This window comes from Pteropus medius, unplaced genomic scaffold (genome assembly GCF_902729225.1).
Source record: "Pteropus medius unplaced genomic scaffold, Ma_sr-lr_union100, whole genome shotgun sequence".
Classification (NCBI taxonomy): domain Eukaryota; kingdom Metazoa; phylum Chordata; class Mammalia; order Chiroptera; family Pteropodidae; genus Pteropus; species Pteropus medius.
Genome location: NW_024349800.1, coordinates 61,723,359 through 61,867,537, shown reverse-complemented (window position 1 = coordinate 61,867,537; position 144,179 = coordinate 61,723,359). Strand labels below are relative to the sequence as shown.

At 43.0% G+C, this 144,179-nt stretch overlaps 3 protein-coding genes and 2 pseudogenes across 8 annotated transcripts in view; 1 reads left to right on the top strand and 4 right to left on the bottom strand.

Annotated features, from left to right (window-relative positions):
* Window positions 1-365, top strand: part of ID2 (inhibitor of DNA binding 2) — a 2,392-nt gene extending 2,027 nt beyond the window's left edge. Inside the window, exon 3 of the mRNA XM_039888105.1 lies at window positions 1-365. This exon is cut by the window's left edge and continues 389 nt beyond it. The gene's annotated coding sequence lies outside the window, so the exon portion shown is untranslated.
* A 6,282-nt stretch (window positions 366-6,647) lies between these two features.
* Window positions 6,648-6,766, bottom strand: LOC120622378 (uncharacterized; annotated as a pseudogene).
* Window positions 6,767-23,196: 16,430 nt separating this feature from the next.
* Window positions 23,197-109,508, bottom strand: KIDINS220 (kinase D interacting substrate 220). 6 transcript variants are annotated; one of them, XM_039888073.1, is made up of 29 exons: window positions 109,364-109,508; window positions 97,516-97,657; window positions 96,241-96,339; window positions 95,117-95,215; window positions 91,252-91,350; window positions 90,302-90,403; window positions 87,994-88,092; window positions 86,277-86,474; window positions 83,973-84,071; window positions 81,932-82,030; window positions 80,566-80,664; window positions 79,571-79,748; window positions 76,915-77,079; window positions 75,746-75,925; window positions 74,809-74,974; window positions 73,339-73,490; window positions 72,888-73,177; window positions 72,033-72,173; window positions 71,102-71,345; window positions 70,872-70,960; window positions 69,276-69,420; window positions 67,675-67,837; window positions 48,663-48,841; window positions 47,424-47,650; window positions 45,220-45,333; window positions 31,638-31,766; window positions 29,757-29,855; window positions 28,489-28,725; window positions 23,197-26,209 (listed from the first exon to the last, which is right to left on the bottom strand). In XM_039888073.1, the coding sequence occupies exons 2-29, from the start codon at window positions 97,621-97,623 to the stop codon at window positions 24,950-24,952; spliced, it is 5,259 nt and encodes a 1,752-aa protein (XP_039744007.1). In that variant the 5' UTR covers window positions 97,624-97,657; window positions 109,364-109,508; the 3' UTR covers window positions 23,197-24,949. The 6 variants fall into 6 exon arrangements, with proteins under 6 accessions (XP_039744007.1, XP_039744009.1, XP_039744008.1 ...); XM_039888075.1 differs by having other exon boundaries at window positions 90,302-90,400; XM_039888074.1 differs by having other exon boundaries at window positions 109,348-109,502.
* Window positions 109,509-121,159: 11,651 nt separating this feature from the next.
* MBOAT2 (membrane bound glycerophospholipid O-acyltransferase 2) overlaps window positions 121,160-144,179 on the bottom strand; it is an 84,636-nt gene continuing 61,616 nt past the window's right edge. Inside the window, exons 5-13 of the mRNA XM_039888097.1 lie at window positions 143,099-143,154; window positions 141,767-141,821; window positions 136,767-136,950; window positions 135,384-135,576; window positions 134,924-135,027; window positions 132,295-132,359; window positions 130,792-130,924; window positions 128,365-128,516; window positions 121,160-127,100 (exon numbers count right to left, since the gene is read on the bottom strand). Of these exons, the coding sequence (XP_039744031.1) occupies window positions 126,875-127,100; window positions 128,365-128,516; window positions 130,792-130,924; window positions 132,295-132,359; window positions 134,924-135,027; window positions 135,384-135,576; window positions 136,767-136,950; window positions 141,767-141,821; window positions 143,099-143,154 (1,168 nt within the window). The 3' untranslated portion in view covers window positions 121,160-126,874. The remainder of the gene's footprint in view (window positions 127,101-128,364; window positions 128,517-130,791; window positions 130,925-132,294; window positions 132,360-134,923; window positions 135,028-135,383; window positions 135,577-136,766; window positions 136,951-141,766; window positions 141,822-143,098; window positions 143,155-144,179) is intronic.
* On the bottom strand, window positions 129,227-129,344 carry LOC120622507 (uncharacterized; annotated as a pseudogene).

Genomic DNA, 144,179 nt, shown 5'->3' with positions numbered 1-144,179 from the left:
ACGCAAGCCTACTGAATGCTGTGTATATATTTATATATAAATATATATATATATATATATTGAGTGAAACCTTGTGAACTCTTTAATTAGAGTTTTCTTGTATAGTGGCAGAGATGTATATTTCTGCATACAAAGTGTAATGATGTACTTATTCATGCTAAACTTTTTATAAAAGTTTAGTTGTAAACTTAACCCTTTTATACAAAATAAATCAAGTGTGTTTATTGAATGGTGATTGCCTGCTTTATTTCAGAGGACCAGTGCTTTGATTTTTATTAATGCTATGTTATAACTGAACCCAAGTCAATACAAGTTCAAATTTATGTAGACTGTATAAGATTATAATAAAACATGTCTGAAGTCAACACCTGAATTCTGAATGATTTTTCAGATCGCTCTCTCCCTCACTTGTCTCTCTCCATTTCTTTTAACCCTGTCTTGGTCCCTCTAAGCCTTGGAGGTTGTGTGCAGACAGTCTTATCAGACGTGTGGGCAGGGCCGGGAAGATTATAAACAGAAGTTTCCCTGAGTCCATCAGGGACAATTAGGTCTGTGCCTTGCCGCTCAGTTTTAAATCAAGAAGGAGCAGCCGTGGCCTTGACTCCTAGGAGTTAGCTCATTCAAAACGTGGAGTCTAGGAAGCACTACCTGCATGAGCAGGTGCTTAAAACACTTCTGGAGTAAATGAAACTTAATCGGAAGAGAAACGGGCTCCATAGAATTCACATAAGATTTAGGGGAAGGGCAAAGAGACCCTTCTCCGTGTCACACTGTGCTTCTAGTGACTGCCCATGGGACTTAAGCTGTGCTAGGGCCCTGAGCGCTCAGCCTGGCAGCCTCCCCTGCATCTCCTCCACCTGTAGGTCCGCCGGCCTCAGGGAGACAGGGCTTGGGCCCGGCCCACTTTCCAGCACAGGTGGCTATTAAAGCACCCTTCACCCTTGACTGCGCCCTTGCCCTGCCCAAGGAAGGACAACAGGGAGGGAGAGGAGAAAGGCCTTTCAAGTTACAGGAAAATAGCAACGGCACCGCAGCAATATTTAGGTCCTGCTTTAAAATGCATAGCTAACACGTAAGTCTTGAAAATTCACATGCATACGTATATTCTCATGTTGGAAAGATGGCTTCTCTAGGTGTGGGAGGTTCTGGAAGGCCGGTCAGCGTGTGTGGGTCCTGGACAAGGAAGCAGGGAGGGCAGGCGGGCGGGATAGGTGTCTCACCTGGGGCCGCCCGCCCAGCAGGTGTTTGGGAGGCGCCACCGCGTCTGCCCTGGCGGCGGCGGGGCTTCCGGCCGTGACGCGGGATCCATCATGAGAGCGCGGGGCGGGGGTGGTCGGCGGCCGAGGCTCTCCGCGGACCTCGCCGGCGCCCGCGCGCCCTGCGGTCGCGGCCGAGACCCTCTTTCCTCGGGGCAGCCGGCCGGGCCACCCCCGGACCCCAGGTTCGCCCAGCACAACATGCTCGCCCGGAAGCCGTCCGCGCCCGCGGGTGACCACATGCTTTGAACCGGCCGTCGCTGTCGTTAATAATCATAACCCCCGGGAAGCGGGCTCTGGCTGCCACACCTGGGTCGCGAGCGTCATTCCCGATGCAGGCCGCCCTTCAGATCTGTCACCTGGCACCCAGCCGCCTGTCGTCAGCCCACCCAGCGCCCTGCACCGGGCTGGGCCCCAGTGGGGACGGCGGGCGGGAAAACGCGAGGACCTGTCGCTGCCCCCATCCCCGCCGGTCCTTTCGTCCGAGGACGACGGGCGGGGCCACAGACACCGGCGCCCGATCGCCCCCAGCCTCAGTGACCCGCGCATGGTCGGCTCGGAGGGGCGAGGGACCTGAGCCGGACGGAGGGCCCCTTGGCTTTTCCCGGGAAGCCGTGCGCGCGGGGCCGGGCCCTCTCGAGCACCTGCACGGTCGCTGGGAACCGGACCGCTTGCAGCATTTCGACGAGGGCCCAGAGTAGCAACAGCGTCGAGGAAAAGCGGCACCTTTCGGAGGGGACTTTTCACAGCGGAGCGGGACGGCCTTCGGGGGTGGCCGGTGGAGGCCGGGCGCCACCTGCTGTCTGGAGCGAGGAAGGCGGCTCGCGAGCAGGGGTCCTCCAGGGCCCGGGGCTTGGAGGCTTGGGACCTGGGGAGCAACCAGCCGGAGCATCAGGGGAGAAGACGCTTGGGACATACAGCCTTCTGGAAATGAATGATGCCATTATGAGCGATTACCCCTCGAGCATGTGTACAGTTGTTTCTACATGTGAATCTTATCTCATCTTTACTACTTTATAACTTAGATAGGGTCCCCTTTGGCAAACTAGTATCCACCACCAAGTCTAGGCTGGGTACCGTCCTGGATTTCATAAGTGCATCAGATATGACCTCCAGCCTCAAACAGATTATTATTAGATTATGGGGGAAAAAAATGACTTGTGAACGCAAATAAAAGCCAGAACATTTTCCCTTCTCTTTAAGGTTTTGTTTAATTACAAATTTTTTGAGGACGTGGTTCCATAGTGTAGCGGTTAGCGCGTCTGCTTTACACACAGAAGGTCCTGGGTTCATGTCCCAGTGGAGCCATGGTCCAGGGTCTATGGCCATGCCACCCTGCACAAGGCCAATGTCTGACCTCAGAAGCTAAGCAGGTTCAGGCCTGGTTAGTACTTGGATGGGAGACCACCTAGGAAGACCAGGCCCTCTAGGCATAAATAATAAGAAGAAAATGTTTTTGAGCTGCTTAATAGTATTAACCAACATCATGTTCAAGGATCAGAGATGAGGGTGGGCATCCTTGTATTATTCCAGGTCCTAATGAGGACAGGTCAAACTCTCCATTATGCATGACCTAGCTCTAGGAATTTGTTGGAATATATAGTCTTTCAATTTTGGGAAGAATCTTTCGATCGTTAGGGAGATTTTTGGCCCACTAACCTCAAACGATAAATGTGCAGGTTAGTTTACATTTCATTTTAGCTCTCAGCGACATGGATCGATCCTCGGAGGGAGACAGACACGCAGTCTCTCCATTCTAAGAAACTGGGCCCAGAGATGTGAAGCGAGTGACCGAGGGCATGCAGCAGTCAGTGGACAGACAAGCTAGGTCCAGAGAGACAGAACTTCTGATTAGAGCACAAGGATACAGAGCTCGCGAGGGGCGACGACCACCAGCCCGAGACTGCAAAGATGTCGGGGAACTCTGCCAGGAGCCTGGAGCGAGGACTGAAGAGCAGAGTGACGAGCGTGTGCATTCTGTGACCGTCCTGGGTGAGGCTGCCACTCTCGGCGAGTTAGGGGCAGGCACCCAATAAGACCTGGAGCGGGACGTTGGAACCGAGACCGCCATGCGGAACGCTCGAAGGCCCACCATCTCAGTGAAAGCACAGACTGGAAAAAAATCACTCACTCGCCCAGGAAGGCCATAGGAAGCCTGTCTGTTGGCCTGAGCTCAGGATGAGAGAGAAATGTCTTCCTTGCAAATGCATAGCTGTGGATCTGTCCTCAGAGCAAATGGAGGTGCAAATATCGCTACCCAGTTGGTGTGAGAAATTCTAAAGCTGGTAAATGAACATACGAATGGTTCCTGATGGGCGATATCCCCAGAGCATTTGACAGTAACAAATGCAAAACCTCTCTGGAGAGAGAAGCCCTCAATACAGACCACACAAATTTCACATATTTAACAGCTTCCTTAAAGAAAGTTTAAAACTTAAAAAGTTTTTTAAACTACTGAAAATCAATTTGCCCTCAGAGAAGGTATCAGTAGAGACATGAAAAGATTAGAAACCAAAGAACTATAAAGGCTATCGAGTAAGGCTGACCAAAATGACTGAAAGAAATCCAAGAGCTAATTGAAAACATAAATTCACGAGATGTAGTTATTGAAATTGGAAACTCAAAGAAAAGGTTAAAACCCAGACTGGAAACTAATGGAGCATTTTTACACACTGACAACAAACAACCTGAAAAGGAAATTAAGAAGACAATTCCAGTAACAATAGCGTCAAAAACAATACTTGGGAATTACCTTAACCAAAGGAGGTGAAAGGCTTGCACAACGAAAACTACAAAACACTGCTGAAATAAATTTAAAAAGACATAAACAAGCAGAAAGACATTCCGTGCTCATGAATTGCAGAACTTAATATTGTTAAAATATCAGTACCACCGAAAGCGACCTACAGAGCCAATGCAATGCCTGTCAAATCCCAATTTTTTTTTTTTTTTTGCAGAAATATAAAAATCTATCCTAAAATTTATATAGAATCTTAAGGGACCCCAAATAGTTAAAACATTCTCGAAAAAGAAAGTTTGAGAACAAACACTTCCTGATTTCAAAAGTTACTAGAGACCTACATTAATCGAAGAAGCATGATCCTAGCATGGAGTCAGATATATTAACCAGTGGAATAGACTACAGAGCCCAGAGATAAACCCTCACGTATGTGGTTAGTGATTTTCAACAAGGATGCCAAGACCATTCAGTAGAGAAAGGACAGTCTTTTCAACAAAAGGTGCTGAGAAACCAGATATTCACATGCAAACAAATGAAGTTGAACACTTACCGAATACCGTTCATGACACTTAACTCAAAATGCATCAAAGACCCCAAGAGAAGAGCTAAAACTATAAAACTCTTAGAAGAAAACACATGGCATAAGGTTCACGACATGGGATTTGGAAATGATTTCTTGGATATGACACCAAAGACACAGGCAACAAAAATAAAAAGAGACAGATTGGACTTCATGACAATTTAAAACTGTGCATCGATGGACACTATTGACAGAGTGAAAAGGCAGTCTATGGAATGAGAGGAAGTATTTGCAAACCATATGCCTGATGAGGGATTAATATTCAGAGTATATAGAAGACTCCTAAAACTCAACAAAACAAATAACCCGATTTAAAAATAGGCAAAGTACCTGACTATGTATTTTTCCAAAAAAAAGATAATTGAGTGGCCAATAAAACACGAAAAGATGATCACCATCACTAATCATTAGAAAAATGTGAATCAAAACCACAATAAGATATCACTTTCCAGCCATCAGGATGGTTATTATAAAAATGAAAGAAAGGAGGAGAAATTGGAATTCTTGTACACCTTAAGTGAAAATGTAAAATGATACAGCCACTGTGGAAAACAGGATAGCTGCTCCACAAAAAATTTAAAAATAGAATTAGCATATGTCCCAGCAATTCCACTGTGGGTACATACCCAAGAGAATTGAAGCAGGGTCTCAAAGAGACATCCGTGCACCCGCGTTCACAGCAGCATTATGCATAATAGCCGTGGACGCGACCCCGGTGTCCACCAACAGGAACGAATAAGCAAAACATGGTCTATACACACCATGGAATATCATTTATCCTTAAGAAGGAAGTTCTGACACATGCTCTAACACGGGTGAACACTGAGGACATTATGCTAAGTGAAACAAGCCAGTTACAGAAACACGAATGTGGAGGATTCCGCTTACATGCAGTAAGTACCTCGAGTAGTCAGAATCATTGTGACCAAAAGCGGAAGGGGGGGTGTCAAGAGCCGGGGAGGGGACAACGGGAGGTAGCGCTGAGCAGGTGTGAAGTTTCAGTTCTGCAAGGAGACAGAGATCTGGAGATGGACGGTGGGGTGGCTGCACCACAGTGCGATGTACTTCGTACCACCGAACTGTGCACTTAAAAATAGTGACGAGGATAAATTTTCTGTTATGTGTATTTTACAACATCAACAAAAAAGTGTTTCAGCTACTAGAGAGGGAATTAATGAACTGGCTGATGGATCTGAAGAAATAACTCAGAATACAGCACAGAGAGCTAAAGATACCACAGACGTGAAGCCAAGGTGAAGATACAGGATGGAAGGAGACTGTCCGACGCCCAAGGCGGACTTTCCTGGCGGCCATGGGAACGGGGGGAAGAAGGGCGGGAGCGGATCGCAGTAAGCGAGCAACTTAACCTTGAACATCAGACAAGCCTTTAGTCACGTTAACGTGCCGCACCTATACAAGTCCTAATAATTGAGAAGAAAAAGTCTAATAACACAAGGCAAAGAATTCACAGATAAAGTAATACAATGGCCTTTAAACATACAAAAATAGGATCAATTTCATTCATAAACTTTTAGTGACCAACCAGACAACTGGTCGTTAGATGCCTCCCGGTGTGTTACAGGCAGAAGTACACGGCCTCACTTGTGATGCGTTATTAGGGAAAAAAATGTTTTTTAAATAACTCAATTTGAAGTAACATGACACTTTTCCATCTGACTTCTTGTCCGCGGGAAACAGGAGAAAGCAAGCGAAATGACGGCCCGCGGCAGGCGGCAGACAAGTCCCGAGTGGGGACGTCCTGGGGGACAGCGGGCCCGGCTTCGTCCGCGCGTCAGCGGCATTGAAGGAGGGCAGGGCGGAGAGGGCGAGGGAAGAGCCGCCCTTGATCGAGACCACTTGAAGAGACATAAGAAGCAGAACCGCCCAGTATAATGAGTGCGCCTCGTCTGGACTCCTAAACTCTAAAAGGGCGATGGTTTTAAACAGTCGGAGAAATCTGAATGAGGACTGGGCATTAGACGATGTTAAAGAATCCGTTTTGTTAGATGTGAAATGGGTATTAACATTACGTGAGAAAAAGACCTTGCTTTTTTTTTATTATTATTTTTTACGTCTGCACCATCTGGTCTTCCTACGTGGTCTCCCATCCAAGTACTGACCAGGCCCGATCCTGCTTAGCTTCCGAGATCAGACGGGATCGGGTGTGCTCAGGGTGGCGTGGCCGAAGACAACCCTGCTTTTCCAAGACGCATACTGAAATATTTACAGGTGAAGCGATGTGATGCCTGGTATTTGCCTTAAAATATTCCAGGAAAAGGGGGTAAGGACAGATGATACAGGCACAGCCGAGCGATGGCACACGGCCGTGCTCTGCGCTTGGAAACGTTCGGGGTAAGGAAGTCGGAAAGAAACAGTGCTGTGTTTGCTGGGGTGCACGGCCTGGCACCCCGCGAGATTCACCTTGACCCGTAGAGCAACTGAACTCCCCTACCTGGCTCAGTGGCCTGTGTGCCCGCGGCGAAGGCGTGCCGCTCCGTGTGCGCGCGGACGCCGATGGAGGGCTTCACCATCTGCCAGCGAAGAGAACCTTCTCGAGGCCTGGACATGTCCTGTCCCTCCCTCCGCCTCTCCTACCGTCCTGAGCAGAGGAGAACAGTCTGCGTTTTCGCATGTAAGCCTACGCCACCCTTTACAACACGGTCTGACTTTTAAACAATTTTCTACCTGGAGACAGTGCTGTAAATTTTATTTTACAAATAAAGTCTGCTAAATAAGTTGCATCGGTTCTGGAAGAAAGTTCTTAAAAACTCACACATTCCTTCAAAGTTCTCATATCTCAAAAAATAAAATTCTACAGAAACACTGCAAGCTAAGAAACGAGAAAGGCCATTCGTAACGTTCTAATTTTACCAGATTTCGCCAAAGCCTACCAGGGAAAAAATACGCATAAAAAATGTCAACTGAAACTTTAATCCCCTAAAGTAAAATATTTAAAGGAGCGAGAAATCTCAAATTTAAATTTAATCCAAACTGGTTGAGTCAATTCGATTTAAAAATGTCTCGACTAGGAAAGAGTTTTCTGGCCAAGTTTGTCGAGCCTCGGTTTTGCACCTGACAAGTGACATCTGAGAATCATCCTAAAACAAGGACTTTTTCAGCTACCTAGTTGATACTTTATACCTACTTAACAACTTTATTCTCCCTACTAAAATGCCTGACTGGCCCCTAAAATGCCTGCTACTACAGTGGACTCCTTGATGCCCTCCCCTCTCCTCTTGACATGAAACCCCAAAAGCTCACCGAGTCTTGGATTTAAAATAGAATTTGGGATATGTATTAGTTCCATGTTGCTGCATCACTAAGAACCCCAAAACTAAATAGATTAAGACAACAAATATTTAGTACCTTGCACAGTTTCTGAGGGTCAGGAACCAGGAGTGGCTTGGCTGGATAGTTCAGGAGTCTCTTGTCTCCAGGCCTGTCCCCACTGAAGAACCTGCTTCCAAACCCCTTCACATGGTTGCCACAGGCCTCTGTCCCTGCCCAGCTGTTGCCCAAAGGTCTTAAATCCTTTGACATACGAGCTTCTCCATAGGGCTGTTCATAACATGGCAGCTGGCTCCCCCAGAGTGAGGCAGAGACAGAATGATTAAGACAAAAGCTGTAGTCCTTTACCGCCAAATCTCAGAAGTGGCACACCGCCACTACAGGTCACAAAGACCAACCCTGGACGGTGGGCGGGGACCACAGGGTGTGGGGTGTGAACACCAGGAGGCGGGGGTCGCTAGGGCCATCTTGGATGGTGGCTACGCAAGGTCCTCTTATTAAGAACTTCGGGGTGTGGGGCGGGCTGGGAGCAGGGCCTGCCCCAGGTCCCGATTCCTTCGCTGCTGGCACAAAGCAGAAGAGACCCCATGCTCCGAGCAGGAGCTCTAACCCAGGTCCTGCCAGCAGGAAGTAGCTAACGTCCCACCGCAGGCACCATTTTAGAAGCTCTTCAGAAACAGGCGGTGGAAATGGCGGGGAGATCTGGGCTGTGTAAGTCCTCCAGGCCTATCTTGCTTTGCCACTAAAACTCTCAATCTAGGAATTAAGCTGCCATTTCCCCAGCTGCTGAGATGTCTAGATGTCAACGGTTTCTATGTGTCTTTCTAAGTTACAGCCAATGTATTTCAAACTTATTAGCTAGACTACACTTCAGTTGTGTGGTGTTTTATTTTAACCCAAGAAAAAATAGCATATTAAGTAAGCACACGTCACAGGACATCATAACTTGTTAGATCATTTTACTTTCCCCAACTGTGACTCTCAGCCGATTATGTGCCTGGCTATAAGCAGAACCTTAAAGTGAGGTAAATAATATTCCCACTTCTACAATGTCAGGGATAATTTTGGCATATCTTAAAGACCAGATAGATTAGATAGATAATAGATAGATAGATACATAGATAGATACATAGATAGATATATAGATACATACATAGATACATAGATACATAGATGATACATAGATGATAGATAGATACATAGATAGATAGATACATAGATAGATACATAGATACATAGATGATAGATGGATGATAGATAGATAGATAGATAGATAGATAGATAGATAGATAGATAGATTAAACCATACAGTAAATGCTTTTGGACTTAAAATGACTATTCTAATGATAAATGGAATGGCGAGGTATAACAGCCAAGGATGAAGTTCAGGGCTTCTTCCTCCCCTCCACCAACCAGCCACCCTCCCACCCCCGCCCCTCCCAGCTATAATATACATGCAGCTCCTCTAGGGAGAAATATCTTAATTATCGGAAACTCATTATACACAACTGATAGTGTTCTTCAATCCCACGATTGAAAGTGACGCCCTTCAAGTCCGAGTGACTGGTCGAAGTAGACGAAAGGACCAAATTCTGAACATGCCGGAAGTGGCCCTTGGGCCATTTCCACACATTTCTGCATAGGACGGTGGTAGCTTTTGTGTAATCCCTAGACAGATAAAGACGAGGGACTTGAATCCCAAACCTTATGTTGATATGCAATCTGAAAATAGTACATATTGAAGATTTTTATACACTTCAACATTTTCTGTGTCACAGGCAACAGCCCAAGTTTTGTGAGATTCCATCGCCAAATCATCAGTGAAATAAAATTAAAAAAAAAAAATCATACAGGAGGCCATATGCAAGAGAGATGGTGACATGTCTGAAAAGAAAGTCATTTCTATTTTTTACATCTTTTTCACTATAGTCAGGGTGTAAATTTTAAATGACATTTTCCAACTAAGGGAAAATCATGCTGGGGGGAAAGAAATGGAGGCAATTGCAGACCAGAAATATTCTGAAGGCTTCAGTGTTGAGGGAAAATATCTACTTGATTTCAGATATTTTCAGCCAAGATGGTTTCCTGCCCCTCACTAACCTCGGGGGAGCTGCGTGGAACGCAGAGCCTAGGCGAAGCCTGGGGAAGAGGATGCGGGCTGCCAGGTGCTGCCAGGTGCTGCCAGATGCTGCCACGGCCCCGGGCGTGGGCCGGCCTTGCACCAGCCCGCTCCCCGTCTCCCCGTCTCCCCGTCTCCCCGTGTCCCCGGCAGCAAAGCGAGGGGTCCCCTTCTCCTGCCCGGGAAGGGAAGCAGTTCTCTAAACTCAGGCGGGGCGCGTCCGGCAGGTGGCAGAGCTGCTTCCCCTCTGCTCTGCTTCCACGGAGACCCCCCGGGGAAGTGTCTGGTGTCTTCCTCATCCCCGCGGTGGTCTGCGGCAGATCGTGCTTTTCAAAAACAGCTGAAAAAATATTTCTGGTCCCACACGCTCTTCCGGAACCTTGCGGGGAGGGCTGCAGTCCGTCTCCCGCCCGTGGACCTGGGCATGCGACGGAGGAGGCGCTCCGTGAATTCCACGGCGGCGCTGCTTCTGCTGGTTCTCTCTCTGACTCAGGACGGTCGCCCTCGGTATGGAGCTGCCATCTTGTGAGGAAGCCCAAGCTGCAGAGAGAGACCATGTGTAGAGGCTGCCACCAACAGGTGCACTCCCAGGTGACGCATCACCCACCCGACCTGTGAGTGAGGAAGGCTTTCACGCAGGGTCCGGCATCCACCATGATCTGCCCACATCTGCACACGAGACTCTGAGCAAGAGCAAGAATGCCTGGCAGAGCCCAGCCAGGACCATAAACAAAAGATTTATACACACACATACTGCTAAATATATATACATACTACAATAATACATATCGTTGTCATTTTATGCCATTCGGTTTGGAGTGATTCTTACACAGTAGTTGATAACCTGAACATAGTCTGACAAGGCATCTCATAGTTAAGAATTATAACCTTCAAACATTTCTGTTTGTCTTCTCTCTTTAAAGGATTTTTATAAACCATGGATTCGCTCGCCCCTTTTTAAGTTGCCATCTAAATTTTTGTTATAAGTTTAACTGGCTGCAAAATAAATTTTCATGCAAAATTGTCACACTATTCTCTTCGGTGCATCCACTGGAATATCGGCATGGTTCGATAGCCATAATCACTCGTACTGAAAATACAAGCACCATCTATTCTCCACGAGAGAAAAGTTTGCATCATTTTTTTTTTCTCCTCAAACCAGTATTTCTATTCCATTCCTCCAAAATGATTTCATTCTAATAAATGTTTGAAAATCATTTATCACTCTATTATACATATATGTATACATATTGAATTTATAAATGTTTTTCCAGTTATCACAAATCATTCAATACTTAAACATTTTTGTAAACATTAAGATAATATTTTATAGAAATAAGTCCCTAATGAGATGGGTAAGACTGTTTTTCAATTATTTTAAGTATCCATGGATCAATAACTTTTGTATAAATGAGACAGAATTCAACATGAATTTCAATCCCCATGTTTTTATTTGTACAAATTTAAGTGCCAAGAAACCTCGTTTATATAAAGAAGTAGTACCGGAAGCAGCTTTGGTAGAGCAATGTCGTTGATTTTTTTCTTCCAAGGGATATGCTAGAGTTACACAGTGATTCATTATCATACTTTTTATTTTTAGTATTTTATCCCAAGACATCTCGATTACATCTAGCTCTTTTTTATTTTATTAGTTGAAAAGAATTGGAAATCACGTGGTTTGAACAGTTCCCCAGTCCTTTGAGTCATTCTGGAAATTGTACTAAAAAGTCTTTACAAAAATTTATCAAATTATTATTACTTTTACCTTTCATTCTTTCACTCAGAGGTATCTTGTTTAACTGATGAGACTCAGAAAGTATTCATTAAGCCTTTGCCAGTATAGTATTTTTGATAGAATGCTTTTCTCTTACGTGCTTTAAAAATACTTTAATACTTTCAAGCCATAGAAATGGCGTGTATCATTTATGCAAACTGTCCCCATGAAAACTACTTGGTAAAACATTTTCATTGTCAAACAAGTCAGCCAAATTAGACTTATTTTTTTTAACTGTTTTTTTTTTTTTTAACAGATTTTTTATGAGCAGTTTTAGGTTCACAGCAAATTGAACTGAAGATGTTTTTCCTGTGTCCTCTGCCTTCACACAGGCACGGCCTCTCCATCATCATCACCCCCCACCAGAGTGTCCATCGTCACAGTCAATGAACCTACAGTGACACATCACAATCGCCTAAAGTCCTTAGCTGACATCGGGGGGCTCACTCTTGGGGGTGTACATTCCACACGTTTTGACAAATCTAGAATGACATGGACCTACCATTCCAGCCTCATATGGAATAGCTTCACTGTGTTCAGAGTCCCCGGTGCTCTGTCTGCTCACCCTTCCCCCCGTCTAACCCCTGGCGCCCTCTGACACTTTTACTGTCTTCATAGCTTTGCCTTTTCCAGAAGCTCATAGAGTTGCAATCACACACCATGTGCTACAGACTGGCTTCTTTCGCTTACTCATACCACGTTTCCTCCATGTCTTTCTGTGGCTAGAGCTCACTCCTTCCTGGTGCTGAACAGCACTCATTGGATGTCAGAACGTTTTGATTGATTGTATAACTTAAAAAAATTTGTCTCCCTCCTATATTTTTTGTGTGTGATTTTATTCCACATTCTGGGAGAGTTTCTGAACTTTATGCTTTATTTTATCTATCGAATTTTTAATTTCATCCATCATTCTTTTGATTTCCAAAAATTCTTTTTTGTCCTGATTGTTCTTTTAGAGATAGTAATTTTGAATGCGGTATCTTCTCTTCGCTCTCTGAAAATATTAATTGGAGATTTTTTTCAAAATCTTCTCTGAAACTTCTAATTGTTCCTGCATTGTGTTTCCTTCCTTTTTTTCTTTCCTATCTGCTTTTTGTTCGTTTGTTTCGGTCATTCTCTTTTACATCGAAAGTTTCCTCGAAGGTCTGGGGCCCGTGGACGTTTGCCTGATCTAAGCATGTAGCAAAAAAAAATAGCTGCTTTGAAGCTCTGTGTGCACGAGGTGGCGCCTGTCGGCTGGTCGGCTCAAGAAGGCCCGGATCAGGTCTCATTTCTGGCACTATTCCATTTTTCCAGAATAGAACCTTCCAGTCTTCCTCGCGAGGGATCTTAACCTAACCGTGGCTTCCTGCGTGCAGGGAGAGGGTGAGGCTCCCCCTGGCTCCATCTTGCAGAATTTCACTCAATCCCCTTGTTTTAGAATCTCACCTTCCAGCCCGCACCACCAAGTTGGCAGCTCCTCCCGACCAAGTTCTCCAAGGAATCCATGTCCTCTTTTCCCCTCGGTGGGGGCAGGAAGAGACTGGAGGGACAAAAGGAGGGGCTGTCACCGGCCTGACGGGAAGGATGATGGGGCGTTGGGATGGGCACATGAAGACTTTTAGCCAACCTTCCCTTTCCATCCCCACTTTCTCCTCCACCTCCAGGGGGTGCCCCTCATCCAGCGCCTTTGAGGGGTGCACATGAACGCTCTGCTCTGTCTCCATCCCCTTGGCAAGCGTACGAGACACGGCTTGTTCTGCTAAGTCGCCTCCCACACTTCCCTGTGGCCTCTAGACTACACTGTTTGCTGAGCCCGCACCGCTGTCATCGCCGTCCCTGTGCCCTCTGCACGGCAGGCTGGCATGTCACGGTGGGGAGGAAAGAGGTGCGATCGCCTCCCTTCCCTACCTGGGAGCGGAGTAACCTGCTGACAGGAAGAGCAAGAGCTTGGACTTGTCCCCGTGAGTGTCTGACACTCTTCAGAGGAGCCCTGGTGGCTCTCCTCCGGGAAATCATTGAAGCGGTATCGTCGCCATTTTGTAAATATGCTCAGTGGTGCATTTGCTTTATCGAAGTTTCCAAAAGTCGTTAGGAGGAATGGCCTTAATTAAGCGAGGCGTGCCGTGGACTGCCGCCCTGCACGCTGCGCCGCGGGAGAAGCTTCAGGGTGGGAAAACGCACATGTGAGAGTTCTAATAAATCATGTGACAAAGAAAGCTGTTCGACCGGACCGTCTACACTCACGGAAGCCCCAGATCCAGCGTTTTGTGTAACATCTGCTAACATCCTCACGCAAGCGTCCTTCCACAGGACGCCCCAAGGGAAGGGCTCAACTAAGTGATACATCTGGTACCAGATTTGAGCCAGAAACTGTTTCTTGGGAAGTCCCCTTCATCTGGGTCCTGGGCGTGGAGGGGACAGCGGCTTCGGACCCCGCTCGGCTCTCCCCTTGGTGAGGTGTCCTCTGCACCTTCGGCACGTGTTCACGACGAGCACCACCCCGCAGATGGCAGAGGAGCGAAGCGACCTGCTCTTTATCTGTGATTTTGTGATTTTGACGTGCGCTTTGGGGTATCTTGGGAATGTTGTCATTTTCCAGGGCAAACTTTGACACTTTGTTTCTGGGTCACAGAGAAAACACCACCTTTCAGCACCAATTACTGTTTTTCTCAAATTCATGCTATTTTGGTTCGGTTTTCTTTGAAAGACCAGAACAAATGCTAAGCCTCTGATTTCTCCATTCGTCACTCAAATTCGTGGTGCAGATTTTTAAAGGCTTACCTCGTGTTCGAGTCGTCCTTCAGAATATGAGGTTGGCTCAAAAGTTAACTCTTCTCCCAATACTCGTCACTCTGCTACGTCGTAGCTCTCGGCTTTGTCACAGTCACGAAAGCAGCCGACGGTTTGCTGGGCTACACGTCGACATCTTCTCTGCCCTGTGTCATTTTCAAGGCCACACTCTTACTTTCGCTGTCATTTCATTTCAATCTCTTCTCTTTTTATGTATTTACATTTTACAGGAAAATCTGGCTCCACATAATCTTGGATGTTAATTCTTTGCTCCAAATAATGTTTAATTCCGCTTAAGCCAATGCATAATAACACATTCTTCCATTTATTTTAAGGCTGCTGGAACGAGATTTAGATAATGTTGAGATTAATGCTGCTGCAAGTCAGAACGAGTTGCGACATGCTGGCAAACGCTCTGAGTCTGATTTTCTAATTTGCGGATTAAGGTGTTAGACTTGAACCTTTCGAGATCTCTTTGGAGACCTTTAGCGTTCTGCACTAAGCTAAGCTCAGGACGGCTCTGTTTCCGTAAGTTATACGATAACATGCTTGATCACTTATCGCCCATGAAATCTATCTAAAATTTTTGAGTGAATTATTTTTCAACTTGTTGCAGCTCAGCTCTTTTACTAATAAATTCTGTTAACATGCTACGCACCAAGTTCAAGTTTCGCCCTTGGCCCTGTGCCTGGTATATGGCTGTGGCTGCAGGCATGACGGCACAAATGAACACTTCCTTGGACTGTGATACGTTTATAAGCTTATAAACCGCATTTCGATAGAAGGTGCTGTGCCAAGACACAGCAGCATTTCAGCATGCGAGGAAGAGGACAAACTCACAAAAATAAGGACCAGCTGGGAGTTTAGTTTCCTAAAGACCTTTGTAATATTTGGGGGAAACTAGGTAAGTAGACAACTTTAGCTTAGAGATCGGTTTGCACAGGGGTGGACTGGGGCCATACTTTGAAGGGCCTTGCATGTCCATCATGGGTCGCTAGAGTTGTATACTTTGAGTGATGGGAGAGTTGTCTCCACTGGTAAGTAGGAAATGATGAGGTCTGGTTTTGGAGGCTCCGTGGGCATTCACTGAGATTAATGAAGGGGAGAAGCAGGGGGCAGGCGATGGTGGTGGTAGATTCAAGGTAGAGGGACCCCGAAAGGGTGGTCTGGAGGGACACTACAGAGCTCGGTGACTGATGGGATGAGGGAACGGAAGAGGAAGGAGCAAAGATAACTCAGTTTCTGGGCCTGAGTAATGGAGATAATTAAGGCACCGGTGACGGGGAGGAGCACACAGCGGGCAGAGCTGGCTGGGGGGACAGCTTTGAGTCCTGTTTTAGACTTGCTGCATGTGATCTTGGACTTCCAGCCTCCAGAACTGTGTGACGTGACTTTCTGTTGTTTATAAGCCGCCCAGTCTGTGGTGCTTTGTTGTAGCAGCCTGAGCTAAGACAAAGACAAAATGAAGCTTGACGTGTGGGTGAAAGCAAACTGTTCCTTTGCCATAATGCAACTGCTTTATAAATTACTCCTCTGTAGACGTGGGGGGCTACACTGAGTCACTCCTCAGTGACTGTCCATCGGTGCCACCCACCTGTGAAGTTCACATTCATCGTTGGGGAGGCAGAAAGCCTAACTGGGTTACGTTCATGGGCATCAGACCTGAGTTCAGCGGGGCAGAGTTCAGTTCTGGGGCGCCCGTCAGCGAGGACGGCGCAGCCACACAGAAGATGCATCCTGAGGTGCACAGGATTTAAAGGTCCGGGTGGCCTGTCGATCTGGACCCGTTTACTGCCTAGCACTGAGGCGGCTGTGGTTCAGGCGAACAGGACAGAGGAAGATAATGGCGTCCGTGGGGAGCCCGGGGCTCATTCTGCGGAGCGTCAAGACTCAGATGCGTGGAACGCGCTCCACCAACACGAGCACATGGAAAAAACAGAGGCGGCACGGCCCCACGCAGGACAGCGGCAGGTGCGGGGGAGGGAAGTGGGCAGTGTGGTGCAGGCTGAAGACGACCATCAGATTTGGAGTCAGGAACCCACGGCTGGGGTTCCTGTTCTGTTTACTAGCTGGGTGACCTTGGAGTCGAGGGTGGGGATGCATCCCAAACTCCTAAACCTTCAGTTTTCTCAAAAATAAAGATAATAATAATAATGCCAATGTTTTAGCTGTAAATTCAGGATAATAACGCTACTTACTTTATACAGGCTCATCCGGATTTAATGGGTTATTCCATGTGAAGTGCTCACATCGGTGTCTGGCTCGAGTAAGCACTCAAATCATCAGGCACATAACTGTAGAAAACTAAACTGTCACCCGACCACCATCTCAATCCACCGTCACTCCACTGATTGACGTGTCCATTGATTTTTTGACTTTAGTGATCAGTTATCACTGTGAAAGACAGAGTCCTATTCTGCCTATTTTTTTTTTTTCCTTCTCTCCTTAGGAGACAGTGACCAGAATCATTTGGGGGAAAAAACCTCTCTACTGCAGTAATAAATTTTAAATAGACGCATATCACTTACCTCTAGCATTATTAAGCATCAACACTACTCAATGTAGAATATAAAGAACACATACAGCAGTATTTAGGATTTTAATCTAACAGAATTTGGTAATACTGACATAGAGAAGGCAAGTATATGAAAGCCATATAACAATAGGACTGCAAATAAAATGAATACATTCGACAGTATGTATTCATTTTTTACTTTAATGTAGAAGTTAATCCATGAATAATAACGGGACAAAGGATGTTAAAGAAAGTCAATAGGTTTTTAACCAAAAATCGAACATTTTTCCAAAATAATTAGTAGAAACGAAGATGTTCGATGTTTAAAAAAAGGCTTTTTTCTCTAGAGCTATAATTCACGTGACTGTAAGTTTTTAAAAGACTTTTTTACTTTTCTTAAATGGATAGATAGCACTTTCAGAGACCCCGACCGTATCTTAAAATGAGTAGACGATGATAATACAGCAAACAAAACTGAAATTAAAACGTATCATAGGAAAATGCAAGAACTGATTCATCTATAACTAACTAAAGAACAGTAAAGACAAATATGAAGAGTGGGCATTCTGGAGCCACACAGCCTGCACTTGAATCCTGGCTCTGCCACTCAGTAGCTGTGTGACCTTGGGAAATGACTTAACCTCTCTGTCTCTGTTTCTCATTTGTAAATTGAAGATGAGCGGAATTACTTCATGAAGTTGTTAAGACTGAATTAGTTAATACATGTAGAGGTCTTAGCACACTGTCAGGCACAAAATATGTCACATCAATGTAAGCTGTCTTTTATTATAATAAATGTATAACCATACTTTAAATATCCAAAATGAATACAGGATGAGTAATAACTGATAAAACAAATGTTCGACATAAAATATTGAATTCGAGGGGTCAGTGGAATATAAATCATCTCCAGCCCATTACTGTTGTTAAAGACACAATTCAGCATGGCCACGCCAGGTATTAAAATATGTCTCATCAATCCGAGCGAGACTCTGCCGACTGTGGGATATGCCGTCACTTTAGGCAACATCGAGGGGAAAAAAGGTGCCACTGATGCCATCGACCGCATTTCAAACAAGTCAAAATGTAAAAACTGTGCATCTTAGAACTGATGAAATAACGGCTAGGAAGAAAACTGGAAAGTGGTCAGCTGAGTTAGGGCGCGGAAGACTAAAAACAAAACGGAAGCGTGATCCAGTTTTCCCACTGACTCCTCAGGGCGGGAGCTGTTCTTCCTGCACAGGCGCGGTCACTCATGGAGGTTTGGCTTCTCCTTAACCACCGATCCCCTCGCTGAGGGCAGGAGTCCCCCAGGACCACGTCCTGCCACATCCGCCAGGTACGAGGAGAAGCAACCAAGAGTCACTGTTGTCACTGTTGTCACTGTCCCAGGAGGAAGAAAGTTTAAAGACTCGATAGCAGAGATTAGAAATTTCATCTTAGAATCGGGCGGGTCCCGGATGGTCTGAGGGTCTGTGCGTGAAAGGGATTCCGGGGCTGTCCAGCGTTCTCCTCTGACCCGTTCTTAACCTTGCTCATTTTCCCGTAGCCTGCTCCACACTGGATGGAGCTCTGTGCAGCTTCTCGCGTGTATGAGAAGAACAGGTGAACTGAAAACTAGCCTCGCCTAGAACCCTTCCTCAGGGTTATGGCGTTCGACTTTAACAGACTTCCTTGCCAGAATGAAAACCGCGCACAAAGTACAATTTAAAAGAGATGTCGACAGGAAGAACTGCCATTAGAGGCAAACCCAGGATGAGTCACAGCGCTTACACCCCGTGGATAACCCGCGCCCAGTATTGACTCGGAACGGGCTGCTACGTACTCACCGAGACGCCTGCGCTTCCTCCAGGGCACACAGTTCACCTAATTCCCCAGCCTCCCTTGCAGCTCAGCGTGACCACGTGACTTGGGAAGGCTGAAGGAAGTGGGGATATCACCTCTTGCAGGCCTGGACAACACAAACTTCCCATGTATGGTCCTTTACCTCACTCCTCCCCTGTGTATCAACAGGATACAGAAGGTGGGGCACAGACTCTGAATCCTTGGAGCCCGGTGAGGCCGCAGGTGAAGCAGCTGGGTCCCTGCGTCCTTCTGCTGACTTAGGTAACACCGAACTGTTACAGGAACAAGAAATAAACTTCACATGTATTAAGTCAACGAGATTTGGGGGTGTTGTTACACGGGTTCATCTACGTTAATAAAAAAAATTTTTCAAACAACACAACTGGCCCACTTATATGTAAGACATCCGAGTATAACACGCTTATCCTGGGTCGCATTTATCAGAGTGGTCAACCTAAGACAGGGAATGACAGAGCAATGAGGCTGGTCAATGAAAACACTAATCCTACTACAAGAAAGACTGGAAAACTGAACTATCGCTAGGGTCAACCCACATGTCAGATTTTCTGGGATGTTCCTGGTCTTAAATATCCTCAGTATAACGATGCACCTCGATTTGGGCTCAATGAAAACATGCTCACCATAGCTAAGTTATACCTACAACTATTTTCAAGACCCTAAAGTAAAACGCAGAGTTGAACCATTTAAATCTGATTCTCCAATTCTACAAATAGAAGATGGGCACCTCGCCAAAGACTAAACAAAAGACTTAAAGCACACAGGAGGATTCTAAAATACGCCCGTGCAGAACACGTAGCCCAGCACTTTAAAATCATGGTGCTTATCAAGATGGGCTCTGGGTATCGTTCCCTGGGAGTTTTTAACAAAGCCTGATATTATGTCTTAAAATCTCCCAGGGTCATAAACAGAAACGCTGACAGGGGCGGGACAGGCAACGAGCTGGGTCTAGAGCCACGGGCAAGGGTGGGGCCTGGAAGGAAGCACAGCACACGCTGAGCTGGGGCATCCAAACCCGCTTCTTTTAAGTCTCAGGGTAGGATTTGTGGGCAGACGCTTCAAGTGTGGGCACACTGTGTGCACTTGCTCAGGGACTGCTGACGACTGGTCCCCGGCCACCGGAAACCCAGGGGCTCGTCTAAAAGCTGTCCTGGCGTTCTTTCCCTTTCTGCTCCTCTAAGGAGTGCTTCATGGGAGAAAGAGGACGAATGCGTGGCAACGTGAAAAAATCTTAAGATGAAAAAAGTGAAAAGAATCCAGGTAAAAGAGAAAGCAAAACAAGAATTCAAAAAGAAAATAATTTCTTTATAAACAAGAAGTTTTACTGCGTATCACGTATAACAATATGCAGTCTGTAAATTCTCAGAAACGCATCTTAAAAAGTGGGAGTGTCAGGAACTATGATAATTTTGAAATTAACAATCTAACTTTTTATTTAACATTTGACCAAGAAGATGCTATTAAATATGAAATGTCAGTTAGTTTATATGTGAGTTTATGTATATGCTTTTTGCTCTACATTTGGGCTTTTACCTAAAATTTCATAAAAGGAACACTTAGTTAAAACAAATTCAAACTTACCAGCCACTAAGAACAAAGAGAACTGGCCGGCGCGTGGCAGGGTCACTGCATGGCCACAGCATCCCCCACCGCACCCCCAGCCCGATGTTTGGTGAGGAAGCCTACTGAGGCGGGTGAACAAGGGACAGTCTACGGGCGGGCGCTAAGGCCTACAGCCCTTGCCACCTCGAAGAAAACAGGGTCGATGAGCATAAAACACATGCTAAAGTTAGAAAATGATAGTGAGTGATCGAGAGGATCTTATTTCAAACAGCTTCTTAATTTGAATAATGTGGAACGTGTAGCTCCATATTCTTTTCAAAAGTAAAATTTCATTTACTCGAGTTCTAATAAATCAGTTGATGTATTATTTCACGTTGTGTTCAATCCTGGAGAAACTAGGGGGCTCCTGATATACAGTATGGATGTAAATACCACCGAAAGCACACTTAAACTCAGACCATTAAAGACTTCCGCCTGTCGTTTATCAACAAATAACCGCTGATTATACCCCACGGGCAGATTCAGAGTATTTTGTGTGCTTTGAAACAGCTGCACTGCCTTTACAATATTATGTAATTCATATTTTTGTCCATTTTGGTTGGTCTTCACTTAGGTCAAATCACTGACATTTATTGTGAAGTCATCCTACCAATAGTCTAGAAATTGCTCTTCCCTCTGGACCCTTTTATTCTTATAAATTTTCTTAATGCCTCACTGTACCTGGAAATTCAGGGCAGAGCTCACCATATTGTCCCCCAGGCCCCCCATTCAGAAAGTTTTCTGCCCCCAAGGCCAGGAAGCTCTTGATATGACACCTTTCACCGGACACAGGGACTCTTGTTACCCCAGGCACCCCAGGCCGTGCTTTACTAGGAATTTTACTCAAAAAGCTTTGCCCATAGAGGTGACAGTACTGGGCGTCCAGCAATCATGTTAGGTGTTTCTTAATTCTATTTCTTAAAGTGGTGAGAATACAAATTCTGTAATCAGTGAGAGCTGCTTTCAACAGCTGGCTTAAAACTATTTGAATTTGAAGACAAATGCTTTACATACCTGAGTTTAAGTCAGATCCTCTGAAGAGCTATCTATCTCAAGGATGGCATTTTCTTCCTAGGCATGAAAGGGTTTAAAATTATATAAGATTTTAAATTCTCTTTCTAGTTATCTGTCTCAACCAAGGATTCTCAACCTTTCTGAAGTGACGAGCGTAAAAGACCATCCAGTGAAGGCTCGGTTATATATAAATGTCTATTTTTCAATTTATTTGCATAATCATGGTCTATGCTTAAAATTCTGAGGTAGGGAAGGACAGGGGGGCACCACAACGTGGAAATTGGAAATGCAATCATTTCAGATAGCCCACCCAGGCCGGCCCAGCCCCACCCCTACCCCAAGCAAAAAAGTCTCCCCGCCTTTTTCTTCCCTTTGCCAAGTGTCAGGTGGGGGATAAAGGAGCCCAGATATTCAGTCTCGAGTTTTCACTGCGCTTCTCCTGTTACCCGCTTACGTCTCTAGTTCTCTCTTTTCCTGGAAGTTATGTTGATTTAATCGAGAGTTAACCAGGAATTCAGAGATTTTTAAACTCTGGAATACTTCTAAATAGGCTGAGAATTCCTGGTACTACCTACCAAAAATTATGTAATTTTTAAACCGTTTAAATTTAGTATTTCGGCGAGAAGAATAAAGAATTTAATTTCATTCAAAAGTATTTTCTAACGACTAGTATTTGTAAGAAAAAAGATCGTGATTATAAATATATTTTACTGCAGCACTATAATATGCAAATGATCTAAAGTACCCAATTTAAGATAAGAATTTTAGCAAAAAAGTTTCTAAAATAATTTGCTTAGGCACTTAAAATTATTCTGACGGCTATATAAAACTTGTGTAAGTAAAATATAACACAAAAGCAAATTTTCCTGTTAATAATGAAAACGTTAGTTATGAATGCTTGAATTTCCCAGAATGTGAGAGCAGATCCTTAAACATTCGGCACTGTGAACGTTGCATCGAGAGATACCAAGAGCTTATTTTGGTTCCTAGCGTCTCCCGCAGAAAGGGACCACCGCACGCGGCCACGGGGAGTGAATCTGGCTTAATATTACGCGACGTGAACAGCACTATCTGTGGCTTAACACGAAGGTAAATGTTTTTAAAATACAGTGAGAGTCCAAATGACACAGAAACTAAAGGATGAGCAAGACTAGAGCACCGATTCTTTCCTACCATTTTCCACCTAGCTCAAAGCAGTTTTGCATATGTGAGAACCAGACTGAGCTCTATGTTATAAATAGACCACACACACACACACACACACACACGCACGCACACGCATTCAAAGGGGTGGTGGTGTGACTCAATAACCCATCTGGTTTGTCAATTTCTGAACAGTAGGAAAAAGCAAACTTTTCCAGAATGTTCACATAGTAACTGATACCCTCCCCGGGTCTGGATAGCCTACTTCTTGTAGCTACAGAAAAGCACGGGCCAGGGCTGTGCTGTTGGGCACTCAGTCGGCTTCACTGAAGCGCCATGCGGCCCTGGGACCCGAGCGCCAAGCCCTCTCAGTGATTAGTCACAACACTCGTGACAGCTGCACGGCTGCCACACGAACCTGAATGTCTTTAACAGATTTAGACATGTGGAAAAAAAAAAAATACAAATTACTTTTTTATTTTTGATAAAAACGTGAATCATTATCACTGTAGTGAATAAAAATTCATGAGTCAGAATAACATGCAATGTTTTATTTTTTTCTAAAGCTATTTGTACACTTAGTACTCTAGTATTAACATCACAAACAGTATTACACTACAGTATTCAGCTGCATCTACTCACCTGAAAAGGAACGAAATATTGCCTCTGAAATAATTACTAATTATACAACACTGCAAACTAATAACACTATAAATACAAAAATTTTAGCATTTCAATATGTCAATAACATCCTGCCGTATTTTAATTGGCTAAAACATTTGTTAAGATCATGCAAAATAAGTATTTATGAAAATGTTAGATCACACTCAAAGATCAAGGCAATGAAACCCAAAAGAGCAACTATTTAATGCAAAGACTGGTCAAGTAAATAACTTATTCAGCATATTCATAAAAACGGGTTAAGTGAAAACCATTACACATGTAACACTAAGTTTAAGTAATTACACATCTGCAATCTCACCGTCTACAACCTTATACGTGACTGACGATACACTGCCAGAATTAATTCTACATAAATAAGCTACGTTAAAACAGCGAAAAAGTCCAGCGCGTGAGGACAGGGCACACTTCTAGTCCACAGAACACTTAAGCGCTGTTCACTCTCCTAACTCTGCTAACAATGAACAAAACGTCTCATCAGTTTTCTCTTCTTCTACCCTTGCTCTGTTACGTTTTTAAACTTCAAGTGTCCCCCCTCTTACGATCCTCCCCCAGAATGAACGTGCTGATTCAGGCATAGATGAAGTAGATGAATGGCCTGGTATAGAAGCCAATGTCTTAGTTTTAACTAATTAAATGTCTCCTGACCGTTTGTCAATTGTCGCTGACCTTTCTGATGTAATTTCCTCATTCTCTCATTCCATGAATATTTAGTAGTGACTATTATCGCGCACGTTTTCTCTGATTCTCTACAGAAAGAATGCGTGTTTTTTCCCCTTCACTGGTAGGCTAAGAAAAGTTGGGCACACAATTTAAAAGTCACAGAGCGAGCCGGGTGGCTTCTCGGAAGGTGGATGGCGCTTGAAGCCGGGTCTGGGACTGGACAGAGGAGCGTCACAGGGAGGTTATCGGCCCTCCACGCAGGCCACTCTCCCAGCCACTCGGAATGGCCCAGTCACTGGGGCGATGCTCTCTGCACCTTTGGCTCACTTTCTTATCAGTTTTAAAGTCCTCTTTACCATGTATTTCCTACTTAAAATTTTCAAACGCTTTCATAAGCAGTTTGTCTATTTTATACAGTAGAGCCTTGGTTCTCAATTTACCTTTAGTCTCTGGGCTACTCCATAACCTGTCGATTCTCATCTTTTTTTTACTCTTAAGAGCAAAATCTGCTTCTGGTTCACCTAACACCACGTCTTCCCTCAAATACCTGATGAGTGAATGTTCTACAAAAGGGGTCTTGAGCTTTTTCTTTTCTTTGGCAAATTAAACCCTTTATGTTTAATAAAATGTTTCTGACCTATCTTCACACTCAGATCCTGTCCCAAACATTTTTATGGGGTTATGTGCCAGTGACAGGTATAAGAACAAGTTATCACAATGAAAGGTTCTAATTACAAAGACGACGGAAGCTGGTCGATGAGCCGCCCTTTCTAGTGTGTTCCTGAGGTACAGCACGTGTCTGTTTTTCCAAAGGCCCTCGCATCCATTACTATCTGTGGGTGACGTACAAAGATGACGAGCACGGATGGCGTCACCGCGAAACTCAGGTCAGCTCTGTCACAGGGGAACGGGAACACAATCTACTCCTGGGAGCCTTTCTTAAAGAATGCTTTCTCTTTCTTCTCCGAAGCCGGCGCTCTCGGAAGAGGCCACTGCGTGGAGCTCTGAAGACTCCTTCGAGAGCCTCGTGTAACTGGCCCGCTGGCCTCGCTTGTGCGTCACGCTTTTCAGATTTTCATTCTGAAGAGCCGTCGAGCTGGAACTGGAAGCAGGCCTCAGAACGACCTGGGGAGTCTCCCTGATCCCCTCCATTTCGTCGAAGTTCTGATTGGCTCTGTTCGCTGGGGCGCTGTTGTTATTCAGGGTCACGGTGCTGGGTGTCCGGTTCAGGTTGTAGGCTTTCTGGCACGCGGGCCAGTTTTCCTCGGGGCTGCTGGCTATCAAGCTGCATTCGGAAGGGCTCTTCTTGTCTTCGGAACAAATGGACATCCGAGCCATCACTGGGTCTTGCAGGCCACTCAGGCTGTGTGGCAGCCCCCGTTTCGCGCTGTGGCCATCGTCCTCGAGCTCTATGAGGTTCGCCCTTTCGAGCTGGGCGTCGTCCGTGGCCTCGTTGTGAAGGGAGTGGTTGGGGGAGCTCTCGCTGGACCTCACCCCGGAATCGGACGAGTCTTTCTTGTCCAGGAGGGCGTCCGACAAGTACTCCTTGGCCTTAATGAAGGTTCTGACGGGCTCGGCGCTGTGCTCCGGAGACTTGGACGCCCTCTCCTTCCCTTCCGCCTTCCTGTCCTTGTCGTCTTTGAGCAGCGGGGTGTTATCCGACTCTTCCGGGCCAGACTCGTCTTCGTCGCTTGGAAGCTTCTGGTAGCGCAGCCCGCCTCCCTTAAGCTTCAGGTCGGTCTGGAACAGGCTCGGCCTTTCCGAGCACTTGCGGCCCGGGAGGAGCTTGCCGCCCGCCTGCTCGGGCTTCTCGTCCTCCTCAGTGATGGGGTCCAGGGGCGACGCTTCGTTAGTGGAAACCCCTGACGACGAGTAGTCTAGAACGTCTCCCCTCTTCATCAAAAATGCCTTCCTTCCATCATCCTGCTTTGGGTCACCATCCTTCCCTTTCTCTGGCTCCAGATTGGAATGGATGGAGCCCCCCGACGAACTCTGACCCATGTAATATGTGCTGTGTGGGGAGGACCTGCCACTCATTGTTGCGGAGCCTGTCCCCCCTTCTAACTGCGACATCTGAGCAATATATTCTCTATAGGCATCTCTATACTCAGCCTGCACCTTATCCGTAAGCTTTGAAATTTCAATGCTGGAATCCTGGGAATTGAGACTCGAAAGACTTGGGGTTCTGCGAGTTTGTGACTGTGAAGACAGAAAAAAATTTAAGAATTCAAATAAGCAAAACATATACATATAATAAACATCAGCTTAGCAAATATATATGTACACTAAGAATTTTTAAAGTATTTGACTCACAAAATTCTTTGAAAAGAATTCTGCATAACACGGTTTAACAAAAGCTGTGAACTTCACGATCATTTTTACCATTATTAGAAAGCTTTATACAAATTTTAATAATCAGTTTGATATTCGAATTAAAGGTTGTATTAACAAATAATCTTAGCACTTGTTTTTACAACTTCCAATTTTTAACTTTTAAAGGCAAAAATCACCTTCATTGATAAAATGTAAAGATTTGCCTTAGAAAAAAGAAAGGTTAAAGATATATCTCGAAAACAAAATACTCATGTCAATATATGTTAAAAAGAACCTTTCTCAACTTGTAAGACATGAAGTTTCCATCAAATTTCCATTCGGAGTAAGAAAATGTACTCGAAACGCTCCCCTCAAAGGCGTTTACAAGGAAGAGCGTTAGGAGACATAAGCGCAGGACCCACATGAGCAGATGAAGTCTCTTTAAAAGACTGATTTTCGGTGTGAAGTTTTAGGATTAGAACCACTTTAGATCCCAGAAAAGCTAATAAACGGGCAGCAGAAAGTACAGATTAAGAACAAGAGGAGGGAGGTGGAAGGAGAGGAGTCGGGGAGGCGAAGGGACAGAAGCAGAGGCCGGACAGAGACGGAAGCGAGGCCGCCGCCCAGCTGAGGGCCCCGGGGCCGCATTCGGGGGCAAACAGTGCCACCCCCGCTCTCAGACGCAGTGTGTGCGCCTCACTGGGGGGCCACGAGGTCTCGACTGTCTCACAGAACACGAGGCTGCCCTCTGTCTGTTCGTGCTCGCTCTCGCAGTGTACAGTGGGGTCCGGGGACCCACCGCGTGCGACATCACGCGGCCTCCACGCGGAAGCCCCCATGGGCATTAGTTGTCTTCTACTAAGTCAGGCATTAAAGAGATTTGCAAAACAACATCATTTTCACCAAATTTTGTTTTGCTTTGGAAAATATTGCCATTTTTCATAAAAATGTTACCGTGTAATTGATTTATTTTTAAATGAATTCATAAATAAGTGTTTTTAAAGTTTCTCAGTTTTTATTTCTAATATAGTAAATACTGACAGATAAAACTTACATGAACCTAATTTCTTTGGGGGCCTTCGATCATTCTTAAGAGTATGAAAGGATTCTGGGACTTTCTTTTTTAAAACAAAGTTTGAGAACTGCTGCATTAACGGAAAGGCTGCGAGTTTCCGGGTCATGGTGGGAAATAACCGCGTGTGGAAAAGCGGAGAAAAACGGATTTCTTAAGAAATGTTGAAAAGAATCCAGGGGAAGGAAAGGAACGACTGTTGAAACACAGGCACCAAAGGGCCAAATGTGGACTTGTCACTTTGTAAAACAGGGAGTTATTTTATCTTACTCAATACCCAACAATAAAATGGTTTTCTCACTTAAATAAGGTAGATAGTAAGAAGAAAAACGATAACAATAAAAGAATATTTTTACTACCAAACTAAACAAAACGCCCTTAAAAACGATAGACCCACCAGGTCCTGCTTTTCCTAAACATCGCTTCCTTTCACTGGAGAGTTTCTTGTGGCTGCTTCTCTCCCCACCTCCCTCGTCCTCTTTCTTTCCTGAACTCTGATCTGTTTGATCTTCGTTTGTTTTCCTTCTGATCCTCCCCCATCCTTCTCCTGCGTCCCCCAGCTTCGACTTTATTCCTGGTCCTCTTGCTCCCGTCCTCCCGCTTCTAAGAACACCCAAAGGCAGAACTCGTGTACATCGAACGGCAGAGAATGAACAGAAAAGCGACACCGTACGCAGCGTGTCTACACACCGAAAACCACACTGTGCGGCTCAGGGATGACACGCGGCAAGTTTCCCGAGAACGACGGACTTTAGCCAATGACTGAAGGACTTAGCGCGACAGCAGGTCAGACGACGGGCTTCGCCGACCGCCCGGAACAAAGCAGCCCCGTCCTCGCTCGCACTGTGCCGTCCCCGCACTGTACCGTCTGCGCAGCTCTTATCGATTTCTGAACTGACCTTCCTTTTCTCTATTTCGCTGACTGCCCTCTCCGGAACACGGCTCCCTGAGGACGGCAAGGCCTGCGTGTTGTTCCCTTGGGCACTCGTTAAGCTGTTTCTGAGCGAGGGTCTCGACGCACCGGCTCGACCCTGGTGACTTAAACGCCACCCTCACCGTCAGGGATATGAGACACGGCTCCCTCGATAATTACCTGCCAACTGAGATTGCTGTGCCGCGGGGCGCCTTCGTCGAGGCCGAGCGTGTTGAGCTCTTCGAAGCTGAAGTTGAGCGTGTAGGGGGCCTGGATGGCGAGCTCGCCGGGGGGCAGCTCGCTGTGCGCGGACCGCCGGGCCGCCTCCCCGTGAGGGGCCGGGCCGCCGCCGCTCTCGCCGAGCACGCGGGGATCCTCCGGCCCCGCCTGGCTCTCTGCGTTTCTCATCTCCAGCACCTTCGCGGAGGAAAACATCTGATTCACAGCCACGTCAAGTCACATTTTAGAAGCTTGAGGAATTATTTTTAAAGTGAGACATTATAAAGTTATTCTAATTGAAATGAGAAAACATACGTCCAGTAAATGAATTTCTAATGAACTTATACTGTATCGGTTTATCTTTCATTTTCATTAACACTAAGAAAAAAGTAATGGCAATAATCATCTGTACATTAAACTCTGATTGACCATTAACATCTGTATATTAAACTCTGATTGACCGTTATGTTATTATTTTAGTTTAAAATTTAACTTGAAAACAAAACAAAATGCAACTGGACTGTGTCAAAGGAAGCCAGAGTGAGGCGGTAGCCAAAGCAGTAAAAGCAGATTTTCGTCAGGAACCACTGCACGAGGGGCAGAGAGACCTTGGGGCAGAAAAGGGCTCAGTCCCCAAAGCGACATGGACACGTGGGCACGTGTGGCAAACAGGGCGGGGCGGGGGCAGCGGCCAGAAAACTCTGAGAGGGAACAGCAGGGTGAGGAGGGTGCTGGCTGAACCCACGCGGCGGGACTCTGGCTGAAGGAGGCCAGGCGGGCAGACGCTGCCTGGGCTGGTGGAGAAGAGGAACAGGATCAGAGACTGAGGGTGATCGGACAGTGACTGGGAGTTCCTTCTACAGTGACTCATCGGGACTCTGGCTACAGCTGGGCGATGCAGGCCTGACAAGGACAGGCGCCAAGGCCAAGGCCTAGAGGCTTCGAGGAGCCTGGCCAGAGGCAGGTCAAGGAGAGGGTCTCAGTCAGTGAAAGATGAAGACTCAGCCGCGGCCTCTCGCCCAGCGTCCAGCTGGGATGCCCAAAAGGCGAAGGCTGCCCAGCGCTGCTGTATATATTCTGCCCAACAGAATGTATGACGGTCGTGCAGAAGTATAAAACACAGTTTCTACATGGTTTTTTTTAATACAGAAAAACATCAGTTTAGATCGGTGCTTACTGGCACTTGTTTATAAAAATGTAAATAATTCTGTCGATGTAAAATATCTTACTGTGCTTCTAAAAAGATGCCAGTCTCCAAAATTCATATTCATTTCTTTCTTCAGTTCATCAATGTTACACTGAGCTAGCACACGGCCGTTTATGTTTGCCTGAATAAAAAGAAAAAGGAATAGAAAGGAAAGAAATGTGACATATTTTGAATTACTGATGATTAAAAAGTACATTTATATATGTAGTATTGAGAAAGTCCTTAGAGAGTAGAAAATATTGACCTAAAAAAGGTCATCTCATTTAATAATATAATAAACATGCTGAATTTGAAAAACGTAAGCCACTCCATAGTTTTCCAGTTGTCTTAAGCACTCAAGTAAAACAAGTCGCTCTTCAGGGACTCAACTGTTTCCAAAACTACCTGCCCTGCCACAAACGCTAACAAAACTGTTGGTTTTTCTCTTCTAATTCTGTAAAATATGAGCACGAACACAAGCTGCTGGGAGGGGACAAAGATGTCTGTCCGTGTCGGTCGCTGATGATGTTCTAAATGACGTAAGCTCTGACAAACTTGCTTTTCAGTTACAGTGGATCACTTCAGCCATAAAGAATGTCCATCCGCTAACTCCTCAGTCTATGAAATTCACCCAAAATGGTCGTATCACTATTAGGTCTCTGTAATTCTAATTTCCCCCAAATAGGAAACAATGAACTTTTATTAATAATAGGTAGCTTATTGATTTTACAAAACCTGACTTTATTAACTGTGGTAAAATTATGGGATACCTGCATTTAAAACTGACAGAATGTTCCATTTCCAAATTAATTCTGAAGAAAAAAAGTGAACAGAGCGAGCCTGTGACAGAGGCCCGGCAAGGAAGTTTGCAGCATTGAAGAAACCAGTTGCTACGATGGGCTTCGAAAAGCCTGGGAGGAAAGAGCTGAGCGGGAACAAAACCGCTGTCCTGAAGAGAACGACACAGGATTCCTGCTGGAGACCTCACTCTGTCCCCAAACTACCCTCGCTGCCTAGAGGAGTGGCGTCTGCACCGCGGACAGACAGCGCTGGATGCTCCTAACCACATCTGTAAGGAAAGTGACATCAGCCGAAACCTTTCTGACTAAAAGGAGGTTGAGATTAGTAAAACGGTATCTATAATGCTCATAATTCTTTTAAAACTGTTTTAGCTGCCATTCTTTAAAGAATGTAAACATTAGAGGCTTGTTATTAATGTTCTGCTTCACTATGCTTCTCTGATTGAAAAATATAACTCGGTGGAATTATCTTCTGTGACTAGGACTCGGCCTTGTATCTGGGAAGCCTTCCTCGAAAACCCAGATGTCACCGTCCAACTTCGTGGCAGCTACTACAAGTGCAAGAATAAGATCTAGGAGGAAAGAAACTTCTTCAAATGTGTCAGCCTTGCAAACCCAAGCCTATGAAGTTTCGTCAAATGGGACATGAACATAAGTCCTTTAAGACGTGAAAATGAGAATTTGGGGAAAATGAAGCAAGTGTGATTTACTCTAATAATTATCAAGTCACAAATAAATATTACGAGTAAAGAAAAAGCAACATAAAAGGCCTTCTAGCGTTCTATATTGCATATTACACATAGGAATTATTGTTTATCTAAATGTGAAAGCCCTTCGAGTCTGTATTCGTCATCAAGGCATTTCTTAGGTCATTTTAAAAATGACATTGTAACGGAGCTACTTTATTTTCTTATATCCATTTACAAACTAAAGGATAAAAGGGCAATTTAGGATACAAAACAGCAGGAATCACGTTTCCGTTTCCCATGTCAACAGAGACCACGCGGCTGAGCAGCTCAGAATGACGGTCGGTGGCTGCACAGAGCCCGCCTCCCGGCCGCACCGTGCCTGGAGCCCGCGGGGGTGAGGGGCCGGGGGCTGGGGGCTGGGGGCGGGGTTCGCACCTTCCGGACGGTTGCACAGTACTGCGGCAGCATGCTCTGGTCCAGCCCTTCGATCTGCGTCAGCCTCTCGCACACTGCATCCACATTCATCGAGTTCAGTGACACTGCCCCCGCGGCGGGACCCGGTCCCTGGATAAATCATGGAGACAGACGTGTATGAAGACCATGCAGCGCCAGGTACACGCGGTCACGTGACAGAAACATGCGTGACGTTACACTGTGAAGTTCCCTGACTAACAACAAAGTTTCAAACTAAAGTAAAATAAGTAATGTGTATAGCGTAGGGAAAGGTCCTGAGAGGTACGTTTTTAGCTACTGTTATACCATAATGAGCAGCTTTTATTACAGCAGATACAGCCTGATCGAGACCACTTTTCTAAAACGGAACATTCCACAAACCAAGCCTAGGGTTTAAGTGTTTACAGCCTAAACTCTAGAAAGAATGGCGCATCCCTTAATAACAGAAGGAAAAGAGTTTTGAGAAAGGAAGAAAGGGGGAAAATTACGGATGCCTATATATAAAAATACAAAAGGTAAATCTATGAAAAAATTGATAATTGCCTAAATAGCTTTAATGTTTCTACAGAATAACTTAATAGTCTGACAGCTAAAGTTTTCAGATCTTATCATATTTTATACCCAAGGATCTAAAACTTCCCCTTAAGAATCTGTACAATAATCATGTAAATATGAAAACACAGGATTACTTCTTAACATGTGAAAGTAAATACAATCCACTAAAATTTCATCTCATTTAAAAGTCGAAATAGCAAATAATTCTAGTATTTACTTAGAACATTTTCTGGTGGTGACATAAGTATTTGCCTATAGTCAATTACGTAAGAATCTCGAGTACAGGTGTGGACATTGACATCTAGAGGAGTTAAGCTTTGACTTCAAAGTCACAGAATAAAGAACTAGCTGGTGGTGGATTTGGGCCTTCAGGTCTTACAACTTCCTATTTTCCTTGCTCCAACTGTCTAGTTTTGAAGAGTTTATAGAAACTATAACCACAATAAAGCGTGAAATCATATGGTTCCTGTCCCTTTCCATCTGATTTCTTTCACTCAGCATAATACTCTCAAGGTCCATCCACAATGTCACAAATGGCAACGTGTTATGGCTGGAAGTATGCCATGGCTTATATGTACCACATCTTCTTCTTTATCCAATCATCTGTCGAAGGACACTTAAGTAGTTCCTGTGTCTTGGCTATTGTGAATAATGCAGCAATGAACACAGAGGTCATATCTTTACGACTAAGTGTTTTCAAATTTTTCAGGTAGAAACCAGAAGAGGGAATGCTGGGTCACATGGTAGGTCTGTTCTTAATTTTTTGAGGACCCTCCATACTGTTTTCCATAGTGGCTGCACCAACTGACAGTCCCATCGGCTGTGTGCGAGGGTTCCCTTTTCCTCACATCCCCTCCAACACCTGTTATTTCTTGCCTTATTGATAACGGCCATTCAAACAGCTGTGAAGTGGTATCTCATTGTGGTTTTGATTTGCATTTCCCTTACATCTAGTGACATTCAGCATCTTTTCTTATATCTGTTGGCCCTGTGTATGCTTCCTTGGAAAAGCATCTATTCAGTTCCTCTGCCCATTTTTTAATTGGAGTGTTTTAATCGAAATTCTGTTGTTGAGTTGCATGAGTTCATGTATTTTGGATGTTAGCCCCTTATAGGAGGCATCATTTGCAAATATCTTCTTCCATTCGGTTGGCTGCCCTTCTGTTTTGTTGATGTTTTTGTTTTGGGGTTTGGTTTTGTTTTTTGCTGTAGAGATGCTTTTTAGTGTGAAGTAGTCCCTTTCATTTATCTTTTACTTCCCTTGCCTTGCGGGGGTGGGGGGGTCAAGTTCACAAAAACTCCTCTGAGACTGTGGTCCATAAATTCAGTGCCTATATTTTCTATCTTTTGTTTCAGGTCTTATATTTATGTCTTTAACCCACCTGAGTTAATTTCTTTGTATGGTGTCAGGGAACAGTCTAGTTTCATTCTGCATGTAGGTGTCCAGTTTTCCCAACACCATTTATTGAAGAGACTTTCCTTTCTCCATCATATGTTTTTGGCTTCTTTGGTGAAAATATATGTGTAGGTTTATTTCTGGGCTCTCAATTCTGTAACATTCATCTCTGTGTGTGTGTGTGTTTCCAATATCATATTGTTTTGATTACTGTAGCTTCATAGTATATTTTGAAGTCAAGATTTGTTCTTTTTTCTCAGGATGTCTTTGGCTATTTACAGTCTTATGTGGTTCTATACAAACTTGAAGATTTGCTTTGTTCTATTTCTGTGAAAAAATGCCACTGAGATTTTGATGAGCATTGCATTAAATGTGTACATTGCTTTAGATAATGTGGCCATTTTAACATATTAATTTTTCCAGTCCATGAACATAGAATACCTACTTGTTTGCATCTTCTTCAATTTCTTTCAACAACGTCTGGTAGTCAGTGTACAGGTCCTTCACTTCCTTTAAGTTTCTCCTTAGGTATTTTATCCTATTTGTTGCGATTCTAAATGGGACAATTGTTTTCCTCATTTCTCTGATACTTCATTGTTAGAATATAGAAACACAATGGACTTTGTATATTGAATTTTGTATCCTGCAACTCTACTGTATTTGTTTATTGCTTCTAATAGTCTTTTGGTGGATCCTTTTTGGTTTTCTATATATAGAATCGTGTCATCTGCGGATAGTGAGTTTTACTTCTTCATTCCCAATTTGGATGCCTTTTCTTTCTTTTTCTTGCCTTATTACTCTGGCCAGCACTTCCAGAACTACACTGAGTAACAGTGGCGAGAGTGGGCATCCTTGTCTTCTTCCTGATCTTAGAGGAAAACTGTTAAGTTTTTCACCATTGAGTATGATATTAGCTGAGAGTTTGTCACATACGGCCTTTATTATGTTTAGGTACTTTCCTTCTATACCTATTTTGAGTGTTTTAATCATAAATGGATGTTGTATCTTGTCAACTCCTTTTTTTGCATCTAATTTTTCTCTTGTTAATGTGGTGTGTCGCACTGTGATTTGATTTGCATATGTAAGCCATCTTTGCGTCCCTGGAATAAACTCCACTTGATCATGATGTATGACCCTGTAATACATTACTCTTGGCTGGTGGTTTCTCTTTCAATATTTTGAATATTTTATTCCACTATCTTTTGGCTTATAAGGTTTCTGCTGAAAAACCTGATGATAATCTAATAGGGCTTCCTTTGTAGGTTAGTCTTTTTTCCCCTGGATGCCTTGAGAACCTCTTGTCATAAAACTTTTGATAGTTTTAATATAATGTGACTTGGAAAAGGTCTTGTGTTGAGATAATTAGGTGTTCTCTTGGCTTCTTGAATTCGAAGATCCAGCTTTTTCCTTTTGTTAGGGAAGTTTACATCGATTATTTCTTTGAATAGGCTGTCCGTTTCCTTCTTCCTCTCTTCTTCTGGTAAACCCATCGACCTTATGTTGCTCTTCCTAATGAAGTCAGATAGTTCTCATAGAGTTTGTTCACCTTTGTTCACTTTTTTAACTCTTAGTGCTCTTTTTCCACCTATGTCATTCCTAGATTTTTATATTCGAGCTCGCTAATTCTCTCCTCCTTCTGGTCTCCCCTATTTCCAATGCACTCTAATGCATTCGTGCATTCTTCATCTCATTTGTTGAGTTCTTGGGCTCCAGAATTTGTATCTTTTTTATAGTAATCTCTCTGATAAAGTACTCCTTTTGTTCATTGATCTTTATTCCTGAGCTTATTGAACTACCTGAGTTTTCCTGCATCTGAGTTTTTCATAACTGTGATCTTGAATTCTGTCATTTAAATCACAGTCTTCTACGTCTTTGAGTTTAGTTCTGGAGACTTTTCGATTTCTTTCTGAGCTACCTTGTTACCCTGGTTATTCATGGCACTTGATGGATTGTTTCTCTGCCTGCGCATTTCAGGTAGTACACTCTTTAGGTTTTGCTTTGAACGCTTTGGCAGGTTGATAAGTAGATGTCTTTTGTTTTCCAGTAGATGGTGCTATAATGCAGGGTTTTGTTTTTGTTTTTGTTTTTGTTTACCCAGAATCTCGTGGGGTGGTGTTGCCTACATGGTGTGCTCCAAGGTGCTGCGTGTCCCCTCTATGTTCAGGCTGCCTCGGTCTCAAGGCACCACCCCTATGGTGGCATATGGCAGCCAGTGGGGCTCCGAGCCACAAGTTCTCAGCACTGCCTCCTTGCCCGAGGTGTTTCTGCTGCCTCGCCTCGACCGGTTCCACTGTGACAGACAGGCAAGGGGTGGGCGAGGGAAGGCAGGTTCGTGAGTCTTCGGCTTTGCCTCGTAGCTAGCAATGGTGGACGCTAGTCTGCAGCCACCACACGGCTGATCCACGTCTCTGCGCATCACCACAAATTAGCCACCATGGGAGCTAGCTACTCAGGCAGGAAAGCTGCTTCTGCCCCTCCGCCTTGTGAGGGCTGCAGCCCAACTCCTCCCCCATGGTCATGGCAGCTGGGGCCGCAGTGGACGCTGGATGCCAGACTGTGCCTGCAGCCACTGTCTCTGTCCTTCCCAGTGCTCGGTCCGAGACGCCCACCTTCAGATGAACTGATGCCCGGATCTCGCAGACTTGGCTGTGTGTCGCCTAGAGGATCCTTGGTTGCATTATAGTTGTCTGATTGGTGGTAACTTCAAGGAGATACAAAGGTGTCTTTTCGCTCCGCCATGATGCGACGTTATTTCCATGAATTTTTAATAACCATACTTGTCTTATCTTCTCTTTCTTTTTAAACAGCTTTTTTGAGATATAATTCACATGCCATATGATCCCATTTAAAGTGTACAGTTCGATGATTTTTAGTTTGTTTAGTTTAGTTGGTACAATACTATAACTAGACTACAGACCTTATTTGAATGGCACCAGTTTTTCCACTAATGCCATTTTTCTGGTCTAGGACCCAAATCCGTTGTGTCCTAGACCAGTTGTGAAACCATCACCACAATCAATTTTAGGGTGTTTTCATAGCCCTAAAAACACACTCCTGTCCCAAGAGCAGTCCCTGTCCATCTCCTCCAAGTCCCACCCTCACCCCCAGCAACCACTAATCTACTTTCTGTTTCTATAAATTTGCCTATTCTCGACGTTTCATATAAATAAAACCACATAATATGTAACCTCCTGTAACTAGCTTCTTTTCAAGGTTTACCCATGTTATAGTATTAGTACTTCATTCTTTATTGCTGAATAATAATAATAAATTATCTTTCAAATGATTTTTAATAATGTCTTCAAAACACTTTTATTCCTCAACCTGTCTCTTCTCTCTGGACACATTTACGCTTGTTTACATTATCTTGGTTCAAAAATCACAAATGAGCAGTTTGATCACCAAAATGAATAATTACTGTGCTGGGTTACAGACTACAATAAATATCCAAGAGTCCATACTCACATAAGTAAATAAATGAATAAGTAAATGAATAAGGAAGAACAGACAGCTTTTCCTTATAGAAAAGGGGAACAGAAAATTAGCATCAGGAAGACACCACAGCAGTGGCTACACACAGGATGAATCGATGGACACTAGAATTCATGGGCAAAGGCCTAAGCAGAAACAGAACATTTGCAGAGTTTCAGAGTTATCTCCCCTCAAGGCATTCACTCGTTACAATGGGTAAAATAAAACTTCACAGTGTTGCAACCCGTCAGACACCACCTCAACCAGGTGACCAAGGCTAACGTCACCGGTGGTGAGACTCAGGACCGTCGCGGACCTTGGCGTGACGCACTTAGGAGGGCACGGCGTCATTCCCGTGGCTTCTCTAGCCGAAGGTGCATAACCGCCTTCCGATACGAGAAAACAGCAGCTAAACCCATCCGGAGGACCAGTCTATAAAAGACCTGACCAGCGTGCTTCAAAAGCATTAATCGAGGTCATGAAAGTCAAGGATAAAGACTGAATAACTGTCACAGGTTAGAGAACTCTAAGGACAAATAACAAAACACAATGGATTTGGGTCCTAGACCAGAAAAATGGCATTAGTGGAAAAACTGGCGCCATTCAAATAAGGTCTGTAGTCTAGTTATAGTATTGTACCAATTTTAATTTCTGTTCTTGAAAAAGATACTACAGTTAGGAAAAATTAAGGGAATGCTATTTTTACTATTAGTTAACATTATGAGAATACTATTTTTGTACCTTTTCAGTCTAAAATTATTTTAAAGTAAAAAGTTGTGTTTTTTCAATCGCAGAAGAATTCCATTTCTGATTGTGCTGAGAAAGACAAGTGTAATAGACATGCAACAGATTAATTCTGTCAGCTTAGCGGGGGAATGTAAAATGTTAGAGAATCTTATTTTCATACAGAATCTGAGAATTCAGCAATATAGACTTTTCCTTTAAAACAAAAAATTCCACATAATTTTACTTTCTTGATACTTTAAAACTTTTACATTTTCATGATTCTTGAGAACTTTTACAGTTTATCAATTATTTTAAAACATATGGTCTCTTTCATTGGGGATTATGTAGAAAACATATATTACTTCTGAATGACTTTCAGAAGCTTTATAAGAAAGAGACACCCACACAGGACTTAAGATCCCTGTAATTCCATCGAAGCTACAGTCTGACTCGGTTATTTGTCAGTTGGACTTCATCAAGATAAAGGATAAATTATCAATAAATTGTTACAGTATGCTTCTTTGAATAAAGGAGAAATGGTAATTACCTGACCTTTTCTAAACTAATCATCCATAATAAAATTATTTTGAAACCAAATGAATCTTGGCTACCAAAATAATGACTTCTGGATGGAAATCTCATAAAAGGAAGGAGAAAGTATGAAAATGATAAGGAAAAAGAATATCCAATAATTAAATAAATGAATTTTTACCGAAAACTAATTATATTACTTTGACAACACGCAGAATGGTGATACTCTAAAGTTTACCATGCATTCTTACTTGAAATTCACCTATTACAATTCGAGAACAATTTCAGCATACACCAAAATTTCTTTAAAAAATTTTTTCTAACACAGAAAGGTGAATGCAGAAGATGTGTTAGTTTGTTTAAACGGTTAAATACAAATTTCAAAATGCACGCAAATCAAAATTTCTGCAGGCAAGTTAACAGATTGATGTTACCTTGATGTAACTATATGATTTTATATTGTAAGTAGGTTAAAACTACACTCTGAACATCATCCTCTTTGGTAAATGTATTATATAAGCTTAGAACTGATTAGCCAGAGATGAGCGCCATGCGAAGGCTGAGAGCAGCTGTAACAAACCCAAGGCACTGAAGGGAGCACAGATTTGTGAACAGCCCAGCACGAAGTTGCCATGACTGTGTCTAGCGAGCTAGTAAGAAAAGATTCCACTGAAGGTTTCTGTACCTGTCTCTGTTTGTTAAACCCAGAGTCACACGGCTTTGAGGAAAGAATAAAACAGAATGAAGGACACGAGCTTAAAGGAAACATCAAGTGCATGTTCATAATCAGCACGGACCACTTTGTCACTTCTCTTATTTTCCTGTCCCCTTGAACAAACCACCTCTATGGCAACACAAAGCAAGGCGCGCGCACACACGCACACACACGCACACGCACACACACACACACGTTTAATTTAATTAATGTACTTAAATTTTAAATTTGTACTCTCAAAACTTATATTCTATAAAAAAAAAAATCACTGACCGTAAGTTCAACAAGTAAACCAGGTAAATCAAATTTGCTATGAAAAGTCAATCATTCTACTATATACAAGTTTGAAATTGACTGTTAAATATTCTGACTTAAAAACTGCAACTATCTATTGCAGACCAATTTAATAACAAGATCTAAATACTTGAAATTCACATGATCACTTCATAAAATGAAATGTTATCTAGCTACACTACAGTTAATGTTCAGAAACAAATGTCTCAATTTTGAATTTTGTTTTATGAAGCATGAGGCACATAATACATGCATCCAAAAATACCATTTAAAAAGGCCTTAAGAGCCTTACAACTCGAGAAATCATAAATGTAATGGTGAAAAAAATATCTGTATGCCATGATTAATATAACTGCTTTGGTGATGTGGATTTCTAAACACTCTCAAAGTAGTCACACTGCCAATAATTATTTTTCTGTACTTATCGGGTTGATGGTAAATATCCTTAAAATATATAAAATGATCTAGAGATGAATGACAATATTGATTCAAAGTTAATTTATAATACTGCTTTAGCACAAGAAAGGGCAAGGCTGTGCTAGCCTAATGTCAGATGTTCTTTTTACATGTTCATTATCTGGAGTATTTCACGGGAACCTTGTTTTCCAGTTTAAGTATCAACTTTATTATAAGGAGACGTTTTAGTAAATTACTATGTATATCTGTGGAGACTTGAAAAAAATATCCAAAAAAAACCCAAAAAACAAAAAACAAAAGAGCGCTAATGAAATTACAATTTACTACAAGACCCAAAACACAGAAGATATTTATTGTGAACCTAGCTGGAAAATGTAACTTAACTCCAAACTACATGACGAATAATAATCAGGTCAAAGTTGATAGATGAGGATTACCACCACATTGCACTAACCGAGTGCAATGAATAGGATTTTGTTATTTTCTAACTTTTAACTGTACTCTAGGACTGCAATATTACTACAATGTCGTATTTCTGTGAAAATATCTCAATCAATCCAGTTGCGGTTAACTGATGGTTTAGGAAGAAAGTTTTCTTCCAGGTGAAGTCTGGCATGAGGACTTTCCAGCCAGAGTGAATAGGATGTTCACTCTATTATGAAAGAAAAAATAAGCTAATTCTTTTACAGATTGAACCAGAATAATAAAACCACACTTCCAAAATACTTTAGAAAAGTGTGAATGCGCCTGAGAGCTGGCGGAGGCTGGCGGGCAGTCTGGAGGGCTTCAGCTCTCTCACCCGAGTCTGCCCCTGACCACGAGGGACAGCTCGATCTGGACAGATATTCGTCTGAAAACAGGCTGTAAGTTCTAAACCAGAGGGGGAAACAGAAATCATCTACAGCTGAGCCCATCTTTTTTACTTTTAACTCGGTCGCTCCACTGACTGGATCCGGTTTAATGAAAACCAAGACCTTCGTTCATTCAGTCGTTTTCATTAATCTCTAAAAGTCAAAGTAACAGCAGACTGGACATCGGGAGGCTATTTTAACGCTGCCCATGCAATTCTGGAGTTCATCACAATGAAACTGTGCGCTAATTATTTTTGCGCCTTTCCAAAGAGTTATAAAAGGGATCTAAATAAAGCTGCTAAAGGTACTGAGTCAACCCCGGGGCAGAGAAGGTGGAGGGAGAAGGACTTAGTGGCCTGTAACTGCCCCTTGGCTGCCATCGAACTCATCGGCCCAGCGAGGGGAGGCTGTCCACCAGTTCTGTCCACTGTCGCGGCCACCAGGCTAGGTACTGCCCAGGGGAAGGTTCGGTAAATCTGCTGACGCCCTGAACAAGCGCACAGCATCTGTAATATTTGATGCTAAGAAATGCAAGAAAGGACAGAAGGGTAACACATGCTATATCGCTCCTTCTTTTGGAAAAAAATGCTTTTCGATGCAATACCGTTACCACCATAAGCAAACCTTAAGTAAAAACAGACCCCAACACTAGTAAGAGCAACGCTCCAAAACACCAGAACAGCATGCCTCTGAGGAGGCCTGGCCCTCCATGACGGGCCCTCCTGTCACGGTCCCAGAACGATCTCGAGGCCACAACTTCCTAGTCGGAACTGGACTGAGAAAGCACCACGTAAAATTCCCCAGGAAAGCTCTTGAACTGTTAAAGTATGTGGAGCATGCAAATAACCAAGAATTTTTCCTAAATTCTAAGAAAACAAATTGACTGACACCTTTTTGGCCAGAGAAGCACCAGCGGACAACAGGCTGAGCTGATCTAAACTGATTAGAGTATTTGTATTGAAACAAAGGTCTGTTTTATAAAAACATGGAATAGTTTTAGTCCCTGAGTCTTTAAAGCTCCACAGAATTTGGTCTTGGGCCAAGGCTGAGTAATCCTTAGATCAGACCTGAGAGGTACGTTCGCTTTTCCCAGAGGAGGAAGCTGAGGGTCCAAGAGGCTAAGTGATCTGGCCGAGGCCACGGGCCAACCAGCAGGGTCTCCCTAACCTGGGAGGCCAAATGCACGGCTAAGTCGCATGTAGCGCAGACAGGAGCCAAGGAGGCGGCGTGGCGCCGAGGTCGGGCTGTGACGCCGGCCGCGTGGGCTCTCGCCTCACATCAGCACGTCCCTCCGCACAGCTCAGCCAAGTCCCACAGACTGAGTCTCGGATGCTCATGTGTCCCGTGGAGCCAGACTTGACCATGGCCACCAGGGTTCTCGGAGGGTCGAGAAGAAAGGCTGTCCCGGGTGGCGGGGGCAGAGTTCTTTCTCTACTGGTTTGATAAACTGGAGTTCTGATTGAGATTGTATTTCTAAAAAAGGCTTCTCTGCTTTAAATGTTTGAAAACACTGGTCCTTCCTAGCTCTAATATTCTGGGGAGCGTATCTTCGGGCCGCTATTAATTTTTTCCAATTTTACAAGATTGGGCATCTATCTTCTCTATTATAAAATTACAGGAAAAAGCTGGCACAGAGGCTTATATTTTACATCTTCACGTTTGTGAAGCACTTGGACAAATCTATAATTTATCTGATAAGACCTTGGCTGGTTTTCACAAGCTACATCCTTACAATGTTCCTTAATGTGAGAAAACCCAATTATTTTCATAAGGATCTGCTTTATAAAGATTTATCGAAAATTCCTTGTGGGGGAAAAAAGAAAAGGGACTACCCTTATGGAAAGGACTAGTTGGTTAACTCTTTATGGTCTGGCTTTTTTTTTTTTTTTAACTACTATTCTGTGCCTGTAATGACGGTTTGTCAAAAACGTGTGTAGCTCCTATTATCACATGTTCCGCATAAGGGACAGTTGAATGAGCAGAGACAGACTCAATCTGTAGTCCTGTCATCCCAGAAGCAGAGAGTTTGCTACTACAGGACTAGAAAGTCATGTGAGCCATGAAGGGCTAAATAATTTTTCTATTAAGTTCTTCCATGTTGCTTCAGCTATAAAGATCCCCGACAATGTTCCCATATACAGATACTTCTCTACGTTTCCACCACTGCTTTTAATTTGGCTTGAACTACATGTCTACTTCTACTCGTCTTCTACAAAACGAATTCTACATGCTATTGTCATTGTTAATTTCTTAAAAACGAAGAAAGCTTCATAAGCATCTATTAATCACTAAGCACATCAAAAATTACCTCTTATGTTAAAAGAACAGCAAACAGCACGGTTATTTACTAAACAAAGGCACTAACACATTTGGAGCATCTTTACTCTCTGTTATGGGGTCTCTAAGTACATCTCTAGAACTGCATTATTTCCCCTTCCCCAAAAACTCTTTTCAAAATTTGCCTAATGCTCCTTCACTGGTCCCTGAAAGAAATTGCAGGCACTCACATCCTTAAGCATGGGAACAGCTACCACCATCTCAGCATGTCCGTGTCACTAGGCCACCAAATTCTTCACAGTATCTGATTTTCATCAAATTTTGCCAAGGAATTTTAGCTCAGAGAATCGCACCATACACATGAACCTACGTGTTAAAGGCTCTCTGACTAAACTAAAAGTCCCTCCTGCACACAGCGGCAACGGTCCATGGACTAAAGATCCCTCCGACTCGCAGAGAGAACCGTTCTGGTTGACCGTGTCCATCTTTCGAGGATAACTGAAGTCACTCCAGCGCTTCAGCTGAAATGTTAATGATCTAAAAAGAATCATCAACCCCTCAGTGAAAACTCTGAAATGGTTCTTTCTCTCCCTAACATCAACTCAAAGAAAATTATCGAAATGCGTGTTTTAAGTTAAAACATTATGGATTAACTCAGGATGCATTATTTCATCATATTAATTCCAAGCGCTGTGCCACAGTTCAGCGCAGCTTTATACTGATCGTGTTTACACGGGCTTAACATGCTGAAAAGAGGTCGACAGAAGTTAAAATACAAACTGGGTTCTTAAATTCCATGCTGACTGAGTAGATGAAGATTTTAAGGTTCATCACATCGAACGTGTTTCTTATTAAGTACAAAGTCTTGAATGGTAACTATAGGAAGTGACTTTCTATACAAGTCCGTTTTAACAAACTCGCCTTAAGGAGTTAGGCAGGGGACTGAATAACTACTTTTACATGCTGAACTAGCTTCGCATTTACCTGGAAATGTTATTTTATTAAAAACACAGATAAAGAAAAGCAGTACTGCATTTCCACTGAGGCTTCAAAACCTGTGGACACCTAGATGAAGAACGGGTCATGAAAGACTCGTTTCTGGTCTACACCATCTAGTGCAGGATGTCTTTTTGGAGTCTCAAGGGTGATTTGGGGTATTTTCAAAAATATGCTCCGTGTGGAGTACCGACTGCAGGCTTCAAAAAGAATCAGGCAAAGGTGAAAATAGCTCAATACTAACGAACGAATACACACCGCCGATCGAGTGCTCTTGACGGCTGCTGAAAAAGTCTCGTCTCTACTGGACAATGAAAAAACCCCATCCCACGTTACTGAAAAAGGGGGAAAAGCAGGAGGAAATAAAGGGTAAACATTAGCTTTTTAATTAATCCATGAACTACAATGATTAGTATTCAGCTACGCTACACTAGCTGCCCGTCACAGCACAGATGCAGTTAGTGAACTGCGGCCATCACGGTTAAGACAGTCGTTACGGCTGCGGAAGCGACGAGATGCTCGAACTCCACACCACAAGACTACTCCATTACCCTCGAGGAGTCTGCGGGTGAAGGGAGCCCCTCAGCAGCATCCTCCTTGATAGCCTCCTAACGACACAAAACAAGAGTGTGGGTGAAAGGTGAGTGTGAGCCAAACTAGGATGACGAATGAACATGATGCTCGAACAACATAAGACACCGAAACCAGGAAGGGATGCGATTTTTCCTTCAGTGACATTTTAAAATATAAATAGCAGTTTAAGGCCTACATCTTTTGCCTAATTTACAAAGACATAGTAACAGGGAACTTTTATTAAAGTGTTAGACTAAGTTTATCTTCAGGAACACCTACCATGTTAGGCACAAATGTATTTTGTTTGGGGTTAGATTCAATAGTACATTAGAATAATTTTCTTATCCTATTTAATTTCCGCCATTAGATTAAAATGTTCCTTCAATGTATCATCTAATTTTTATGCAACAGAGCTAACATATATATGCAGATGTTTTACATGTATATCCTTTAAAAAGATATTAGAAATTAGTAGACGGAAAGGTTTAGTTTTAAAAGTGTGGTAACGAACACGACATTATCAGCCAGAAACACTGGCTGTAAACAACTCAACATTTATCCACTGAGTATGCTAGTTATTTTCCCTCCATAGATATTTACCAGAAATGAAAACAAAATACATTTTATGTAATAGTTTATGTTTCTTAAAACTATTTATAAAATAAGTTGCACTCTTTTACTACAGAAAGGAAAAACCAAACTTCTGACGCTCTCTGTGTTTCTTATTAGAGTGATACTTTAGTTACCCTTTTCCATACTTACTAGGCCATTGCTCTGATCTCTGGGCACATTCGGTTTTACTGATGGACGTGAGCTGAGATGTTGGGACCCGCCAGGGTAATACCTTGGCGTGTAAAGGTAGGGGGCAAAGAATGGCTATGGAAAAAACACGTAACAAAAGAAGGGGGTGAACAATTACAGAAATCAAAGTGTAATGAGACTTAACAAATGAAACTAACCAATGAAATGCAACTCCACACTTCTAATGCAAGTGACAGAACAAAAAAAAAAAAAAAAGCCCCCCTCGTACTCTAGGACAGCAAACCCGAACCGAAGACGTATTATTTAAATGTTCATGTTGTTGATTTACTAAAAGCCTTTTTTTAAGCAACTAAATTTTATACCTTACAATCTGACACAAGAGTTTCTCCTTACATTTAAAAATTTTATGGGTTTACTACCATGTGTCAGGTTCTAAGTATTTACAAATATGAAGTCACAATCTCTTTTTTTTAAAGGCAGAATGGAGTCTTAATAAGATACTATCCTCCACAAAAGTAGATTAGCGTTAAGTAAAACCAAAAAAGTCTCGATTATATGAGAACATGCTAGCATAGACTCCAGAAACATCTGTTACTCTAAGTTCCTAGAGCTTACCTCACATCCTATGGCCTAGAGTATACTCTATCTCCTAAATAAGCAAGAGTATTTTTTTTTTAATGAGGAATCCGTTGTTTAGACAAGATTTATAACTATGGCATTTATTTATAACAAGCTTCATATTAACAGGAGCTATCAGACTATATGGGCTAAACATAAAGATTAAAATTCCCCAAGCTTCATTACACCAAACCGACATCTTCCCCTACCTTTCTTAACTCCTGCCATTTTTTAAAAAATTATTTTTTTTTAACTTTCAAACTAAAAACCTCAAATAACTAGAGCAAAAAACAACTAGACTTAAAATCACAAGAAATTTTTCAGTGCTTTTAAAAATAACAAAATGTTATTAAAGTATCGCATGATTGTTATTCATTTAAAATTAGTAAATACAAGGCCTTGGCCTAGATGGTATAGTAATTTTTAATTTTTTTCAAATTAAAAAAATATCTCTTGGTCTCAAAAATTCAACTGTCATCTAATGATCAATTGAGCCATTTTAAGTAAAATTACAGCAGATTTTAAGACTGGTAAATGAAAACCTGCATTTCACACTGTCGACCACACGGTCAAGTTTACAAGGTGGAACACGTTATAAAATGCTCCTGCTCCGCCTCCTTCTCCTCCCTTGTTTGAATAAAAGAATGGAATAATATTCGCAGGACCTCTATGATTGGCGTAGCCAATGACTTATATGGCCAACATTTTTCAAAAACTGAAAATTTAAATTCTGGAAGTCCTTCGTTACCAAGTTTATTCTAATTCTCTTTCTTCCTAGCTCACAGGAAATCTATTTAGACAGGCTCTTGGCTTCTATGAATACTAGACCCTATGTTTTCTCAAATTAGACTTAAAGGGAAACAACAAAAAATATGGCTCTTAGGGAGAATTAGTTTCAGAAAATATAATAATAGCATTCAGGCCCCATTTTCCTATAGGAAATATTAACGTTAATCATTAAGGTGAGGATAGCTTAGGCCTACTAAATTTGATGGGGTCTGAATACCACTAATAATTAATTGTGCTTTCATCTTGTCGAGTAGAAATCATCATATTTAGACTACGTCAACAATCATACATGACTGAAGACAACCTGAAATAAGAGTAGAAATAGGCTGCAGTGTTACATTTGGCAGTGACATCTGAGTCCCACCGGCAGGATTTTCCATCGTTCTCTCTCATTCAAGGCCGTAACACATATTAAATACAGGTTTGCTGAACTACTGTAGAAACGTAAGTTTATCGTTGTTTTAAATGATGATATAAATTACTATATGACATATAACAAACAGAACGTTTGTTTATCAACAAATAGAGATGCAGATCCCTTTGGAGCACAAGACAGCCACTGCTGGCCCTGTGGAGCTCAACTTCTTATCAAGAGAATAAGTCATAGCAGAAAGCATTGCAAACATTCAGACTCAACTGAGTCTAGAACCCATTAACATTTTAAATTCTTTTGATTAAAAAAAATGCAATGAATTCTAACTATACACGTTAATGCTAAAGCATAGTTTCAAAACAACAGCGGCCATAAGCAGAAATGTCTGCCACCCCCAGAACAACCCAGAACGGGGCGCCCTTACCCTGTTGTAGAACGGATGCTGTGGCCCCGTCAGGCCGCTGTAGTAGCTGCTGTGAGGCTGCGGCGACACAACCCCGCCTCCGAATGGCCCGGTGAAGGAGGTGGACGACGAACAGACAGACGGAGCCTGGCTGTAGCCTGAGGGTGGCCTGGGAGGAGCTTCGTGCAACGGCAGCGGGGGGTACGCGAGCCCCCCAATATTAATCTGGTCTCTTGCAGCACGAACGTCTGAAACATTAAATAACCCCCCACCCAGAAGGCACAAGAAAATAGGACATCAGTCATTAACCCAGTGAGCACTTCCTGCGTCAGGCACTAGGCAGACTGTGATTGCATCACGCTGCCAGAAGCCCGACTGTCTGGACGCGGCAGACGGGCCTCGCCACCTGCGCTCTGCATAAAAGCGCCTTTCCCCGTCTGAAACGCCACCAATAAACACCTGGATTCGTCCCTTCACTTACCAGAACGAGAAGTGTTTCTCTGACACTTTAAGGTATCTGTATGTGCCATTCTAACAATTCTTATGATTCATCAAGTGTTACTATTAATAACTCGTGTTTGTCCAGCGTTAATAACTACAACGCTAGCTAAGGCTGCGGGTGGGCGAACTACCCAACGCATCCGCCTCTGAGTGACGGCGACGGCCCTGGCGACAGGAACCTAACGAGGGACGCGGGAGTAGTTCGAGGTGCTCGCTCCCAGGCCCTGGAATCCCGGGTGGGTCGATGTGCCGGATCACACACAGGACAGCGTGTTTCAGCAGTGGCCCCACGTGAGTGCACGGGCACGCGGTGGTACCTTGAAACAACTGAACTTACTCCCCAAACTTCGTGTCTCTCCTCGAGTTCCAGTCCACAAATTTAAGTTAAAAATTAGAAAGTATTATAAAGGCTTTCTCACCTCTCTGGATAAAGGTCCCTATTAATAAGACAAGTGACAAGAAAATCATAATGCTCTGACTTCTTAAAGTGGTGACTGTATAAGTTAAGGAATCTAATTCTAAGTCAGGGTTCAGCTGTGTGAGTTGGGAAACATAATCAACTGAGTTTAACAAATAACATTTCTTAACATTCCCCAAAAGGAGGTCGAGACTCCCAATCATTAATTCTCCTGTGCAGTGCTTAGTTCAATGCTTCTTGAGTTTTTCATGAAGCAGGAGAAACTCATATAGCTAAGTTAAAAACAGACAAAAAGTTGAGGACTTTAGAGAAGAAAAAGTAAATTGACCACTAACACCCACCTGCGATAATTTCCCGTAGTTTGGGGTCTAGGTTTACAGTGCATGGCAAAAAGGTTTTCACATCTCGAGCCACAAGAACCGGGGTCCTTGAGGACAAAAACACCTCAAAATTTCTTATATCTCCATCTATTTCCAGCAGCGGCTCGACATCTTTAGTTGTTGGAATATTCTTTGATACTCTTCAAACAAGAAACAAATGGAAAAGGTCATTAATGTCATTATTAGAAAGGGAAATTCTATATATAACTTAAAATTTATTATTTATAAAAATAACACATTACACACTTTGCTCGCATTTAAAAAAATTTTTTTAAAGAAAAGAAAATCAAAACAAGTGGTATAGTAACAAAATTACTAGGTAACCAGTGAGGTCAGAATTGCGTTGCCTTTAACCAAAGGCAGGACCCGAGCTAGAAAAACAGAGGAAGGAAAGTAACACATATGCCAGGCACCACACACGTTAACGATTACCTTTCTGTGCAAATTAAATGAGTTATCATTTTACACAAGAGGATCGTGGTCTCACACATTAAACAGCCTGCCTAACGTCACAAAACTAGGAAAAAGAATCCGACCGGCTCTAAAACCCATGTTTATTATAGAATACCACCTTTGGGTCTTGCCTTTGCAAAGAAAAGAATAAAAAATAATGTTCAAATAAATTACACAAACTAGCAAAAAGCACAGGTTTTTCCTTTTTAAAAGATTTTCAATCATAAAAGTAATTAATATACACTCACTACATATATATGTAAGGCAGAAAAAGAAGGGGAAAATAATTTTACCAACACAACATAGTAACTACTAATAGTGTGTTGCTTAGTATTTTTTTATTATGTAGAATTTTATATATATAAATAATTTCATATCAGGCATATAAAAACAAGTAATATTCATTAAAAAATAGTAAATACTTTTTTTATCAAACTATATAAAACTGCCATTTTTATAGGTCAATTGGTCAAATATTGACAAATTCCATATAGTTCGACCTACCACATGCCAGGCAATGTGCCCATCCGTGGCAATAAGTAAAAATGCATGGCAGAGAGATAGAGGGATAGAAAACATGAAAGAAAGCTTAAAAGACAAGGCGGTAGATGAGAAAACTGGGAATAACCCAAATGTCCACTAACGGATGAAGAGATAAATAACTTGAGGTGTAGCCATATAATGGACGCCACTCAGCGACAAAACAAATGAACTTATTTATACTCACGTCGACATGAATCAACCCCATAACGATGCTGAGTAAAAGAATTCCGAAGACGGCCGCCAATAAAGAGTGCACAGCTGTATGTTTTCACTTATAGAAAACCAGAAATGTAAACCGATCTCCGGTGCCAGAAAACAGATGAAGGGGGTCCCTGTGAAGTCAGGGACGCGGGGAGAAAGGGGGCAGGGAGGGATTCCAAAGGCACAGGAGGAAACCTTTGGAAATGGCAGATTTGTCCACTCTCCTGACGGCGGGGATGACTGCGTGTGTAAATACACGTATCACATATCAAAAATACACGTATCAAAACTTGTGGAATTGTGTAATTTTAATATGGCAGTTTACTGCATGTCAATTACACCTCATAAAGCAGATTAAAAATCACTGCACACTTGGAGACATCTTCAAAACACTCAGCTCCCAATTAGTCAAGAAGATTAACTGTTAGATTTCACTAAGTACAGTTTCAGAGGAACAGTAAGATTTTTCGAGCCCTTCAAAAAGTGAAATGGGACCTTACTCTAACATCAGTTACAGTTCCCTTATTTCTTTGGGACTTGCACTTCACTGCTAAGACCCAATACTTGACTAGTAGCCAAATATTAAAAGCCATCTAAGGGAAAATCCAGAAAACAAGATTAACAAACAAGAAATGACTGGGATGCTGGTGAGAAAATGAGGATGGCAATTTGGTCCGAATGAGTTTCAGGAAGTCCCGTTTATGGACTGGACTCGGGCGTGAACTAGAAAAGCCCTCTGACGCGGGATTACTTCTCAATAAATGAAAATGGCATTCAAACAGATATTAAATATATTTAAAATGAAATGGAAAACTTCGAGAATGATTCCACAGAATCATTTGCAGAGTGGCCGATATATCAGAGCTTAAACAGTTAACGAGGTAGTTCATCCATTTCAGGAGTTTAACATAAAATACTAAGAAGAGAAGCTAGAAAGATTTAGATAAAAACACGCAGCTGACAAGTCACATGAAACAAATTAACTGCATTTTAATGCCAGCTCTGCTTAAACTTGAATGTGAACAGTGTTCTCAATATGATGAACAATACCGCTGTTCACAAGCCAACAGTCTACTGCTGGTCTCCAGATTGAAGTCTCTATTCTAACCTTTTGAGCTCAATACACTAAACTCTTCTACTGAAAGAGATATTTATGTAAATGATAATCTTTTGGCAGCAGGCCATCAAAATCATATGTGCCTTTATTTTTTTTTTTTCAGATATTTTTCCAAGGTTAGTATTTAAAGAATTTATGTAACTTCACTTTTCAATTAAGAGTGAATTTAAATTTCCAGTACTATAAATCATGTGAATTAGAGTTGCCAGCAGTTAAACGGCCCGCAGAAAGCATTTTAGAACCTCGGGCATCGCTGAGCCCCCAGTAAGCTTAAACGCAATGTCTTTCATGCTACCATCGAGCAGTGCTTGTTAATGCCAACATCGGTTAAGTTAAAAGCATTTTGATAATAAACAACAATGGTTTATAGAAAGTCCACATTAATTCCTTGGCACATTAATTACATATGCCATTCACATTACTTCCATTCAAAATGAGGTTCTAAATTACATGGAAAAAAATTCTATTTTAAATCAAAACATAAACAGGTTCTAAGAGCATAATTTATAGAGAAGGCATTATTTATCATACTTTATCTAAAAGTAGCCACCTAATAATGTCATTATTTAACCATAAGAGTTAAAAATTAAGATAATCTTTTTTTTTAATTTTAAATAGGGAATATTCCTACCTCAGAATTTTATTACTTTGAAACAAATTTAAGTTCTAGTAGACTCTCAAATACTTTCTATCAGTGAATACCCATTTTTTTTATTGTTATTATTATTTATGCCTACAGCACCTGGTCTTCCTAGGTGGTCTCCCATCCAAGTACTAACCAGGCCTGACCCTGCTTAGCTTCCAAGAGCAGACATCGGGCTTGTTCAGGGTGGCGTGGCCACGGACCATGGACCGTGGCTCCACTGGGGCGCAAACCCAGGACCTTCTGCGTGTGAAGCAGACGCGCTAACACTATGGAACCACGTCTGAATGCCTATTTGTTAAACACTCTCTCTGCACAGAGCACTTCTGAGATTCTGGGAGACAGACGGAGCAGACAGAACACGGGCGCTCAGCATTGCTGCCAACAGGTAAGAAACAAGACAGCATCCATTGGTAAGCCCACCGCTAGCTGTGGAAAGACAACCTAGACTCCCTAGACAGGAGTTCAGTACCCTCTCTCCTTCTGTCTCGCCCCAGAAAACACCTGCTGTTCCCATGTAACCCAGCCCCATCCCCCCTCCAGGGAGGTCCTCCCTGAGAGACCAGGTGGTACTCCTCCACTAACGGGGTCCATAACGAATGCTTTCTCGCATACCACATGTCACACTGGAGTGCTATATACATGAGTGGAACTATTTTACTGATGTCTGCCTCCCTCTCTAAACTGTCAATCCCATTCGAGCTGGGAAGTTTGGTTTTATTCACTGTTTATCTCCAGCGCCTACTGCAGAATTCGGTCTTACCACTTTTGCCTAATAAACATTTGTAGAATAACTAAACTACACAAGAAAACGTATTGTTCCCAAAGAACCCTATTTTTTAATACAATTTTCACTTTAATTATCCTTTCTGATATTAAAAAGAACCTCATGCTTGGGAAAGAGTAGGATGGTCTACTTTGAGTTAATTTTTGGACATTATGTGAAATATGGGTCCAACTTCATTCTCCTGCATCTGCAAATCTAGTTGTCGCTGCATTATTTGTTGAAGAGACTATCGCTTCTCCCGTTAAATGGACTCGGCACCCCTGTCAACACTCAACTGGCCACAGACGTATAGGTTTATTCTAGACTCTCAATTCTAGTCCATTGGTCTATATCGTTATGCCTGTGCCACCTTGTTTTGATTGCTGTCGCTTTGTAATTAAGAATTATGAGTCCTCCAACTTTACGCTCCTTTTCTGAGATTATTTTGGCTATTTAGAGTCCTTTGCAATTTATATGAATTTGAAGATCAGGTTTCTGTTTCTGCCAAAAAAAAGAAAAAAAGGCTACTGGGATTTTGATCGGCGTTGCATTGACTCTGTAGATCACTTTGCATAATACTGACCTCTTAATATTTAGTCTTCTTGTCTATGAACATAGATATCTTTCCACTGATTCAGAGCATCTTTAATTCAGCAATTTTTATAGTTTGCAGTGTACGAGTATTTAAGCTTGTTAAATTTTTTCTTGTGGCTTCTTTGGGATTTTCTAGATACAGGATCACGTTATTAGAGATAGTTTCTTTGTCCTTTCCAATTTCAATTCTTTTATTTCTGTTTCTTGTCTAACTGTGCTGACTTGAACTTCCAGCATAATACTGTGAAGAAGTGGCGACAGCGGGTGTCTTAGTCAATGCAGGCCACTACAACAGGATAAACGTTTCTTTCTCACGGTTCTTGGAGTCTGGAAGTCAGAGGTCAGGGTGTCAGCACGGCCAGGTGCTCATGAGAACATCTTCCCGGTTTGCAGCCAGCTCTCTGGTCCCTCTTAAGAGGACACTAAACCCGTCAGGACTCTACCCGCAGGCCCTCATCTAGTCCATTCCATTGTCTATAATCTATCTACTCACCCCTCCCAAGGCCCCCCGCCTCCAAACACCACCATGATGGGGGGTACGGTTTCAACATACGAATTTTGGGGGAACACATTCAAGGAAGATGAGGTATCCCTTTCTTATTCCTGTCTTTAGGGCTGAAACTTGCTGTCATTTACCACGAGCATAATACTAGCTGTGGGTTTTTCACAAATGCCCTGTATCATGAGTAAAGTTCCCTTCTACTCCTAGCGTTCTGAGTGTTTTTATCATGAAAGGGTGTTGCTGCATTTTGTCAAATGCCTTTGCTGCATTCACTGAGTTTTCTCTTGCAACCCTTTTCATTTCTGTAAGTTCGGGGGTAACGTCCACACTTTCTGATTTTAGTTATTTATGGTCTCTTTTTTTTTTTGTCAGTCTAGAGAAAGTCTTGTCAATTTTGCTGATCTTTGCAAAGAAACAACTTTTGATTTCATCGAATCTCATCACTGTTATTTCATTCTCCGTTTTATTTTTCTTCACTCTAGTCTTTCCCTTCCTTCTGCTAGCTCTGAAATGTTTTAAGTTCGCTCTTCTTTTTTCTAGTTCCTCGAGGTGTAAAGTTAGGTTTTAACAAGATATTCCTTCTTTTTCGATAGAGGCATTTACAGCTACGAATTTCCCTCTGAGCACTGCCTTTGCCGCACCCCGCACCCCGTGAGTTTTAATCTTTCCTAAGATTCTTATAGAAGTGCCTTGATAACGATTCCATGAGTCACCTTTCACATTATGTTGGCAAGAGCAGTAGCCTAGGGGATCAGAAAGACACACCTTCCTTCCTGTGGGTGAAGTAACAAAAGCATTAAGGAAGTCATAAAAGCTTGGACTGTCCCCATGTTGAAAGCTGTGCTGAGTGATGAACAACACTCAACGGAGCAAGAATCTGTTAGAAGAGAGAACAAAGAGGCCCTCCCACGGGTGGTCAGGTTCAAGGCAACGGTGTGGTGCACAGTGTCCACGACCTACTTTTCCAAGGCCACGAAAGTGATGCTGCCTCTTGTAGTCGCCCTGTTCAGTAACGACATCAGAAAACAACAAAGAGCTTGTGCACACTGAATGTGTAATTGAGTCAAACCTTCGGGTTTGCTTGTTCCTGAGTTCAAGCACTGAATGTGTTTGACTCAGGTGTTTAAAGATGGTCTAATTAGGGTTAAATAACGTAAACCATAAAAGTACTTGTCTAAGTTGCCACAGAAGTCACTGGCAGCGCTAAACAATGTTATTCTTTTACTTAAGAGCTTGTTGTAAATTTTCTTAAAATGATTTCCACTGGGGTGTATATTTCCAAAATGATCTGTTTGGCCAAAATATTAGGGCTTAAGGTTGCTTTTTTATACTAATGGAGGAAACATGTAGGCAGGTAATTTAACGGATCAAAAAATACTCAATATGCAAATTTCTAAGACCCTGTCTACTGCAGCCATGTGGGAGACGCACGCCTGCCCTCCCTCCCTCCCTCTCCCTCTCTCTCCCTCCCCCTCTCTCTCTCTCCTCCCTCTCTCTCTCCTCACTCTCGCTCTCTCTCGCTCTCTCAGCTGTGAAAGAAAGCAATGGCCCATGCATAGCTATCCCTCCATGTCCAAGCTCCCAAGCTTCCTGGGTTTGGGGTGTAAAATGAGACAGCTGAAGCATAATTTCATGAGGCTTTAAATTGCAGTTTTGTTAACTACAGAGATGAGTTAACACACAGGGAAGGTAAAACATGAAAGCTCAAAGAGGTACCTGCTTAGACCTAACTACAGGATTGATAGGGTACTGCCTTCCTTCATGTATATTATATAAAATTTTCTCATTAAGGTATCCCTTTTCTTATATAAAATCTAATAGGAAAGATAAACATTAAAATTTATAATTAATTGAAAGGGAAATAAAAAACTAATATTTGTTCAAATGTCATCATATTAATACTTATTCTAATATTATTTAATACCTACTGCCTGCCATTCTCTGAGCAGGTGTTTTACCTAGTTCATCTCTCTCCCAACCTTCCATGAGCTATTATTTCATCTTTTAAAACAAGGAAACTGAGGCTCAGAGAGGCTAAGCAATGGGCCTGCCATCACCCCTGATGTAAGTGGCAGAGCTGAAACCTGAGATGCCTGATTCAAAAGTCTGTGCCCTGCACACTGCACTGGTACAAACTGGGTGCCACGAATACGGTTCAAAATTCTTAATTATTTACATGTTTTTAACTCCTTAGAAATATAATAAAATAGAATGCTGTTACATATTAAACTTTAAAACACTGAAAAAGACTAACATATAAGCCTGTGTGACAGGTCGCCCTGGTTTTTTGGCATCAGATTTTTGCAGACTTTGAAATCAAGTTCCTCCTCCGTCTTCAAGTGTGTGTTTAAATTGCTTCACTGTTTTTCTTTAAATCCAAACCAACACTTTTCCGTTCGCAGAATTACGCAAGCAGCGTCACCACTGCAACCTCCTTGCCTGAGCTCAGAGCGTAATATAAATCGCTGCGCTAACTCGTGACCAAGGGGACCGGACCGCATCGAAAAGCAGACCTCAGCACTTCAACTAATCATAAGAAACAGGAGCAACTATAAGATTACATTGGTGATGCACCCACAGAGCAAAATCCCCAATTAACCTGTCAAGTTTCTGTGTCAGACTACCTGAAAACATCCTGCCATTACAAAGCAAGTTTAAAAACCGGGAACATCTGATTTCTTCTTTGGATTCAGAATTTCCCTGCTATATTACTAAGTAGAGAAGTAGAGAAGTAGAGAAGCAAAACTAAGTAGAGAAGCAAATAGATGTTTAAACCAAGGTAGGATTGTAAATTATCCTCATGCTTCAATTTTAATATTCTTCAGAACAGCCCATGAACTGAATTTATTAGAAAATGTTATAATTTGAATCGATTAATTTATATTCATTGTTTCATTTATTGGGATTCTACATTCGATTTAATTTGCAAAAAGGCTTCCAGTAGGGGGAAAAGCCTAAACGACAGTGGAGTCCAGCAGGCCACCTGCCCAGTTACTACCATGCAATGATCAGAAAAGAGCAATTCAGATGACAAAACAGTAATTTCAAGCTACGATAACAGAGAAAACTTCAGTAAAGAGGTTAAGAGAGACAAAAAAATTCACAACTGCCTCAACATGCAACAGTAAAGCCCATTATTTATGTCAAGAGTTTATACTATGATATATTTAAAAATATTCCAATAAAAGTAAATGAGATCCGATTTCCACAGCTGTTTGAGGGACACTAATAATACTGTGAGCTGCTACCCAGTGACAAGAGATGTTCATGTTATTGCTGCTGTTCAGAAATCTTTAAAAGCTTTACATTCACCATATATAGAAAGCAAATGTTTTGCAATAAAACTCTGAAAAACAGGCATAGAAAATGGAAGCTCTGAACTCAAAGTCTGCCCATGAAAATGTCTCAGTTTAGAGCAAATCCTTTATTACACAACTTCAAGATTTAATGTTTAATAAGTCAGAACCTAAGTAACAATGTTAAGGACTCAATATTTTTAAATCCAAATACAAATCCGTGAGATCAATTTTTAAAACTCCTCTTTGTTCATATTCACCCTTTTCCCCAAAATTAATTTAAATAAATTTTAGGAGAAACAGGTACTATTATAGCTAATCAAAACTATGCTATATGCTAGGTAACCGTTCATTTACCTCTGATTGTGATTCTCAGTGTTTACAATGTCCCATGAAGCCATTTTTTAAAAACGGGAGTAGAAATTGAACTATGGAGTTTAAAATATTCATTAAACTCAGTGTTCTCCTCGTTTTTCTGCCATGAACAGGGAAAAGCAAAATGCGTTAGATCTTGTTTCTAGGCTGAAAATGCTAACGTCGTTTCTGGTGAAATACTCCCATCTGGTGGACTTCTTGGCTATTGCTAACAGAGGCCGCCTCTGTCCACGCAGCTTCCATCAGCATCGCACCTTAGCCTTTCTATTAGCTAGCATCTTCGTTGAATATGACTTCTGTTTTTTCTCATAGTTCGAAGAATCAAAATATACTTTGATTTGAAGTTCTGAAATCACAAGGCTCTGATGAAAAAATAAGTTCAGGAAAAAAACAGATCTCTACCTGATCTCTAAAGACATATCTAATTTTTTGGTAAATTTAAATCCTCAATCGGATTTATTTTTTAATGTAAATATGCATCATACTCTTACTGTATTATAAAATAAACTGCAAACCCATATGGGTAATGATTTTTAATGTATTATTTATATATAATAAAATATATATTTTAGAGAAACTGATTTTGCTCTTTGTTTCTAAATGGCCTTAGTTACTACGCTTGAAGTTTTCACATTGAAGTCAGAAACGTGCACCTCTGCGACATTTAAAATTCTTTCTTTGTTCTACGTGAGCATAAAATACTGAAAATAACGTCAGGAAAAATGGGAATACATTTTAAAAATCAATTTTATCCTATTAAAAGCAAAAGCAAAGCTACTGAAAAGCTACCTAGAAAACAAATACAGCCACTCAGTTCACAGAAAAACGGTAAAAGGGCTTAAACAAACAGATGTGCCAGCTGTTTAAGTGCTAAATATCACAACTGATTTTTTAACGCTTTCCTTAGAAAATCTATTGCAGTTACTAGACACAATCAGAACTGAATAGAGCATTCATTTGGGGTTTTACATAAGCTGATGAGAGGTTTGCATTTTTTTAATAGAAAAGATCAATTCAATCCTCTGGAAATTTTTCTACCTGCTGTCACATTCTCACTGATAAATCATAAATGATTCTAAATATTTGTTTGAAAATAAATAAAATCTGTCTGAAAATAAAAAAACAATGAGTTTAGTTCTGTATTTCTAACATCTCAGACCTACTGCCTAGCTGTGTGGTTGCAGACCATCTCCCGGCTTCCAGAAACACGCCCGAGGAAGTCCCAGCAGCTCGGGCTGTGTCACGGCGGTGAACGCCCGCTCTCTGCCTCCCGGAGCCAGGAAATAATCCAGGCGGCGTGCCCAGCCCAACGTGTGGCATGTGCTGACGGCTCGAGTGATCTCAGCTAGTACTTTTGTTAGCATGTGCTCAGCACATCATCAACTCTCTATTTATTTAATAAACACACTCAAAATGTTTAACATAACAAAAATGGAGTCCCACTAGGTCACACTATTTTTAAATAATACTGACAACAACCTGTAAGCATAAACTGAAGTGGGAGGGGTCTGCCCAGTGTGCCGATGGGAAGCGACGCCAAAAAATGATGATAAACCTAAGAAACTTTAAAATGAAGCTGAACTGAAAGTTACAGGGAGATGCCTATGAAAACACGGAAGTTAGTATCACCTGACAACAGGCAGAAACTGCTAGGTGTTGGCTGAAATGCCTAATCTCCATTCAATCTTTGTGGACCAAGCCCCAGGGATTTCTGGTATAATAACAAAGGGAAGTTACCCACATTTAGAACCAAAGAACAAGTGTCTGTGTGGACAGTATTCTTTTCAAGATAGGATGAGTCTTCTTGTTTACTCGTTTACTCCCTTCCCCCAATCCACGCTTCCTTAATCCAAATGTCATCATCATATTTCTTTTCTCTTTCAGAAATACCCACTACTGACCACTCTATGCCAGGAGCATCTAGATGCAAGGACTTCGGCAGGGTTTAAGGAAGTTACGGCCCAGGAAGTCAGCAGACTAGTTCAGGAAACAAATACTAAAGAAGAGCAATGCAGGTATTTGTAAAAGGATAACTACCATAGTGCTAGGAAGGAGCCCGTATGTAATGAGCACATCTAACAAGATCCTGGAGGACAGGGATGTCAGCTTACAAAGAGCTCCCCAGGGCATTTAAGATGAGACCAGAAGCATGGGGGGTGGGGAGGGGAAGATGGGCGGGAGACAACTGCAGGTGGGAAGGTGACAGTCCAGGGAGAATGCATGAAAAGGGGCTGGAGCCACGCTAAGATCGTTTGGAACGTCAGATAAACCTGGTTACTGTATGTAGAATGTGGACCACTTACGTCTCTTTATCCTTAGAGCCCAAGGTGACATGCAAGCACGTCGCTTCCACCTTACGTGCTCAGGAATCATCGCAGTACTACCGTACCAGTCCCGACGCTGTGGGAACCCCCTTCCATCCCCCCTCAACCAGGGGCTTAAACATGGGGGCGGGGGAACAGGCCAGGCAGCTGGCAAGTCCAAGAAAAAGGTGATTTAAAAATGATCCAAAAAGTAGGCTTAAAATCCTTCTATTAAAAAATAAAGAATAAAATGATCTTAAGAAACAAGAAACTTATAAAAAGAGACACACAAAGGGAAATCAGTCACATAAAGTCTCGCCGATGCTTAGGATAACTGGTTTCCTTTTGGTACACTGCCACAAGACTATAAATGACATTCATTTCTTAGCCTTCGCCTATTCATGCAGTGCCATTGTGTGTCACCCTCTGTCACTCATTTCATCTCTACTGTGGGTCACCGCCTACTTTCTGCACGACACGTCATTTATCCTAACTGTTCCATCCACATTCATTCCTATCCTTTCCAGCACGGGATTCTCAGAGTGCGCTCCCTCGGGCCAACAGGGTCCCCAAACACAGGCCAGGTTACACTGAATCGATGGAGCAATGGGCACCTCAGAGTATACAGGGCACAGGCGCAATTTTTCCAAGAGCTTGGAATGGATCTGCCCTTTCCTGAGGGTAAAAGCCAAAGTCCTTACAATGACCCTCCAAAAGCTGTCCATGACCTACACCCCCTGACCTCGCTGACCTCCATGCTCTGCACCTCACTGAATCCCCTCTGGCCACCCCAGATCCCTGTTGTTGCCATTTCTAGAACATTGCAGGCACTCTCTGGCCGTAGGGCCTTGGTCCAAACTGTTCCCTCTGCCTGGAAATGCTTTCCCAAAGTATCTGCTTGGCTAAGTCTCTTGCCCTCTCCAAGTCTTCGCTCAAACACTCCCCACCTCAGGGACTATCATGAACCTCTCAAGAAATGCAGAATCCGCACACCGCCGCCTCCCGCTAACTCTGTTCCATTTTGTGTTTTTTTCCAGAGCACTTGTCGCCCTTAAACTTGCTTTGCAGTTATGTAGTATAGGTATTATTTCCCATCACTTGCTGTTAGAGTAAGCGCCTCAGGCAGGGATCTGTGTCTGTTTTGCTCATGGATACATCAAAGCTCTTAAAACGGTGCCTGGTCCATAAAAGGTGCTCAATAACTATTTTCTGAATGAATGAATGAAGCTTTCTCCCATTAATTTTGCTCACACCTTTGGGTGTTAATACAAGTCTGATAGCAACAATAAAACAAAGAAGTAGCAAGATATACAAATAGATCAATTCAAAAAACAGTCAAAGATGTCTAGTTTAATGTTTTATTTTTCCCTCCAAAAAACGAAAGTAGACATATCGAAATGAATTTAAAAATTCTGCCCTTCACCTTTATCTATCTTTAGGAACCTGCATTTTCCAGCTAATTTCCACAGAGACAATGAATAAGAATAAACAATGCACAACCAGAAATGCACCACATCAAGCAGACAGAACTGAACTAAGATTCTTAACTATATATAAAAAACACTGAAGCAGTGTTTGGAATAAATATATTATCTCAAACCTAAATAGAGAAAAATAATCAGTACGAAGAATATACTTTGTACTACAAAGATGAGACAACTTCACACATCTAAATTAACTGTTAGTGTCCAATTTTTCATGCTATTGAAATTCATAATTTAAGTCCACATGCAAAGAAACAAATCCATGCATAGTCTGGGCCACATTATGGGGGTTGGGGACCACTGATAACGCCCCCAGAACATGGGGAGAGGAAGCAGGGCAGTGAGAGCTGAGAGGCATGAGATAACCAGAAGTGATCAGATTAAGCTGATAAAGACTTTGGCTGAATATCAAGAAGAAATATCATGATGCAACGTTTTATTACAGAAATGTCTTAAGAACAGAAATACCACTACTTGAATAATCTAAAGATACTGAGTTTAATATATGATAAATTAAATGGCTATAGTGTCTATTCAGCAAAAAGCTATTTCAATAAAATGAAAAATGGCTACCATTCTAAAGCTCTCTCAAAACATTCAATTGTTTTTTTAAAAAATAAAAATAAATTTTAAAAATAAAAGAGTACTGAAATAAAATATGGCATCTTTATCACAAAACTATTCTGACCATATCGTCCTGAGTAAAAGACTTCTTGAGCAGTGTCAAAACAAAAATTTTAAACATTACCTTCATGAAAACTATTTGATCTTTTTAAAACCTCTATTCTTGCTTAAAATGCTTAAAAAATACCAGAAATAAAGTTTTATACTAAAATGTTTCAATGGTTGTCTAAAACGCTATAATAAAAAGTAGACAGAAAATCTTTATCTACAGTTATTTTATTTCCTTTCTTCTTACTAAATGTATGTTAACCAAAAAAAAAAAAAAAACCCTCAAATGATCTAGACAAAAGCTTTTAGCTCAACACATAATTGCAAGAAAATTACAATAATTGTACCAATTAAAATAATCTTGAGTGAACAGTATGTCATCTTCATGTTCCAACGGTTTACACAGGGATCTACTTAATGAGCTGAAATTGCTTTCCAGTGTTAGTATCAAATGTCATTTGTTAAAAGTTGAACAATTTAGAAAATAATTTAACAAAGCAATTTTACCAAACACCAAGAACCAACATTTTCTTTTTCAGCCGAATAAAGCAAGCAGATGTGTCATCAAATTGCTATAAAAATAAATGAGGCTTTTTACGGACTAAAAAAATTTTACTACTAGTGTTAAAAATACTATTTTCTGATTGTTTTTACCAAATCAGATTTCTTCTAATAAATGAATATCAATTACATAGTGCTGCTTGTCTGCTGTAAATAAAACTTTTTATTATTCAAATGACAAGCAATAGCATCAAAGAACTCAACTATAGTTAACTAGAAACAGTCATTGAAACTATTCTAACATATTCCAATATATGATTTTACAATAAGTTGATCAAATTGTCTCCCCAGTTTTTCATTCAAATCATCTTAAATTTAATTATTTTAAGTCGATTTCTTAATGAATTCTCAGTCTTACTACATTGTCTTTTTCTCTTCCATAGACTATCTATAAAACACTCCTAGTATTTGTAGACACATAAGACATACTTCTCAAAAAAAAAAAGTATCTCAAAATCACTCTGAATCCAACCCACTCATAGATGGCAGCCCCAAATGCTGAAGTCTAAAATGAATTTAATGGCAAAGCAAAGTCTCCTCATCTGATTATACTTCCAATATATAATATTCTATACTTGCTTGAATGAAATAGTCCCTCTACAAGCTATTTTAATTACATGATAAAAAACACCCCCCTCAAAAATATTTCTTTTGTCAAACATCATCCTATATTTTAGTTACTTGTATCTCTTCCACTGCTTTAAAATTTCTTTTTATATTTTTAACTCATAGAAAAGTTGAAAGAACAGAACAACAAACACCCAAATACGCCTCGCCTAGATTCACAAATTAAAATACACTTTGATACACCTGCTCTCTCCCTCCTCCGCTGTGTGTGTGTGTGTGTGTACACTCTAGTCCCCTTTATCTGTGGTTTTGCTTTCCGTGGTTTCAGCTGCCCACAGTCAACCATGGTGCAAAAACATTAACCGGAAAATTCCAGAAATAAACAAATAAATCATCAGTTTTAAATTGTGCGCTACGCTGAGTAGTGTGATAGAATCTCGCTCCATCTCACTTGGGACATGAACAGTCCTGTGGTCCAGCATCTCTCCCCATACACGGTACCCACTGGCTGGTCATTTAGTAGCCCTCTGGGTTATCAGATCAACTGTTGCAATATCACAAGGCTTGTGTTCAAGTCACCCTTATTTTACTTTAGAATGGCCTCAAAGCACAAGAGTAGTGATGCTGGCAACTCGGATATGCCACAAAAAAAAAAAAGCCATAAAGTGCTTCCTTTAAGTGAAAAGGTAAAAACTCTCGACTTAATGAGGCATTTTACCATGTCACATCATCATGAGAAGGATGAGTGAAGTACAATAAGATATTCGGAGAGAGACCACATTACATAACTTTTGTTACAGTATATTGTTATTACTTTATTATTAGTTATGGTTGTTAATCTCTTATGGTGCATAATCTATATACTTTATCATAGGTATGTACACGTAGGAAAAAACAGTGTGTACAAATATGAATATAGATATATGGTCCAGTACCATCCGTGGTTTCAGGCATCCACTTGGGGTTTTAGGATGTGTGCTCCATGGATATGTGTGAGTACTACTGCACACACACATGTATAATATATAAACATACATAGATACATATACAAACATATATCTACATACAATTACATAAAACACTTTTTTTGCCAAACCATCTGTAAGTGTATTTCACACCAAAATACTTCAGCATGCATCTCCCTAAAACACCACTACCACACCTAAGGAAATGAATAGATTCAAAACCTCAGATTCTTCAATTACCCCCAAAATGTCCTTCTGTACTCTATTTTTCTCCTGATACAGATTCCAATCACAATTCGCACTTTGCATTAGTCTCCCCCAGTGGCCAATACGGAGTCCAAGCCAGCTGTCTGGTGGAATGCTCCACATTCTGGATTTATCTGGCTGTTTCCTCACGATTAGAGTCAGAGTGAAGCATTTCTGGCACCAATCCCCCGCAGGTGATGTGGTACCCTCTGCCGCATTTTATCTAGAGGTATGGGACGCTATGCATCTGGTTACGATGCATTAATGTCTTGACCATTCGATAAAATGCGGTGACAGCCGGCTCTGTCCATTGTAAGGGCACTTCCTCTTTGGAACACGAAGGCACCCAAGAAGTGGTATTCTGAGACTATGGAGCATCCTGTACCCCAACAACCCTCCCCCAATGGTGTTCGACACTACTGATGATCCTTGCTCAAATCAGTTACCAGAGTGAGAGTCAAAAATGTCGATTTTTCTATTTTACTCATTCCTTCCACATGTTAGCTGGCATTCTCCTATGATCTGAGCACAAACAGCTACCCTTTTTTTCCTCTCTTCTAAGTATCACTACGGGCTCACGGATTTTTTTTTTCAATGTTATCATCTGTTACTATCAGTTTTCCTCATGATGGGCCCCCGTGTGAAAGGTGCTCGGTCCTGTGCCCTCTCTCCAGACCCCACTGTTTGACAACGTCCTTCCTTGCTTTCTGGCACAACCATACAGGCTCACCTTGAGCCTTCCCCACTTTAGGTCTGGAACCAGCCACTTCTCCAAGGCGTCCCGGGTCTCAGGAACCAAGATCTAGGCTCCAGGTGTGCTCACAAGTTTGGGGTATTTTTGCTTCTAGGCCCTTTCAGTAAACAAAGCCAGGAGAAAGCTCATTAAAATTATGAGTTATTATTTAATATCTCCAAAGCCAATCGAATATCATAGTGTTCTTCCTCAATTTCATTCATTCAATATTTTTATCTCCTTGGCTGGAGACAGGCTGGTATGGACCCACTGAGTGAAAGATATAGGTTCCCCAAAATAGCTATCTATTCATTTACTCTACCCTACAACATACTCAAAAGGATTTCAGAAGTATAACAACAATATTACCAACCATACACCTAATAAGTTCAAGATTTCTATGCAGTTAAATTTTGTCCTCAAAATATATTCTACTAAGAATAGTCAGAGTACTGAGTTCAAAGGTGCTTGAATTATTTTATCTGTATGATTATGTCATCAATTTCATATACCCTTAAGATCATTTATTTCTGTTTGTAGTCAGTATAAGGGTTTGCCTTTTTCCATCCTAACTTTTATTTTTAAAATGATCTGAAATCAAACTATATAAAAATGTACATTCGGAGGCATCTCATTTCCCATCTAAGCACCTCTATAGGTAAACATTTTTAGTTTCTGGTTTATCTTCCTGTGGGTTTGTTTTGTATTTTTACAGGAAAAGAATCCATATCTTGGTATTTCTATATGGATGTTTTTAACCTACCTTCTTATGCAAACAGTAGCATGTTATATACTCTTTTGCACTTTGCCTTTTTCACTTAATAATATATCCTGGAAATTCCCCCATGTCAAATCATAGAGTTTGTCCTCATTCTTTTCTACGGTTACAAAACACTCTATTATGATAGATGTGCCCTGATTTATTCATCCAATGTTCCTGTAAATGTGCGATTAAGTTATGCTGCTACAGATAACATCGCAATAAACAACCCTACACAAGCACTGTTTTGTATTTGTGGAGGCGTAGGCTCAGAGTAAATTTCTATAAGTGAGATTGCTAGATCAAAAAGTAAATATATGTGTACTTGTTCACCAGTGTATCTCCAGCACCTACTATCCAAACAGTAGACACTTACTAAATTTGTGCTGGACTGAACTGAAATGTAAGTTTTTTAGAGGACTTTAGAAATCTTTTGTTCATTTTCACCTCCCTCCTGCTTCTATCTCCTGAGGACGCAGCTTTCTCTCACCACTGTCCGGACTCTTAACAGCACATGTAGGGGGCCCAGTGCCCGGGAGGCCAAGCACATTGCCCTTGACAATGACAGCTGATCAACGTTTCTGTAATCCTGAGACACGGTATACTTTTAAGACACAGCAGACTTCTGAACATTACATTTCATTAAAGGGAAATGAAGAGACTGACTCGAGTCCTATTCTCGACCAAAACCAAAAACTAACCTGGACTATTTACTATTACAAGACAGACAAACAGATGGATAGATGAATGGACAGATAGAAGAGAAAAAGAAGGAAAACTGAAAAAAGGTGATAACTAATAGTTTATTTTAAATAGGGAAAACTGATGTTTTCTTGAAGGCAAAAAATCGTAGAAAAATAATACATTACAGTAATGTCTGCTTAAAAGGTCAGCTGTTATTGGAATAAGACAATTTATATTAAACATCTTATATATTAAATATTAAGTAGTAAATAGAATATTAATATCTGATGATATTCTATAAAGAAAACATGCAAAAACTTCAGATACCTAGGTTCATCATAAAAAAAAAAAAAAATCTCAGTTTCTTCAGTACTTCGGACAGCGCCACAGCTTCGGGGAGTTTAAACGCTACCAGCCGCTGAGGGGTGGCCAGTACATGGACAGGGACCCTGGGGCCAGGCGCCTCATTTCAAACCCCAGCCCGATCACCTCCTGCCATGAGACTTACAACAAGTGGCGTACCTCTCTGAGGCTTCAATTTTCTCATGTGTAAAATGAGAATAATAGGACCTACTGCCTCCAAGACCGTGAGAATAAGAAGAGTTAAACTCTAAGTGGTTTAGAACAGTGACAGGCACAGAAGTAGTTCGAAGAGTCTGACAGACCTGGGTTGAAAGAGCTTTGCTACGTGAGACCTGTGTGGCCCTGGGAAGTCACTGAAACTTTGTGACCCACGATCCTCCTTGTTTATCACTTGGAACCATTCTAACCACCTCCCTGAGCTTCACAGACTGCAGACCAGCGCGAAGGCGGAGCAGAGAACCTGGCACTGAGGAAGGCAGGCTGGGGTACAAACGCCCAAAGGAGGGGCTGCTAATGGCAAGCCCCCACCATCCCCCGAGACAAGGACCCACGAGACAGCCAGCTCTCCCGCGCCCACGCTTCAAGTTTCTTCCAAATACTCTACTCTAGGAACAATGCCAACTCAGACAAAAAGCACGCTAAGAGTCCAGGTCCCGGGTCCTAAGTGAAGGCTGAGGCTTTCTTCAAACGTACTTTTATTTACACAAAAATGACAGCGTCTTAGTATCGAAGGACTGACTACCTGTCCATGCCGATTAGGGCTTCATGTAAAAATATATCATGTGACTACCAAATCCCATTATATTGGTGTGAATTATTATTAAGAAGTTAAGACTTTTAAAAAGTAAACTGCTCACCTAGCCAATATTCATAATTACACAGTACCTGTGTTATGGTACAAACATTTACTCATGAAATAAAATGTTTTACTACACAAATAAAGCTGTAAATTTTATATAATGGGATATACACTTATGTAATAGAACTCCAAAATTATGAGGGAATTAACGAGATTAGTTGAATCCAGAAGTGTATGTTTTATACATATTATTTTGTATTCATTTTGCTTTATACGCATTAACTCTTTTCTGAAAAGTCAACTCGATCTAAGATAAAGTTAAATACAAGGAGATCAGAGAAAGCACCTTTCATAGATGGTTTTCAGCGTCATCTGGTCCGGAATACCTTCAGTCTCTTCTAAGTATAATATGAGCCACGATGTCCGGTACGGCCACTGCTCGGTAAGGTTGATCCAGCTGGCAAGCCTGTCCCAGTTGAAACTAATCTGATTGGCTCTCAGTAATCGCCCTTTAAGGAATATAAAAACATTTTTCAATTCATAGATGTGTAGTGTTGTGTTAAGCAAAACATTTAGTATATTCACAATTTAACTTTAAATTCTTAAAACTTGCCACTTAACTTACACAGTAAATTCCAACCTACTATTTATATGGTTTCTATAATTCAAAGTGCTCTCCTGGAAAGTTCCTAGGGCTCAAATCCTACTCTGCTTACTTCTAAAGTAATTTTTGTGTGGCTGGACCACACACATGCAGGCAAAAATCCTTCAGAAGTGTGTGTGTCCGGCAGTCTTGACACTGCCCACAATCACACAGCAGAACATCAGTGCACCTATGATGGGCGCATCCTCTAGGGCAGAGGTCCCCAACCCCCCGGGGCCACAGACCAGTATTGTCCATGGCCTGTCAGGAACCAGGCTGCTCAGCAGGAGGTGAGCAGCAGGAGGGCGAGCAAGCGAAGCTCCATCTGTGTCTGCAGCCGCTCCCCAGCGCCAGCATCACCGCCTCAGCTCCGCCTCAGATCATCGGGCGTTATTCTCACAGGAACGTCGGTCCCCGGTACCACAAAGGTTGGGGACCGCTGCCCTAAAGTACTGCCTAAGAGCAAACTGGTGGTTCTTAAACAAATCCAAATATGCTGAACCATTCCTGTTTTATTAAATGTGCAATCCCATATATTTTCATTTTTAGATACTAAGGGCAGCCTATGTAAGAAATCTACCAAGTATGTTATAATGTGTTTCTAAGATTTGTTTACATATTTTTTAAAGCTCCTGTCTATCCCTGAGGTTTTCTGAGGACTCTAAACCAGCATTCTGACACTGGGCACGCGCTCATGTGGACAGCTGCAATCATCAACCTTTTAAAACCGAAGTCTTGTTTCCCTGCTTCATCATTTTTTCCTTGATTTTGTTGGGATTCTGGACCGCTGATATTGTTTTTTCATTTTAAACACTGTCAGTTTTACTTGACCATTATCAGCTTAGCTTATACCTATTTGCTTTGGTTCAAATATGAATTATCCCTTTCCTTACCACCAACAGATAGGCATAATCCCCCCACTCAATTCCTCCCACATCCTCAGCCCCTCGCTCCCTCAGCAAATCTGCTGATACGTGCATCCCTGGATTCTCTTTTCCTTGGCAAGCAGGGTCTGGTCTGCTAGATCAGTGGCACAGTCTTTACCTGCAATCCAATTAAACCTGAGATGAAATAAAAGGATTTTTTTTTGAATCATAAGTTTTAAAATAATAGTGCACAACTGATGTATGATTTTTCTTGTCAAAACTAATATTGGTTTTATTAGATACACTTAATGCAAATAAAACTGGTATTTAGCAGCAGAAACATAAATACAGAGTAAATCCCTTTGTTTCCAAAACTGCGTTGTACTGTTAATGTTAAAGCTTATTGCCTAACGGAAGACAGTAAGAAACAAAAGTCACCTGTCACGGAAACAATATTAAGCAATCTTCTCATGGTCTGAGGACTTATGTCGCTGAACCAGTCCTCCGTCACCAGCAGTTTTGTAAGATCGAAGGACATCTGCCGGGTGACGGTCCGCTGCATCTGCCTTCTCCGGTACGTGTCCTGAAACAGTGGGAACGTGAGGCTGTTTTATGACAATGACAAATCTAAAATTGTGGTCAAAGAGGAAGGCTATGTAATAAAAAGTGACAGCAGTAGTACTCCCTGAGGCAGACTCTTTCCAGGAAAATTATACAGTAGCATCAGCAGCAACTGCATCGAATGCTATGCTTTGGCTTCAGATGCATTTTGATTTATAGTTGCAGAGTTAGAGAAAGCTCGGTGCATTGAAGATTAAAAGCAAGCAGAAGTACAGAAAGAGAATTCGATCCAGACTCTCACAGGAGCTCAGTATTTATTTGAATCCTGAAATAATAAAGCAATAGACTCCTTGTCCGGTTTTAAGAACTCAGCATTTTGATTTTTAGGTTATTTTTAATGTGTGACAGCTATCTAACAGGCACGGCTGCTCTAAGCACCCTCACATCCGCATTAAATGCACTGAATTAAAGCAACTGAATGGCTAATGAAGGCCATCCGCTGGGTGGGGTGGGGGATCCCACCAGATCAGAGGAGGACCGGGCGCAGCTCAGGGTCTCTCGTCAGAGGCCGTGAACCCAAGGGTGGTGGGTGCTATGCAGGGAGCTCGGGCCCAGGCTCCCAGGAGAGAAACTCCGAGTGGAAAATCATGCTGCCTCTTAATTCAGTGCCATCGACTGTCTTTTATAATGATAACTTCGCATCCATATTTGTATAGGGTAGAGGCATAAAATCAGAATGTCGAAAGGTCACCGAAGACCTGTTTGTTTTTTTTTCATGTAAAATATCCAAATTTAATGGTAACAAGCTAGAAAGAAAAGAAAGGCAATGCTAATGCTAGCCTGAACATGCCAGCCTTAAGTGGCACTGTCACCATAACGTACGTCCTTTCTTGTCATACTCCTTTGTTCCATACGAAAGGGAGTTCTAGGAATGGGATAGGGCAAGGACAGCTGGAATGTCCCAGGAGAAACCCAAGGTGGCTGGGAAGGGTACGAAATCACTGTGTGGGGACGGAAGCACTAGTCACAGCTCACGAACATTAGGGAAGGGGGAAGGCCGACAGGAAGACAAGGCACGGGGCTTTCCTCGCACTACATGCCTCTTTACCCCACAGAGACAGGGTGGCGACGGGCGCCTGGAATGAATGCAGGGGTTCTCAGGGCTGGGTGACATCACTGGGGCGCTTGAGACCCTCCCTCTCAGAGAATCCGAATCAATCGGCCTCGAGTCCGGAGCGGCACTTGGGCTGGGAACGGGCTGGGAGAGGAGAGGGCCGCCTGTACAGCGCAGCTACACGGCTGTGGGCTCAGCCTTTCCCTGAAGAGCCACTGAAGCTGCAAGAAAATTCGGTGATAAAATTTATCCGATGAGCTCAGTGCAATCCTCACAAAAGAGTATTTAAGTGACGTCGCCTTAGTATCGCTTGAATAATAGCAACACAAACACGTGACTCAAAACCGATGGCATCTTACCCGTCTATTGAGGGCTGTCTTGCTACCGAGTTTTGTCATCTCTCCAAGGCTGTTCTGTGAAACTCTTCGGTCAGCATCTTCCTGCATCCCTTAAAGATTTATCAAGAGCACCATTTGTACTAAAATTCTGTTGTACATGATATACAAAGAGAAATGAACTACCAACAAACAATATTTTTCAAGGGAAAAGGTACTTCAGTCCGAAAGTATCTGAAGAACTTGATCCTTACCTGTAGCATCTGAGCATGGAATGTCCCCGTTTGTTGTTGAAGTTACAAGAAATTTTCTCGCACTGCTTAGTCCACGACTATTAAGGAAAACAGGCAAGTGAACTATATTGCGCATGTAGTCATGTCCGTTTATATTTGAGTCACGAAGGACACTGTTGAGGTTCTGGTTAATTGCCTTTATAATAATATGTGGGTCACTTGCAAAAATGGCAATGAATGGGCCTTTTGAAAACAGAACTCGGACCTGTAGAAGAAATGTATATCTATGATATATATTTTAAATTATCCAACGTAATAAAAAGTCTCTTCAAAATTAGTGTTATACTTTGGTGGCTATATTTTTTAGAAACTATTTTTCATCAAAATATAAATCTATATGAAAACAAATTTCACTGACATCTCAATCCGGATTTTTACCACCTGACAGAGATAAAACCTCCAGAGAACAATGAATCCTGTCCTATTTTGAGACACTTCAGTGGTCTACACAGGAAGTAAGACCAACACACGTGTAAAATACTCATGAACACACAGGAGGTACTGGGCGCACCGGTCTCTGCCCAGTCACACACTGCTGCCTATCACACACCTCACAGAGGGCCACTGATGCATCCTGCAGTAAGAAAATACAGATTCTGTGGGCTCCCTACTTGTGCCTCTGATTCTAACCATAACTATCTGGAAAGCAAAGCTGCAGGTACACTATGGTCTTCAGGGCCAGTCATTTTTCATTTTCTCTTCTGCCATTAAGCTGAAAGTGTTTAACTCTGTGATGAAACATTTACTCTTGCTATGTTTCAACATTTAAAAAATGGACTATTTTCACAAAACGAAAAGTACTATTCAAATTCCATTTGATATATTCATGAAGTCGTTCCTCTCAGCTGCCATGTATGTGACAACTACAAGTTTCAAGATGGTAAAGACGTACGGTGTCCAGCATCTGGAGCACTTTGTCCTGCTCGCACGCATCCAGCCCATCGATGATAACCACCAGCCTCGTCTGATTCTGCGTGAAGCCGTCAATGGTTTTCGCCATCCGGGCCATCAGTTCCACTTCGCACTTAAGAACCTGTGTGAAAGGAGGGGCAGACGGCGCCCAAGGCATGAGAAAGTCCAGCAGGTCTCTTGAAAAGCCTGATAGAAAGTCACCCAATAAGAAGAAAAGAAAGCCCAAGTCTTCACTGCCAGTTATAGTTCCACTTAAAGCCCTAGTGAGTGCCTTGCAATTTACAAAGTGACTTCACATAAATTGGAGCGTTTCACCCTTATAATGAAGTAGACACTGGCACGCCCATTTCTTTTTAATTATTAAACTGGGTTGAGTGACTTACTTGCCAAGATCACACGTTCTGAATGTCAAAAGACTAGGATTTAAATGCAAATCTAAACGATCTGAACACCACAGGACTGATGACTTCCCGATGGGACAGGACCTTGATCAAAGGAAGTGGCTGCAGATGTTGGAGACAGCCCCTTTTGGTTCTAAAAGTATGCTGCTGTTTCACGTGTTATGTTGGTTCGATTTCCTCACTCTACCAGGCTCTAGAAGAATCTTTATTATTAGGTAGGAATTCCCATCTATGAAATAATCAACCTGATAACTCCTTTGAGTATCTTATAAAAATCTATTTTATAGAAACATGGTATTGTTACAATTTTTCCCACTTCAAATATGCATTTCCACAGGAAAGATCTGGAATAAAACTAAAAGCGAATGCGCCGTTTAAAAAGGACGCGCCCTGAAGCCCAGACGCTCCCACTCTAACAGCCGGAGCGGGCTTACTTTCATGAATCCTTCACTTTTCAACTTGTGCAGCTTGGAGGCAGCGCTATGGAGGCGTTTCCTTTGCGAATTCAGGAGCGAGTCCAGCACCTGCCACCAGGTCCGACAATTCAGCACAAAGGCCAACCCCACAACAGATGCAATTGATAGAAGGACCGCATTCACCGTCAGATGTTTGGGGTCAACTCTGAATATAGCCAGGAGAGTAATTCCAGCAATAATGCAGCCAAAGATAAAAAGGAAGATGACAAAAGATGGAAGACAGCACGTTTTTTTCCATTTCTTTTTACCTGTAAATACGACAAACGATTTTTAACAATTATTTACATATCGAGTATCTCGGAAATCCTAAACACTACACGACAGCATATGACAGACCCGATGGTCAGTTCACGTTTTCACCAATCCTGAACCCCTCCGCACACGAAAAGAAGAGGGAAGCTTTCCTTACCCTGCGTGTCTTCAGTCTTGAATACACGGAAAAGCCTGGTTGCCAAAAAGCCAAACTCCCTCTCACAGGCATCCGAGAGGGTGGCGATCATTTCAGCCATGGATGTTTCTCCCCCTACACTGGACAGCCGATTGTAATCTGTAAACAAGAACCTTCGGGGCAGGGAAAGGAAACATTACTCAGATCCCTAAAGACGCCAACATGCGTCATCTAAAATCATGTACCCTATTATTTTATGTCTCTTTCAAAATATTGTTTTTAAAATTCTAAGGAGAGAAAAAGAACTTGGAATTAGGTTTCTTCCACTTCTAACATCTGATGTACTTTTCTTAGGAAAAGTCAGTAACAAAAGTTAAATGTAGCGGAGCTATATAAAGAAATTCAGACTAAAGGCCGGAGGAGAGAAAAAGCTGTAACAGAGTTAAGACAAGGAATCCGACACCTCGGCACCTTGTGACACAGTGATGAAAACGCGGCACGCACAGCGGGTGCGGCCACGACAGCAGCACTTTAGAGAAAGTTTTCTGAGCACTGGCTGCAAAGATGAGAACCTGGAAAAATATTCTAGTCCTGAAGACTATAATCTTCGATCACACTGTGCTGTGCAGTCTTCATTTCAGCTATTTTAATTGTTCTTTTTTTTAATCACCTCATTAACTTGTGTTTATTTTCTGCAAAAAATGTTTTCCCTTTTATTTTTAACTTTTTCATTTTAACGTTTCATTTTTAAATTCTTTTCTTAATACTTAATCCATTACTTCTAAGTTTTTCTCCTTATTTTTTACATATTATGGTTGTCATGTTTTATCTGGTTCGGCCTATTTATTTCCATCTGAAATTACACGTATTGTATCTTATAACTTTAACTGTTTTGCCAATCTCCACTGAATTTCCTCGCCCTCGGCTCCCTAATCTTTCCCCGTCCGTTCCCCTGGAGCCCAGCTCCTCCCCTGTGCTCCCTGGCGCATGTTGTTCATCTCTCTGAACGGTTTTCTCACACGCTTCCTATTTGACATCGATAATTTTAGACGGGCAGGTAAATCTATTTCCACCGACGAGGAGACCAGCTTGGAGCGCAAGCTGAGGTGCCGCAGTTACACGACGACTAACGTAGGGGTGCCGGGGCCCCATGCTAGGTCCCGCACTCTGAATTCAAAGTGCGCCCAAAGGACACCAGCAGGTGCCACAAGGGTGGGGAGGGAAAGGGGTTTACGTGCAAATAAAACGTGGTCAAAGTTACACAGATTCCTTACGGAAGGGCGCCTCTGACCTTCAATGCACAAGAGGGAGATGTGACATGTACTGTCTCCCAGCGCGCGGGACCAGGCATGCTCGTGTGTTTGATTTCTCATGTAAAAAGCTTCAAGGACCAATGTTTTCTTTTGAAATGTACATTCAGAAATGATGCATTATGAACTTTATTTTGCTTCACCTCATTAAAAGTTACTTCTGTCAACGGGACCCACTCACCTCACGGGTAAAGCTTTAGTGGTTTGCTCGGGCAGTTCCGGCGGATTCACGAACATCAGTTTGAGGAGGAGTTCCAAATACCCGATGTGTCTGGCCAGCCTGGTACTGAGGACCCAGGCCCAATTCCAGCTCTCTCCTTCCCTTCGTCCACCAAAGTAAATGACGACTGAAAGTCACAGTTTAAAGAAAAATTATCCAAAACAATTCTTTTCTCCAAATAGTCAAATAACAAGTAATGACACGCAGGCTTTCCTAACTTTTCACAGTCCCATGCTATTTCCTAACTTTTCCTCAAAGAATTACTCAATTAATGAAACTCCTCAAAAAGAGAGAAGGTGTATGATAAATGGAAAGTAAACAAATCGAAATATGACTTAAGAAACACGACAGAAAGATAATGCCTTAAACAGAAACACATCACTTAGCTCAGATTCCAGTGTAAATGACTGGGGTTGTCACTATTTGCAGCTACTGAAGTTACTGGTTCTTCCAACAGTAAATCTATTGCCTTTCTTACAACTAAAGACACTCCAAGAGCAGGGATTATCTATTTTTATTTTGCTTTTAGATAAAATAAAAATTACGATCATGATTAAGATGCTCAAGAGCATGCCAGTGGTGGCTGTGAAGACTTGTTTTCAAAAAAAAAAAAAAAAAGATTTCAATATAAATCATCAGTTAACATATAAAAGGGTAAGTATAATAAACCAGAGTCCTGCCTCAGTATTGACAAGTGGAAGACTCGTCTTTAAAGATACTCCAGCCAGGTTATGGACAGCATTCCTCTAAGCCAACTTATAAAACAGCAAAAGATCAATTTTCTAACCTAACTATGAAAATCACAGCTTTTTAAGAGAGATGTAGATATCTCTGACGTAAAATAATGAGTCTTGACATTTCCTACATTTTAGAAAAAGATTAAAAAGCAAAGACTTACTAAAAAATATGTATAAGAGAGCCAGGAAGCTCAGGGACACTGCTATCCCGAGGTTTGGGTCGACCGCGAAAGCAAACAGCAAGCCCAGCCCTCCGCAAAGCAGCAGGGTCAGGAACACGATGAGCCACGAGAACTGAAAAAGGGGTTCGACCTGCTGCCCTGCAAAAGTCTTCATTTCATCTGAAAGAGAAATCAGTAAAAAATTATTCCTGTTTTGTTTAAGCACAATTCTTAACTCGATTTGAAAATTTCACATTTTCGGCATAAACATTTATTGGGCACTTACTAAGTCCCTAATAAAATGTTGCTACGGAGCCATTTTAACCAGTGCTCTCTTCTGGTAAACGTAAACATCCCACTCCTTGGGGGCACAGCTCCCCTGTCTCACCCACCCTCCTTCTTCATATAGAAGAGGCACAAAATCCTTTTTCCGATATTTCCATCTGTCAAGATTTTATTGATGTGTTTTGAGGTTTGTGTTATACAAGCAATAAGGCATTACTTCCATATATAAAACTGAAAATCAGTGTTTTGCTATGTGTCTTCACTGCGTGACCCCTTCTCCCTCCAGTCGTTTGAGAATAGGTGCTCTTACAGGTGTGTGTTGAGCCTAAATGAGCCCTAAACGAATCATCCTACAAAAGTTGGCACAATTTTTACAGCCAATACTGAAACCTGTCCTCGAAGAATGAGTAACATTTTGCCACACCAAAAGTGCGGGTGCTGGGGACGCGGGGAGCTTTCTAGGAAGCTCTAAATACAGGAAGCAACTAAGGGAAGTATCCAGTCTATTCTTGCAAGAGCAAACAGCCCTCTGTGCTCGAGCATGGAGTGCATGAGACGCAGGGCTGTCCAGGTGTGGCCATGCAAACTGACAAGTCTGTGAAGGACCTGAGATGATGGTTATAAAGGGCACATGCAGAAACTGTGCCGCCAAGGGGGTTTGCGTGTGTTGAAACACAGCTGGTCTTTGTTTCAGAAACAGAACTCAAATGACTCTGTGCGGAGGATCAGCTGGAGGGGAGTAAAACCCTAATGCTTTCAATTCAGTAAGCAGAGTAACAAACACACACACCCACACATAAAACTCCATTTTTCTTTTCTTAAAAAAAACACACCAGAGAAAACCTTCCTATAGAAACAGACTTCACACAGACAAGGCCCTTTACCTTCCAGCTTCTTGAGCAGGAAAGATTTCCCACTCCCCCACTGCGCATACAGCCCCACACAAATGGGTGGCTGCATGGTGGGCTCGCTGAGAATGTCCGCCAGGGCGCTGCTGTACAGATCATAACCCAGCATGTCACCGTCTGTTTCCGTAGGGGACAAGTGTCCTGTAATCATAAACACACCGTTTCCTTTCATGAAAAAGACATTGCCATTAGAAAGGAAAATCGATTCTCACATATTATGTATTTAATTAGGAAAAAAAACTTACTTTAAATGCTTAGGCCTGTGTAAAAATAGGTTCAGAGAGTCTTAAATTAGTACTATATTTCACAGAACTTAAGACACCTATTGATGCATTATTATTACATACGACTAAGAAAGAAAAACTACTGCCCAGTTGTGACACAATGCTTTCTTATGTCTTGATTATAAGACGCGTTCCAATTTCAGAGATTTTAAAAAGTGGAACAAGGTACATTTTAGAATCAATAAAATAAGATAAAAACACAAACTAGTCCATAGTAATAAACTTAATAGGTATAATACCTATATAAAGAAAGCCACAAACTGTTATTGAAAACATCCTAGATAATCAGAGAAAAAGAGACATTCTATGGTTCCCAGCAGAAAGGTTCAACGACTTAAAGACAACAACTATCCCCAAATTAATCGATCACTTCAAGGCAATTCCAATCAAAATCTATAAGAATACTTTGAAAAAGCGAAAAGAACATGTAAAAATAGCTAAGAAAAAAATGTAAAGACTACCAAAAAATAGTTATCTTTGGAGAAAAGTCAAAATATACTGTAAAGCAATGATGATTAGATCACAGAACTCACACAGGATATGAGCATAAGTGGCATTTCAAATCAGTGGGTAAAGATGAATTAATAAATTGTGTTAAAAAGTCAGACATCCATTTTAAAAAAGGTAAAATTAAAACTCTATACATCTCATATCTTAACAAAAATTAATTTCTCAAAGATTAAAAAATTAAATGTAAAAAGTAAAACCATAAAATATTAGGAGAAAAAATAAGGGAAAAAAACTTCTAAATATCTTTGCATAGAAAAGGCCTTTCTTCCTCAATGTAATAATCATAAAGCCAGAACTACAGGAAAAGACTGACAAACTACAAAAATGTGTAACTTTTGGATGAGGAATAAAAAACTATAATCACCATAAAAAAAGAATAAGCTGGGGAGAGGGATGCTACACACATAGGCTGGATATGGATCAAAATTCATAACCTACAAAGACACTTAAAATCAATTTTTAAAAAATATTAAAAGCTCAAAAAAAAAGTGGGCAAAGGATGCAAAGAAGAAAATGGCAAAAATCCAGCCTATGAACATTATTAAAAGCTCTCAATCTCACTGACAATTTTATAATGCGAATTAGAATGAGATCTTTTCTGATGGGTCTGATTAGCAAAGATTAAGGACTAGCGCCCCATGTTAGCAAGGCTGTCCACAGCTGCTCTTCGTCAACGGCCCCAGGGAGAAGGAACTGTTACAGCCATTTTGGAAAGTCTATCAAAACTGCTAACGTCCACTGACTTGCCAATTCTCCTTCTGGGAATTTACTCCAAGCAAGTAACCCTGAAAGGAAGAGTTATGGGTATATGTACAAAGATGTTCACTGCAGCAGTAGTTTTTAACAGCAAAACAATCAAATAGTTTTCAATAGAGAACTGAATGTACTTAGAACCTGTGATGAAAAATTATGTAACAATTAAAATATGACATAGTTCATTATTAAAAGCTTTTATAATATGACTCGATTTTTTTAAGGTTATATACTTGGCATAAAACATTTTCAGAAAGGCAAATAAAATTCTAGAGGGTCAAACAATTATGAATTAAGAGATAGGGGACAATGGGAAATATTTCTTTTTCAATTCTAGTAGAAAACTGTTTCATATTTCAAAAGACCACATAAAAATGATGATACTCTCCATTCTTTTCAATCAAAAACTATTTTAGCATAATATGCAAGACATTATGCTAGATGTTACAGAGGACACCAAGATGAGAAGAAATAGTCCCTACTCTGAAGAACTTGAAATTTTAAAGGGAGAAAATTCTAAAAGAAATAGAATAAAAAGCCATATATAATAAGTATTTTAAAAGGAAATATAAACACAAGTGCTTAAGTATTCAAACGGGGCAAACACTGTGCTTGGTTGAGCAGGTCAGAGACAACTGCCGTGAGCCTCAGAGAGAGATGACATGATGTTATCAAGTAAAGAGCATTCCTGGGGACAGAGCAGGAGTGACCTGCAGGGGGCACGACGCAAGCAAAGGCAGAGAACTCTGAGTGCTGGGGCCACAAAGAAAACAGGACATTTTCATTAAAAGCACCAAGTACACGCGGGAGAATAATGGCGAAAGATTTTCAGAAAAGTAGACTAGATTTTCAGAAGTCTTAAAAGCTCGTTGATGGCTCTGAACATACTTCACGTGGAACGCTACAACACAATGCAAAAGAGCTTTCGACTTACGGGGTATTTTTCCACCGTAAAGTATTAACTTTCTCAACTTTTACAATCTCCAGTTAAACGATAAATGCAAAATTGCTGTTGGTCTCTTAATTTCTTCATAGAACATTCATTTCTTTGGAAAGCTCGGTCAGGAACAAAACCCAGTACTTACTGGCTCCAAATATCTGCGTTAAGATACTTTTCTGATGGCTGCAGTCAATGTTGTAGGGTGTCTCTCCTGCTTTGTTGGGCCTATACAGCAACCTCCCGTCTTTGGGGTTTCTTAAAAGAAGTTCTGCGAGTCTCCGACTCCTTCCGCGAATGGCGATGTGCAAAGGAGTGTCTCCTTTCTGCAAAAGTGTGACAGGAAGAGTGAACGTTCACGTTTTTTTAAATATAAGTGTATACAGAGTAACGAGTTTCACGTTTCTGTAAAATAACAGAAAATCTGAGCTTTCCCTATTTTTCATAGAACACGTAGATAACGTGAATGTGTATCTCCATCTTCCTGGAAATTCCCCTCTCCTAGCTGCCCTGAGGGATTACTTCTCCCACGGCCTCTGGACCGACGGCCATTCCTCTCCCCTGCCCTCAACTCACTGAACAAGGAGAAGCGACGGGCTTGCTCCCGCGGCTCCTCCCAGGCCATGGCCCCACTTCCGTCGTAGGTTCATGACCGTCCATCACCCAAACATGGATTGTCGACAGAGGCCACCCATCTTCCTCAGCTAGTCCGTATTGTTTCACAGCCCTCCCCTCCATCCGTCCACGCTGCCGCCCCGTGGAACACGAGTGCCGGGCAGGGGGCGGCACTACGGCAGGCCACGCCCACCCCGCAGGTGAACACAGGGCCAGTCTGCCCCACGCCCCCACCTGCTCAGGGTCCCCGGAGTCTTTCCTGCTTATGTGCACCAAGATCGATGCCTGGTGCCGCCCCCGTGTGGTGGCCTGTGGCAGCTGAAGGGAGGTCTGAGGCGGCTACTTGAGCACCGGCCGCCCCAGCTCAGCATGCAGTCACGACAGCCAAGGAGATGGCGCCCACACAGGTATCCCCAGCAAGCCATCTCTCCCTCCACAAGGTAAAAGCAGACCCCTTAAGTCCACCAGATACACAGGTCAGTCCACCAACAGCCTCCCAAGTCGTGTCCTCGCTGCACGGATTGTTACCTTATCCACGGCAGACACTTTGGCTCCTTTATCTAGCAGCAGCTCCACCACTTCAATGTTTCTCATCTTGGTGGCCTTGATCAGCGGCGTTTCACCATCCTGTGAGCCCAGATAAGAGCATGTGCCAGATTAATAGCGTGACTCCTAAATGTATAAAGTCACATAAATGCACATGCAAAACTTCAAATATCGGACTCTGGTACCCATCTGTATTCAAAATGTTGCCAAGAAAACATAGTTATAAAAACTAACGAGTACTTCCTCCATGACCAATCATTTGCATCAAAATTTTATATCACTCAGCCAAGTTCAGGATGTGGCTAGCTACTTTATCAGCCATTTCTGGCCACAGTCCCCTGGTCCTCACTGTGGCTGCCATTCCCCAGGCCCGCCTCCAAAATCTGGGGCAGCACCTCCCCTCCCCACCATCTCCCCACCAACCAACTGCAGCCCAGCCAGTGGACATCCAGGCAGGCCAGTGTCTAGATTCTTACAGAATCTATACCAGTGTCACTTTAGATCTGTGTCCCCTGGGACCTGTGTGTAACGGGGAAAACAACCTGATATAAGCAGTATGCTTTCGGAAAGCCTTAAGAGTTCACGTTTGCTTTCAAAATCAAATTAAGGGAAATAAGAAGAGACCATGGTTCAGCACTGAATTAGGAAAGGGAAACCTGGTCAGAAGCCACAGGTGGCCATAGTGGCTGACAGGTGATTCAAAGATAAAAAGATTGTCAAGGAACCACCTGCAAACCAGAAGGTATCCCAGGAACCTTTCTGCCCCGTGGCACTAAAGTCCCCAGCACTGGTTCAGAAAGAGGCTTGTCCCGATCTCTAGCAAATGAAATAGGACTATCCGGTGGGTGACTCCATAAGTTTGCTTTATTCATTAAGAATTCCCACCACTTCCATCTAAAATTCCAAATATATCTTTCCCATAGAAAACTTATTATACACGAGGCCAAATACAATCGCTAAAGTCATATAGTTTTATATTTTTCACATGATTTCAGTAAAAGACTACAGGGCTGGTTTGGGGAACAGCTACTACTCGCCACGGTCTCTGAGATGTGTCTGCGTCCCCAACACCTGGGGTGTCAAGGAGCGCCGGGGACAGGATCTGGCCGCAGCTTATGAATAGCTGGTGTTGTGTTCTCTGCACCTATTTCACTAAAGTAAGAAATTACGTGCTCTATTTCGCTGTGAATCCCCAACTCCTGAAAGGATGCAACGTTATCCCTCGATTTGACACAGAACATTCCCGGTAAAAACAGTGTCATTCTATTATCGAACGAAGACGCTGGAAGAACAGGCGGGACTAACGCCCCGTGCTGAGCGCGGCTGAGAACGGAAACGCAGTCCGCACCTTCGTGCACATCTCGGTGTCGGGGTTGCACTGCAGGATGTCTCTCACCATAGTGGCATTCCCCTTCTCGACAGCCCAGTACAGAGCAGTTTTATTGTCCTACGCGATAAAAAGGATCAACAGTCACTGCGTAGAAGATACAATGTTAGAAACTGCTATGTGTAAACATTAAACATCGTTATTAGCATTTCTACCATAGAGCATTAATAAATCTTACCAACAGCTGGCACGTTGCGGAGTAACATTAATCCTTAGGTTCTACCTTGGATTTACTTTTGAGAAATTCTTTATGAAAGACGCCTAGGAAAACTTAATATTATTTGACTGAGAAAACAGTGACCTCACGTAGTGGACACGGTAAAGTCGCTTGTGCAATGCGATCAGGTTCCAGTACCACGCACTGGGTTAGAAGCATCCTGAGCTCTGCATACTTGACAAGCCATATAAACATTCTGACCTTTCGCTTTCCAACTGCCTGATCATTTCGAAAGATCATGCACGAGACTGTTCTACGCAAACCTAAAGTGGACCGTTTCTATCATTTTTAGTTTCCTTAATCTCCATCCATTCCACACCCGTATGCCAATCTCGATCAGATCCTTTAAATCCCTATCTAGTTCAAAAAGCAAAAACAGAGCCACACAGGCCTTGAAAGCAGAGCTAAAAGACAAAATAAACTGACTGAACCTAGAAAAATAGGATTGACAGGCAAAAAAGGAGTTACATAAAAGTCTAAATAGGTGATCCAGTAACTACCTTTTAGTGATAATATGATTTTAACCCAAAAGGTAGTGAATGACTTTCTGCTGCTGCCACATTAAGTTTCCTATACTAAAGTTTCCAGAATGGAATCTCCTCAGAAATGTACATAAGCTCCCCAGCTTCCTTAGCCTGGCGCTCACCCCTCTGGCCCTTCACCCTGCTTTCCATTCCTTGCTCTACTTCTCATCCACCCTCCACCCCAGCCCACTGCCTGCTTGGCTTATTCACCTGCAGCTTTTCACTTGCCCATTTTCCTGAATTTTCTAATCCAATCATTCTACTAACCTTGCCGGAAATACCCAGCCTTCCTTTTCTCTTCCGCTACCTAAATCCAATCTTTCGAATGGAGCTCAAACCTGACCTTCTCCCAAAAGCCTTCCCGATGTCCCCTCGCCCCGCCTCAGGGCTCTTACATCTGTACCTTTCTCTAGGCGATCAATCAAATGCCATCATATACCAAAAGTGGAATCAATCGCTTTCTGTGTTCATGTAAAAAAATACATAACAACAACAAAAAAAATCTAATTGAAAGCTTCCTACCTAAAATATATGTTTCTTACAGGCAAGGGTCCTGTGTTAAGTCCCTCATAGCACTTGACATAATATTTACCAGTTGAATTCAAAACCGGATTTGGATACAAGCTAAAGAGAAGGAAAAACTGAGCAGAAATAGAGATTGCACAAGCACAAAATGCACTATTGAGTACAGATTATTTTAAATCTAAAGCTCTTGAAATACTGGATAACACTACAAATTCAGGAAAGCTTTTACCTAAAATTATAACCTTTGGAGCTCTAAAATTAATAACTTTTTAGCTATAATTGCCTCAAATGAAGTCCACAGGCGCTACCCAATGACCCTAGAAAAGGTAAACAGAAGGGAGGGAAGGAGAGGAGACAAAACAACAAGAACGGAAGAACATATAAATGAAGAAGACAAAGAGCAAAGAAAATAAATGCACTGCAGATCCTCGAAGTGCCACCAACAGTCTCCGCATCATAAACTACTCATTTCTGGATAGAAAATACTTATACAATAGTAAGAGAGGTAAATTTTAAAAACACGAGCTTCATTTTTCTTTGCTTTGATCAAAATCTAACAAAATTAATACAGAAATTCCATAATTATTGTATTGAAACTTAATAATATAGCCCTCCACGAAATATGTTAGGGTTTAAAAGTTTATCTCCATAAAAAGTTGGAAGAATGACATTATAACCAGTTAATACATTCAACCGGTTATATTCAAAGAGTAACAGCAGCTCTGTAAACACCTACCTGCCCTCTAATGTCTATATCGGCATATTTCTGGAGAAGCGCTCGAACAATCTCCACGTGACCACCTCTGACCGCGCCAATCAACACAGTATCTCCACTCTAAAAAAGACAAAAAAACAAGGTGAATTGATGCCAAAGACAAATAAACATTGTTCTGAAGTTAAGGATAATCGTATAGTAATATAATAGATCTTCCTGAAAATTTTTTGAAAAAGTATTTCTAAACAAGAAAAAATTTTTAGTTAATGTCGTACCTGATATTAATAGCCCTCAGAGTGAGAGACAGAAGAATTTATACCTCAAAATGAGGACTCTCAAATTCCAGGACAAAAGTTTAGAAAGACAGGTCACCCAGAACAATAAACCATTCTCTCTGAAGGTAATCTTCCATGACAAATGTAAGTTAAATAAAATGACACCGTGGCTGTCAACAAACCAGATGAACATCTGGAAATCATGTAATACAAATCCCTTGGAATAATGCTAGATGACAAAAGCCATGGGCTCTACAAAAGGGGGCTATAAAGCTAGAGCCATCGGGGGGTGAGGGTGGGGGTCAGCAACTGCATCTAGATAAGGAAGAGAAGGCTGGTTCTCAGACCAGCACCCACATTCTAGTCAATCTGGCATGACAGGCCCACAGCGCAGAAGGCCGACACATTCCCCAGAACACGGCTTAGGTGAAGTTCATTATCTCATAAAGATATCGCTCTGCCCTGCAATTATATTCACCAAGCAACAATCATTGTTCACCATATCCTCCCACTGCTTCAAACAACAGACACAGTTGTTTTGGCAATGGGCATAATTTTCTTTTTTTGCTACTAAATTGCAAATCAGCTATGGGGATCTAGGTTGGGTAAGTCCATGAGCTGTGCCCGTCTCATCCCTGAGTGGGCCCCCACAGGCTATAAATCAAGCTGCAGGTCCTTGAGGATTCTTAGGTTTAGCACCAGGGTATAGCATCTTAACTACCATATCAGAAGCAGAAATAACCCACAGCAGACAAATTTTAGCTGAGATTGTTAGCATTAATATGGGTCCAGACTAGTAAATTACTCAACAGTTATAAATATTTCATTGCTTACTACGCATCAGGAAACAAAACAGAAAAGGTCCCGACCCTGGGAGAGCTGACAGTCTAGAGGAGACAAACAGACACGTGATAAACGCAACTGGACAAATGCCAAGCAAATAAGTTCAAGTGTAGTGAAGAGATAGAAAGTGACTGGGTAGGTACTTCGGACCAGGTGGCTGGAGAAGCTCTCTCTGGGGAGGGAACACTTAAGCTGAGAGCGGGCGACAAGGAACAGCAGCCATGTGGGACCATGAGGATCAGCGTCCCAGACAGCACGCTGGGCAGGGGCCCCAGCGCAGCTGCAGATCAGTGAGCTCAAGAAAAGGAAAGGAAAGTAACATGGCCGCAGCCTACTGAAACGGGAGCCAGAGTGGGACACGATGAGGACGTGGAGCGAGGGCGGCAAGGACAATGTCATGTGGTATTTATAAACCAAAGAAGTACCGTTTGTCCTATGTGCGAGAGGAAGCCTTGAATGACTTTAAACGAAAGAGTACCATGAGATCTACTGCTTTAAAGATCATTCTGAGAACAGTGTGAAGAATAAATCAGAGCCAACGAGAGAACCCAGTCAAGATGCTGTTGCTATAACAACGGGAGATGGTGGTTGGACTAGGGAGGTGGCACTGGAAATGACAGGCGATAGACAGATTCAGGATGCGTTTTGCAAGTCGAGCCCATGGAGCCTGCTGACGATGAGATGAGGTAGGAGGAGAAATCAGGGCTGATGCGTGGGAGTTGGGCTGTAACAACAGGGTGGACAGTAGTGCCATGTACTGAGTTGGAGAGGACCGTGGGACAAGCAGGTCTGGGATGAAACAAACAAGACAGCTGTTCTGCCTTAAGTTCAAAGCCTATTCAAGCAGAGAATTCACATAGAGTTGGACATACGTTCTGAGAAGAGGTCAGAGCAAGAAATGCAATTTTGAAAATGCTAAGTGTAAAGTGCTATCTGAAACCCTGTGACCATGAACGACACCTACAGGGAGATACATCAGAGACAGTTAAAGACCAGCAGTGCCCGTGACATTTTCAATAATGATATCATCCAACGAAAATTAAAAAGAACATCCTTCACAAAGATCGAATACTCTTTAACTTACTAGCTCTAAAGGTCAAACTAGAACTTATTTTAGAACAAATGTACGAAATGCGTGCAGAATCCTGCACGGCACTGAGGAGCCCGCCTCCCACCACTGCCAGCGCTAGAGGGCAGCGCGGCCTACCCTGTCAGGCATGTTCACGTAGGTCCCCGCGTCCAGCAGGTCCTGCACGATCTCGGTGTGGCCCTCTTTCGACGCAATCATCAACGCTGTGTTTCCATCCTTATCCGTTAAATTGACGTTTGGATTCCTCTTCAAAATTTCTTTCACTGACTGTGTGTAGCCTCCTTTGACTGCCACGATAAGTGCGGTCATTGAATTCTAAAACGCAGAAATGTGCCAAAGAAACGTTAGTATATTGTAGAAAACATACCGTTAATGCCATAATCATAAAACAGACGTTTTCAAAAAGGTGAGCTATTATTAACAGTTATTTCTGATAATAAAAGCCAATATAAAGAACCAGAAATATACTAAAAATGGCTAGGAGGGATATTTTCTATTTTTGAAGATACGTTAGTTCTTTTGAGTCAACAGGACTGTTATGACATTTAATTCTTTATATGATAATCTGAAATTAGACTCATTTACAATAAACAAACCCTCTCACAAATGTAATGAAGTATAAAATCATTGACAGAATGTATCAAAATTAAACATACTCTAAATCAAATAATCCAAAAAAGGTCTTTCCGACTTCAAACGAATGTTTATAATAAAAATCTATGAAAAAAACTGAAGTAAAACAATGAATTAATAACTACAGGATATTTCAATAAAAGTATAATATATTCTTGTCTTTCACAGTGATCTAGAAACCACATTTTCAAAAACTCTTATTTTAAGCCCCCAAAACTAAGCCATAGTTCTCACATATTAAAATAACGTAGGCTTTTCAAATACTCTAGCACTTAATAATCATACAGACAAGCCATTCAGCCACTTGATGAACTGCCCAGAAAGGAAGAAGGCGAGAGGTATGACTTCCATGTCTGTCGAAGAGTCACGCTCTGTCTCCAGCACTAAAATATTATCTACTCCCCAAAGGCCGGCAGTGAGCACCTTCTGCCACTGCGGGAATCGGGAGGGACCGGCTGCTACCACGCAGCACGCGAGTACGATTCAGCGCTCACATCGTGACGCTCAGCGGATTTGGTGGCCTCTCTCCTCAGAAGTCTTTCTGCGCCATCTCACATAACACTGAGTACACAGAGTGCCTGTGTTCACCGTTTCTAGGCATAAACGTCATTTCCTTTAACTATACTCTATAAACTCAAAAGAAAAGCAATCTGTTGGGCTTCTCCAGTGTCTCTGGCACATCTGTCAGAGGGCTGGGTACACATCTGGTGCCCAAAAAGGAATTAATAACTGCTAGTTGGTAGGAGGTATGGAACAAATTTCTATGCTTTCTAGGTTTTGACTGCTGATTTCCGTTATTTTTAAATTTGTCTATTGGAGAAAGAAAATAAGTCACAGTAAAAAGTATCCAAAAACTAATATTATTTAAAATTTTAAATAAAAGGAATTTTAATAGAATAAAACTTTTTTCCCATAATTAACAGTGTTTCAAACTATTTAAGAGTATTTGGATTTACACTAAGATCACTATTGTTTTAGCCTAAGTTCATGTACATCAGCGACAGACCCTTCAGAGCAAAAGTTTATAATACACGATATCTATGTTTATCAGGATATAAGAAGGAAAATGCTTGTTTTTCTACGTGTCACTTAAGAACTGCAGGGAAATTTCTCTAGGCATATACTCAGAAAAAAATATTATCTCCCTTAAAACTAAAAACATATCTCTATTATTGGGGGTTAAAATAGAAAAGATACTTACAGCTCCTTCTTGGTCGACATCAGCTCCCGTGGCCAACAAATGTTTCACGCACTCCAGATGGCCCTTGCGTGCAGCCCAGACCAGAGGGGTGGTCCCATACTATCACGACAAGCAGCACACTTACAATCATTGGCAAAGGTGCTCTAAGAGACTCTAGCTCTCAATATAAAAATTATACTTTGTGTATTCTTAGATTACTGCTTATACCGATCATAACCTTAATCATAGATAAATCATATTTTCCCATTTCATTTCTTCTGAATAAATGATGAACCATCTTTTAACCAACTTTATAATCTTTTAACTTTTATAATCAGTGAATGACAATTTTTCCATCATAAAGTCATATTCTTTCATTTTCCATAAGTTTTCACTGCTTCCCATATATCGTGAATTACCAGCTGAAGTTTAACAGACTGACCAGAGGCAAAAACAGTAACCACCGAGTACCAAACACAGTTCCAACTACTTTACACATAAACTCATATAATCCTTATCACAAGAATACGTACAATTCGCAATGTCGCATTTTCACAGGTAAGTAAACGAGGCCCTGAGAAGTTGGTTACAGGCTCAAAGTCTCAAAGCTTAACAGGTGGAGCAAGACCCATGAACCCAACCAGCCCACCTTCAGTCTGTGCTCTTAACCACCACTCCAAGTGAGCTCTACGTGTGACACAATAAACTGCAGCCTAGAAACCACGCAAAAGCACCTTTTGCTGGAATATGATTCAACAGGCGTCAGAGAATAATCATTATGCATAAAAGTTAACGCTTTCCCTTTGGGGAGCCCGGCTATGAAGAGACACAGGAATATGCTCAGTGACCTTTAACGACATGGCGGGGCTGCAGACTGAAATTAACAATGAATGAATGCCTACTTTCTATAACAGCCTTGTCCGACAGAACTTTCTGTGTTGATGGGAATGCTCTAATTCTGCAGCCACTAGTCACCTACGGCTACTGAGTACTTGAAATGTGGCAAGTGTGACTAGAAAACTGAATTTTTAATTTAATTTAATTGTAATTGATTTAAGCCTAAACAGCCGTAAGTGGCTGGTGGCTACTGAACTGGGCGGCACCGCTCAGTTAGTTACACCATGCATCCCAGGAAGGACACTGCTCAAAGTCGCGGCCCTGGCGCTCTTCCTTGATGGACACGACCTCATGACAGCAGAGTCACAAAGCTGCCAACACAGCACATGGGGCCTGGAACCTAACAAAGTGGAGGGACGCATGAGACGAAGGCAGTTGTCAAGGCCACGGCCTGGGAGCAGGCTGACACAGAATAAGGAACTCCGGGGACCTTGCCGATGTCACCCTTACATCTATATTCTCCCAGAATCAGATCGTTCCCTAGCCTCTTCCTTTGTGGACAACATTTTCTCTGGCTGAAATGCCTTCCCTAACTCTACAAATCAAAAATCTGAGCCATCTTTACAGGTAAGTGGGCATTCGTCCTTTGAACACCGACTGCATTTCGCTTTTATGCTTCTCACAGAACTGGACTACACAAGGTCACATGCTATAAATTCTACTCTACCCACAGCTCTTCACACTAGATAATCTCCCTGTCGCATTACAAAGGATTCTTGACATCTGACACGACCTTCCTCACCTTGACATCTAGCGACCCTCTCTGCAGTCAGCATTCAGGGCCACATAGGGAAATCTCTCTCCTTTTTTTCAAACCCTGGCCTCTGTCCCTGATAAATCCAATCCCTTTCTGTATATACTCTTGATCCTATTTTCCTTGTTTCATCTAGAACCTTACCCAACGATCTGCTCCCACATCGGCCGTTTTTTCTTCTTTTCCCTCTTCCTACAAACTGGCTTAGGTCTCGCCTAAGAAACTTTTCCAACAAGAGGATATTCTTAAGATACTGTGGGCAAGGTAGTTGTGGGGTACAGCTCACAGGAGAAAGTGCAGAAAGGGAGTGAAGGCCTATCCTCACACATCATACCAGGGACTGACGTCCTTAGGATTTTAAGCATGAGAGAGAGAGAACGAAACTTGAATTTTAGAAAGACCATTCTGGCACTGATACAGAAAAAGCAGACAGGACTGAAGGTAGGAAGAAGAGTCACAACAGAAACATTCAAATGATGGAGACAGGGCGTCCTGCCTGTCTGCTTTCCTGGGAACGATGAGTGTGATATAAAAAATGGGACACTTAGTACATAACACATACAAGAGAGCCATCTATGACACATACATCTATATAAAATACTCATAACCTCATGAGAGCATATGAAAACACTCGTAACTCAGACACACCGAGCAGACGGAGCATGGACCGCAACCCACCTTATCAGAGCAGTTGACTTTAGCACCATTTTGCAGCAGAAGATGCACTATATCTGCATGGCCCCTCCCTGCTGCCCAAATGATTGGGTAAACACTGTACTGCTGGGAGACAGGCCGGCGGGTAGGTTGGTCGACAGGAAGGAAGATAGGGAGACAAAATCTTTTAGGTGGATATTTACATCGTACATTTGCTAAGAAAAGTAAATAGAGTAATACAAACTAATATTTAAAATCAAGTTACAGACCATTCTCTACTTTAAAAACACACATAGTACTCATAATACTAATTGGTAATATACACTCAACCCTACATAACTATATATCGTAAAGACATTATTTTTACAGATTCAACACATTTAATGTGATTACCTAGCCAACGGGCAAGACTAACAGAATGTGAAACTTTTCTTACATAATCATTCCATTAACTTGAATAAAAGTTCCTTTTTTTCAGCTTTACTGAGTTACAGCTGACATATAAAATTGTAAGATATTTCAAGTGTATAACATGATTCGATATACATATATAGTACAAAAGGGTTCTCCCATCAATAAAAGCTTCTTAATCTACAGTCTGAGATCAAGTCTCAAGCAGAGCAGTAATGCATATGTCACCATCTTTCAGAATGCACAGGAAAACGGTATGAATGTTTATATATGTCTCTTATTTAAAAAAAAAAAAGTTTAAGAATGCATACCCACAGAAAACAGGCAAGACGACTTAAGGATTTCAAAGCCTCCTTTTGAAATGTTATATGATTATAATTAACATTTAAGCTCTAAGAGTTGCCTTTGAAATAAGCTAAGAAAAATTTCTGATTGCGTCTTGAAAATTTAGACAATCTCCATCACTTCTATCCATTAGGAAGTCTTAAATACAATCAGCCGTCAGCGTTGCCTCGGAGGACGTACCGCTCACGGTACTGACTGACGTCTCCGTTATCGCTTACCAGACCAGTGACGCTTGGGTTGGCGCCGTGAGACAGCAGCAGCTCCACCGCCTCAGTGCGGCCCTTGTAACAGGCCCACATGAGCGCCGTCCAGCCTCCCTGCAGGAGAGACGGGGGTAAAACTCTGAGCTGTCTCCAAGCACGAAAACGCCATTAATGAAGTTCTTTCTGTGAATATTATTTATAAAATCATGGTTTCATGAAGGCAGTACCATGGAGTTTTAAATTCCCAAGCTCCCCAGGGAAATATACGATAGTACCTGACTGAAATAAGTCATATCTCTTAAACCCAGAAATAATTACTCCAAACTTTGTACTACAGAATGAAAACCAAAACAGGAAACGTTCATGCTGGATTCTTTCCAAGATCTATTTCGCTGTTTCGAATTTTTTCTTCAGAATACTTTCTATGTTCCGAGACAGTCTCCCCCTCGTATGAATCTGCACTTGTTCTAGAGGGGATTCCAGCCGTCATGCGCCTCCTGCATCGAAGCACTCCCTGTAAACCCAGATCACACAGCGCCTCTGCCTACAAGACACAACGCTGAGGCCACGATGTGTAGAGCGCCATCTCCAGGGCTGGGCAAAGTCGTCAAGTACGAATTCACAGCATGATGCCTTTCTATTTTCTACGCTACAGAAGCAATTTTTTGAGTAATTTTTTCTTTAGCTGTAATGCGATTCAATAAAAGAGACCAATGTAATCCAGTTATACTAAGAAACGAAGGCTTTTTTAAAAAAAAATCAGTATCTGGACCAATCCACATTTGGTTCTGAGAGTATAAATCCTTCTGATTCTGCTTCACCATGCCTAAAAAAAAGAGTTTTAAAAAATACTTGCCCTAATCTGAAAAAGGCAAAACTGTAGAAAGGGAAAACAAACCAGAGGCGCCCCGGGTCTGGGGAGCAGGAGGAGGGGCTGATTATGAAGCGGCAGAGTGGGGGTTCAGCTGAAGTGACAGAACTCTTCTGGACAGAACTGTGGTGCTGGGTATATGATATTGTGTACTTGTCAAAACTGACAGAATTACACACCACGAAGACTGAATTTTGCTGTATGTAAAATGTTTTAACAGTCAACCAGAATGGCCGGAAAGATAGAATACAGACAGGGACAGAATCTAACTGTATTACAAATGAATCATATAATAACATAATTACTTAGCAACTGACCCTAGGTAACCTTGGAAAACAATATTTTGACTGAATACTGTAATGTTAAAAACAAGAACTGTACACAAACACTGTACTTAGTATGGAAATCCGTTTCTCTCAGGATGTGGATTAGAAATTCTGGAACTACTTCATTTATACACCAGACTGGAGTAAATAAGCAAATGTACTGTGTAGATAATGAGAGCCAGACTGCTCATCATCAGAGAAGAGTCACAGATTAGGGAGAGGGAGAAGGCTACATGGACTGAGCTGGGGGTATCAACCCAGTCTCTTTTTAAAATATATATACAATAGGTAGTTACAGAAATAAACGCACATGCAAGAGTTAGTATACAGACATGTATTTCCTACCTCTATCCGCTGGGAATAACTACAACCAGTGACACCCCAGTAGCAATAAGCACACCTAACATCTAGATACTGATTTCTAAATATCATTTTCCAATAAAAGGCACCAAGGTTCCTTGGAAAACCGATTCCAGGGCTGATAATCAGGAAAACAAGCCAAGGAAAGCGCAAGATATAAACCTGAGCCTGAAGCTGCTTCTGGTACCAGACAGTAAGGAAGTGCTTAATCTTACAAGGGCACAGAAGTGCCCAATGGCCAATGGACGACTTGAGCAACAAAACAGGTATGGAACTGAATCATAACCCAAAGAATAAACATTCACGAGTCCACACATATTTACATATGAGACAGAGAGACAGAGAGAACTCTCCTTTGTAAAAGAATTCCAATTAACAAATGTAGAGGGAATGAGGGAAATAGAAATATCATCATAACACCCCAGCAATAATTATGCATGCAAGATACATTGGTAGGTGCTCAAGCAAATGAAAGTTTAATCAAAAACACGGTATTTTGTGTAGTATCAAAATATCCAGTAAATATAAAGAGAAAAACAGTAATCTGATGACAAAGAAACCTAGCAGACATCATCTTAACCAAGAGATGAAGGCTAACATCGCCCGTGGCTCAGTGTGACATCAGCCACCTAGCCGGTGCCTGAGAAGGGCCCACGGCCTCTACAGTGCCTTCCCAACGAGACACAGCCTCAATCTAATCACGGGAAACTGAGAGACATCTAAAAACGCCAGACGAGTAGTCCTCGAGTGTCAAGGTCATGAAAGACAGGAAAGGCTGACATAATCTATTTAGGTCAAATTATAGAGCTGGGCATTTATCAAGTCTTACATACACAGTATTTTAATTTGTAAAATGCCTGCTCAGAATTGTTTTAATACCATGACCTCACTTTAATTTGTCACCCTATGCAAGAATCTATGAGCTAAAAATTTTATCTTGAGAAAATTATGTCCAAACTTGCAAAATGAAAAGATTGGAACCGACTGTCCACAGCAAGAGCCGTAGTTCGGCACCTGTCTTCTCAAGCAAGAATCCTCACCAGACTTCCTGACGGCAAAACCTGGAATTATCCCTGAACCCCAGATGACCCCCCAGTGGTCACCCCCTTCTCCTTACACGAGCCCCAGGGACCAGGCCTTCTCCCACAGCTCAGCGGCTGCGACCACCCACCCAATCCTCTGAGCTTAGGGCCCGTTCAACAAAACAACTAAGGCAGATAGACAGTCTTCCGTTGCTCTGATTTTTAGTGTTTTAAAGCCAAACACAAAGACCCTTTAAATATTAAAGGTGTTGTGATGATTACTGTGGGGAAATAAGCGCTATGGAGAACTAAAAAGCTTAAGAAATCATTTTTTACAAATCTTACTAAGTTTTTACACGTTCATAATGTGTACGTTATACTTCCTGGCTCCCTAATACGTGTGGAAGAATGGCAAGGGAGAAAGCCTGGGCAGTAAGGCAGACCTCTGGGTTCAAAACTCAGCCTGACGGCTTAACGGCCGGGTGGCTTTAGGCAAAGAGCACTTGTTCTGGTCCCAACTTCCTGAGCTACATACACTGAGCACAAAATTAACCCTGAACCACACAGAGTTGTTCTGAGAACAGTGGATATAATATAATATTAAGTGTGAGAAGGTAGAATGCTACTATTTCTTAAAAACTTGAACTACCTATACTTCATAAAGCATTACCGACAAAGTAATACATGTTTTATATATCAAAGCAAATCAATTCCTTCCTTTCTTCCACTCTTAAAATTAACTTTTGAAAAGACTAAATATTTCGCAGAATAAATATGCCAGAAATGATCTCTTTCTTCACCTTTATGCTTTAAGCCGATGCCAAGATTAAATAAGAACCAGGATAATTAAGAATCATATCTCGTTAAACTTAGAATGTGTACAGATGGCATGTCTCAATACAATTATATTTTTAAATAAATTTATAAATATTATTCTGAAAATTATGACTTTAAACAACTGAAATATTTTTAAAACTATACTATGTCCCTCTTAAAGTTCTTCTTAAAGGAAACAATTCTCTCATAAGTTCTAAAACATTGAATGTTAAAGGGTAATGAGGCGTTTTTAAAAATATTTCAGAATTTTAAACTCTAACAACTGAAAATGAAGACCGAGAACATTCTAAAAGAGGTATACTATATCGCCTAAGTTTTAAAACATTCTTGAGGGTCGTTTCCATGCCCAGTCCCAAATACGTCATCATCAGATCACCTCACACATAAAACACGCGACCTCACACGTATCTGCTACTGTCAGGAAGGCTCCCGTGGACCGACGGCGGCGCAGCGAGCGCGCGTACCATGTCGCGGTGCTCCAAGTCCGCCCCGCACTTCAGCAGCTCCTCCACGACGTGCACGTGCCCTTCCTTCGAGGCCGATATAAGTGCCGTCCAGTTATCCTTGAACACACGGATGGACGGTACCATTTCAAAACCAAAAATAACATTTCAAAATGAGGGGGGAAATTCGACGTACATACCAAACGATCAGACCACACTGACCCGTTCTGACCCACTCTGAACTACTCTAAAAAGACACTGAAGTCTAAGCTCTGGTAGGAGTTTATCTGTCTACTCGTGTTACCGCGATGCTGTAGAAATGGTTTCACGACTGCTTGCTTGGGCTTGTCATTGGACTTTAATCACAGACTGTGTTCTTTAAAAGGGAGAAAAGATGACTATCAAAAACTCAAGGCTAATCCTCTGGCTAGCAACTACTATTACGAACTGAAATTCAAGACTGTAATTAGATTTAAGAGCATGTTCACGGCTACCAAATTAAAGTGATCCCAGGTGATGAGTTTAGAAACTATGTGATAAGGAACTATTCTCCTTTATTTTTTAAATAAAAGCCACAAGTATCCTAACCTAACTTTTATTTGTGAGTATAATTTAATTCAAATGATCATTCAATTAAAATCATCAATTAAAAAAAAAACAGATGCAACTCTTGGATTCTAAAAAACAATTTCTAGAACAAAGAGACAGTAAGAGGAAAAGTAAGCCTCTTGGAAAAGTAATTTATCCCGCAGAGGTGATATCAGAAGGGACCACACCTTCAGGCTATCATGTGTAATGACATTTATAATGATAAGTTACCATTAAGGGAAGTTACATAACAATACGACTCACACATGGATATTCACTAGGCAGGCGTTTAATTTTATGTATATGTGCTTCCTATAAGGCCAGTGCCATCTGTATACGAAAAACATGAAATGCTGAGAACTCTCATTCAAAGTAAAAATTTCTCTCCTATATGACCTTTTATAAAAACTTGACTTAACATATTATGAGGCAAAGCTGATATATAACTTAAAATACAACGTGTAACCTATTATTATTGAATCACTTCTTAAAAACAAAGAAATGGCAACGTTAAGGAAAGCAAAAAAGACAAATGAGTAAATTATTTCAATATATACCAAATCTTCCAGGTTGCAATTGGCTCCATTCTTAATTAATTCTTTCACTATTTCCAGATTGCCCTGTTCAGCAGCTATCATCAATGGAGTCTGGCCACACTGGAGAACATAAAAGACAAAGAGAACTTGTCAAGATGCTGTACTTTAACTGAAATGCCAGTTAAATATACCACACTTACGTTTTCGTAATAGTAAGTTAAGTGATGTTTACCGTGTTTCTTAAATTTAGAAACACCTTTCAAATCTTAAGTTTTCAGTTTACTAATAATGTAAAAGTCAGAGAAAATGAAACTTTTTTTAACCACAGCTTTAGTAATCTGTTTTCAGCACTGCAATTTTATTCAAACTAAGGAAATATAAACAATACTAGGCTCTGAAAAGCGATTACCACAAGGTATATAAAAATCTTAGGATATCTATGGAAACCAAATCCTCTAACAATACAGTTAGAACATAACACAGAGTGTGGTTTAAATAATATATCAGGACTAAAAGGACAAAAGATCACACATATACACACACCTATATGTGTGTAACACCAAAATCACTTTTCGTTCATCTTATCCACTGGCAAAAAAAATTACACTACACTGAAAACAGTTTTAAGAAACAAAACCATTTTTCTGAAGTTTTATAAAACATACCTTGCCACTAAAAAATTCATATAAAAAGTCTATTAATCCATGAAATGTTGCAACTCTGGTGTTCATGATGAAATAAAATCAATATTTTATTTACTTGTCTTGCTGAATAGAAATATCTAATACAAGTTACTGAAAATGGTAAATACATACTTCTTGTCTTATTAAAAAGAACACAGCATGCCGGGTCTTCAAATTCTCAGGTGTGTAGAATGAACAACTCAGAGAGAGAACTGGGGCTCCGTTAAAAAAAATATTTCGACAAGTCCTAATTTTGTCTCGACAATCTATTTATAGGAAAACTGGATCTAGAAGTCTCTAAAACCTCCTAGAAACATTTTAGATTTTAGAAATCAAACTTCCTGAATATCGATTATTCCACCTGCAAAACGGTCAATCACAAATCAAATTCAATATGCAGTCATTTATGTTAGTTCAAATGTATTCCAAAAATATGGAATTTGAAGTACTTTTAATTAAAGAAATCATGATGTAATTTCTTCTAACAATATCACCAAAGGTGAAAACTACATATGTCTTACTTATTCGCCCTCACCCTTCGCAGGGTCCTACCCATAGAAGGTAGTCAACAAACATTTGTGAGAAGAATTTAATTTCAGAAACTTGGTCTTACCTCATTTCTCTCATCTACATCTTTGCATTTTTCCAGAAGAGCTTTCAGAGCAGGAATGTTCTCTTCTTCTACATAATTTATGACACTCTGTGATATCAGGACTGACATTTTCACAGAAACCTAGTTATCTTTATTCCAATACCTGTTAAAAGCGGGTTAGATAAAATACACATAATTTGCGATTAGGAAAATAAACTAACCTTAACTTGTACAAATATACTTCCAGCAGCAGGAGTGGAGGCAAAGCCCCCTAGCTCAGCTGTCAAAATGCCTGCCCCCTCTCTTTCCAAGATTCATACTCATCTCAATCTTTTAGTAATTTTTAAAATTTATTTATTTAAATTTGTTATGGCAACATTAGTTAATAAAATTATACGGGTTTCTAATGTACGATTCTATAATACATCATCTGTATACTGCACTGTGCTCACCAAAGTCAAATCTCCTTCCGTCACCATATATTCAGCCCCCTTCACTCTGTTCTACCTCCCCCGCCCCTTCCCTGTTGTAACCACTAAACTGTCATCTGTGTCTATGAGTTTTTGTCCTGTTCATCTGCTGCTTTCCGTTTTACATCCCACATGAGTGAAATCAGGTGGTTCTCAACCCTTTCTGTCTGACTTATCTCACTTAGCTGATTATCTCAAGATTTACCCATGCTGTCGCAAATGGCAGGGTTTCGCTGCTTCTGATGGCTGAGAACATACGTACAATGGAATATTGCTCAGCCGCTCATCTCGGTCTTAACTCCAACTCCAGATCCAACCCCCACATCCTCCCCAGATTAAAAAAAAGTGCTCCACTGCCCCTTCTGCTGCCTCCTCCACCTCAGTAGATGCAGCTCCAGCTCCATCTTCCAAGGCCAAACCTCACAACTACTATGACTTACCTCATCCTCTCAAACTCTACATTCGACCTCGCAGTAAATCCTTTCGGTTCTATCTATAAAATACATTTCACATCTGGTTACTACTACCACCTCCCTCACGACCACCCTGGTCCGAGCCACCGTGACCTCTCACCTAGACCACAGCTGCTCCCCCTACTTCCATCGCGCCTTCCCCAGTCTGTCCCCCACAAGGCAGCCTCAGTGATCTGAAACCGACACGTGCATCGGAATCACCTAGAGGCTTTTGTACAGCACAGGTGCCCGGGCCCTGCCCTCAGACGACCTGACAGCAGGTCTGGGTGAGGCCCCGCAACCTGCATCTTTAACGAGCTCCCAGGAGATGCTGCTCTAGCAGCTGCTGGCTGAAGAGCCGGGTGGGATTACATCCTTCCTCGCTCAAGGCCCTCCAATGGCTTCTCAAAGCCCTTGAGGTAAGAGCCAACGTTTCACCTGGGGGTCTTGCACCAAACGTGTGCCTGGCCGCTCCCTCAGCGCCCTCACGTCCTTCAGTCCCCTCATCAGGAAAGTCTAACCCGACCATCTCATTTAAATAGTAACAGCCTCACTCACGCAGTCCACGGCGGGCCCCGCACTCCCATCCCGTGCCCTAATTTACCTTCTCCATGGCACTTAACACCATCAGAAGCACAGCAGATGTGTCCACCCACCACAACTAGAATGTAAGGTCCTAAAGAGTAGGGACTTTACTATCCAATTGGACATCCAAATGCAAATAAACCAACCAACCAACCTCAACCCATACCTAGCACCAAATACAGACAATACCATGAAACTGACCTAAATGTAATATCAAAAAGCACAAAACTTCTAGAAGAAAACATAGCCTATTTTGGATTAAGCAAAGATTTCTTTGCTTTAACACTAAAAGCATGGTCCTTTAAAAAAACTGATAAATCAGAGTTCATCAAAATTCGAAACTTTTGTTCTGTTAATAAAACGGCGAGGCACCGGCGACTCCTTTTTCTCCACCATTTTCCCCTCTTGAACAGATGTGTCTACACCCGGTACCCCACGCCTGCCCTCTCCATGTATTTTCTAGTATGGAACCTTTTTCTTGAGGTTCATAGGTTCACAGATGGACAGAAATCGTGCCTATTCCCGTACCCAGAGCCTCGCTCAGGCCTGATTTAGATAATGGGAATTAGAACTTTTGAGCTGACACGATTCGAGTGAGATTCCGGATGCCGAGTTGATGTGTAATGTGCTGAGACTGTGGGAGGCCTTGGGCTGGGGCGAACGTGGTTTGCACGTGAGACGGAAGTCCATCTCTGGGGCCGGAAGGCAGAAACTATTGTACTGTATGATTCCACTGATGTGACATTCCAGAAAACGAAAACTACACGGACAGAAAACAGAGCAGAGGTCGCCAGGGTTTAAGGCGGGGGGTGCAATGACTGCGACCGGGTATAAGAGGGTGTGGGGAGTTCGGGGACTGCTGTATACCCTGACGTGGGGGCGCTTACACTACTGTATGACTTTGTCAAAATTCAAAACTGAACACAAAACTGAGTTTATACTGTATGTAAATTGTGCCTTAATAATACCTTTTTTTTTTTTTTAGGCAAGGCAACCCTTGGTTGACTTTACAGATTGCAAGGACCTTGTCAGCTTATAATTTCTTTTTCTTTTTTTTTAACACCTACAGCACCTGGTCTTCCTAGGTGGTCTCCCTTTCAAGTACTAACCAGGCTCAACCCTGCTTAGCTTCCGAGATCAGACGGGATCGTAGACAATAATACCTTACTTTTAAAAAAATCCTCAAAAAAAGTTATGTTACTTGAGCCAGTAACTTCATTCTAAGAATCAATTCTAAAAACACAGGAAACATGGACAAAGATTTTAAATACAATACAATTTTATTCATAAGAACAAAAAACTTAGAGATGGAGGGACTACTTAAATTATGAGATATTCACACAATGGAATACTACAGTCATCATAATGTCTCCAAAATATGTACTGACAGAAAAGTGCTGGTGATATATTAACTGGGAGAAAATTTTAACTAAAAAACTGTATAAATGGCATCTCAACTCTTTAAAATATATGCATTTTAAATACTGAAATGACATGTAACTTTTACTTTCTTTAGAATCTTTACTTCCTAATTTTCTAAAATGTGATACTTTTACCATTGGAAACCAGTGAGAGATTTGTATTAACAGTCATCAGCGACATCCAACAACTCCATTTCTTCCCACTTCTTACGGGATCGAGTCTAACACCTCAGGAAGGCACCCGGATGTGGCCTCCCCTACCTCCCTTGTACCAGCCCCGCTCCATCCCAGAGCCCAGCCCAGCAGAAGCCCTCGGAGTTGCCCCCACCTGCCCCGCTGCTCCACACGTCTCTGCTCACTGTGCTGTCTCCACTGTGAACATCACTCCCATGTTCATTCTGCCGAAGCATCTCCTTCTCTCTCTGGAGAAGAAGTTACCATTTTCTGTCCAATTTACATCCTAACGTGAGATCAGCCAACTCCAGTCTCAGTGCTCTAGTTTTGGGTCTTCACCATCTACACCAATTAAGACTCCTAACAGGGCAAGAGACAAACTTAACGAAGCTTATGCAAAGCAAAATTTATTTTAAGGATACTGGTTTATTTCCCACACCATAGTGTGGGAAAGTTGGGTGCCACCGGGCCTCAAATGCCAGTAGAATTCTCATTCTCTGTTGGCTTCATCTACTTTCATCAGAGATCAGCTTTTACACAAATGGGAATATGGCTTCCAGCGACGATCTAGCCCCGAATCCAACAGTTTCTACAACTAGAGGAAGCAGACTATTCTCTGTTCCCAAATCCAAAAGTCCCAGCAAAGGGCTCTGACTGCCCATATTGTGTTAGGTGCTAACCCAGAACCAATCAACTACAGTCGCAGGGCTGGGAGGGCATTACAAGGTCCCATCGTGCTGGCTCTGCTTCCAGGACAGCGGAAACTACTGCGGTCCAGGTACCTGTCCTGAATTTGTCTCCCGCACCATCTCTCACCTGGGTCAACATGACAGTCTCCCAGCCCGTTTCCTCCCTCCTGTCCCCCGCACCCCACCCCACCTCCAAATCAGCTGCCACACTGAAGCAAGAGTGATTTAACCAAAAGTACACGTCTCTTAAAATCCTTCGGTTAGTTCCCCACGAACTCATGCTGGGAGAACAGGAGCTGATGGCTGTATTCCTCACAAGTCGTTGAAGGAACTGAAACCCTTATAAGCCTTTTAAAGCCATTATGAAGTTCAATTGTATAATTCCTATGAAAAGCTCTGCTCTGAGTAGAGTGGTGAGGATTCATGAACTTGATTCTTGATTTCGAGGGGAAGGGCATGCGGATCCTCCACAACCCCGTCCCTTCTCACCATCCCAGCCTCATCCCGCTCCGCCTCCCCTCCCCGCCTCGGCGCTGACCCGCTCCCCCACTCACATCCACAGTCCGGCTCCAGCCAGGCGAACTACCCGCAGCTCCTCTCTCCTTTCCCCGCCCTCACACTTCCCGCCCACTCGGCTCAGAAAGGCGGCCTTCAGACATGCCCGGCCAGCGTCTACTCCTTGAGGACGTCTACTCCTTGAGGACGTTCTCTAACGGCACCCTCTCCAGCAAGCCTGCGCTGACTGGGACCCCCGCCACATCCCGTGCGCAAGCTGAACCCAGACTGCCATCCCACACTCGCCTTTCCACCCTGCTCACCTGCCCACCTGCCCTCACCGTGTATCTCGCACGACACCTACATGACGGGCTGAGAAAGAGCAGAGCGGGCGCGACTGTCAGGGGCGGGCCTGGCTGCAGAGCGGGACCTTAGTGCTCCCGTGTGGACGCAAACGATCTCACAGAACAGGACAGCGGAGAAGGTCACGCTAACCATGATGTCGAGACAAAAACAAGGCCACTTGGAAATCATATCTGGACACAAAGACATGATCATTCTCTAACCTTCAGTTTCAATGTTGTCTCTTCAAAAAGGCTTTCTTCTTAAAGTGCAGCTTAGCATAGGGGTAAAAAATATGGACCCTAGGACCAGACTGCCTTGGTTTGACTCCTGACTCCACTACTTAATACCCTATCACCTTGGGCGAGTCCTGACCTCAGTGTCTAAGTGTCGCCGTCTTTAAATAACCACATACTTATATGCAAAGTGATTACAATAGTGTCTAAATCAAACTCGAGAACTGTTAGCTGTTTTACCTAAGAATAGAGTTTTAACATTTTTAAACTACCCTTTCTTAGTGGAGTCCCCTGACCCAGATAATTCCCTACCATAGGATCCTTTTGTTTCCTTCACAGGGTCCTTTTTTATTTTCTTCCTAGCACTTTTCTAAACTTGTAATTTACATAATAACCTGTTCGGCAGCTGTCTCTCCCACTAGGATATAAGTTTTATAAGAGAAAGGACTATTGTCTTTTGTTTTATACCAAATACCCAACTCCTAGCACAGTTCCTGGCCCACGGAAGACACTATATTTCTGGAACGAATGGCCATCGTCTGAATGTATTGTGCACAGCATTTTTGTCCAATGGGAATATAAGGTTGTTTGTTCCTCTGCACAATTAACAAGAAAGTTCAAGTCTTAACATTATTTTTGGAAATGGCAGATAGAGACAATAGCAAGGTTAGAAAACAAATCTTTATGTTGCAGTAAGCTCATTTTTAGAACTTGCAAACAAATGTAAGAGGCCAACAAGATTTTTTAGTATATTCAAACGCTTTTACCAAAGGCCAAATGGTTAGTAGATGCCCGCTATTCACCTTTCCCCCATTAAATACTACACCAAAGCAACGACAGTGACCATGTAGCCCAACACCAATTTCTGTACCCTCGATGCGACACAGTAAATTCTGAAATGTGGCCTCTCCCTTGGTCCTAACTCCAGCCTCCCCTTCGAGTTTCATTGACGTCTCTAGCAACACTGACCCCACATCGGTTCCCAGAACCCTTCCTGGCGTTGACACTCCCGGGCCTGGGTGGCGGTCCTTGCCACCTCCACAAGCTTTTCTCCACACAGCAGCCACAGTGATCCTTCTAAATCACTCTCTTTATGGCCATGCTATGCTCGACACTCCCCGACAGTTCCCCTCTCACTCAAAATGAAATCCCAGATCCTCGCCATGGCCTCCGAGGCCCTGCATGATCTAGCCCACCTCCTCCGCCTCCCTCAGCTCAGCTCTTAACACTCTTTCTCCTACATTTTGCTCAGGCCACACTGGGTTTCTGTTCAGAAGCCGCCTGATCAGAGCTTCCCTAACAGCTGTGTATGAAACAGCCAGCACCCCAGCATCACTCCCCATTCCATAACCCTGCTCTAGTCTTCCATGTGGCACTTCCTGTCAGTAGAGACATCATTTAATTAGTTAGTTCCTTTTGTCTGCATCCTCATTCTCTGCCCCAACTCAAAAATGTAACTCGACGATACTCAGCCATTAAAAAAAATGAGATCTTACTATTTGCAACGACATGGATGGACCTAGAGGTTATTTGTGCTGACTGAAATAAGTCAGATGGAGAAAGATAAATGCCATATGATTTCACTTATATGTGGAATCTAAGGAACAACGAACAAACTAAATGAAAGACTCACAAATATAGTGGACAATTTGGTGATGGACAGAGGGGAGAGGGGTTGGGGACTGGGAGAACGGGGCGAAGGGTTACAGGAGTACAATTTAGTAGTTGATAGTTGGTCACGGGGATGGGGAGCACAGTAGAGGGAATACAGTTAGCATGAATTAATATGATGGCTAGGTGGAGGGCCAGGGGACGGAGGGATCAATTGGGGGGATTGTTTTATGAACTGTATGGATTCTAAACAATGTACTGTATACTTGAAACTAATTTACACAATTTTTTTAATGTAACTCAACGAGAGTGATGACTATCTGTTTTGTTCGCTAATGAATCTCCAGCACTTAGGACAGTGTCTAACGAACAGTAGACGCCCACCACCTCAGAATGAATGAGCAAGCCTATCCTGATGCAACTGCCCGAGAAGCCTGACTCGGCTTTAACTTTTAACAAACCAGAACGTGCCTTCAAAATCCATCTCAGAGGTCACCTCCTCTGAGGCCTCCTCCTTCCTTCTCCCCTCCATGTTCTCATGCCCTGGACAGTTTCGCCTAGTACACCTATACTGCATGCATACTTTCAATATTATGCTTAGAGTAATGTCATAATTATTAATTTACTGTGAAATTCTTGAAAAGGGGATCACATATTATTCATCTTTTCATCCTCAGAAACTAAGTAAATGCTTGAGATAGAGAGCAATAAATGGCTATAGAATTAACAGAAATTACATGTGCTATGTGCAACCTAAATTTTAATTTTACATTTGATAAATCCAGGTAAGGGGTTAAAGGGAGTTCTTTGTACTATCCTTACAAGTCTTCAGAAGGTCTGCAATTTTTTTTTTAAAACACACATGCACATGTCCGACAAGCCCTTATTTGGATCAAATATTTTTCTTCACTACAATACCACATAAAACCAGAAAGAGCACATTTAAAAAAAAAAAAAAAAGTAGCTATATTGACCTCAACTATTAAAGAAAAAGAAATGATTCGAAATTTTAGGTGTTCAAATCTTACTACCTCTCTCCTCAATCTGTTATGTGAATTGTACATATATCACCTTTAGATACATAAAACATTATTTAGTTATCACTGTTACAGACAGTGGCGAAGATTAAGACTTTAGACCTCGATTCCTTAAAACTAATACTAAGCAGAAAATTTTACTAAAATAGTAATTTAAAAAATCTTATAAATTGAAGTTGTTTTGCCATAAGCTGCCCAATTAGTGTTAAACTAATCTATTACGGAAAGGTGATCTGTTTTTGTCATATAATTGTGAAAAAATGCATACAATTCTACACAGCTACAATTCAGTAACAGCTCAATCTAACAGTAGTTTGTGGGCCGCCCATAATTTGCAAGGCGCTGTGCTGTGGGTTATCACGGACGAGCTGAATGAGATATTATTTCTGCCCTATGGAGGCTCGGGCTTCTTTAAAGTACTGGAAGAAGGGAGTGATGGGAAGAAGAGGGCAATAGCCGAAATAAAATTGGCGAAATACTGATCACTGCTGGTTGGACCTGGGGATGGGTACATGAGGGTTCACTGTATGATTCTCCACTTTGTGTATTTAGGGGGAAATACTGTAGCGGGTTTTGCTGATCGTTCGACATTACCTACTTTGAGTTCTGATAACCTCTGCATTCATTCACCTTCCCTTCTTTATTGTTGACTTTCTGAATGGCAGGCACTTCACAAGTCGTACCTTCACCAATTCAAAAGCACCTACAAGTTTCTCGTGCATACTAAGAACTGATGTTTCCTGAACTGAATTTGATCGAGTCAGATTTGTTAATTTAGCAGGAGAAAACAGACTGTCGCAGCTAGTAAGCTATAAAATGACTCCCATCGACCAGGCTTCTAACGAGGTAAACCAAGAGTCTGACCTCGAGTGTGCCCAATAAATGTGATTACGTCCCTCGAAGGCCAAGTCTCCCAACCCCTCCGCCGTCAGAGACTTCACTTTTGATTACCCCGCTTTCCCTCTTAAAGGGGTTCTACTCACCTATCTGGAAACCAGTGCCCTCAACCTCACATCGCATCCTCCTCCCTTCACTCCCAGAAATTCCCTGTCTGCAAGTCATTCTCCCCTTCACCTTCACAAGACCCAGGATCTTCTCGCTGCCAACCCCCATACATTTTTGCCAACTAACCGCTAGACAGCCTGAGTCTTAACTTAAATGTCAATTTCCCAGGGACCTTTCTCTGACTGCCCCTCCCCGCCCCCAGACCAGCACCTCCTCCTTCCCCTCCTCTGGCTTTTTCAAGAGTGGCCTTACTTAAAGATTCACTGCACTTAACTGCAGTGACTGTTTTCCCAAGCAGGAGGTATATCTGGCTTAGTCATTGCTGTTTCCCTAAGGCCTGAAACAGTTCAAGGAACACAGGAGGAACTCTCCAGACATCAGGTGAATGAAGGAAGCCCAGGGGACAAGATCTCATCTGCTCTGCAAATATTTCCTGGGCACCATCATGCGCAAGGCCCATGCTAGCCTTCAGTGGATTCCTATCAAGCCCTCAGTAAGCTTACTTACAGGAGACATGAGACATTCATCATAAAAACAGTATTTATCACTTTACAGTTTCAGACGCTTTCATATCTATATCTTATTTTCTAAAAATTGTGTTATGTAAATATTATTTCTCATTTAACACATGAGAAACAGGTTTCATACATAAGTAACCTGTCTAACATAATTCAAAAAGCAAATGACATAGCAACCAGATAAATCCAAGCTATCCTTCAAGGAGAAGAGCGCTAGAGAAAGCCTGAGTGCTTGGAGTTTGGAGAAGTTACTCCCACTGGGATATCGTGGAAGTATCACTTTGTGCTGATCCTGGAAGAGTGGGTCCAACAGGTGGGAAATGAATGAAGGGCATAGAGCAGGCAAAAAGAGCAGCATGAAAACGGAGAGTGTTCACTGAGGGACTCTGTAGTGTCTGCCCAGGAATAACGTGGAGGGAATATTTAAGTAAACGGTGAGCGCTAAGACTGGAAAGTAAGAGCAGTTAGATCTGCAACCTCTTCAAAGGTAAGAGCTGACTCTCCTTTGTTCTTATGGCCCCAGAACCTATTACTGGTCTAGGACAAGTAGAAACATCATAGGTACCTTGTCAAATAGAATAACTGCATAGGCAAACCTAAAGATTCCTCTTCTGTGGGACTTTGCCTGCCCACAGCTCCTGCTTTCCTCAAAAGCCATGTTCTCGCCCATCAGCCATAAGCAGGGATGGGCACACGATCTGTAACATACGACTCTCAAAAACATAAGCCGGGCCAATCGAATTCCTCTCGAGAACTGAGAATTAGAAACCAGAGACCCAGTCATTATGCACCATGTGCAAAATGACAGTTTTGAGACAACCAGTCAGCGGAGGGAGAACCCAACAGATACCGACGGACAGAGAGAAAGACTCCTCACAAATGAGAAAACAAATCCCCCTGAGAGAGATGCTCCCTTGGATCTTGATTCCGTGCTGATTCTCATTCAGTCCTATAAATCTCCCTTTCCCTGAGGTAAAAGAGTCAGTCTGTTCCTTGCCTTCTAAACAGTCCTAACATAGTAGCAGATAAAGCAGGGAAACTGACAGTTCTTGAACAGAAGCAGGAAGAGGGGGATGACACACTCAAGCGGTCCTAGGAAAATTTACCTCCCAGCAATGTATGTGGCCCAGACTAGAAAACCACAAAGAGTAAGGACCCTGGATGCCAGTCAAGGAACGACTAAGAGACAACCCACAGGACAGGGGACAGGTGGTGAGGATGGAGAATGAATGAGATATGAACTTGACAACGTAAAATCCCCCACATTTGACACTCTGATCTACCAAAATATCCAGAAGATTCTAGGTGTAGAAAAGAAACTATGTGACTGACTGGGAGGTAAATTTTCCTAGGACCGCTTGAGTGTGTCATCCCCCTCTTCCTGCTTCTGTTCAAGAACTGTCAGTTTCCCTGCTTTATCTGCTACTATGTTAGGACTGTTTAGAAGGCAAGGAACAGACTGACTCTTTTACCTCAGGGAAAGGGAGATTTATAGGACTGAATGAGAATCAGCACGAAAAGAAGAGATGGAAGATGACCAGATGCCAAGCACAGGAGAAGCGGGTGGTGCTGCTCTAAACAAAAGAGGGACAGGAGGATGCGGGACTTTGCTCTGCATGGTGATCGCCACCCCCTTCCCTACCCTCCTGCTGGGTGAATGAGGCTGTGGGGTGCTTTGGCCAGGCTGAATGTGAGGTGCTCCAAAAAAGCTAAATTGGAGAATCCGGCCAATATCTGGAAAAACAGATCTGGAAATCACGCACACAAAGAGTGCAGACAAAGATTCTCAAACTTGTGAGCATCAGAGTTACTTGGGAAGCGCGTCAATACTAAGCTTGTCAATAGGTATTCCTTGGGGTTCACCCCCAGATAATCCCACTCATACACCTGGAGTGGGCCCCGAAATTGACATTTTAACAAGCATCCCAGAACGATCCTGATGGAAGTGTCCAGTCCATGCTAGTCAAGCTGGAGAACAAAGAACACCGCCTGGGAGCAGCACTTCTCAACCTTGGCTCCGTACCAGATACACTACGGTGCCTCCAACAAAATTCAGATGTCTGATCCTCACCGTCGTCGAAGTGCGGACAGAGACAAAATGGGTCAGAATCACCCCTTGGGGTCGGGAGCCACACCCCAGGCCAGCAGGCTGGGAATCGCCCAGGCAAAGGCTAAGAAAGCTACATGTTTAACCAGCGCCCCTAAAGGCTAGCAGAAATGGCTCCATAAACAGTTATTAATAAAAAAATATTCTTCGTTGGTTTAAACATTTCTATATGTCACAGCTACTTGAAAGAAAAATAATTCAACATTGCTGGTTGACAAAGAAATCGTTTCCCTCTAAATAAATCACTGAAAGCGTCGTAATCGACGGCTTGCTGACATTGTGCCGGGCGTAGAAAGGCCAGCGCAGGACAATGGAGCAATGGAGCCCAATTTGAAAACAAAGGGAGAAAACCAACCACCTCGACCTCGGAAGCCCCGGGAAAGACACCGCGGACGCCAGCGTCGGCCGCAGCAGCCGAAGGGGTTCTCCGGGCGGTGGGTGTGCCGGCCGCCGCTCCACAAAAGAAAAATAACTGTGTCACTAACAGCCACCCTCCCACCCGAGGCGCCTCTCGACCCCCGGAGACGACCGCCTGGGGCAGCAAGTCCCAGACCTTCCCGGCGCCGCAGTCAGCGCGGACTGCTCCGCGGAGCCGGACCCGAGGCCCCCGGATGCCGGGCCGCGGGCCCCACACCCGGCCTCGCCCCCTCCCCGCCCGGCCTCGTCCCCGCCTCCTCCAGGTCACCGCGCACAGCCGACCACCGCACTGACCGTCCCGCAGCCCGACCTGAGGACAGCTCCGGCGGAGAGGGCGCGCTTTGCCGCAGGCGCCGTCAGAACACCGGCAATGGACAGACCGCGGCTTGCAGCGAGCCGCCCTCAACACGCCCGGCGGCCATTTTCCTCCGTCTCCTCGAACTGACAGATCACGTGACCGCAAGGCGGCGGGGCGGGGCGGCGGGTGGCCACGCCCCTGTGGGGGGAGCCATGCCTGGGCGGGGCCTGGGGCGGGGCCGGAGGCGGCTGCGGGAGGCGGCTGCGGGCGCCGGCCAGGGTGGTGCAGGGGAGGTGCGGGGAAGCTGAGTCGCGCGGCCCTGCCGCCCCCCGGCCTCTGAATCCGCATATCCCTGACGAGCGCGCCAGGCAATATTTTCTTCACTGTCAGCGTTTTTCTTCTTATTATGGTTCATTTATAACCCCGATTCACCATTATCATCAGAGCTTTTGCAGGGAAGTAAACCACAACGATAACTTCGGAAGACATTGCAAACACATTACAAATAATGTCCGCTCACATCCCTCCCTCGGGAACGCAGAAGCGAGGTCCGTGCCTTCTCTGAACGCCTGTGCCACCTGCTCCTGGGGGAGAGAGCCCACCGGCTCCTCGCTGCCCCACTCCCGGCTCTGCAGCCCCCGCAGTCTGGCCTTCACCCCCACCTGTGAAGAGGGGACCTTGGACTTGCCAGCGGCCAACGGGCGATTGACAGCTTTCCTTCACAGCCCTTTCGTTCACTGCTTCCTCCTGGAAATGTTCTCCCTCCCTGGGCTTCGGTGACCCTTATTCTGCTAGCTTTCCTCCTATTTGGGGGGCTGCTGCTTTCAACCGTTAAAGTGGTTGCAGTTTCCAGAGCTGGACTCATCGCCCGCCCCTACCTAACGGGACCCTGCTCCTGTTTTGCTCCTGTCAAGGGACCAGAGTGCTGCCCCGACCCACGGAGACAGGAACTGAGGAGTCATACACCTCCTCCTCCCTCCCCAGTGTCATCAGATCAGCCCATCGCCTGACTGCAGCCACTTTCATCCTCCTGATCTGTTTAAAGGCTTCAGAAACTCTCGCCAGGACTATTCCAAAAGCCCCACAACGACTCTCCCAGCCTCCACGGGTGCTCTACTAACCATTTCTCTGGAGACTGGAGATCATGTCACATCTTTGATAAAAATCCCCAGAATCGTCCCTTTCCATAGCACAAACTATCAAATGGAACTTAACACGCAAGCCTCCTCAGGCGCTGGTCCCTGGCAGACTTCTGGCCATTGCTCTGTCCACTACTTTCCTCCCATCCTGCCCCTCCCCCAGGCGATGACATTTACAGTTCCTGGAACATCCAGCCATGCTCTTTCTCATCTCCATTCTTTTCCAAAGTGTCCTTCCCTCACCTAGACACGCTTTCCTGCCTCTTGTCCAGCTGATTCCAACAGATGAATTCTATTTGTTTTTTAAGATACAACTAAAGTAGTCTCTTTTGTTAAGCTTTCCGGAGGACCTCATGCAGATTTGTCATTCCATCTTCTGTACTCACATCTTACACCACAGTGCCTAGGACACAGTAGGTACTCAAAAGCATGTGTTGAAGCATCTTTAACTTGTTTATTTGTCTTTCTCCCATCATAAAGTCAGTCCACTCCATCCTTATTCCACTCCAACTCCCCTCACCCTGTCGAGGACAGTTCTGGCCTTGACAAGCCTTTGAGGAAGAAGCCACATAATTTCTGACTCTGTCATGTGCTTTGGGATACTCTCTCATTGTCTCATGCTGTCACACCAACATCTGATGCTGTCACACCATACTCCTTGTTGGCTTTTTCCGTGAGTTGCCAGGTTGATTCATTGGGAGATACTCTTTAATAGTTCCCAATCTTGGCACATCAGAATCATCTGTGGGGCTTTGTAAAAATCAAGACTCGAAACTTGTTGGGGCGTTAAAATATCCCCCCAGCTGATTCCAAGAAAACACTATTCTCAGGCTTGGATTTTGGTCCCACTGTGTCCAAATTCGTGATTTCAAATGTGAACATCCCTTTTTAACATCAAACCATTTTTTGAGGCTCTAACAGGTGGCCTTAAAGTGACCACTGATTCTGAGACCAACAAGGGAATTGGAATTTATGGGTTCACAGGGATCCATAGCCCCAGGTGAGAACCTGCACTCTGGACATGAAGAACTACAGTAGTCTTCCTTTGTCTGTAGTCTCGTTGTCTTGGGTTTCAGTTACCCCTGGTCAACCTTGCTCCAAAACTATTAAATGGAAAATTCCAGAAATAAACAATGCATTAGTATTAAGCTATGCACTGCTCTGCATAGCATGATGAAATCTCGCGCCATCTCACTCGGTTCCACCCGGGCGATAATCACCCCTTCGTCCAGCGTCTCCGCGCTGTGGATGCTCCCCACCTGTTAGTCTCTCAGTAGCCATCAAGGTTATCAGATTGATTGTCACGGTAGCAGTACTTGTGTTCAGTCACCCTGATTTTGCTTAAACATGGCCCTACAATCATTCACAGAACTTTTATTGCAATATATTGTTATAATTGTTCTATTCTGTTGTTAGTTATTATTATTAATCTCTTATTGTGTCTAAATTATAAATTGAACTTTATCATAGGCATATATGGATAGGAAAAAAACATAGTATATATAGGGCTCGGTACTAGCCACGGTTTCAAGCATCCAATGGGGATCTTGGAATGCGTCCCCCACAGATTAGAGGACACCACTGTATCTCAAGAGTCAGCAAGGCATCCGACATGTTTTCTGAATGAGTGGGTGGACACGAAGAGAAAGCGTGGATTATATATCAGATGTTGGATCAAAAGGCTCCGAAAGAGCTCCCCAGAGTGTGTGGTTAGTTTAGCACATCGATGACTCCGGGAGACAGGTTCTGGAACCCTTCAGCGCCTTCCCCTGAGAAACACCATTTCGAGAAGAGCTGGCCCCATAATAATCCCCCTTTCCAATCCACCTCACCATCAGCATCCTAACCCCATCCCCTTCACCCCATAATTTCTGTAACCCCAGCAGCACTACCCGGCTAGTGAAACCAGCCTCCACACGAGCCCAGGAGGCTGGCTGCAGGCAAGGCCAGGTTCACATGCAAGCTGAGCTCCGCCCGCCAGGTGTGAGCCGGCTCGGGGGCGGCGAACCGGGCAAACAGGACTCCTCTCTTGGGGGAAACTGGAATACAGTAGTAAGAAGGGGAGGCGAGGGCACAGGACGGGTGGTTCTCCAGCTTCGGTGGGCCCAAGCATCACGGCACTGCAGTGAGGGGGGTTATCGGTCAAGAGCCTTGCAAACCCCGGTCCAGAAGTGGGACACTCAGTCCCAGACACTGAAAAGACAGTTGCTTATGCCAACCGAACCTCCTCCCTGCCTCTTCTCCACAAATAAAAATCCCTGAAGATACTCAGTGTACAAGTTGTTCTTTAAGGAATAGTTTTAAAGCAGTCTAGATAGCAGCTTGCAAAGAGCTTTACTGTAGCCCACAGTTCTGATGGTGGAAGAGACGGGAGTCATATGATGGGAGGAAGAGAAGCCGTGAGGCGGAGAACAGATTTGTCAGGCAAGGTTCCCTTCTCCATTGCAGGTCTGAACTGGGGAGGGGAGAACCCTAAGGCCAGGGGTGTTGTTATTATTCCAGGCCAGGTGTTTAATTACTAAAATGAGAATTGTTAATGACCAAAAGTGGCAAGGTGACAGTTTGTGATCGAAGGGTAATGAGCACACGTTATGAAAACTATGAGACTTATTCAAAATCTCATCCAGGGGTGGGAAGCAAGAAGTAGAACATTTGCAGGAGCAGCCTGCAAATAGAGGAAAAATAAAGTTGCTTTATAATCTCATGCATTCTCCTCTATCAGCATAATGGTTACATTTGGCAAGTTGTCTCTGTTTTGATAATAAATAGTTCCTAACTCAGACCAAATGCTGTTTATTCCTTTCATACTTACAGGCTCTCGGGCTCATATCTTGTCCTGAGAGAACTGTTGTAAAATAGAACCGAAATGCTACCTCCTCAGTTTGTTGCAAATATACGCCCCCTCCACTCCCAGTGGTCTTTCCGTGGTTTCTGCAGCTCACTTGAATCTTTCTGGCAAGCACATCCTAAGGTCTCTTGCTTCCGTGGACTCACTGAAATCACTTCACGAATCTGGCTGTTCTACTTGTCCTGTGGTATTAGGTAGAAAGAAAAATATGAGTTATCTTTTCATTCCTCACCACGCTCCTCGTCAAAACTGTTATTTTAATCACCCTCTCATCTTTTTCAACAGTATCGGCACATCGGGGTGGCGCTTTCAGCGGTCCAAGCTTTTTACAAGGTTTCAGATTCACTGCGTATAAAATTTTCCATAAAAATCCGAAGACATTTTACATACTATCTCGCTTTAAAAATCGTTTTTCTCTGATTATAAAAGGTATATGTGTTTATGATAAAGTACGCGGAGACTACAGAACTATTCGAAGAAGGTATCACCCCTAATCACACCAGAGTTCCCTGACTTCTGAAAGAGAGACTTGAAACTTTACTGACCAAAGTCATTATTTTAAACATCCATTATTGAAAAGAGGAGGGGTCTCAGGGATGCTCCCGAGATGTCATATTTTTTTTGCCTTGATTGATAAGGGTGGTCGCTATCACTTCTGATGACATCTTTGCCAGTCTCCTCTCTGACTCGTGTAACAGCGTATTCCTTCCACATAAAAATAAATAAATAAATAAATAAATGATTTTTAAAAACGCGTAGAGGAATGCTTCTTCATGGCTGGGATGGCACCACAAAGAAAAGGGGCACACCCAGGACAGAGTTAAGAACACATACGAGAGGCCAGAGGAGAGGAGCAAGTGTAAAACCCTGTGTTTGAGTAGGGGGCAGGGATGAGCGGAAAAAAACAGAGATGGAGGAAAGAGCAAGAGTTATAACTAAATTAATATCACCTTACAGGGAAAAGACTTCAGGTTTTAGTTGATTGCAACTCAACGTAAGTCAAACGACGCTACCAGTAGGACAAATGCATTTTCACGTCGCCAACCCTCCCCCTTGCCAAAGCTGTTTCAGACTCTCTAAGGCTTTTTTCATCATCGAATTCTTTCTCGCTAATAGAGACCAAAGATGGAGAGCCCCTCTTCGCAAGAGTGCAATCTAATTAGAGAGGTGGGTGATACACTAACAGAAAATGCTATCAGCTCAAGGTAGCATAGGCTAAGACCCGAGGACATGACGGCTCAGGAGAGTCGGTGGTCTCTGGGCTTGGTGTCCTCAGAGAAAGGAGGAAGTGAGCAGGGATCAGGGAAATGAAGTGACTAAGTGGTGAGAACGGGCATGGCATGGTCAGGAAACTCAGCCAAGGCTGACACCCAACCACTCTCATTTAGAGTTTCACATCAGAAGTCTTTTTAGGGCAACATTCAGTTAGCAAGAGATGTCATTTTTTTTTTTGGACATCTCTTTCTTTCCCTTCTTGACCTTTTGCAACTCTTTCCATTTCCAGGCATGAAACTTTCTAGCTAAGTGGGCACCTTGAATTCCTGTTGGCCATTGAAGCCAAAGTTCACTTATCAGCACAGATCCCCGTGAAAGGGAACAGGGCTGGAACAGAAAGAAATAGTTAATATTGCATTAGGTCCACCGTTTGTTTAATCACTTCAATTCCATGAGACTAGGAATTAATGTTTAATTTTATTGTGCCATAAAAACTATGTAATTCGAATCTGTTTTTAAATTTCACCTGTCTCCTATCTTAATCATGAAATTTAGTTTCATTTTATCATATCAAACATTTTTCTCCCCAAAGACATACTTAAAATTTAGATTAGCGCATCATTTAACATAGTATTGGATTCAACTACTTTTATTATTGATTCTAATTTATCTCTGCAATTTTTTTCCTATATCTTTCTCTAAAACCAACTTTAACCATTTGTTTCTTATGAAGTATTAAACCTTTTCTCTTCTACTTCCAAATTTCCTACCGAGTGCTTCTTCATTGAATTAAGTCAATCTCAACTTGATATATTCATACCGTCTGGATATCTTTGAACCAATACAATACTTTAAGTTCCTATTGTTTCATAATTTGTTGTAATATTTTCTAGAATAAGTTCTCCAAGATCATCCCTCTCGGCCCTTTTATTTTTTTTTATATTTTATTTTTTGGTTTATTTTTCTTGGAGTTCATAGTAACTGATGACTTTGATCAGTATCAAAAAATTTCCCTGACTTTCTGTCCTCTCGGCTCGAGGACTCCGGTCACTCAGATGCAGAAGCTTCACCCATATCCTCTATATCTGTTCCTCACTTCTCCGTGTTTTCTATCTCTTCCCTCTTCATCCTTTGCTCTGGATATTTTGATGTGCTTTGAAGAGGAAGAGACTAATTACACTTAAAGGAAGCTGGAAAGTCTTCTTAATCAAGATAAGATTTGAGCCGGTTCTTCCTTTCAGACTGGCTAGACTTCCAGTGGGCAGAAATATTTTACTTCAGCAGGAATGTGAGTGACATAGAGTCAAAAAATGACTAATATAATTATATAACCAGAGTGTGGGAGGGGAAAAAAGAGTCACAGAAAAGCAGATAAAGTTAGTCAAACGCTGGTATATCCAGATATAAGCCTGAAGCAATGCGTAATCCCTGTACACAGAATGCCTTAAAGACCTACTTGGAGACTGCTCACAAGCAAATAATGAAGAAGCTATAGGGTATCTATTTAGGGATATACCAGGAATATCAATAGAGATTTTCAATTGTGGGATCAGCCTAAATTCACTCATTTGTTCATTTTACACATTCCAATTAGTGAGCCTTTGTTATGTGCCAACTTCCTCTCGAATAAGTGAATGAGCCACTGTAATATTCACTTGTTCCACAGATGTTTATTGAGTGTTTACCATGTGCTCAGTGCCCCTTCCAGGCACTGGGGATGCGACAGAGAGGATAAATCCCTGCCATCTCCCCTCGTGGAGCTTAGATTCCAGTGGGGGACAGACAACAAACCAACAAATGATCTACAGTCTGCAGGTTCTCATGGGTGATGGAGAAACAGAACTCGGGGGAAGAAGGTTAAGGAGTGCAGGAGCAAAGGCCAGGGCGGGTGATGGAAGAGGCCATGACTCAGGAGGATGGCTCAAGCAGATGGGACAGTAGGTACAAAGTTCCAGACATGGGGACGTGCTTGGCACAGTCAGAGAACAGCAAGGAAGTCAAAGCGGGTGGGGCAGCCTGAGCAAAGGAGGGGACGAGCCCGGAGAGGCCAGGTCAGCAGGGCGCTGCTGGCCACAATGAAGACAATGAATCTTACTGCAGGGGAGACAGGGAGCCACCTACGGGTTTTGACACAGAAGGGACATGACCGACTGGTTTTAAAAAATTGATTCTGCCTTCTCTGGGAAAAACGGACTGTTGTGGATAACGAGGTTGGAAGTAGGAGGCTTTTGTAATCATAGAAGTAAAAGGTGACGTGGCTTGAACTGGGCCAGTTATAACGAAGGTCAGATTCTGGGTGTATTTGGAAATACATGCCCTGGTATGCCCGGTGCTGGAAGCATCTGGAAAATGAGAAAGACACACAGGTCTATACTGGATGGAGCCAGAAGCTAGTCTATGAAACGTTCATTCAATCATTATGCATGTAAGATTGGAAGGTCTACACCCAGGCAGAAAGGAAGTTCTCTCCTGTCAAAACACATTCAAGAGAAAACCATCTGGCAAATCTCTGAGGAGACACACTACACAACCTCTGGTTGGCACTTCTCGGAGCTGTCAGCTCACCAAGAGCAAGAAAAGGCTGAGGAACTGTCACCATCGAGAGGAGCCCAAGGAGACACAATGACTGAGAGGGTCCCGCGGGGATTCCTGGAACAGAAAAGGGGATCGGGAAAAAAACGAAGGCTAAGGAAACCTGAACGAAGCGGAGAGTTTAGTTAATAATGATGCGTCAGTCAGTACTGGTTTCTTAGTCGTGACAAAAGTACCATAAGAACAAAAGACGTAAACAGTTGGGGAAACGTGTGGGGTGCGGGGTGGGGCAGGCCCTATACTATCTTCATCACATGTTCTGTAAATCTAAAACTATTCTCAAGTAAAAAGTTCCTCTATAAATTTTTCCATGATTCAGCATCTTCCATGACCAATGCGCCATACTTCGTTTTTGTTTTTGTTTTTTTGCTGGATCGCTCAACGTAGAATTCATCAGAATCCCTGTGCTCTCGGGACAGAAGCCTGTGGCGATGCTGCTGTACTCACGGCAGAGCCCAGGGCAGCTGGGAAAGGAAGTACGGACGGGGGCCGAGATCACGGGAACATAAACATGGTGGCATCGAGGACTCGGTGGAGTCCGTAGACTCGAGGGAGTGAATTGGCAAGCTGGGAGGTGGCAGAGAGTAAAGCACTTGAAATAGAGACCGCTGGTGATTACGAGGTGTAGGCACATCTACTCAGAGGGCCTGAGTAGAAAGGGGACGAGGCCATTCATTGGAGGACAGCGGGCCAGGGAACTGGGAGGCCGCGGCACTACGAGCATATTGGATTGAAAGCATCCAGGGTCGTGTTGGAGAGAGTGACGATAACCGGGTTCTAGTATTTTCTTGCAGTGACCCGGGGAAGTGTGTGCGGATGGCCGCAACAAGGAGAGATGGCGTGAGCTTCTACACTCTGGTGTTTGGGGAAGGAAGCTGGGACAGTTGTCTGCCTGTGACAATAAGGAAGGAGGGCACCTGCCCTTCCTCCAGGCCCGGTGGGGACAGAGGGAAACCAGCTGCCACTGGAGCGGTCTCGAGGGAACTGTGTTCTCAGGAGACACCGGCTTTTCATCAGAGGCAGACATGGAGCAAAGAGGGGCGTATTTTCCTAACACAGTGCCATGGATCCCCAGGGCAATGGCAGGGTCTGGGGCACTGGGAAGAGGGCTGTACACGGCTGCATGAGGACACAAGTTCCCACTTTTGCTCTGGGTGAAAATAGAGATGATTCGGTAAACATAAATATATTGAAACGCTGTGACTAGACATAAAAGAAGCTTCTGTGCACTCGCTGGGCGGCGTGAAGTCTGGACTGGTCAGCCACTCACGCGGATTTCCACCAAACAGCACGGCCAGCGTGTACGAACAACGCCTACTGATGCTGTGGTTTGTGGGTCCAGTTCCTAATGAACCGGGGTCGGGGGCTTATAATGAGCGCATCACGTTCCTTAGTTCTTCATTCTTAGCCAGTTTCTCCCTGAGCAAAGTGACTCAGAAAGTCAGATGCCAATCATCTGGGCTGTTTCCTTATGCTGGATGGATCTTGGATCATTCCACTGTCTACTTTTGTTATTCTTGATGGACGTCAATAAAAGTTTTAATTTTATGTTTATGGCATTCAATGTGCCCCTGAAAGAAAATGACATTCAGGAAAATCCTGTTCATCAGTATAAAAAAAGAAGCAGGAGAAGCAGGAGAGGACAGTTTCACAGAAGCAAGGAAAGAAAGTCAAGAAGAGAGTGGTCAACACAGCCAGATGCGGCAGAATTCAAGTGACACAAAAATGGGAAAGTAACATCACATTCAGCAGCAGAAGCCCAGGATGACCCTTGCGAGTGGTTCGGTAGCGTTGGGGTCCAGTAAGGAAGCAGAGGTACTGTGTTGACTACTCCGTTAAGAAGCTTTATTGGAAAGTCTGAGGGTTGGTTTTAGGATTGGTTTCCACCACTTTGTCTTTTTGGGGGGGGGGAGTGGGGATGGGAGAGTCTTGATCCTAAGGAAATGTGTATATAACATTCTTCTTGAGGCTAACGACTCATGCATTAAAAAGCGTGGAGTGACACACAGGGACTCAACTTTCCGAGGGATTGGTGGCCCCCTTGGCCCGTGGGAGGGCTCACCTACTCACAGGCCCTCAGTCCCTAGGTGCTGGGCAGCTGACTTCCCCAGTGATGGCTGTAAACAGCTGGCATCTTAGCTCAGATCTTGGGCTTTTTTTCAAGACTGTTCTCACGCTCACCCTGATAAAAGGGATGGCAACCAGCAAATGGCATCCCTTTACTGGGCACAGTGTATCCAGCTCTGCCCCGGCTGGCAGATCTGTCCTTGTGCTGGCAGTGCTCATGGACTCCACTGGTATTGTTTGGGACAATGTGACCAAAAAGAAGACTCATATGCAAAATACAGCATACTTGAAAATATTTTACCAGTACAGAGAAATGCAGTATTTTAACGATGTTAAAAAGCTGAGCTGACACCTGGCTCCAGCCACAAGCAGACTGAGCCAACGCAACCCATTTTGCTACAAACACCTAGAAAAGTTGAACACAAAACTATTTTTAAAATCACATATCTAAGCTGAAAAGAAAGAAAGGCTGATCATATGAAAAGTTTACCAAAAGAGGCTCAGATTGGCATAGCTATTTCCAAGGAGGTCGGGGTAAATGGAAGGCTGGGCAGGTATAGCTGGCCTTACATGCAATGTTTTTATTTTAACAAAGACAACTTTGAACCTGATGTGGCAAAGCAAAAACATCTGTCCAATCTCAGTGGTGAGCACAGGTGTATTGTTCTGTATTGATCTGTATACTTGAAATATTTTTTACTTTTTAAAAATTGACTAAACTCAACTTTTTCCTATTAACCTTTTTTCCAATTGGAGGAAAGTAAGTTATTGTCAGATAGTTGGCACATGGATCTAAACTTGCATAACTCGTTATTTTTATTCTGTGTCTAACACTATAAAACCTTTGGCATGTGCTTTTCCTTCTTCCTCTAATTAAGTTCCCTTGCACGTCTTTTTCAGCCCCACAAAACACTTCCTCACAAACCCAAGTGCCAGCTCCTCTGTGCCACCATCCGACTCTGGCCGAGCGCCTCGCCCCCTCTTCATCCCAAGCACCCTATGCACCTGCCTCTAACGAAGCACTTTATTTATGGTCATCGTTTATTAGCTCCTTGAAGGGCAATCATTTCTTCTTTCATTACCTACCACACAGGTAGGAACTCATCAAACGACCGTGGAATGAATAATTGAAAGAAAAAATTACAACGTCCATCTATATAAAACAGGAGGCCTGCTATCACCTGGCTTCCGGGGCCTTCCGTGCTGTGAAGCAGATCAGGTTAACCTTAGCTGTCACACCTGACGGGACGAGCACACACATAAGGGCTGCGTTGGCAGGCAGCTCTGGGTGTCGTGTCTGCACTGTTCTTGCTCGCGGCCCAATCTTGGCCCAGCCCTGAATCTACAGAATGGGGTCATTTAGATCTGCCATCATAGCCTAAGGCCTTCCAGACAGACAATACCAAGACTGGACTCAGTGTACGCGTCAAGCCCAGCATCTCTGTAACAGTGCGAGCTGATACGTTTTCCCCACCCAGGTTCACGACAGCGCCTGGAAGCGCCTGGAAGCACACTCCAAAGCTCCCTTAAGTTTACATAATGGTGGAGCAGAAATCCAGGGGAGGTGTCAGTGCTCTGCTTTGCAAAAGCAAAAACCAGACACAGTCATGAGCACAGTGCAAAGGCCAACATCGGCACTGGGAAAGCTGACTCCTTTTTAACTGAGAGGAAAGTCAGCATCCTTGTCACTGAGTAAGTGGTTTAAGAGAGAATGCATGATACTAATTTAAGGTTGTTTTAATCACCTCCCCGAGTGTTTAGAATGTGGTGATAGTTTCTTTTAAATGATTTTTAAGTAAGGAGTCAATGACTCCTTAGAATATCATCATCGTATTGAAGAATCCTTCAATTAGAAAAGACCATTACCTCTCACGACAGGCCCAGTTTTCAGTACTACAGGTGGAATTTAAGGCCTCTGAAATAAGCACACACACACACACACACGTGTATTTTTAAACTACTGTTTAATCAGTCTTAAAGACACACAAATTAGAAAAAAACATTCATAGGTAAGTTATAAACATCTTTAAAACCCAGCAATAAGCCACCAGTGCAGCTCTGAGGACACAGACTAAAAATGAGTGGTTACGAAATTATCACGTCGCAGTGTAACTGACACAGAGGTGGTTTTAATTGACCATACGACGAGAACTAATTTATGAATCTGTTGAAAAATAACACTTCTTTAAAAAAATATTTTGGAGTAATAAAAACAAAAAGCACAGAACACCGCATTCTATTCCCACCCAGGGAAGGCAAGTGAGTCCTATAAACACCGGCCGCCGGCGCCCGGCCTCCTCCCGTCTGGGTGCGGCGGCCCTCTCTCCCGGGCGGGGTCGGGATGCAGCTCTTACGGGAAGGCGGGATGAAATCACACACTTTCACTGTGTGTGGCCCTGTTGCTCCTGCTTCACTTGAATCATTCTTCCATTCCCATTGCTTTGTGTCGTGCCCCTCCTGGTTCGGAGAGGCAGTCACATACCCACATACCGGCGGCAGAAGGTGGAGACTGGTTGGGAACACGTACGTTTGTGTCGGAGGTTTGATTTCTTTCTCCACATGACAAAAAGTCAGGAGCAAACGGACTTCGTTGACAAGTCCATCTATACAGAATCAAAAACACTTAAAATTGGGAAAGAGGCATATTTTAAGTGTCTGTCAAACTCTTTATGTGTGTGTGTCCTTCTACGGGGAAGGACAAAAAAGGAGTATCAACATAGCAATTTCTTAAAGAAGTTACCCCAAAATAGAGACTGGGCAGGACACAGTCACAACTCCAGTAAAAGACAGCCAGTCACTGTTTCCATTTCTAACGCGTTAAGAAAATGGTTAGTCATTCCACTGATGTTGCTGTATAACTTCTGGTTTTTCACTATATTTCCATTTCTTTTTATAGTAGCAAACTTTGATCCCACATGACTGGAGACGTGCCTGTGTGTCACTGAGGAAGCTTTAGACAGCGGTTCTGCATGGATCTTTACACTACTATTTATAGAACCCGTAGTCTCAGGGTGTTATTTTGTTTGTTTGGTCTCCTTTATAAAAAGTGTACTAAAAGACTTGTAATCAGTTTTAAAGGCAAGACAAATTAGCATAAAAATATGTCCATTTTAGAAAGTCTTCCCAATGAATGACCTATAGAGCTTGTCAGTTCTTTACTGGGGTTTGCATAATGTTAAAAACCTATTAAAATAAATATTATTTTAAAACATAGAAAAACAGTATTAAGCAGCTCACCCATCAAAATGGAATTGGCTGCCTCCTCTGTCCAGCAACCTCCAAGCACGGCGTAGTCATCCATCGCAAGAGCGTTCCTACAATACCGGCGTGGGAATTTCCTTTTAAATTTTCTTCTATACCGAATTCCTATAAATAGATTTGACTGGTGGCGCTGCAGAAGCGCCCTGGAGAGACCTCCTCCATTCTAATCTTTCAAATTCGAATTTAGGAGTGGACTTCCTTCTTTTCCATGCAAATCCTTTCCTTCAGCATTAGGACAGTGCATGGATGCAAAGCCCCCTTTACGTGGACAGGCTGTAGAAGGCAGAACTGTCAGCATCTAAACTCAGTGTCCGAACGACCAGCCACTCAGTAAATGTACACTGGGTCAAGTGTTGTCAGTTCTATAAGGTACAGGAGGGCAGCTAAGATTACGTTTCACAGTGTTATTTAGAATTCTGCACCTACATTAGATCTGATGTGTTCAACTTCGGCCAGGATGGACTATGAGTGGCTGAAGGAAACACCACAAAATACTGGTTTATATCTCAAACTCGGGACAAATCCTTCACTGACACCATCTTGAAACAATTATTCTCTCAAGTAATTTTCTCTTTCACTTATAATATATAACTCTTAAAACCATTTACTATTTCAGTTTATAATGAGGCAAAAAGTATAAATGTCCAGGGCCGTTCATGAATATATGAATTAAAATGTGTAAGGTATGAATTTTAAATAGATTTTCGTTCTAAGTATAATCTCGTCCTCGATTAAAAGTATAAATTTTGTAATTTCTTTAATAGCAAAAATGTAATTTTTCCGCAGTTTAAAATAAGGTATAACTCAGTTAAATATGCTCTAAATATCTTTGAATGAAATAATATTTGAGAAGTTATGTTGGTAAACCCTGTCCACTGAAATTGGTAATTTGTATAAAATATTTTTTAGCATACATCTTCTTCAATTTTACATAGCACAGAGACCAAAAAAGCAGTGAAAGCGAAAAGAAAATACGTTTTCCATAGTAGAGACTATTTCATTACGAAAGATTCATTTTAAGGGCTATCTTCAGGAAAAGTAGTACGCTGCCACACCTTCTGATTTAATGGACCGAAAAGTTTTCTATTGCTGCGGAAAACGTTTTGAAAAGTCATGACTTTGAGCACAATAATAAATGACTGCCAATAATTCTGATTGTGAACTTGCCCTTGTCTGTGACTCTTACACGTCTTGCTTAAAGCTTCCATTTACGACAAACACCACTGGCCATAAACCTTTAGAACTGTCCCTCTAGGCTCATTGAGCAATTTTGGTCTAGAGCACAGGTAACTTGTCCGAGCCACAGGCTCACTGATGGCAGAGCCGGATGCTCCAGGTCTCGGCCGAACACGCTGAGTCCTTCAGTGTGCGTTACCTACACTTTTTAGAACCATCCTTTTTACTACAAATTTTTCTCAAAATTGGTATCTGTGGAAATCCTGTATGTGAATATCGCATATGGCAGAGATCATACAAAAATACTTTTTAATCAAAAGCGTGGTGGTGGCATACGTGGCGGCTGGGCATTTTTGAAGCCAAATAAACCTTCCCTTTCATGCGGGACACTTTAGAAGTTAAATAAATTTCTCCAATTACCCAGAGATCCAATAAAAACGCTTATTTTAAAAACTGAGAATAAGCCCCTTGTAAAATGGTGACAGCTGAGATACATCGAATTAAATTAATTGTAACTGCTTCAAGAGAATGAAATTGAGGGAGGAATAATTATTTTTGTTCATTTGTTTCCCTGAGTAGTATAACAGCTAACCAAAAGTATAAATGTGATGCTGATCGATCATCTCTGGAGTGGTCTCCAGGCAACTGAAGAGAGGAGAAATAATATAAATATGCACTGAATCCTATTCTGTGATTTAAAAAGCAGCACATATTACAATGAATCGCTTCAGACTTCACAGTAGTAGAGACATACCAGCTTCCAATTCTTCTCCTATAAATAGAAGTGTTGTTAATCCTTGCAATACTCCAAGTAGATAAATCCGTTTTATAGAGCACAAAGCTTCTTCTCGAGGAGAAAAGTCAAGTTGAGAATTAGAATTACTTCTTTAGTTTTTCTTCCAGATTGCATACTTATGATTATAACTTTCCCAAGATTAGAGAAAAGCTATCCAAAAGCCATTTTGTACAAAAAAAACTTGTCGATGATCCGGCGGGAAGAAAATCAGACTATTTATCTTCAAAGCAATTGAATTGATCAATTATCTCGCTTTCTCAACGGTAATGCTATGATTATAATCACCGAGCCAGAGATAACAGTGATTTCATGTTTACAGGCTGAGAAAAAAAAGACAGGTAATAGAAACGAACGATCACTTGTAAATGGCTAAGCAGGCTGAAGAAACAAGTTTTAATAAGCTTTCTTGTTTTCACTTATGACGTGCCTAGACTTGTCTTTTAAACTCTAAATTTATTTACTTTTTCTTAATGGCGATTAGAGTCTCTGCAGCATTAATTAAACTGAGGAGAGATTCTGGGAGGCGGATCCTTCTCCTGATTACTCTGTTCTGTCCTCTCACATTACACAGCAAGCTTAATTTCAACGCATGAGGAAAACAAGAAAGTTTACTCAGCTGTCTGTATTCTTTTCTAGAAGGTAGCATGGCTAACCTCAGCAGGTAGGAAAAAATTTACCGTTAGAAAAATAAAAACATTTCATATAAACAAATACTCAGATATTTCTGAAGTTCTAAAAGGGTACACTGATATTTTTGCTGATGAAGACCTCAAAAGTTCCAAGTACCTTTGCTTTTCCTTCTTTAAATGAAATACTACATCGCTTAAGCCAGATAGTTATTCTGTTCTTAAGTTCATTTACAAATTTATTAATGACAAACATAAAGAGACTTACCATAGACACACAGTTTGCAATTCATTAAATAATTTAAGGCAAAAAGAAAATAAATTCCACAAAAAAACTGGTCAAATAAAGGTGCAGTCCGAAGGCTCTGCCCGCCCTCCTGCCTCACGGCCCAGGGTCTAGGATGCACGGCGAGGCCCCGACGCCACCCGGAGTCACACCCCATTCTTCTGCAGCTACGGCGGCGTCGCACGACTCTGTGGGGCTAAAGGAGACGCCTCGGAGCAACTCCAGGTGAGGTCCGCTGTGGCGAAAACGGCCCATGAGATAAAAGGATATTTTTCTACTTACAGAATCAAAAACTCATCAACGAGAGTTAACGGCAAAATTTTAATGTGAGACGTTAAGAGTTGGGAAACTAATTTGTATTATTCTCTAAAGGTGCAGTTCGGACCCAACGACTAAGTTTTCATTTCCCGAAAACTTTCCTAAATATGAATTAAAGTGTCAAGGGTGAGAGAGTGATTAGCCAGACAGCAACCTTACTCAAAACCTTCGCGCGATCTACCGCGATTATTTTCATAATCCTCTTAGAATTCCGTATAACTTTTGCTTGATAAATTTCCAAGTCCAATGTATTAAAAAGTTATTAAATTTTTATGTCTTAGATCATGACAGAAAACTCAGATAAATAAGGGGGGAAAGCACTTCTGCTGAGCACCTGGCCCCTGCCCTGCGCACCTGCCCGTCACAGCTGCCGCTGCCACCTCCCGCTCCGGGCCACGTCGTGCTGTCTTCATTCGTGCCTGTCTGCCTTCCTTGTCATCCTCTCTCTCTCTCTCTCTCTCTCTCAAGAAAATAGGCTTAAAGCATCGCACTGCCAACCTTCAGTTACGTTTAAGGAATTCTTCCTTGAAGGGCTCTCTGACTGACACAAGGTAATTAAACTCTCAGGGGAATAAGGTACCTATAATTCGGCACCCTGCTGACAGTTTCACTGCGTCCTGCAGTCACTTGAGATACCTTAAGAAAACCCTTCCAATACTGAGATGTTTATTGCGTTTTTAAAGTACCCCACGACCTTAAATATCCTGTTTCGAATCCTTCCAGAATTCCTTTACAGCACACGACATCAAATACCGAAATAGTGTTCTCACAATACTACACTTGGAAATACCATGTAGGAACAATATTTGAGGAAATGGTTTAAGGCAAGGCAGTCATTTGGGAAAAGTTGATTTCTCTCAGTCATCTGGATTGACACGTTGTTTTTCCATCTCTTCAGCGCCTCGGGGTACACACGTACATTCAGCAACAGGGCACGCATGTGACCTACGGACGTACGCCGAGGTCCTGAGTGCCCGTTGAAAAAATGGAAATATTTTCTATAAGGCGTGGCCCACAGGGACATGGCATGGGAGGGGTTACTTCACTCCATTTCCCATTGGGTGTACAGAAAACTCCCCACCGACAACGGTCCGATTTCCCGCACTCCATCCCTTTTCGGACTAACCCAAACCCCTGGAGAAGGTGCTAAGATTGGTTTCCGTTAACACACACAAAATAGCCGTCGAGGGTTTCCCCCATCATTGCTTTAATGATGGATGTCTAGAGGCTATTTCTTGGTTCTGATTGCAAACATTGTTTGTCGTGGAACAACTATTCTGTCCCGAAGAATTTTCTCTTTCGTCACTCTTTTTGGATCGTGACAGCTGGACATTTTCATGTGTGTTCTTCCCTCTCTGAGTTTTTTTCACTGGTAGCAACAATAATACTAAGATACCAACAATGTGAAGGCAGTAATACCAGGAGCTAAAAGAAAAAGGGAAAAGCTTATTAAGTTTTGCTAATTAACAATCCTCGATAACTACATACCTGTCAAAATGTCACACGGGCCCCGCCCCCGGGATGTGTTTATTTACTGCATTAGTCTTTTATCCTCCCCCACCATCGCCCTGAGATGCAACTCTACGGTGTACGCCAGGAGGCATTCACAAAGCTCTGGATAAACCCAGGCCGGTTACGAGCCTGAGACCAGCTATCACGTTACACTCTTTGGTAAGGGTCAAAGGCCATGGCTAAAGAGAACAAAAACCACTTATTAGTAGCTGTAGTGATCTGGACTCCCTCAAAACCACAGAATCAAAAAGTGAGTGAACAAGAGAACCAGGGACAGCAGTGGATTTGAACTCCTTGGCCTTCCCTGCTACTTACTGTCCCCTAATGAGTCACAAACACCCTCATGAAGTGACTCACAGATAAGCAATATTGCTTTTTGATGATTACTGCCACAAAATGTCCCATTATTAAAAATATTATTAGAAATATCATTCCCCAAATTAAATATAAATCATATGTGACCTAAACTAAGTTCAAGTGACTGTGAACAAAAAACCTAGGGGAAAATCCAACCGACAGCTTGATTCCATTTAAAAGTATGTAACAGTTTTGTTAAAATGAAATTTTAGCAAAAGTTACTTAATGTCTTCCTGCACGATTATCATCATATTCAACAGTTTTAGACCATATACTCTGTGCTGTCGTTCCAAATACTAGGGTAACGGAGCATCTATGAAAAGATAAAGCTTTTCACTTCAAAGACAGCACTAATACGTGGGAGGAAGAGGAATTAGACGGAAAAATAAAATATGGACTCCAAGACAATAACTTCTGTAACGTAAAGATGACAAAGTAGCAATGAAACATAAAAGATAGTGAAACAAAAGCAAGTAAATGAAATATAAGTAATTTATGTTCTTTTGATAAAGAAATCAAGAGAGTTAATCATTCTTTGAAAAAAAAAAAAGCTATATTTTCTAGTTAAACCTTTGAGAGACTCGAAGCAGTGATTAGCCAGCTGGTATTCTTCTAACTCAGACTCTCATTCGAGGGCTGAGCAGCGAAACCACTCTATAAAGAAACCTGAGGCTGCCTGGTTTAAAATTAAAAATAACCGATGATGTATTTAGCTACAGGAAATGAGGCGATGGCAGACCTTTTCGATTATACCTAATAGCACAGAGCTTTTAAAAAATGAAGTCATTCCCACTGACATATTTTTAAGAGTAACACTTACCTGTAGAACTTGAATGACGGTTTTATAGAAAGAAGTACAAATGGCACTACTGTGTAACTTATTGCTATCTGAGTAACCATCCACGTGATAACATCATACAATAATTTCAGCGGGGGAGGTTCAATGAAATAATGTCTGATGTTATTTCTTATCTGAAATGAAGAAACGAGAATATTTGCTTCATCCTGATAACACTACTTACAAAAGTACACAGACTGGGAAATAACTGAAACTCACACATTGCTGGAGTCTAAAATTGCAGTGCCACTACCGGAAAAGGTGGTTCAGAAAAACTAATGCATATGTGCACAAAAATACATGGAGAAAGGGTGAGGAAGCACGCGGGCAAAATGTAGGAATCTGGGCAAAGGGCACTGAGAAGTTCTTTGCAACTTTTCTGTGGATTTGAAGTTGTATTAAAATTAAAAGTTTCAAAAACAGTTCAAAATAACATTTTTAGGAACACTGTTTCTACAGGTCTTTCAACCCTATTTGGTAAAACTACAGTTTATAAATAAAGTTCAACCTATTTCCCATCTTTTCAAGGTATTAACTATGTTCACAGCAGTGAATATAAAATGAGACATCCTTATTTTTTTCCATCTTCTGCATCTGTGACAGACAGTATCCAATGAGCTTCAGGCATTATTTACTTAAAAAAATGAAATTTGATAAAAATGACCAAAAAAGTGAGTATGCACATTACTTGTTCATTAATGGAAGCTGAGATGAGCTTCTCAAAAAAAGGTTTTGTCTAATTATCGCTATTTTAATTTTTTTTTTTAAGGTGATGCGACCCTTGGTTGACCTCACAGATCGCAAGGACCTTGTCAGCTTACAATCCCTTATTTTTTATTTTTTATGCCTACAGCACCTGGTCTTCCTAAGTGTCTCCCATCCGAGTTCTAATCAGGCCCAACTCTGCTTAGCTTCCGAGATCAGATGGGATTGGGCTTGTTCAGGGTGGCATGGCTGTAGACTATTTTAATTTTTTTAAGCTTCTAGAACATTTCAGTTTTAAAATGTGTAACTTAACCGAACATTATTTTTTTTTCTATCGTGTTCCCCACTTTTCTTGTCTGTTTATAGAGGAAACATCCCCACCACGTGGATGCCACATGAGGTTTTCAGAGGGGTTCTGGGGTACAGTTAATGGCACTCCCGCACAGAGACCCTCATTCTCAGCGGCCAGGACAGAATCTGGCTCCTTCCACTGCCTGCCCAGTGCCCTGCCGCAGCCACCCACCCTCTTTTCCCTCCTGTCAACCAAAGGCAAATTGGTTTTCCTGAGGCATGGCTTTTAGCATTCCAGTCCCACGATTAAAAACCTCACCTGACTCCTTAATATGCACACAGAATAAAGATCAGGCTCTTCTCCAGTTTGGTGCTCAAGTTCTCCTGCTCTGCTGCCCTTGGACTTTCCAGAATTATTCCCTATTTATGCTTGCTGGAGATCGCTGCTTCAATCTCGTTTGTCATTCCCAAAGACACCACGCGCTTTCAAACCTAGTTCTGCTAACGTCAGTTCCACGCCTGAAATGTCATTTTCTCTTCACTCACCATTGAAATAACTTTTATCTTTCAAAGACCAAATCCAACCATGCTTTCCGAATGAGCCTACCTCCAATAAAGCTGGCCAAAAGGGACTTTGCTTCTTTCCCCTCTAAACACCTACGACACCTACTATCTATAAAACTCATGGAATCTACATTATGTGCCTTGTGGTTCACGTGTACACACACACACATACACACATGCCACATGCATACACTTTATGCCCCAGTTAGGCTCCAGACTACCAGAAAGTGAGCCCTTAGTATTTCGTGATGTTTCCCTCATACATCCCCAGTGTACCTTAACTGAATGCAGTAACTAGCGGTAGTTTGTTCGGTGAAGCCATCTTACCCGTAAGTGACATAAGCAGCTCGTTCAAACACCGTTTTGTCGCGTCACGTCCTTCTTCTTTGCCCAGCCATATCGCCAACCTAACTTCTCAATTGTTCCCCCAAATATGACTCCAGATCGCAAGCAAGTGAACACTCTCAAGAGCTGTGCCCTGCTTCTAATGCGGCATCTGCCACCGGGCAGGGCCCATGCACTTAATCGAGGCCTATCGATACCCCACTCTTCATTTAAAAGAAGACTCAAAGGTTACGGCTTTCCAGAAACATTTGTGAAACAAACCTACCCATCTGATCTTTCTTTAACTCAGTTTTCGGCTCCCCTTAAAAATTCTGTGACAACGACGCACCCCCTGTGGGTGCCTCCTGCGTGGAGCCCGTGGCGTGCCGGGCAAACACGCTGGGCACACGCCTCGCTTCCGGCCCGAGAGCTGACCGGGGCCTGCCTTGTAAACACTCAACTCAGTTTCTGTCCCAGGTCGAGGAGACGGCCCCTGAGGTATGAAGCGAAACTCTGGATACTTACCGCTCGAGCTGCTAATGTCATCACCACTGCTGTTAGAAATGTCAGGTAGTATCCGGGGTACACCCCGTGCCAGATGGCAGAGAGGATGAACGTCTGGATGGTCGGACTCAAGGAGGCTCGTTCGTAACACACCCTGGGAACCACGAAATGCACGGAGCCAAGAAGAGTGTGTGATTAGACTTTACGAAGCCACAGCGGTCGTTCCTTACCCGACAGGTCTTAGGGGCACCAGGGTAATCGCCACAGCCTGTCTTAGGCAGTAACGTGATCTGTGTCCTTGGGGAGGTCACAGCTATACAGTGGCAGATTTAGGAAAATAAATTTAACTCCTATCTTCTTACTGGTGTAAGTAATAGCTAAAATGATCATTTCTAGCGTTTGAGATTCTGTATTATTTATTAAAAAAAACTTTAATAGTCAAGTTATTTTTATTTTACATTATTTTATTTTTTTTTAATAACATTAAGAATTTCTAACTGATCTAATAAGACTAATCTTTCTGGCAAGTAGGCCGTGCTTGGTCTAGAGTTTTCTTGTAACAGGTTAGGAACCTCAGACGAAAATAAGATTTTTCTCAAGTCATCAAATTTAAAATTTAATTACGACAACAAAAATGACAGAAAAGACTAGCTCAGAAAATCTGCAGCCACTGGGGGACTGCGAGGCGATGACATGAAGCGATGACAATAGATTTAGCTTATCCCAAGGGAGAAAGATATTCGACTTGTCATAAAATAAAGGATATTACAAAAGGAGGTTGCTATACATAGAATGGGGCTTAAAGACCTACTATGACAGAGGAAATTTATAAAATAGATTCCACACAGGGCATTTTGTCTTATGTCTCATTGGGAACAGTGAGGCAGAATCACTGGGAGTTTCTGTGAGTTTCCTAATTTCATCTTTTGTAAATTATCTCTGTCCGGGCCGCCTTTACCTCCTGCATCCACCTGACAAATTCCCAAGGATCATGAACCTCAGCGCGAGCCCTTCTTCCCCGTCTGGGCCCCCACTGCCCCGGCTCCCTCCCTCTCACCACCCTGGCTGCAGGGAGCAGCACGTGTAGCCTGCACTGCCGTGTTCTGAACAAGACTTGAACTCAGACTGCAGAGGCCGAGGCTCTTGTCTTACTCATCTTTGTACCCTGTGTCTAACATATAAAGACCTGCTGATCTGAAATATCTGCAACTGGAATCGCGCTATAAAATCTAGGGCGTACGTACAGTGGTTGTATAGTGACGTTCTGGTTCAATAAAATCTCCAGTGAGCGAGAGCAGGAGGACCCTGGTGTGGTCTGACCTAGGGAGAGGCCTTCTCAGGCAGGCTGAGAGGTCAGCGACAGCTACACTCACGACCTTGCTTTGCAGGTCGACAATGTTTCCTGGTGAATGCCAACGTCACGGTGTCACTCGCCACATTGTTAATTTAATCAAGAATCTGAAGCTCGGTCTCAAGTGTCAGAGGCCAAAGCACAGCTGAAGGTTGCTCCCGAGGGGACCTTACCTTTTGAGCCAAAGAGCTGTCTGAATATTCCAATTATCAAGAAACATCTTGAAACTTGTTGACATCTGAAAAACAAAGGAACTTTTTTCTTTGGCCAACAAAATAATGAAGCTTTAAGTAGAAATAATAACGTTTTATTGTGCTAAAACGAAATTAACTTGACAACGTAGCGTAGCGATGCCCTGTGCCTTGCTTCTCTGACACGGTACCATCGCGCTAGCAAAGGAGTTTGTTGACTGTGGGGAACATCTACGGGTACATGGATCACCGCCATTTTCTCCTGTACGTTAACGTTTATGGGGTGTCATGAAATTATCTGATGGAGAATGCAAACGACCCTCTCCTGAGGATGGATGGCCCCTGAAGTCGCATTTGCTCAGCTCCCTCCCCTCCCCGCCTGGAACCCACGCCTGCTGGCGCCACCGTCTTCCCAGGGAAGCTGTCCTTGATCAGAGGCCACCCTGGCTCTCCTGGCCTCCACTTCTTCGCCATGTAACCATCTCCTTTTCGGGTCTTCACCGGCCTCTCGCCACTTGCCGTCCTGTGCCCCATTATCTGCTACTCTCGTCAAAATCTCAGGTGCCTTTTCTTTTTCCTTTTAACTCACCTACCTATCGAAATCCTAGGTGCAGATCACCAAACTGCCATCCTCCCTATTCACAACATCTGAATGCAGTATGTCACGCACGTTCGAGACTGCTGTCATCGATTCACGGTTCTCTGTGTCCAGGGGCCCTCAACCTACCAAGCGATCTGTTCCCCTAGACAGTTCATTCTCTTCTTGAAAATGGCTATCGAACCGAACCATGTGAAATTGTCTCTTTTTTTCCTTTTAGCACTCAAAGCCAGGCAAACGTCAGCAATGTCACAAGGTCCAGTCCGATACTTCGAACGTTCCCACTCTTGTATCCCTGGTCCTATTGCCTCCTCTGTCCCTCACAATGAGGAACTTTGCCTCCTGCTTTACAGAGATGTCGGAAACCGGACTCCACATTCTCACCAACAACACTACCAAGCCAGCAGCACCCATGCTTACCTTCCACCCCTCCCTGCCTTTGCAACGGAAGTGGTCCCTCTTCCTTGAGGCCGATCTGCCCACCTGTCCTCGGCATCACATCCCCTCTGTCCATCTTCTTAGGGGCTTCGTCCACGGAGAAGTCTCCGTTTCTCCGTGCCCTAGTCATCCTCTCCCTCTTCAAATACTCCACTCAGCACCGGCGTTTCAGTCTCTCCATTTATAACACAAATCCTTCCTTCAACCAATCACCTGCTCCTTCAGCTCTTGCCTTATCTCTACCCTCCTTCCCTTCATGGGTAAACAGCATCTAAGAATTGTACGATCTAGCTTTTATGCTTTTCCCTCTCTTGTGCCTATCACCAAAGTCATCGGCGACCTGCCAGCTGTCAGAGCCGATGGCACCTGTGAGTCCTCATCCCACCGGACATCTCAGCAGCATCTGACACCGAGACCCACATCCTTCTTCGGGAAAATTAAGTCCCTTCTTCTCTTCATACTTTTTCTTACACTCATGGGGGGTGTAATCACCCCTTCTCACTGGGGGTGATATCGCCCCGATGAGGACGAGAGCTGGTTCTTAAGAAGCCAAGACAACGTACTCTTTTTACATATAAAGCACATATTACATACAGTACACAAATGGATATACAGTACATCTGTGCTATTAAAATTTCATGGTGGGTGATTAGGAAAAAAATGCCTCAGAAGGCTCCGTAACAATGAACCGAAGGTGAGAAACGCTGCCACATACTCATCACCCGACTTCCACAATTAGCAATTTTCCCTCCCTTCTCCATTTTTATAACTGACATTAAGAGTATTTCCAAGCAAATACCAGACATCCTATTTCATCCGTAAATAATTCAGAATTTACATCCAATAAATAGGACTTTTAAAAAACCATGATCAGACCCGACAAAATGAACGATAACCTCGTCACAGCCTCTAGCACCCATACGATACTCAGATACCCCTGTTTAAAAACGTGCTTTTCCAGCTGGTCTGTTCCATCAGGAGCCCAATGAGATTCGCACAGAGCGTGAGGCACAGAACCCACCCGCAACGTGCCATCACGCTCACGAGCGTTTAAAGCTCTTTATGTGGCCTCTCGTACGGTCTTGGCCTTGGCCTGGCCACTATCTCTCCAGACTCATCTGTCACTGCCCGCTACGGTGAGCCTCTGTGAGCCACACTCTCTCCAGCTGCTGCTCTCCCCTGCCCGGGGTGCCCGGCCACTTCCTGTATCTTTCGTCGGGACTCAGCTTACGAGATTATTTCCTTCAGGACACTTTCCTCGTCTAAGATGGATTCTGATCATCTAATAACACGCACACACTGTCCACCTCTCTGAGCATCACCTACCTTCCTGCGGTCCTGTAACCTCCACTGGATGCATGTCAGGGAGGGCCCAGATCATACCTATCTTATTCCCCAGATGCCCAGGGCCTGGGCACATGGTTAACAATCAGTAGATACCGGTTAAATGAAAGAATGGGTGTTAGTCCTAGAAATCCTTTAATCCCACTCTTGGATGTCACACCATAACCGATGCAAACAAATGACGGAACTTCGAATGGCATATGGTAACCAGCTTCTTAACGAATTACGTACCTCTATTTGCCGAATCCTCAAATTGGAAATTAAGTCCCAACGAGCTTCTCCATTTCTATCATACCCTCTGAAACCAAAGCCTGCAGCGTTGTTAATAGCATCAGCTACAGTAAAGTAAAGTAAAAAAAAAAAAGCATTAAGACCCTACATAACAATCTACCATGTTCTCCCAGAAGGTGCATGTTATTCTTAAATAGCAAAAGTAGATTTGCTGCCGTTCTAATCTAGTATTTAATAAAAGAGTCCTTGACCCAGTTTTTAGAATATCCTAACAGTTTTTAGGATATATCCCTATATTTTGGACATGAGTTCTAAGGTTTGTTTATACATAAATGACTCTCATTTTTCTAATTGGTCTTTAACTATATGTCCTCAAGGGGGCAGTCTTATAGCTATGTGTAGAATAAGATACACTTCATGGCTACACAATAACAGAAAAGTCTATTCACGTGTTACTTACCTAACGTCCATGCAAAATAGTATTTGGGTCTGGCAGCCAAAAGAGAGACATACAGGTAGAGGACCTTGGTGGGCCACGAAGCTGTAGCTTGGAAATGCTCGTCAATGTTGTACTCCACAGGCAGCGTGTTCGAGATGGTCAGGTGGAATAGTAAGGAAAGTCCGCAGACCAAGAGCTTCTGAATCACCGCTGTCTGGAAGGGCAAGACAAGACATCGTGAACCGAATGCACCTTCCTGTCCGTAACTACCCTTGCTCTCTCTCACGGCGATGAGACTTCTAAGAGGTGGTCAGCCTGGAGACACAAAGTCATTGACGGAAGAAATCTGAATATACCCGATATCGAGTCTGAGATCCAACCCAGTGTGAAAAGAAATTTTTCAATTCGCACTGAGTAATAGCATGAAGACAAAAGCGCTGTGTGGGTGTAGAACACAGCGCCACATGGCAGAGAAGTGATAACCTAAGAGCTTCTGCAAACGGGCGCACACCTCTCATTCACTCCTTGCTTCACGGTCACTTAGGAAGGAGGGCCAGCCTTCGCCTCGAGCCCCGTACTTGGGAGAAACACACGAGCCCGCCTTGGACTGTCTCCTAGACTTTTTGCTTGGCCTCGTTTGCATGGGACCCTTAGATTCTATCAGATCAAACCCAGCAGACACTTCGCCTACACAAGGTCTCACAGCCTTTCTTGACGAAGCAGTATCTCAGCAGCTCCAGGCACCCAGCAGTTCAAAAGGAGGCGCAGGCCGCCTGGGTTTGAATTCTAGTCCCACGCCCGCCGCCCCGGGATCTTGGCCAAACTACTCAGCCTCTGAGTCTCAGTTTCCTCGTCTGTTTAAGGGTGAGGTTAACAGCACCGACCCCATACGCTCACTGTGGGGGCTGACACAGTAACTGCGCAGGTGCTCATGGGGGTGCTGGCAGACGAGAGGTGTGATCGAGTGTTAGCTACGGCTACGTTTCACGGCTGTGGGAAAGAGGTGATGTCTGCGGTCGGCCCTTAAAGAGGAGGAAGATTTCAACTGGCCCTGATTGGGATGAGGGGAGGAAAGCAGGAGAGGAAAAGCGAACACTGTGAATTTGCTGGAACAAAAGGCAGAGGTAGGGAAGAAGCTTGGAAAATCAGGCCGGCTCATCAAACATTCTGCGTGACTGTACAGCGTCATCCTCGCAAAGCAGCTCGGCACAGTTTCTTAAGCGGCCTCATGACTGTCCGCCTACGAGGCATCACTCCTAGGTACCGGGTGAAGCCGTTTCCCGTGAAAAAAAGATTTTGAAGAAGTAGATGGGTACATTCAAAACTGGACAACATTAGCGGCCTTAACTCAACAGGCTAACCGAGGCGCGCGGCGCAGGCTGCGGACGCGGCTCGCGACCTTACATTTGGAGATGGCTCTGTCCTCTCGCCGTGCAGCCCCTCTTTGCCATTTTCGCCCGACTGCGTCGCATGGAAGGATCGGCCCTCGATGAAAGTGATGTAGTCTTTGTAGGAGCAGAGGGGGCCCGCCAGGACCCCCATGAAGTTGCAGTTGTAGCTGAGATACTCCAGGAGGCTGGGCATGCGCCTGCGAGGGAAACACAGCAAACTTGTGAGACGTGATGGGCGCTCTGCAGCAGCTCGACAGGAAGGATCCCCTGCCTCACCGCGCCTGCCCTTCCCAAAACACAACGCGCTTGAACTTCCGTTTGCATCCAGACGACAAGAGTTTTCAAAGATTGGGACGCGGGAATGCGCGACGGTATTTATGGATAAAAGAGTCTCTCTACAGAGCTTTATGAGCAGCTATGAAGAGTTTCTACTTAATTTCTCACAGGGAAACACACCCAAGGTGGACAAGGCACAAAGAATCACCTCTTCCTAGTCACTCATTTAACATATCTATGTGCGAGCCAACTATGCACCCACGTGCGCCAGAGTCTAGCGATTCTGCAGCTAGAAAAACAGAAATTCTGCATTCACAGAACATACCTAACAGCTGCATAAAATCGATAATAAAAAAACGTATAGAATATCTTCAGAGATGCTAAGTGCTCCAAAGAAAAGGGGGTGTTTTATATCATGAAGCCAGAGAAGGCCTCCCGGGTGAGGCAACTTTGAGCAGAGACCAGAAGGAAGTGAGCAAAGGAGCCGTGTGAACACCCAGAGCAAGGAATCCAGGCAGCAGGAACGACCAGAACCGGGCTGGGGACGGGGCATCGGCAGCAGGGCGGCTGGTGCGGCCGGACTGGACGGAACCAGGGCAAGGAGGCAGGAGGGGCGGGGGAGGGAGCCGGGGTGCGATCACAGGGGGCCTGTCTTACTAGCCACGTGGGAACTTCGGGTTTTTTCTGAATGCGAAGAAAAACTACAGGACTGTTTTGAAATACTTAGGTTTCGAACAAACTGCTCTAGTCCCTGGGTGTGCGGACTGGGGAAAGGTGGGAATAGGAAGGCGGGTGAGGAGGCGCCGCGATCTCCAGGGAGGAGGTGACGGAGGCTCGGACCAGTGCGGGGGCGGGGGCGGGGGCCGGGTGCGCAGACAGCATCCGGACATGTTCTGGCTGTACAGCCACCGAGTTTGCTGACGGACTGGGTGTGGGTGTCAGATAGAAAGGAATCAAGGACGTCTTTTCCGACTCGATTGCCTCGAGGGCCGACAAATGGCACACGGTACCTAAAGTTTACCAGGCATTGTCAGCGCAGGGAACCAGGCGAAAATGGTTAGTGTCACAGGAGACAGTGCAGGTAACCGCGTGAAAATGGTTAGTGACAGAGGAGAATCTGCAGACTGTACACACTACCATGTAAGTGAATTATTAGTAGTGGAAGTTTTTATTTATTTTTGAAAACCAGCTCCATTTATCAAGTCTGCTGTCCACCGGCAACTATAAGCTATCACAAACAGAAGAACAACTACACCTGGGAGCCGTCAGCAGCTTCTCTAACCTGTTACAATCCCTACTTCCTCTTCCTCTCGTGAAGCAGCACAGACGTGCTGTGTGGCCGAGACGCGTGTTTATGAGAAACGGTTGGGGAGGGAGCAGCACCTCCTGTGCACCTGACACTCGTGGGGTCACCACGCAGCCCGACGCCTTCTCCGATTCGTTTAGAATTATTTTTCTACGCTAAAAAGTGTTTTGAACTTTAAGTATTTTCTCTTTAGGACTCAAAATTGATGAGAGAAAAATGTTTCGGGTAGATTTTCTCATGTAGTTCCTTCCACTGAATGCTGAAACGAAATGCTTTCCCACTGGCTCGAACGCCGGGACGTGCCCTGCGGTCGGTCACAAAGGGACCTCTTGTGCGCCAACAACAAGTTCTATTTTCAACACCAATTATTTCAGGCCCCAAAACAATGGCAGCTTCTGTGAGCGCAGCTCAGCCTTCCCAAGGCAAACTATGTATCACAATCGCAAGGACAGGAGATAACTCCGAACCATGAAATTTGCTGAAGTAATCTTCGCCTCAACTGTCATATCAAAGGACAAGTCTTTTAGGGGCTGCGGTAGGTGACTAGAGTATACGTGATTAAAATGAAAGCCAAATATAATTATAATACTTCACTTATGACATTAAATGAAAATTTGTTCTTTCGATCCTTAATTTTTATTTAGTGTCAACTATGCATTGGCCTAGGTTAGGGCTTCTCAATCTCGGCATCACTGACACATTTTGACAAGAATTCTTGGCTCTGGGGGACTGTCCTGTGCACACAGGACGTTTGGCAACAACCCTGGCCTCTATCCATTAGTTGTCAATAGAGCCATTCCTCCCCATGTGTGACAACCAAAAGTGGCTCCAGACATTGTCACATGCATCCTGGGAGCACGACTGTCCCTGGTGGTGACCTGTTATTTAGGTAATGGGGATGCAATGATAGACAAGACAAAGTTCTGTCTTCACGGAGCTTACATTTGGGTAGGGAGAGGGACAATCAAAATGAACAAACACGTACCAGTGGACAGTAAGACATAGTATGAAGAAAAATACAGCAGGCCGAGGGCTAGCGTGTAACAGCGGGGTCGGAAGAGGTGTTCCAGATGCAGATGCCTGTGTAGTTCCAGGCGGACCGGGCGAGGGACAGCAGAAGCCACCAGCTCCTGCCAGCCTCGTATGAGGTGCTCAGAAGTTTGGTACTTTATTCTCAATTCTCAAAGGAGCCACTGGAGGGTTTTCATCAGCAGAGGGGAATCATATAACCCAGTACGCATTAAAATGGTCTCTGGCTACTGGGTGGAAAGCAGACTGTGGACAGCAGGGGGGACAATGGAGCCCGGTTAGGACGCGATCACCGGAGACCATGCCGAAAACGAGGCTGGGCTGGGCTCTCATGGGACCGGTAAGACGCCGGTCACGTAAGAGACAGTCAGATGTCAAGGTCAGACCAGAGACAGGTTTCACAGGAAGAGCCGACCTGCTAGAGCGGATTTGCGGTAAGGAAAACGGAGTTTGCCTAAGTTTACACCCTAAGTCACTAGTGACAAACGGCGCCACTATCAGCTAAGTGGGCAACAAGGGGGTCACTAGTGACAAACGGCACCACTATCAGCTAAGTGGGTGACGAGGGGGAAGAACGAACGGGCTGGGGAGAGGGGAGAGAGGAAGCAGGAGTCTGAGGTTAACGTGTTCTCTTTGAGGCACCAATTCACCGTCCTGGCCCCGGGGCTGAAGTGGCAGCTGGTTATGTGAGGCCGGAGCTCAGGGGACAGGGCGGCGTGGGAATATGAAGCCGGGAGACCTCAGATACGTAGACGGCATCCGCGTGTGATCGCCTGGAGAAGACGTGCGGGTCCCCCGGCCGTGCCAGGGAGTACGCGAAGGGTTCGTGGTAAGAGAAGGGGGGCATTCAGCAAAGATAACGGGGAGAGACGGCCAGCGGGGCGGGAGGAGAATCACGAGACGCAGTGTCCTGGAAGGCAGGTGAGAAGCTATTTCAAGGACCAAGTGACCAGCTGGGTCAAGTGCTGCTGAAGGTCGAGCAACGTGCAAACTGAGGCTGGCACTGAATAAGGGCAACCTTGAAAGGATGCTATCAGACCAGAGTGGGGACAGAAACCTAACTGCAGTGGGGGGAGGAGAGAAGGGGAGATGAGGAAGCGGGGGGGGACACGTGGATTATGGACAATTAATACTTGGCTCTGGAAAGAGGATGCTGTTTGGTACAGATACGGGCCGTAAGCCAGATTTGTTTTTTGCAGAATGAAGTAGAGTTGCCTTTACTTCTTCCAAAAATAAACTCTGCTACCGTCTTGAGCATGAAGGAGGAGAGTTGGAGGTTCGAGGAGAAAGAACATATGATCTCACAAGAGAGTGAGAAAAGTGAGTGGACTCAGGAGATGCAGTAGAAGCATCGGCAACACTAAGGGCCATCGTTTTAAATTTGGGGTAACAAACTGAAAATGAGTCCCATCGGCAAGACTGGATGTCTTTCCGCTCTGCTTTCTTCCACGGTTCAGGTAGGCAGGGAGCTGAATTAACTAGGTCTGGGGTTTTGCCAGGTAGGAGGTGAGAGGCCGAGGGGAAATGGGCGCTGAGCTTCTACTGAGTGGTCACTGGGATGGACCACGGAGGCATAAAGATTAGAGAACTGAGATCAAATTAACCTCTCCTCAGCTCAGGATGTTCAGGCATGTATTTCCTGACATATAATGACTACAGAGAATGCCCATAGAACAATTTTAAAGAAAATATAAGAAGATCCCCAAGACAGGCTACCTGGGATCAAAGGTGAACACTTAGGGGGTGAGGTCTGTCTACTATCACAAGCTTAATCTCATTCTCTTGACAGCCATGCATTTATTAGTTCTAGATTTTCAGGAAACAAGGTGCTTCATAAGACATTTTTCTTTAAATAAAATGTGTATTTGATCTCTAATTATACTGGATTAAGGTAGATCCCGCCAAGACAGTAAGCTATTCCTTAGGTTAGTCAACAGAGCACCTATAATAAATGAAGCAGAAGCCTATCTCAGAATGAATTCCACAAATAATAATGAGAATGTCTTACTACTTCTTCATTATTTGAAAACCCGTCATCGAGTTATTGGTCTCCAAATGGTAGCTGCAATTATTACTCTTAATCACGCTATGGCAGACATGAAGACTGTGATCTTCCTGTCGTCAGGGAACTCAGAGCCTTAGAGGAGACAGAAAGCTTGGCAGATAGTCTCACGGTGCACAGGAGGTGCGTACTGTATGATGATATATTCAAGGCGCCATGGGAGCCTTAGAAGGGATGCCTCGCCTAGTCTAGCAAAATTTGGTACCAGGGAGGTGTGCAAAGGGAGAAGGGTTTGGTTTTCACGAAGAACCTCTAGAAGGACGAGCTTTGGCCATGAGCGATGTGTGTCTCAGGCAGGGACAGTGTGAACCATGGCAGGATACAGTTAGAAGGTACGTACCTTACTGCTAACTCTCTCTGCGATGGGGTCAGTTCTTCGTCCTGTCGAAACATCCCTGAGAAATAAAAATCGGTACTCCTATCAATTATGGTTTATTATCAGTTACGATGTCTCCAAAGAAAAGAATGGCATTTTTCCCCATTCACAGTTTCGTCACTTTCTCATTGGCAATTCACGCTGTGATCCCAAAGTTGTTGTCATGTTTGCTAAGATCGGTCCCTTTCTTTCTCATCGCCACACAGGCTCGACCTCGTCGAAGGACCGTCGTGAAACCCAACACGTCAACATCTGCGTAAGACAACAGCCACCATGCAGTCCAACGTGTCTAGGTCTGTGTGAGACGAACAGCACACGCCAGCGAATAATATGACTCCTCTAGAGGAAATCGTTAAGTTTAAAAATTCCTAAAAGCTGGCATTTTTAACAGTAAATGCTATGACTTTTCAAAAAAGGGGCATTAAGTTTTTCTATTATTGGGTGATTTAAATGACTAACATCAGTGCTACGGAAGGAAAGATTTCCTCCTACGTGACTCTAATAAACGAGAGCTGTACACTTCCACCTTCTTCAGCCGTTTACCTCACCCGCCCCCCAAAATGAGAGGACATTATGATTACACATCAACTTCCTAGATCCTAACCCAATTTGAAGACTAAAAGAGGACTGGATTAAGAAGCAAACACGCTTAAGAATATTTGTAGGTCTTCCCTAGTAGATGGCACAGAATGGGCTAAAAAACTCATCCATGAAGCGCCCTTGGCTACTGCAAATGTCTGTGCTAACGGGGTGCTAACGGGGTGCTAATGGGGTGCTCCTTCGGCCTTTGAATGAACCACAGACCAACTCTTTTGCCCAGAGTCCTGACTGTTAGCATTTCCTCTGGCAAGGTGTCCATTCACTGAAGATGCAAAATATGAATATTTGTAAATAAAAGATATATAAATACTTACACTAAGAATATATGTGTGTGTGTAAGAGACAAGGGCCAAGGGAAAAAATCTTAATAAAAATGGAACACAGAAATGAAGCAGGAATTAATAAAACTTGATTTAGACCCGATGTCTATTCTAAACTGTCACTAATATGGGTCATATGACTGAATCACACTATTTTACTTTGCTTTTGTCACTGAATTGAATGCAAAATTAAGATAAAATCCTGAAGAAAAACAAACACACTTTAATAACTCTATGCATACTTATTTATTTTCCCGTCTGACCTCATCTCTACCCTTCCTCTAATAAAGAACAAAAAGTTAAGATAATCTCTCAAGCAAAAGATTGTTTGAATATAATTTCTTTCAGTGATGACAAGTTAATTTCTCATTCTTACCATCATGAATTTCATAAGCCAAACTAGTGATCTTCTGGGTAATTATCATCATTGGGCTGTGACAAAACAAAAAACAAATATTTTAAAAGAGTGTATTTAAAATAATACTTGCTATGGAATAAAAGTTTATTTTGCTTATATGACTACAAACTCCTGAAGTTTTTTAACATTCAAAAATAACCTCCAAGGGATTTCGAAGAGGTAACTCGGGGGCCGCGTGTTTGTTCCTAGGGGTAGGGTGTGGGGAGAACCTGCGCATCGCTTTACGAAGCAACATGGAGCAGCTCATCCTGAAAAGCCATCATGGGCGAGGGTGCAGCCCCACCGCCTCATCCTACTTCATGCAGGGGACACCAGGTGGGGAGAGGGCGGGGGACAGGGCCACGCAGGCGTCAGACCTGCGGACGACCGTGGACAGGCCAGCTGCCCTGTGCCTCGGAGCTCAGTGAAAAGGTGGAGAGTAAGCTGCCTGAGGAAGGGGGCGCGGGGAGCATATTAAAGGAGCATGGGTGAGAAATGTGAAACGGAGCCAAATGGGGGGAAAGAAAAAGGCGGCTGTCTACCTCCCCACTCCCGGAGCCAGGCGCCCAGGGCTTAACGGCCTGTCACGGACGCCCTCGCCCTGGAGACAGCCACCTCGGGCCGGCAAACCGTGGCACACGCTGAAGGAAAGAAGACTTTAAAATCATGATATGGGGAAGAAAGTGGCAATATTCTTTAACATATTTTATAATCTCTGACCGAATGGACGACTTGAAAAAGAAAAAAGAAAAATGAACCCGCAGAAGAAAACTACCTGGCTCCATTCCGCCCTTCAGCTCTTACGTCGGCTTTCGGACAGCAGCATTAAGGAGCAGTTAACCAGTTACTCATTTATAGCTTTGGAATTTCAACAGAAGCAGGACACAGCGTTTCGCCTGCAGGGAGAAGGAGCACTCTCTGGGCTTGGAGTATGCGGTCGCCCTAGCGTGGCCAAGGGAAGGACGACAGCCGAGGATGAGGGCAGAAGGAGGCTCAGACCCCATCCCGTCCAGTGCGGCCTGCAACCGGCCCTCCGCTCAGAGCCCAAGACTGCTCAGTG

Bases quoted from the DNA above. Each gene is read 5' to 3' on its own strand.
- KIDINS220 (XM_039888073.1), bottom strand. From the start codon at position 97,623: ATGTCAGTCCTGATATCACAGAGTGTCATAAATTATGTAGAAGAAGAG. The intron at 45,334-47,423 runs GTAAGGGCGCCC...TTTTTTCCATAG, and splicing joins AGCATCCGTTCTACAACAGG to CCATTCTTTGCCCCCTACCT. The intron at 31,767-45,219 runs GTAAGTATGGAA...TGATTTATCCAG, and splicing joins GAGATCAGAGCAATGGCCTA to GGACCGGGTCCCGCCGCGGG.